Source organism: Urocampus carinirostris, chromosome 4 (genome assembly GCF_059441175.1).
Source record: "Urocampus carinirostris isolate Australia breed hairy pipefish chromosome 4, RoL_Ucar_1.0, whole genome shotgun sequence".
Classification (NCBI taxonomy): domain Eukaryota; kingdom Metazoa; phylum Chordata; class Actinopteri; order Syngnathiformes; family Syngnathidae; genus Urocampus; species Urocampus carinirostris.
Genome location: NC_142352.1, coordinates 15720534 through 15864712, shown reverse-complemented (window position 1 = coordinate 15864712; position 144179 = coordinate 15720534). Strand labels below are relative to the sequence as shown.

The 144179-nt window shown below is 38.7% G+C and overlaps 1 protein-coding gene across 3 annotated transcripts; it reads right to left on the bottom strand.

Moving 5' to 3' along the window:
• Positions 1-47457: 47457 nt before the first annotated feature.
• On the bottom strand, positions 47458-142806 carry pcdh17 (protocadherin 17). 3 transcript variants are annotated; one of them, XM_088333757.1, is made up of 5 exons: positions 142288-142806; positions 137587-140338; positions 95761-95819; positions 93633-93805; positions 47458-54571 (listed from the first exon to the last, which is right to left on the bottom strand). In XM_088333757.1, the coding sequence occupies exons 2-5, from the start codon at positions 140080-140082 to the stop codon at positions 53889-53891; spliced, it is 3411 nt and encodes a 1136-aa protein (XP_088189883.1). In that variant the 5' UTR covers positions 140083-140338; positions 142288-142806; the 3' UTR covers positions 47458-53888. The 3 variants fall into 3 exon arrangements, with proteins under 3 accessions (XP_088189883.1, XP_088189884.1, XP_088189885.1); XM_088333758.1 differs by having other exon boundaries at positions 93633-93802; XM_088333759.1 differs by having other exon boundaries at positions 137797-140338.
• Between the last annotated feature and the right edge of the window lie 1373 nt (positions 142807-144179).

The following is a 144179-nucleotide window of genomic DNA, read 5'->3' as shown; positions in this document are numbered from 1 at the left end:
TCTTAGTCAAAAGTCTAGGTGCAAACTTTTAATGCTAGACATCGGGAGACCAGAAAGCAATACATTACAGTAATCAAGCCGAGAAGTAATAAACGCATGAATTAAAACCTCTGCATCTGATTGGGACAGCATCGAACGAATCTTCGCAATATTACGGAGGTGGTAGAAAGCTATTCTAGTAATATTTTTCACGTGTGACTGGAACGACGGATTAGGATCAAATATAACACCTAGATTTTTGACCGAGTCACTATGGGTGATATTATATTTGTCTAGGTTCAGGGTAGTGTTTGAAAACAACTGACGACAGTGAGCTGGACCAATAATCAACATTTCAATTTTTTCAAATTAAGTGACATCCATCTTTGAATCTCAGTAAGGCAAGCCTCCAGATTTCTGAAAAATAAATTAAAAATAAATAAGATAATCAATACAAAACAAATGTATAAATACATGAATGAAATCATAGTTAAAATAAGTAATTCTTTCAAAGAACCTTTTAGCATTATATGCATTATCTAGATAGAAAAAAGAGGTACGTAATGCACTTTTTTGTAATAGATTAATCATAGAAAAAAAGTAATTATTAACATAAAATTACATTATAAAAAAAGAAGTGTGAGAAAAAATATGGTAAAAAAATGTATTGTAAACGAGAACAAATTCCAACAAAAATAGCAATACATTATTTTTTTGCATTATATGCACGATTTAGAACAATTTTAACGTCCCATCATACATTTTTAATAAATGCAATATTCAAAACACAACTACATCATCACAAAGTAGATATCTCTTGCTCCATGTTTACATCCTTTTAATTGCTTTATTTATAATTCAACGATTGCCGTTTATTGCAACAGCTATAGTACATGTGAACGAATGTGTCTCTAATTTGTATTGTCACCAAAGAAAATAAAACCTTCTGTTTTTTAACCGTCTGGTGTCACAATAAAAATGTTTTATTGCGCCGCTGCTATCAGTAAAAAAATGAGCGCCGAGTTCTGATTTTGGTTTAATTGTGAGCTACTTTTGACGCGTGCTATCTATTGGATTTAAACATCGAAAATTATTTGAAAAAAAAAGGTTTTTTGAAGAGTTTGTCTGCTGTCACAAAAACAGTTTTACTGTTCCACTATGAGTGAAAAAGTGTGACTCAAGTCCTAATTTTGCTTATATTATGAGCTACCTCTGTCTTGTAGGGGAGATCGAGTACAGTTGTAATACAGGGACAGTTGCAATAGTCCAAATTTGAGCAGTTAGTTTTTTTTGACAAAAGAAAAACTGTTTGGTTGTGCCTTTGCTACAAGTAAAACAATAGTTTTGAGTCCTGATTTTGCTCAAATGGTGGGCTACCTTTGTGTTTTTGGTAAAACACAGTTCATTGGTCACAAGATTTTTTTTTCTGTCAATATTTACTCATCCGACGTGTTTAGTTCCTGCTCAGTGACTGTGGGAATCTGGGTAAGTGTCCTTTGGTTGACTGTAAATAGAGATCTCCTTGCCCGCATTTGGATGTGATAGGAATCAGCCCTCTTCGACCTTCAACTGAAACGTTGATGGATGGGAAGAAAAAAAACAAAACAAATGGGTGTTACGGTCATGACTTTACAGAAAGCAGAGGAAGTACGAAAAGCATTCTTTTTCCGATTTAAAAAAGCTCACCAAGTAAAGTGATCTAGCTTCCACATTGAAGGTTGATGGTTGAATCCCAAGTTAATCCACCCAATTTTGAAACTAAAACCTACTTTAAAATCCGAGTTTTAAACCCTAGCTGCTCTTTGATCCCTAGTTTAAAACCCTTACTGTAATTTAAAACCCTAATTAGAAAACTGTACTTTAAGAGCACATTTTGAACCATAAACCTACTTTACACCTGAGTCTGAAACCCTAGCTGCTCTACAGACCATAGTTTAAAACGCTAACTGGAGTTTACAACACCAAATAGAAACCAAAATTGTACTTTAAAACCCTAATTTGAACTTTAGAACTACTTCAAACCCTAGTTTTAAACCCTGACTGTTTAAACGCTGATTTGATACTAACTATGGTTTAAAACCCCAATTTGAAATTAGTTTAAAAACCCTAGTTTGAACCTTATCTGCAGTTTAAAACCAAAACTCTACTTTAAATTCATAATTTTAACATTAAACCTACTTTAAAACCCGAGTTTGAAACCCTAGCTGGTCTTTAAACCCTAGTTTAAAACCAAAACTAATTTAAAACCATAATTTGAACCATAAACCTACTTTAGAACCTGCGATTGAAACCCTAACTGCAGCTTGAAACCCATTTTGGAAACAAAACTAAACACTGAAAGAGTTATTTGAACCTTAAACCTATGTTACTTTAAAGTGTTAGTTTGAAGCCCTAACTGTCATTTAAAACCCCTTATTTAACCTTTAATCCCTAATTTGAACCAACGTTTGAGACCATAACTACTCTCTAAAACCCTAGTTTAAAATCATAACTGCTGTTTGAGACCAAAACCATACATTAAACTTTAATCGGAACCCTTGGTCAAACCTAAAACATAACCTTTAACACTACCAAAACCAGCTAAACCTTAACCTAAAAAAGAAAAAAGGATGAACCCACAATGAAAGGCGGATAAAGGAGCGCTGGGAATAAAATCAAGCCTTTCATGTACGTTTTAAATGCAGGTCAGTGCTCGGGATAAGATCCAGACCAGCGGGGGCAGGCTTTGAAAACCTTCAGTGCACACCACCTGGTTTAGTTCTGATTAAAACGTGTTTCTTTAGACACGCTTTGCTGATTTCCATTCAACGGACCTCCGGAATTCGATACCATCATCTGACTTTTATGTTAACAATTTTGGAGTGGAGGGAAGAAAACATCTTCGGTCGTAAACCCAGCAAACAATTAAAATCATTTATTATTTATTTTCTTCCTTTTATTGTTTTTTTAAATGTACTTTAGCAGAGAAACAAAAACAATGAGAACAAAACACTCCATTAGTATTCTGGGGAAGAATTAAAAACCAAACCAGAATTTAAAAGAGATATTTACACCGATTGATAAGGTAAAAGTACTGGCTGTGGTTTGAATACTTAGTTTGAAACCAAAACCGTACTTCAAACCCTTGAAACCCTGGCCACCATTTGAAACATTATCTGCAGTTTACAATCCTGGCTTAGAACAAAAAGAAAATATTTCAAAACCCCAATTTGAACCCTCCCAATTAGATTAAAACACTAGTTTGAAATCCTAGCTGCAATATACAGTATAACCCGGTGAGGCTGAAAAACAGCAACAGTATAAAACAAGTACCCTACTTTGAAACCCCAATTTGAACAGGAAGTTTACTTTGAAACCTTAGTTTAAAACCTTAGTTTTAGTTTATAACCCATCGAACCCGATTTGAAACCCTATTTGGAACCCTGGTTGCAGTTTACAACCCAGTTAAAAATTAAAGCCCTAGTCTAAAACCTTATTTTGAAACATAGGTTTAGTTTAAGACCCTAGTTTGAAACAGTAGCTTCAGTCTATAACCCAAGTTGAAACAAAAAAGTCCCTACTTTAAAATTTCAATTTAACCGAAGGTTTGTTTGGTTTAAAATACAAGCTGCAGTCAACAACCCAGTTTAAAACCCAAACTCTAGTTTAAAACACCAGTTTGAAACCTTTTATGTTCTTTAAAACGCCAAGTTAAATGCTATGTTTAGTCTTAATAGTTTGAAACTTGAGCTCCAGTTTGAAACCCGAGCTGCAGTTTACAATACTAGTTAAACAAAAAAAAACAACTTTAAAACCTCAATTTGAACCGTTGGTTTAGTTTAAAACACTAGCTGCAGTTTATAACCCTAGTTTAAAACAAGATACATACATATTGTAAAACTTCAATTCGTAACCCGGGTTTAGTTTAGAGCACTAATGTTAAATCCTTTTTGTGTTTTAAAACCCTAATTTGATCTGTAGGTGTAGGTAAAAATCCTAGTTTGAAACACCCTCAGCTTTAGAACCCTAGGTTTAAATCCTTAGTTTAAAAACACAGCTGCAGTTTATAACCCTCATTAAGAACAAAAACACTAGTTTAAAACACAAATTTGAACATAGGTCTAATTTAAAACCCTGGTTTGCACAGACTATGAGCTACTACGACCCTAGCAATGCTTTTAAACCCTGTTTTGAAACCCTAACTGCAGTTTAAAACGCAAATTTGAAACAACAACCATACTTTAAAATTTCAGTTTTAACCCTACATTTAACTTAATTTTGGAACCATATCTGAAATATGAAATCATATTTAGAAACCTAATTTAAATCCTTGGTTTAGTCTGAACCCCAATATTAATACCCTACCTTCAGAATAATATTGAGTGTTTAAAAAAATCCTACTTTAAAACCCGAGCTTGAAACCCTAGCTGCAGTTTAAAACACTACTTTGAACACCTTAGATGTGCTTAAAAAAGTGTACTCTGAAACAAAACCATATTTTTGGTTTAATCGGGTATTCTGAAAACCAAACTCCAGTTTAAGACCCTAGCAGCAATTTAAAACACTAGTTTAAAACCCTGTGTGTGCTTTAAAACCCCATTTTTAACCCTAGGTTTGGGTAAAAACCCTAGTTTGCAAACCTTGGCTTGAAACCTCAGCTCCAGTTTAAAACCCCAGTTTGAAACTATGGCCAAAATTTAAAGCCAGAATCGTTAGTTAGACCATAATAGCACCATATTATGCCGAACTGAATCGAATCGTTCCCCTTCCTAGATGACCTGATTGTCTGGTCACAGACATAGTTTGTAATTTGATTGACCAGGATATGTTTATACCTCCTCCTGAATTCAATTAAATCTAAAACAAGGCTTTTAATTTATCTCATCTCGGTTTTGATTGACATAAAGACAAACTATGTTAACTGTGTCGGCGATGTAAACATCTCATTTGGATTCTGCATTGTTTTGAATGTTCCTTCTGCATACTAATGACGCAGTTTGTTCCGTATGTTCTTTGGTTCACTACTGCAGCATGTGAACAAAACTAAAGGAATATGTCGGGTTTGCGACCGGGATTTTTGTTTTCTCCCGTCTGAAATTGTAACAATCAAACTTGTTTGATGATATTGAATTGCAGAGTGTCAAATTATGGGTTTAAACTGCAGCTACGATTTCAAACTGGGGCTTTTACCTAACTCAGGATTCAAATTAGGGTTTTAAACCAAAATTTTAAAGAGCAGCTAGGATTTTAAAACAGTGTTTTAAACTAAAGCTATGGTTTAAATTGGGGTTTTATATTGTGGCTAATGTTTTACACTTTAGCTATTTAGGGTTTGAAACTAGGGTTTTGAACACAGCAAGGATTTCAAACTAATCCTAAGGTTCAAATTAGGTTTCGATTTTGTCCCTACCGACCCCCAGGGGCAGTGTTTCAAGTACAGTTCAAGAAATGCATACCAAATTAGTCATTAGCCATATATATGCACATATATACATATACATATATATACATATACACACACACACATACACATATATATATATATATATATATATATATATATATATAAATATATATATATATACATATATATACACATACATACACACATACATATACATACACACATACATATATATATATACACACATACATATATATATACACACACATATATATATATTTCTGAGGTCATCAGATCAAACCTCCTGTGTGGAGTTTGCATGTTCTCCCCGTGTCTGCGGGGTGTCCTCCAGGCATTCCGGTTTCCTCCCACATTCCAAAAACATGCATGTCAGGTTGATCCAAATTGTCCCTAGGTGTGAATGAGTGAATGAATTGTCCGTCTCTGTGTGCCCTGCGACTGGCTGGTAATCAGTTCAGGGTGTCCCCTGCCCAGTGCCCGAAGACAGCTGGGATGAGCTCCGGCAACCCCACGACCCTACTGAGGATATACAGTACGTTGCTGATAATGGATGTATGGATGGGCTCCTCATATGCATAAATTCACATAATAAATGTGGTTATAGAAGGATGTGGTTATAGGCGGAATTAACCGCAAAAGTCAAGGGAATACTGTACATGTACTACAAATCCCCCTCTGATATCGGGGTTGGGGCACACGTAAAATTAAATCTCACCTTAGAACTCAACCTTGCGCAAACATTCTAATTTATTCTAGTGGGAGTGCCATTGGAACATGGCAGCCCAAACACTCATCCCACTCTAACTAATGAGAGGCAATAAACGAGGAGGTCGTGTTTATCTTGGTGGTACCGAGGGGGCCAAGGTGCCCTCCTCGCTCATGGCCGTGATATGCACGTATGGAGCATTCATCCTTTTTTTCGCTATTACAGAGACACCTTCACTACTTTGTGCCCTGGTTATCGTTTGTTCACTGCTTAACATATATTGAAATGAATTATCTTTTTTCTCATTGATATAATTGTATCATGTATTGTTTCCTGCAGCAGACAACGCATAGAAAATGCTATGATGGGGGCAGGTCGGGGACGGCAATGTGTGTTGGGTGAGAGTGACTGTCTCTCATAGGCTGGTGTGTGCTGACAGTCAAACAGCCTAGATGGGCGGGCACACAAGTCAATGTGTCCACCCAAAACAAACTGTAAAGCATGGCTACAGCTACAGCCAGTATTTCAGCGTCTTATTAATTAATCGACTAAATCAGACTGAGCATATTGAAAAGAGCGCAAAGAAATGGTGGGTGCTTCGTGGATTGTTGTAGGGTCCGGTAACTGAGGCGACGTTTAGAGAGGAAAAAAATAGCGGTGTCACGGGTCCGGCTCCTACAGTTGGGATATGTAACAACCGTAAAAAGCTTCCCCTGCGGAGCCTGTATCTCACTTACGCCAGATCAATGACCCATTAACCGAATGACCTGGAGCTACTAATGGGAAACCACTTTATCTGGGAAGGTTGTATTTTAGTTATCGAGGAAACCTGGCTCATTTCGAGGATACCTGATGCTAGCTCGCAGCTATCCAGCCACTTTCGAAATCGCTTCCTTACAATGAAAGGGGACCCCCTCCAATTTTGTTTTGTATAAAGACAATAAAGACCATTCATTTAACTGCAATTCTGTAAGTATGTCTGGAGGAAAATATAACCCTTGAAAGCTTTGATGGAAGGGCGTCATCACTTCGCAGATTTTCACATTTCGTGGGGTGTATTGCCACCCATTAAACACAATAACCAACGTAATATTTGACCTCTGTTACCACCTCGAAAAAGAAAATGAATCGCTTACCGTGTTGTCTATTTTGTAAACCGAGCCAGTCATCTTCTCGGCCAATAAACCCTCCTTTGATCCCTCCCCCTTGGATAACTGCCCTTGTCCTGCCAAGTCGGCCGTGGGGTCACATCTGGAGTGGAGAATTATTGCCGCTTTTCATCTTACCGCAGATGGACTGTTGAGTTTTAGCCCACTGGTGGAAATGGAAGAGGTCACCGGTGGTCTGGACGACAAGGTTTTTTTGGGAGGTCTTTCTTCTGAGAAAGAGGACATAAGGCTAGAAGAGCAGTGGTTACCGATACGGCTGTAACGAGTCTCCAACAATCCATATAGAAATAGGCAACGATTAATTATTTATTTTTTGTAGCCAGACCCCGTTTTCCAATAGAGTGAGGCATGTTTACATGAATATACTGTATTTTCTACACTATAAGGGGCACCAGATTATAAACCCCGAAAAAAATAGTATTTTGTCATATATTTTTCATATATGAGGAGCACTGGATCATAGACCACATGGACTTAAAACTATAATAAGAGCTACTTACTGTATTTAGTATATATAACCATTGCACATTTTATACACTTACAGTATATACTACTGCTATGATTGATCAGTCAAAAATATCCATCCATCTATCCATCCATCCATCCATCCATTATCTGCACCGCTTATCCTCAGTAGGGTCGCGGGGGTGCTGGAGCCCATCCCAGCTATCTTCAGGCAGTGGGCAGGGGACACCCTGAACTAGTTGCCAGCCAGTCGCAGCGCACGCAGAGACAGACAATTCACTCGCTCATTCACACCTAGGGACAATTTGGACTAACCTGACATGCATGTTTTTGGAATGTGGGAGGAAACCGGAGTCCCAGGAGGAAACCCACGCAAGAACGGGGAGAACACGCAAATTCCACACAGGAGGTTCGATCTCATGACCTCAGAACTATGCCGCAGACGCTCTAACCACTGCGCTGCCGTGCTGCCCATTTTTTTCAGGATGTCAAAAATATATCCAACAAAATGTTTTATATTATAGGTGATAAAGGTCGTATAATGGTAATTGAACCCAGGTCGTGGCGGTGAAAGGGTTTTATCTCATTATCAAACTAGCTTTACCCATGAAGGCAGAAACAAATAATACAGAATTGAGAAAACAAAAAGTCAACTATTTTGTGTATCTGAGGATGAATCAGACTTTGCATTTATTTATTTCTATAATGTGTCCATTCTCCAACATTCATTCATGGCAGAGAGTAAGAATAGTGTGACAATGAGCTAAAATTGAACGCCTTTTAATGCATAATCTGTATCACTAGTGGTCTAGTAGTTAATGATCAGCATTCTCACTGCAGCGACCTGGGTTCTATTCCTGTTGCATAAAATGTTTTGTGATTTTGGTCAACGATGTTTTCCAATTGATCGAGCATTGCGCAAATACGGTAGTACACTACCGTAAAACCTAGTGTAATAATGCACGTGATTAAATACAGACGCACCTCTACTTTTGACCATTCGACGAAAATCGGTAGATACAAACATTATTTTCGGGATGTCTTAAAATATCCGGACATTGCTGTAAATTAGATTTTGTATTGTGTGCACCTTTTTCCGAGTACAGGACAGTGCTGTAGTGCTTCTTTCCGCCGCTACCGGCGTGTGGCACTGTACGCAGTCACCCAGCATCCAACCTGAAGAAGAAGTCCGCTTCCTCTACCTAGTCTGTATTTTAACTTTCTGTACTATATCTCCAGTGCACTAAGAACTTAGACATTTTTATTGTTTAATATCTCGTGCATCCATTTAATAGGGTTGGTGTAAAGTGTAAAGAAGAGCGGAGCCGTTTCTTTTGAAATGAAAGTGGATTAAGAAAGATTAATGCGGTTGAGAAAATGGTCAGAACGCTTTTTTTTTGGACACTTTTTACCACAGAGGAGAAATTCACCTAACTGTTGAAGCTCATCCTCCAAAAGTAAGTTAACTTTATTCATCTTTATAAAGCATATTATTTTTTGTTTTTTGTACAAAACAATACAGATTACTTATAAAAACCGTAAACATACAAAATAGAGCACTGAAACAACTTACGAACAAATTCAACTTACGAATGATCGTCCCAAACCTCGTTCGTTAGTAGTGCAGTGTCTGTACTGTATGCATTTCCAATATTATTTTGCGCTGTATAAGGTGCACCGGGTTATAAGGCACACTTTCAAATTTCTGCCCAATTTGGCGCCTTATAGTCCGGAAAATGCGGTAATCTTTGCTGAGAGTCGCTCATGCGCAAAACTGTCTCCGTCTTGACTGAGCATTATATCTAATTGGTTTTTTAAGAGGGCATTTTTATTTATTCTATGTATGAATCCACAATATGTTCACTAAAGGATTTCTTTTTAATTATACCCTTTTTTATTATTATAATTTCCAACGTCATTAAATCCACTTCATGCTAAATTTAGGAGAAAAAAATAAACTGCCATTCTTCGACTATTCGTTTCAATTGTAGGTGACCGGTCAACTTGATTTTAAGCAAATACGGGTCTCTATGATGTCAGCAACTACTGAAATACGTCATGCCACATATTATTGGAAATATTAAACTCTTGGGATTCAAGAGATGCTGACCAATTAAGAACATGTATTCATCACAGAAACATCGCAATCAGTCTGAAACAAAATACCTGAAAACTAGATTGCTTGAAAAGCTCACGAGTAACATCCCCTAGTATTCAGATAAGGAGATGGTTCTGAACCAACACATACTCGTTACATCCAAGTGAATCCAACAGTGTAATATATTAACTCCAAAACACACGATAATGCAGACAGATTAATAATAAAAAAAAAATCAGTCTAAAAGTGTTTCTGCATCATTGGACTTTCCTTGTTGCAATCAGTCTGTTTCGTCCCATAATTCCTGTTTACAAAAAAAAAAAAAACTAAATGATTTTCAATATTGCTGTTAGACCTTTTGGTTGACACTACTTACGGCCAATTGTAGGCTTTTTTCATGGTCCACAGCCCGCATTAGCCTAAGGAGGCCTGTATTGACAAAACAGACATCGCCTCCTTAGGCTTGAGCTCCAAATATTTTTAGCCAGTAGTGACCAGTTCAAACGGTGAACACATTTGTTGTACTATGGAATTCTGAAAAAAACGTAGATACGTAGATGTACGAAGTGTATTTAAATTAGACCCCAAAATAAATATGCGTAACGCTACTCGTGATTTATTTTTATGCACCAATGTTACGAGCAAGCGTGGACAATAGTGATAGAGACGCAGAAAGAGAAGTCAAACATTTACAACTGTTTAAAAATATCTAAAAAGAAAATGGCCGAAGTAAAATACACCGATGCAAAGGTTTTAAGCTCTGAAGTAGTTGTCTCCAAATAGCCACCTTTGGAAACACCTAGACCTACCCTTCGAAAAATGTGTAAAATACATTGTTTAGTTTTTCAGATTGTGATTGCATTTGACAAGGTACCAGGAAAGGCTTCAAGCTATTGTCTCACCTGTTTTCCAGCTAAAACATCTGTGCTAGACTGATCTGCAGGCATTTGATTGCAACAAATTCAGGCGAGAATAAAAACCTAATTATGTGTGTTCTATTTTAGATATTATTAGGACTGGCAGTAATTATTTTCGTTAGAGAAAAAACTTCAGAGTTTTACCTTATAAAAGAGACCAAAACCGTCCATATTCTCAAAGGGTTTAAGAACAGCATTCGATTTGCTTTGGGTATGTCTTGGATTGGGATCTTAGGCAAAATTTACAGAAATGTAATTAGTCGTTACCTTAAGTCGTTGGTTGCAGCCCTACTGAACAATGGCATGCTTATTTTGCAAATACAAAAATGGGCAATTTCCTTATACACACTTGCCTAGGTCTCATGGCACACTGCTTAAAAAACATTACTACAATGGAAGAATGGATTATTTACCTTAACATGTGCAGGGAGAAAACACAAAATTACAGACACAATGCCTGTCAAACCTGGAGCCTCTCGCATACTTGAAGTGACAGCAGAAGCCACGGAGATGCCAAAAGGCAAGGAACCGTGACAAAAAAAAGCTGGTGACAAAGGTCCAACAAAGACCCCTGCACAAAAGGGGCAAGTCACTACATGCCGACTAATTACCTGAGTGGACAAGTGAGACGGACACGAGGGAAGCAAGGACCTGATTGCATGTGACACAAAAAAACGGGAGGGGAGGGCAATGAAGGCAGGTTCAATTAAGGATGGACATTGGGGAGGCACACAGGAAGCTCCAACCGAATGGATTGAATGGAACATCCTTTTTTCTAGTTGACATATATTTTATTATTGAAACATTCAGGTTTCAAACACCTTTTTCTTGGCCAAAAACGAGTGCTTTTTAAGCACTTTCAAGGCGAATTTCAATTTCTCAAGTGGTCTCTTTACCTGTCCTCTTGGACAATGATGCTTTCAGGCCAATGTCATACATACTAAAACCAGCTACCGTTAGTAAGGAGGGAAGAAGTGCAATAACAAAGCAAAGCCACCAGAGAGCAGTGTCGGCATCATTTTAAACAGACTTGGCAGAGTTATTTTTCTTCATTTAATGCGTGATCTGTCAAGTCAGACTGCTGAGAAACATGGCACAAATGTAAAGCATTTACAATAACATTTTACCTGCGGAATATGTATTCTTGATTTCATCTCTTAATTTTGCCTGAATGTCCTGCTAACTTACTCCTTTCCTCTTCTACTGCTCCTAGACTCCCTCCTTGCCGAAAACCGGTGTCTCAAGCCGTATACTCGCCCCACGTTCACCAACCCCTTTGTCAGATCCCGGAAAACTCCCTCTGGGCTTTGGTTTCTCCATCCAGGCTTACACTTGGAATCATTATTTCAATCACTCTTGTCCTGTGACATCCTGGTCTGAGTCTGTTTCTTGGGTGCCTGGCACATTTGGCTAATTGTAGTTTGCGAATAATAATACTTCGTATTCTACTTTGGGGCCGTAGTTTGCTGAAACGTGTTATACGAAGTGTTCACTATATGTGTAATTAAAATTAGGGCTTCAAAAGGGATCTTGATATTATACAAAAATTGTTAAAACAGAGGAAAATGTGATTAAATAAACTGTCAAGAACCAGAAGAGGATCAGTACCCAAACGCACGACGTTCTCACACAAGCCTTTCATTTCACGGGAAATTGGGAGTCACGTTAGACATCAGTCTGGCGTGGAAAGACAGGAAGCCAGAGACCGACGAGATCGATTCCATTTGCCCGAGTTGATATCGGACAGAAGGGGTCGATACCGGACAGGACGGGAAAGACAGACAGGATAGATAATGAATCAGGATATAGAGAATAAACAGGACAAAAAAGAAAGGATCAAAAACTGGAGAGAATAATCAACAGGATAAAAGTAGACCGGAACGAAACTAGAAACCGATATTGAACGTGACAAAAATAAACGGGAACAATACCGGATTGGAAAATACCAACAGGAAAACAGGACGGAGTCAGAACCCACGTCTTGCAGGGCAGAGGTTCGTTGACGGACTGACAAAGTAAGAGAGAAGGCACTGAGCTTAAAAAAGACGGAAAGCCGCGGAGCCAATTGGGCGCCATGGCAACCGTGCCATAAACAGCTTTCCAAAAATACAGTAATAAATTGATGACAATTATTTTTTCTAGTATTAAATTCTCTCATCTAATAAAGTAACCTTGACAAATCTGTTAGCAAACACGCAAAAAAAAGCTTATTGGTCATAATTAATTCTCTTTAGTATGAGGTAACTGAATCTTATACTGCCAAATTTGTCCATAGGCCCCAAAAAACACGTTAGCCGACACCGATAGTTCTACAATAGCTAAATTTGCGACTTGGCGCCCTGTTTAAAAGGTATTCTAAAAACAAGCTCTGAGCGTTTTTCTGGGAGTTGCACTCTCGACCAGAATATCTGTGAAAGAAAGAATAATGTGTGTGAAGATTTACCAGTCGTGGAGCGACAAGAAAATAGCAATCTGATCCTCAATGGCTATGATCTGGAGAGCAGTTGTGCAAATTGCTCGACGCCAATTTTGTTGCAGGCAAGTGGCGCCCATGCCTCGGAAAAAAAAGATAAAGTTTGAAAACCTTGTTTTTGGGTGATGGTTTTAAAGGATTTAAGATGGGAGCACAATGGCCCTTTTTTTATCTCTTGTGCTGGGGGCACTGTGGCGCATTTCATCAAGATTCGTACACCATTGTTCATGGCCAAATTCATGCACTTTTTAAGGACTTTCAAACCCAGATTTTCAATTTATCCAGTAACATTAAAAGAAGAAATCCGGTTTGAATCATATATTTTGCAGATCCACAAATACCGTATATCAGCGACTCACGCATTTAATTTTTAATCTTGTCTGTGTGTTTATCAAGACATGATTTTTACTTATTAAATAAATCAAAAATATTTTTGTGGATCTAAAGAATAATTGTGGGCAGCACGGCAGCGCAGTGGTTAGCGCATGTGCGGCACAGTTCATGTCTTGGGAACCTCCTGCGTGGGTTCAAATCCATCTCCAGACTTCCCGTGCGGAGTTTGTATGTTCTCCCCGTGCTTGCGTGGGTTTCCTCCGGGCACTCCGGTTTCCTCCCACATTCCAAAAACATGCATTTCAGGTGAATTGGCCGGTCCAAATTGTCCCTAAGTGTGAATGAGCGAGCGAGTTGTCTGTCCCTGTGTGCCCTGCCTTGGCTGGCAACCAGTTTAGGGTGTCCCCTGCCCACTGCCCGAGGATTGCTGGGATGGGCTCCAGCACCCCCGCGACCCTACTGAGGATAAGCGGTGTAGCTAATGAGAGATGAAAGATAAAGAATAATTGTGTAAATATTTTTCAAACAAATCACTCCCCTTGTAAGATTTGGGTAACAATTATACAAATATGTAGCCTATATTTTCAGTTGCAGGAAGTTCTTTCCATTATAAATGTCCATAAGTGATACATAATCCATGCACTAATATCGATTTTATAATCCCCTGTTTAGGTGTCAGTTTGTGCCCTCAAACTCAAGCGCCCTTGGACCATGCAGTAGGACTATGATCCGAAACAGACATGCGAGTCCACCTCTGGATGGCTCAAAAGAAAAAAAAATGAAGGTTCTAGAGTGGCCAAGTCAAAGACCGGATTTGAATCTAATTTATATACTGTGCTAGGATCTTAAACAGGCAGTTCATGCTGTAAAACCCTCCAATATGGCAGATTAAAAACAATTTTACAAAGTAGATTAGGCCAAAATTCCTCAATAGCGTTGTGATAGACTTCTTACTATTCTATTTGTCTATCTACCCTGGTCATATCCCTCGGGAGGGGTGACCGACAGCAAGACAAAGACATACAAAAACAAAGAAAATAATAAAGGGGAAAAAGTAGCAAAAAACACACACAAAAGTTTTTGGACCATGGCCAACCCAAATGCCCAAACACCCAAACAAGTTAAGCACCTTGGCACCCAAGTTGGTCCCTCCAGATGAAATGGGACTTAAGAAAGCGGCAATGTCACTCGAGTCAGGGTGACACAACACACTCTTCTGTTCTTCCGACAACTTTCACTGGTTTACCCCTGCCGCATCATACAGGTGCCCTGCCCATCCCTTAGGACACTTCTTACTAATTGTCGTAATCACTTGATTTAAGGAATCTCTGCGAGAAATGATCCAACTCGCTATTAAGTTCAGGGGGCAATTACTTTTTCAAATAGATAGGTTTTGATTCTTTTGTGCCTTAATAAATAGAATCAAACCTGAATATTGTATTATCTTGGGTTGTGTTTGTGTGTGTGATATTCAAATTGCTTTAATGGCCTGAAACATCTCTAAGTGATAAATATCCCAAAAAAGGTGTCTAGTACTTTTTTACAACATTGCACAATGTTTTGATGATAGTAGAAGAAGAGAATCAAATTTAGTGTTGTTACATGTGAACTGTGCAACAAAATTACCATTCACCTCTAGTACCATGAATAAGAACAGTGTGATAATGAGATAAAATGTATTGCCTTTTCATTAGTCATCTGTACCGTTGGTGATCCAGAAGTTAGGATTCAGCGCTTTCATCTCCTCAACCCTGGTTGCATTCCAACCGAAAAGTTTGATCTGAAAACTAGTTAACCAAAATTTTATTCAGACTTTTCAAAAATAACCTCAGAAGTACGCATAATACATGTATAAATACGGAAAACTAAAGAATACACAAAAGACACACACAAAAATCCATGGGAAAATAACAGTAACTGCATCCCAAATACTGAATAGCAGAAAATATTTGGTTTCTGATCAGGGGATGTCGAAATGGTGGACTGTGAAGCCAGCCCTTTGAGACTGTTTTTAATCAAGGGCTATACAAATACAACAGTATAAGCAACAAATCCAAGGGGTTGCTGTGTGGAGTTAACACAAAATCACGTGCACGCAGCGCCACGTGCGCAACCCGCCTGACGTTAAGCATCCGGTTACCTTGGAAACGTGATTGATTATTCATAACATCACCTTGCCTCTTTTTGTATCATTGTGCGGATGGAGTTGGATGTGAGCCGACTGCTGATGCGCTGCCGTCCTTTTTCATTTCAAAGTCACATTTGGTGTTCCTGCAACTCGGCGGGGCTGATGGAGGTAGGGATGCAGGGAGTAGGCGGGGATTGCGCAGGGGGGCTGGGCCACTTGCATCAGAGTGGTTTTTTTTGTTTTCTCTCGTCAACACCTGGGATGAGCTTTAGTGAGAATAACAAATAATGAGGACCTACAAGGTGTTCAGACTTGTATAAGAAGGGGGTAACGAAAAAAGTGATGTTCTGCCTCACTGAGATAAAAGAATGAATGCCACTCAACTTCTTGCGCCTTAACTCTGAAAAGACCGAAATGCTAGTTATTGGTCCATCTAAATGCTGTCAAAAACAGCTCTGAACATTGACAAATGTAATATCGCTCAGAGTGACTCAGTCAAAAATGTAGGTGTCATATTTGACCACAATCCGTCCTTTCAAACAAACGTTAAGAATATTACTAGAACAGCTTTTTTCCATCTTCGCAACATTGCTAAAATTCGCCCTACGTTGTCTTAGTTGGATGCGGAGATTATAATTCATGCGTTCGTTACCTCCTGTCTCGATTACTGTAATGCACTACTCTCCGGTCTCCCGAAGTCCAAAATCAAGAGCCTTCAGCTGGAACAAAATGCTGCAGCGAGGCTTTTAACTAAGACAAGAAAGCTGGATCACATTACCCTGATTTTAGCTAACCTGCATTGGCTCCCTGTTGTCTTAAGATGTGATTTTAAGGTTCTGTTGGTAGTATACAAAATCATGCATGGACTTGCTCCCTCATATCTTTCAGATATAATTTCCCCCTATGTTCCGGGCCGGAGCCTTCGCTCTGAAAATGCCGCTCTACTAGTGATCCCAAGAGCCAAGAAGAGATCCTTAGGTTCGAGTGTGTTCTCTATCCGGGGCCTGGTGCTGCGGAATGCTCTTCCCCCTGAGATTCAATCTGGAATCTCAGTGGAAATGTTTAAATCTAAGCTTAAAACACACACAGTGCAGCGCAGTGGTTAGCGCGTGTGTGGCACAGTTCTAAGGTCTTGGGAACGGCACAGTTCTAAGGTCTTGGGAACCTATTGTGTGGGTTCAAATCCAGCTACCGGACTTCCTGTGCGGAGTTTGTAAGTTCTCCCCGTGCTTACGTGGGTTTCCTCTGGGCACTCCGGTTTCCTCCCACATTCCAAAGACATGCATTTCAGGTGGATTGGCCGGTCCAAATTGTCCCTAGGTGTGAATGAGCGAGCGAATTGTCTGTCCCTGTGTGCCCTGCGATTGGCTGGCAACCAGTTCAGGGTGTCCCCTGCCCACTGCCCGATGATTGCTGGGATGGGCTCCAGCATCCCCGCGACCCTACTGAGGATAAGATTCAGATTCAGATTCAGATTCAGATCTACTTTATTGTCATTCTAGTACACGTGTATACAGAACGAAATGTCGATGCATCTGACCCCCACAGTTTCCTTGAATGTACAGATATAAATAATGTTGTATTGTATTTTGGCTACGTATAGTATTTTACCATAGTGCCGATAGTGCAAGAAGAGTAGCTAACCAGATGCGCAAAATGGGCAGTCAGGTTAACAAGTCAGGTACACAGTAACATTAACACTGTAACAATAACGCTGTAATTACAATAGTGCAGAGAGCAATGTGCAAGGAGTGGCAAGCTATAAAAAAAAACTGCCAGTAGTGCAAAAGTCAGATTAGCAGCCGTTTAGATTTAAGTTAACTATATGTTAGATTGACCATTTAACAGTCTAATGGCCAGGGGGACTAAACTATTGCGGAGCCTGGTGGTCCTGCACCGCACACTGCAGTACCTCTTCCCAGAGGCTAGCAGAGTGAACAGTCCATGATGGGGGTGAGAGGGGTCCCCGGTAATGTTTTTAGCATGGGATAGGCAGTGCTTCTGGCCAATGTCCTGAATGGAGGGAAGTGTAGTCCCGATTATTTTCTCTGCTGTCCTCGTTACCCTCCTCACACTACCCCAGTCGGTAGCGCTGCAGCCTCCACACCACACAGAGATACAGCTGGTCAGGATACTCTCTATGGTGCCCCTGTAGAATGTAATGAGGGAGGGTGGGGGCAGGTGGGCTCTCCTCATCCTCCGCAGGAAGTACAGGCGCTGCTGTGCCCTCTTAACCAGTGATGCAGTGTTTACGGACCAGGTGAGTTTGTTTGTAATGTGCACCCCTAGGAACTTGATACTGCTGACAACCTCCACAGCCTTGTTGTTGATGCAAAGCGGGGCATGGTTGGGCTGGTTTTTCCTAAAGTCGACAATGATCTCTTTAGTTTTGTCGACATTCAGGACCAGGCTGTTGTCCCTGCACCAGCCCACCAACTGCTCCACCTCCTCTCTGTAGGCCAGGTCGTTGTCATCCCTGATGAGGCCCACCACTGTTGTGTCGTCAGCATACTTCACGATGTGGTTTGTGGCGGACCTAGGGACGCAGTCGTGTGTCATCAAGGTGAACAGCAAGGGGCTTAGGACGCAGCCTTGGGGGGAGCCCGTGCTGAGGTAGATGACATCTGAACTGTTCTGACCTATCCGCACTGATTGGGGTCTGTCACAGAGGAAGTCCAGCAGCCAGTTCCGCAGGGGGGTGTTGAAACCCAGGAGTCTCATTTTGTCCACCAGATGTTGTGGGATGATGGTGTTGAATGCTGAACTGAACTGAAGATGAGATGAGAATAAAAATATGAAATATAAAAATATATTTTCTTCCTGATTCTTTTCAATGTGTAAACATTTGGGGAAAAGCTCCTGGGAGCCACTTGGCAGCACTAAAGAGCCGCATGCAGATCCTGAGTCACGTGTTGCCGAACCCTGGGTAGGGGAAGAGTAAGGGACACAGGTCTCCTTTTACCAAGACAAGTCAGGAGTGCCCTGTCATTTCCCTACTCCAGCCACCTCTGTAAAACTGACCAACAGGAAGCAGTTCTATTCTATTCTATTCTCTTCTATTCTATTCTATTCTATTCTATTCTATTCTATTCTATTCTATTCTATTCTATTCTATTCTATACTTCTGTCCTGTTATGTTCTGTTCTACTCTCAAGTGAGATAATCTATCTCACATGGTAGACAAGACGATTGGGGAAAATAAATCCAATGTTTTTCAATGTGGCTTGTTGACATATTTGGGGGGCAGTGGGGGGTTAACAAATGTTGACACGTTTTTAAAGAAGCTCTGCAGGAAGGAAGAAGACAATGAATTATGGCTCAGCCTCATGCATTATACAGCACGCTTGGTCGTTGCAGAAGGATGCGTGATGGATGTAGCTTGCTTTGTAATTCACTAATGCAGACGACTGACAGCCAGAAAACGGAAAAAAGCGTGAGTGTGTGCAAGAAAAAGATAAAAGAGAAACAGAAACAAGGTGAAGGTGACCAAAGTGGTTGGATGAACACGGTCAATATATTCAAGACAAGTCAAGTCATGTTTGTTTGTACAGCCTTTAATTGCAAAAAGTCTAAATGGGCTGAAATAAATACCATTACACCATCCCCTGATCTGAAACCTACATGAGGGCAAGGAAAAACCTTAAGAAGAGGCTGCACATAAGGTAAGGCAGACCTCCAAATGTCCCCAACTTTATCAAACAATTTCCTCCAATGAAAGATACAGTTGAGTGTCATCTACATAGCAATGGAAACTAATATTATACTTGCGATTAATATCAACTAACATTTATTTATCCATTATCTGCACTGCTTATCCTCAGCGGGGTCGCGGGGGTGCTAGAGCCAGCTGTCTTCAGACAGTCGGCAGGGGACACCCTGAAATGGTGCCAGCCAGACGCAGGGCACACAGTGACAGAAAACTCACTCACTCATTCACATCTAGGCACAATGTTTTTGGAATGTGGAAGGAAACCAAGAAGCCTGGGGGAAACCTATTCAAGCACGGAGAGAACATGCAAACTCTGCACAGAAAGACTGGTAGCTAGATTTGAACCCATGACCTCAGAACTGTGCCTTGATATATCTCCTACCAGAAGCATATACATGTTGCAAAGGAAGGGACCAAGTACCCAGCCCTGTGGAATGCCACAGGTAACACTAATAGGCTCAGAGGTCATAACACCTTATCTAGCACAAAGTGTCCTATCTTAGAGGTAGGATCTGAAACATAACAGTTCCTGAGAGACTAATCCTTTTTCCAGACGATGTAGTAAGGTATTTAAAAAAAACAAAAAAACTGTTTGAATCTATGAGCGTTAGCCATTTGTGTTAGATTTTGGGCTCAAAGCAAAGGTAAAAATAAAAAACAAAAAAAATCGACTTATTGGACTGAAACTAGAGAAACTATCTAAACATATTAAAAAGAATCTGATGAAACAGAAAAATAATGTTTTCAAAAATACAAAAAACATTTTCAGAAAACTGAAAATAAATACCGTGGAAAAAGGTACAAAAAAATTGGATTACAAATGAAATTTCCCGAAAAACAGAATAAAAGATGAAAAAATTGAATTATGAAAAAAAGTCAGAAACATAGAAGAACAACATTAACGAAAAACACACAAAATAATTCAACATTAAATAGAAAAATAAAGCCACTCCTTATTTCTTCTGTGTTTTTCGTAATAATTTCTCTACAATGTTCTGTCCACTAGCCTGACCAGCATCTACTACGGGTACCCAAACCAACAATAACTCGCAATGAATTTTGAATGTTACAAAAAGAATTGTCGAAGCCTCTGATTCTTCGGCAACTTGGATTGTACTCGTCATTGATACATGTAACAGATGTCACAATAAGACAAAGACAATATGCACATATGACATATCATTATTATACTGTGTCTTTATTACTTTTTTTCAACCCTTTTGCACATTTTTACTTTTTTATTTTGTTTTAATTGAACTGAAAAGAGAATCCCTCTAATTTTGATGTACTTATATAATGACATTTATTGATTCATTCATTCATATTGTTTGTTGTGATGTCACAACATTGCAATGATATATTTCTGGTCAATTAGTAAATAAGTGTAGAGTATTCAACGTTTGGTCGGAATCCCGTTTGGCAATATACACATGAATTCATTATCTCAGGAGGACAGGTTTAGAACATAATGTGAGTCATTTTTTATGTTCTGTTCACCTAAAATAAATGTGTCCCTATTTACTAGATTTTCCTAAAAAAATAGGTTTGTTAAAATTTTCTGTGTTTTTCATAACACATTTTTTATGTATTATTATTTATTATTCTTTGTTACGGAACGTTCTTTTGTACCTCTAGGAGGCACTAAATATCACAAATTGTCACTTTAAGATTATTTAAAAAAAAAAAAGTTTTTTTCCTCATGAACATGAAAAACACATTTATTACCTCATAGAAATATAGTTTTATATCAAGTTCTCTTGAAATGTTTTCTACCTGTTTTTTTTTACACTATTTGATGTCTTTAAAATCAAAATCCAAATAGGCATTCCTTTTTTTCCTTATATTTTTGGGTTTTCTGAACTACGATTTATTTATTTTTTACACGGCCATTCATTATCTAAGGAAGAGATTATTTTATGAGAAGAGAGGAAAAGAGTATTTTATGCAGGGTTTGCAAAGCTTTTCAATAGTCCAATTCAAGCACTTGTTAAGGACTTTCAAAGGCAATTTTTCAATTTCTCCAGTACCATAAAAGAAAAAAACCTGGTGTGAACAGTCACATTTTGCAGAGCTTCAAATATACCTGCAATTTACATACAGTATGTGATTTTTAATCTTGCGAGTGCATTTAGCGAGACATGATTTTTAGAACTTAAGTAAATCACGAATATATTAGTTTTTGAAAAATTATTTATCCCCAAGCAACCGTACAAACCCTGTTTGTGTGGTTTTCTTGAATTTTTCTTCCACTTCTTTTCATGACACATCCAGTCATCACCAGAGAGTCTACAAAAGCACGCCAGGCTTCACCTACTGGTGTTTTCTTGCCGCTCGTCTCCAAATCTGACGAACGGCACCAACAAAGCTAAATCTGACTAATGGGATGAATAAACTCTTCTAATCTCGCAGAAGGAGAAATGAAAGGTTTTATGCAAATGGACGTCTCGCGGGGGTCTTAAAGTCAGGAAAACGGAAAGTCACGTCAGGTAGTAAGCCGGACGGCTTTGAGCGTAAACAAGTGTCAGGCCGCGTGCTGTTTGCAGCCATGTGGGCTTGTCAAAAAAAAACTTTCTTCTGAACTCGCACCTTTGCTAATAACGTCTTCTGCAAAAAGGATTTAAGTTTTAAAAAAAATACAGTGGGGTGATGGAGTCACCTGCTCTCTTTAAAGCCGCCGTGACCTTAAAGCACTTAGCATCACGTTCTTTTTTCTATAATCTTCCCTACACTATGCGCAATGCTTTCAAACTTAAATATTTGTCTGAAAAACTCCACATCGGTATAAAACTTTTTCATTTCAGGGTTATCAGAAATAGTATGAGAAATATAAATAATAATTCCCCAAAATAATTAAAAAAAATAAATAAAAAATGAACGTATGTATTAAGAAAAAAGGGACATACAAAATAACTGTCCATCTATATTTATATATATGTATACCAAAGCCACATCCCCCTGGTGGAAGGAGGCTAGAGTCAAGGACACACTCACATTCACCAAACATTTACTCCCCTTCGCTCTTCCCAACTTGACACCGAACATTAAGCCCGAAGCACAACAAGGGATGAGTTGCTGTGCCATGCAACCCTTCATCAGCAGAGAGGAACGACAGCCCACACTGGTTTACCCCCAGTGCATCATATGCAGTCACTCTTAACTATTCCCATCCATCCCTAGCACACACCGTTGCATCCATTCAATTAACCAACCTTACATCCAGAGCCAGTTCATACCATCCATCCAACCATATTTGTACCTTCCTATCATTCTTTTTCCCACCATTTCTGCATCACATACTCTTTTAGTCAGACTGCCTTCATCCATTTTTTCCATATGCCCAAACCATCTCAAACATTTTCATCAACCCTGTCAGCAAGCTCTCTCACCACGCCAGCTCTTCTCCTTAATTCCTTACTCCTTAACCTATCCAGTCTGTTCACTTTACACATACTACGCAACATCCCCTTTCAAAGACAATTCATGTAATATGCTCATTTATCCTCAACCCCACGCTTGTGAGCTACACATCACCGTTGGTACTACTACACCCTCATACAATCCACGCTTTGCATCCATTCGCAGATTTCTACATTTGACAGCACACCCACTGCCTTGCACCCATCACCCACCCTCGCCTTTGCATCCTCGTCCAAATCACCACCTGCTGCCACATACGAACCCAAATTCTTAAAACCATCTACCTCCTGCAACGTTACTACATTCAACAAAATCTCTAATCCACCTACCTCACCACCTCTCGAACAACTCATTACCTTACTCCTGTCTGTATTCACTATAAGCTTTCCTCTCTTAAGCACTCCATCAAACCCCACTACCAAAGCACTCAGCTCTGCTGCAGCGTCGGCCACCAGAGAAGTGTCATCTGCAAAAAACAGCTGACTTACATGCAACCAATATTCCTTCTAAGCTGCGCGCGTGCGCAATCGCGCACTGCCCGCACATCCTCAGCGTACAAGAAAATCTAGCCAGCGCACAAAAATCAGGGCTCGAAATTGCTAATTAAGAAGCTAATTAAGTCAAAGTTACAGTGCATAAAGGTAAAAATACACGGGTTCCCCTGACGCTGTTTTCTAAATGCCGTATTTTGAAGTCAATCTCGAAGTCGAACGAAGTTGAGTAAAGTCGGTAGTTTTTTGAGAACCGGCTTCTTCGGCTCGGCTCACCAAAGAGAACCGGCTCTTTTGGGTCCCAAACGGCTTGCTTCTTTAATCCCTACACGACCAAATAATATGTAAAATTGTACAAAAATTACTTAAAGAAAGGGGGGAAATAGAACAAAAAAAGAAAAAATACCAAAATGAAAAAGTAGTGAAAAGCTGAGAAAAAATAAACAATAAGATGAGAAAAAAAGAAGGAAAACTCAGAAAAAGCCAGAAAAAAAGAAAAGAAAGAAACAAAGTAAAAAAGTAAATGGAGAACAAAAAGACAAAAGTAACAGCTAGGAAAAAATAAGCACAATGAGATTTTTTTAAAGGAATTAAAAAACAGGGAAAAAGCAGAAAAAGTTTGTGTTGCATTCAAATAATTTCCAATTATGCCAAGTCAACATTGTACTTCCACTAAAAAATGTGATTAAATACAGTTCTGTATCGTGCAACCGACTAAATAAGCCCCCCAAAATGTTAGTATTATACGACAAAAGATACCAGGAAAAAAAAGAAATGAAAATCTTGTGAAAGAATTGTTGTAAAAACAAATGACGTTTGTAATAGTACATTAGTCAATTCATTCAAAAGTGAAAAAATAATTTTGCATTGTCGGAAACTCAACAAAATGTAACGTGATGCCAAGTTTTGGACATGTTTGATAATGACTCAGTTGCCACACTTGGGATTGCCGTTGCTCACTGTTGTTTCAAGCGTTGCTCACCAACTTTGTGTGAACGCTCAGACCCGTGGAAAATTAGAGGGAACATTGCATGCAACCCACCCTCACACACTATACGGTACTTGCTCTCCCTGCCCTTATATGCACCTCACGCACCACTCCATCCGTATATGAATTGAACAGCCCAGGTGTCATGACACACCCTTTCCTCAAACCCACTATTACCGCAAACCACTTGCTCACTTCACTCCCCACTCTCACACAAGCTCTACTATCCCCATACAAGCTTTGCAGTTTACGCAGCAACCCGCCACACACCCCCATATGAACCCTACCTTCGCCACAAAGCCTCCTGATCTATCTTGTCACATGCTTTCTTTAAATCCATAAATGCCCAATACACCTCTCTTCCTTTCGCTATAAACTTTTCCCACAACTGCCTCTCTGCAAAAATCTGATCCGTACATAACCTTCCTCTTCCAAACCCACACTGTTCCTCAATAAGTACTCCTTCTGTCTTATCCCTTATTCTTCCAGTCATCATCCTGCCATTTAGCTTTTCCAACACACTCAACGGACCTATACCTCTCAAATTACTACACACCAAGCTGTCACCTTTCCATCTCTAAAAGGGGAACCATTCATGCGCGATGCCAGTCCTCTGGTACCACTCCAAGCACAAAACATACATTTAACATTTAACATGCTGTGACTCAAACTAATAACAGACGAGCATATTTAATGACCTCAACCAATAGCAGACAAGCATCTTCGAGACATAACTTTTCATACGCACTAACACCGCGATGTTAGAATTATGAAAGTTTTAGGGACCCCAAAACAACATTTTTTTTGTCGTACGGTAGGGAAAATGCCGTAGGTATTGTGGGAGGGAGTTCAGCCAAAAGCATATCGGCACCCTCCCAATGCTGTGACTCAGAACCAAAAACGGACCAGCATATTGAATGACTTCGACCAACAGCAGGCAGCCATCTTAGAGACATAACTTGTCGTACATAGTAACACAGCAATGTTAGAATTTTGAAAGTTTTAGGGCACCTAAAATAACTTAAAATAACCTAAAATAACTTGTTTGTTGTACAGTAGCAGAAAAAAACATCGTATTCCACAATGCAATAATAGAATATTGTAAGATAAGGAAGCCGTATTTCTCTTTTGCTTAAGCAATTTTCATTTTAGTTAGATAGAGTACCATATTACTCCGTGAATAACCGAAAATCATGGATTAATTGGATGGTAGGAAGTAGAAAAGAACATTCTATTTTTGTTCTAACAAGTAGGGAAAAAAGGGCGTTATGACACAGTCCTGCAGTCAGGTTTAATTTTCTCTCTTCCCCTCTCGCTTGCGATTGCCTTTTTGGTCACTTGCTTTCTGGCTGTATTTCAAGCCCACACCTGATGTTTTTTGTCCTGATTACTCCCTAATCACACCTCTCCTGCTTCACATTTCAAACATTCCGTTTTCTTGGCTTGGTGCTAGTCTTTTGCCTTCATTGTATATTACTAAGCCTTCTTCGGCCAGTCTTGTGGACCAAACTCTTGCTTGCCCTTCTAGATCTCCATTACCTGCTGACTGCCACCATCATTGCCTGCTGGATAACGGACCATTCGCCTGCATTTCGGACCACAACTTCTGCTACATTGAAGATACTGTTGTCTCGATTCCTGACTCTACGTGTACCGAACCTTGTTCGTAATAAAGCCAAATACACTGATCTGTTTTCTTCATTGTGCTTCTACACCCCCTGAGTACGGTCCTAAAAATATTTAATTTTCCTTAATTTAAAAGAAATATCGTTCGAAATGGCACTGCCTGACTAAAGGATGTGCAATGCAGTCTAATGTGTGGAAAAATGTAGCAGATGGTTGTGCAGCACCTTATGTGACCCGTGAAATTTCTGGCAGTAGAGAGAACTATGCGATATGTAGACCATAACCATCCCTGATGGCCTCCATACAAAAAGATGTGGTGCATATCAATCCGGAAAGCCACACGATTCAAAGTCAAGCACACACATGAGAAAATGAGACATTACAATGGAATTCATTGCATGAAGGGAAAAATAAAATTAGACTCAGGAAGATAATTATACATGAAATGAAACATTAAATAAATATGGGCTAATTAATTGTGTTTTTTCTTTTTAAATAATTGCGATAAAATGGACAAAACTTTATTTTGAAAAACAATCATGATTTTATATATATGTATATATATATAATAAACTAAATATGAATAAAATTATGACTCACAACACGTGGTAAGCTTTCTCTCCTGGCTTTGATCTCTTTGATCTCTAGCAAAACGAACATAAAATGCGACAGAAACAAAATGAAAATAAATCCAAACAGCTTGCCAACATCATTTTTGCCGTTCCATGTATTCCGTTACTCCCCAAGCCTGCACAGAATGTTGTAATTTTATTCATATTTAGTTTCTTTTGTCTTTTATTAGCATATTTGGTATTGGAGTAATCCAAAAGTAATCCAGTTAAATTAACCCTACCCAGCCCTGGTGACAAGATTGGATAGATTGAGGAATGAAATTGTGAGAGACAGAACTGGAGTAGCAGTGGAACTGAGCAAGCGTGTGGATAAGAGAGTACCCGGTTGGTTTGGACACATGGAGAGGATGGATGAGGAGCGAATGTTGAAGAGGATCTACAGAGCAAAAGTCAATGGAAGGAGACCAAGAGGAAGGTCGCGATTGACGTGGATGGATGGTGTTAGATGGCTGTCCAGAGTTGCGTCCTCATTGGTGCCCTGAAAAGCCATGAGGTTAAGTGATCCTTGAATCGTAAGTATGAAAATAGTGAAAGTAAGACTCCAAACATCAACCCAAGCCCTATCCTACTTTGACCAATGCCGTTCTAGGACTCGCAACACATTATGTGGGATGAAAGAGAGGTGAGGGGAGGTTGGAGGGTTACTTTATGCTTGTCATCACAGTTTTTGTTAGTGTAGCAAGTATTTGGTAAAAGTAATAGAAGGCCTGTTTTAAATACAGTCTAAACGAAAAAAAAAACAACCCACAAAAGATAATAACGGTAGAGTTCGTTCAGAATTGCAGGTGACCCCCACCCAACCATCTCACAGCTCCTTCGACCAGCTGCTGTCAGGGAGAAAACTTGCGCCTCTCAGAGCCAGAACCAGCAGGCTAAAAACGCTTCCTCTATCAGGTTGTCAGGATTCTGACCTCTCGCCCTGCCCTACCTCCTCCAACCCTTCTGTTCCCTTCCAAACGAATGCAAAACTGCTCTATTTAGATACTTTGCACACCTATATATTTTTATATTTTTGGACAAAAAAAGAAGACAAAACAAAACTTGCTGTTTTTGTTCCTGCTGGTATTGGTTATCTTTCTTGAATTAACTTTAAGTTAAAGTTTTCACATTCAGGTAAAGATTTGAATAGAAAAAATAAAAATGAAAAGCAGAAATACTTTTATATAATGTATAATAAATGACACATACTGCGACTGGCTCACAACCAGTTCAGGGTGTCCCCCGCCCACTGCCCGAAGATGGCTGGGATTGGCTCCAGCGTCCCCGCAACCCTACTGAGGATAAGTTTTGTACTTTCCGGATTTTGTCTATCACTAGACGTTTTTGAAACGCGACCCCTGCAAAAAAGGAGAGATTACTGCAAACCCTGCTCCTTTTAAGTTTGCATGAGAGCGTGTACTCAACAGCATCGTGGAAAGTGCCTTGAGCGGCGTGCCAAGAAAACGGGACTTCCGTTGTTGTCACACATAAGTTATGTAGGGCAGGAGATGCAGACTGGCAAATACAAAGGAGTGCACTCCCTGCCACCATTCGAAAAAAAAATCCTCATAAATACTGCAAAGTGATGCTTTGCCTGGCTGCCTAACAAGACACCCGCACTTCCAAGACTAACTCACCCAGCGCAATTCTCATATTCGTACGTGTATTGTTGTTAAACTTTAAATTCTTTGCGGCTAATATAAACAACCTAATGTACTTCTCCGCGTCTCGGTGATGAATAAAAGAAAACGTTCCGTGTTGATGAAACATAAGATGCTGTTGATCAGATTTAAAGACTATTTTGCTGCATCTTACTGAAGTATTTTATGGATTTTTTTCATGATTTCACACTAAAAACAAAGTCAATATAGTTTTTTTTTTGTATTTTGTAATATTTTTTATTTTCCTAAGTTGGAAAAATAAAAGCGTTGTCACGGTTGTGGCTCACTGACAGATTGGCTTTCTGTCTATTCAAGCTCAGTGCTCTTATTTTTCCTTTGTCAGTCTGTCAACGAACCTCTGCCCCGCAAGACGTAGGTTTTGACTCGGTCCTGTTTTCCTGTTGGTATTCCCTGTCCGGTATTGTTCCCGTTTATATTTGTCCTGTTTATTATTCTCTCCAGTTTTCGTTCCCGTCTAGTTTGTCCTGCTTATTTTAGATATCCTGTTTCATTATCTATCTTGTCTGTCCCGTCCTGTCCAGTATCGACCCCAACTGTCCGATATCAACTTGGGCAATTGGTATCAAAGTTGTCGGCGTCTGGCTTCCTATCATTTCACGCCAGACTACTGCCTAACCTGCATGACTCGCCATTTCCCGTAAAATAAAAGGCTTGTGAGAGTATATCACGCGTTTGGGTCCTAATCCTGAGCGTAAGTATTTAATATAACAGATCAAATGATATTAACAAAAACATTTTACTAAGAAAAAAAAAATTCTGTCATTTTTTTAAACAATTAACCAAACTTGGAAAATAATTTTGCTCAACAGAAAGGTTGTTTTTAAAATTCATTTTATGTCTTATTCCCCCCCCCAAAAGCAATGTCAATATAGTGCAATAATGCTTATTGAAAGGGTTTTGTCTATTTTTATTTTAATAAATGGGACAACAATAATGCAAACCACCTTAATATTTTAAGATAACTGACAAAATTATTATATTTAATAAATTTTCAATAAGAAAAAAACGAGCAAACATTTTAAACCAAGTTCAAAGTCACACAATTAACCAAACTTAACTATTTAGCTTCTGACTCAAATCGTTTTTTTAAAAATGTAATCAAGGATTATTTTCATTATTTTGCCCCTAAAAAATGCAAATCCAGTGCAATAAAATGGTGATTTTGGGGGGGGATTTTTTTAAATTTATATTCGATTAATGAGACACATAATATTTAAAGTACACTTATTAAAAACCGTATAGTAATGGATAAATAACTAGAATTTGATAGATTTATATTAAAAAACAAAAAAAAATTCGCCATCGTCTCGGTCAAACAGTTAGAAAGAGCAAATGCTGAGAGAAGCCCAGGAGAAAAATTAGCTCCATTGCGTCACAGAATGACTTGGTGTTTTAGATTTGTCCCCTGGATGTTGCCAAAGCCAGGCGCCAGTTGCAGAGCACCCACTGTAGCTGAATTTATTGACTACTATTAATAAACCACAGAACATTGAGTAACCCATCGAAATGTTATTTTACCTACAATGTGTTCAAGGCAATACGAAAAATACTTAAAAAAAAAATGGCACATAGGTGTCTTTGCAGATGTCTAAATACGATGTAACTCCTGTGTATAATTTGTACGAAAGTTTTCACATTCAGGTTAAGATTTGGATGAAAAAAATAAAAATACAAAGCACAAAGACTTTTAAATAGCTAAATAATCGTGTATTTTTGTGTTTGTTTGCTATTTTTGTCACTTTCCAGTCTGCATAAGTTTCCTAGAGGTGAAATTAATTTTATTGGTGTTGTTTTTTTGTCTTGTTTTTTTACAAATGCACAGTAGATAAACAAGGGATGAAAATCTTAGTTAAGGAAAAAGGTATTGTGGGGGGGAAAAACATCAATAATAGTTTTATATTCAAATCTTACATCACTGAATTATAATATAATTGTGAGTTTCTGAAAAGACCTCCATTCCATCAGCTAAGGTACACTTTTTGTCTCATTCCATTAACAATCTCGCCCCAGAGAGAATGTTTTCCTACCATGTGGCCGATGTGGTTCTTGAGGTACACCTTTTGTTAATATTTTGTGTATTTCTAAATGCGTAGGTTCGAGAGCCTTCTCCATTTGGCACCGGTGCTTTGGAATGCTCTGCCCTCTGATATTCGATCTGCAACCTCAGTGGAATTGTTTGAATCTAGACTAAAAACACACTTATATTCTATAGCTTATGTTTGACTTATATTTCATGTTGACAATATCTGTGTATTATTTGTCATTCTAACATTCATTGCAGCCTGGTCATCCGGGAAGTGGGATTACCTTCTCAAGGTTTCTTCATTTTCCTCGTGTTGAGGTTTTTGAGATTTTCTTGCCCTCATGGAGGTTTTAGATCAGGGGATGGTGTAATAATAGTCCATAGTTTGCAATAATCTATGGTCTGTGCAGCCCTTTGAGAGTCCTTGTGATTAAGGGCTATACAAATAAACATGACTTGACTTGACTATAAACAGTAATACAACTACTGACTATGAGAAGAGATGTTTCTGTATACAAACAATCCAGTGTTCGTTCATCGATCCTGAAAAGATTATGGTTGAGAACCGAGGGATCCCTCTACATTTAGCTTTATCTCGGAAGCACACAAAATTCGACCGTCTTGCATGTGTTAGTTTGTTCATTTAAAGCAATTATTGTTGTCAAAGTAAACCTTTCTTTCTTATCTTGTGTGTTTTGGAATACATAGGAACATATAAAAATAAATCCCATTACTCTGTATGAGAAAATATGATTCGAATTGAATAACCCGGCGATAGAACACCGATCCGGAACGGATCGAAGACGAGTACCGAGGGATTGCTGTACATTTAGCTCGTGTCGGAAAAACACGACATCCGACCGTCTCGCGTGTGTTTTTTACAGGGTTAGCTTGGAGTCAAATGCATTATTTACGTGCATTATATACGTGCAAGTGTGACTGCTTCTGCTTTTCAATAGGATGTCTTCGGAGACACATGGCCGACGGTAAAAGGAGGCGGGCCCGGAAGAAATCATTACTTCAAGTTGCCATAACAACACAATTGTATTAACTATTCCAGTACTAAATGTGCGTAGACCTTAACAAAAAGTGTCTTTTTAAGACATTTTATATATATATATATATATATATATATATATATATATATATATATATATATATATATATATATATATATATATATATATATATATATATATATATATATATATATATATATATATATATATATATATATATATATATATATATATATGGGATGTTTAAAGCTTTAGGGTTAGGGTTAGGGTTAGGAAATCTTTTTCTATCCCAATCCAGCTTTAAACTTCTCCACAACAGTATCTCGGACCTGCCTGGTGTGTTCCTCGTTCTTCTCGTTCTTCATGCTGCTCTCTGCGCTTTAAACAGAGCTCTGAGACTATCACAGGTCAGGTGCATTTATACAGACTTGATTACAGACAGGTGGATTCCATTTATCATCGTTAGTCATTTAGATCCACATTGAATCATTCAGAGATCCTCACTGAACTTCTGGACTGCTGCACTGTAAGTAAAGGGGCTGAATGATTTTGCACACTCACTTTTTCGATTTTATTTGTTAAAAAAGTTTAAAATATCTAATAAAGTGTGTTCTACTTGATGATTGTGTCCCACTTATTGTTGATGCTTCACAAGAAATTACAGTTTTATATCTTGATGTTTGAAATGGGGCAAAAGGTCATAAAGTTCAAGGGGTCCAAATAGTTTCGCAAGCCACTATATATATATATATATATATATATATATATATATATATATATATATATATATATATATATATATATATATATATATATATATAAATATATAAAGCAGTCTTTCACAGTCGCACACCCACTCAACACTGAGTGCCCTCCCTTATCTGTGCCACGGTGTCTGCTCTCTATTCGAAACACAATACACGATACATTGATATCAATGACAATAAAAACAATTCAAGTAAAAATCCGTTAAGGAGCAAAATAGCAAAAACTGAAGTGCAAAGTAACGAGGTGTCTTTTTATTTGTAAAATACTAGGTAAAAAAAAAACAACCTTTAGAGAAGATGAATTGAAATCTGACATACAATTGTTTTGGTTTTCCTTGCTTCATCATGCATTTATTTAAGGGCTAGGAAAAATGTCGCCTTAACAATTTGTGTTATAATTTTCAACACGTGAAAATGTATTAACGTAACGATTAAAATTCCGCCCTGGGCACACCCCCGAGTGCCAAGCCGCGCTGTTTCAACAAAAGAAGAAGAGTCACTTTGTTTCCTGAGGCTAACGTGGCGTAGAATGGTAGCGACGGAAAAAAGAAAGGAAACACGTTTAGGCGGACCGTTTCGCTTTAAAACATTGCGTGATGGGGATATTGACAAGGCGAAAGTGATATGTATGTTGTGCAAAGCTGAATTTAATTACAATCGGAGCATTTTTCCACTGATGTATTACTTGAAAGCCAAGCACCCCAGTGTGGCAGTACAGTCAGACAGAAGACCTCCTCAAACAACTTTGGATCAGTTTGGTGCAAAAGACGGGTGTTCTACAATGTTTACGTAAGGAACTTGAGTATTTTGTCCATAGAAGATTTGTAGCACGGTGGGGGCAGTGGTTAGCGCATGAGCGGCACAGTTCTGAGGTCATGAGATCGAACCTCCTGTGTGGAGTTTGCATCATCTCCCCGTGCTTGAGTGGGTTTCCTCTGTGCCCTCCAGTTTCCTCCCACATTCCCGAAACATGCATGTCAGGTTAATTGGCTGGTCTGAATTGTCCCTAGGTGTGAATGAGCAAGCGAATTGTCTGTCCCTGTGTGCCCTGCGACTGGCTGGCAACCAGTTCAGGGTGTCCCCTGCCCACTGCCTGAAGATAGCTGGGATGGACTCCAGCACCCCAGCGACCCTACTGAGGATAAGCGGTGCAGATAATGGATGGATGGATGGATAGAAGATTTGTCTTTGACACCACAAACTTTATGCAACTCTACTTTAATTGTTCCACATTTTTTGTTGACATATTTACAGCTTTAAAGAACATTTACAGTTCAAGCGGGTTGACGGAAAGTACATGAATATTTTTGTTATGAAAGCTATATTTGGGATTATACTCTGTATGCACGTTTACTGTACTTGGTATATGTAATCTTATTTTTCTATGCGATTAATCCATTTAATTTATTTCAAAACGAAGATTAATTTTTTTCAATCAATTCCCAGTCCTAACTTATTTAATTCCTTTATATATTTATCACCTAATGACTCCCAACACCTCAGTTGGGTTGAGCGAGGGGGCTGGGAATCCTCTCCTCTGAATCAATCTCCCAAAAAGAGTCAGAAATGACTCTAGCCACCTCCCAGTAGACGGATAATAGTATATATATATAATATGTTTATCGTGAAACATTTGAATACAATGATTGAACTATCACTGTGATCACAGATCATTGCCAGACAAAGAGGCTGTAATGGACTCTGGATTTTTTTTACGGCAAAGTGATCGCCAACTGTAGAACGGGATCACTTTGCCCGTGCCCCTCAAGTGACACTTGAAAAGATGTTGCTCAGATGTGCAGCGGGCTGTGATATACACTACGACACGGGCCGAGACGTACGACACATGCGCGCCGACACGCTTGCTGCTTCGTTCTGCTTTTGATAGGCCGGTTGGTCCGGAAGAAAGGGGGAGGAGAGGCGGAACCAGAGCAAGATGTCTGAAGGGCAGGAACATGAAACGGGAGACGGAAAGAGAAGTAAATGGAAACGGAACAGGGCTTTTTTTCTTGTTGTATAACCCGAGGCTAACGCGATTTCACGGCGACAGTAATGCATTCAGTTTCCAACGCGAGGTCTCTTTGACAGAGGTGTTTCTCTACTTTTGAGCCGAGGCTCACCTTTTTCATTGAGAAAATACAAAAGAAAGCCTGAAAACAAATCTCTATTTTTTTTATTTTATTTTCTAAGGGTTGAAAAAGTTGAAACAGGTACTCGGTGCTCTGTCTTTGTATTTATTCTTAATTAATTTTCCAAAATGGTTCTTTCAAGTTGTTCCTCATGAGTAAGTCTTCTATTCTGTAATATACTTTTGTATATTTCTAAAGCAGAAAAACTTTATCATTTGACCGCGTTGACAGCTGCAATAATCTTTTTGTGTACTTAAACTAATTCACAAGAAAGATGTAATGCATTCCATTTGTAGTGTGAGGAATCTTTGATAGAGGTGTTTCTCTATGTTTTGAGCCGAAGTTTATCTTTTCCATTGATAAATATCAAAAAAAAGTTCTTGGATCCTATTCCATTTTTAAATGTTGAAAAAGTTGAAACGGGTACTTATTTTTTTGTCATTGTACTTTTTATACTTTTTTTATTTTCTTAAAAGGTTTCTTCAAATTTGTTGTGCAGAAATTAGTCTTTTATTCTGAAATATAGGTTTATATTTTTTACACCGGAAAATCTGTGTTGTCTTTGACCGCACTAACAGCTTTATTCATTTTTTTGGTGCAAAAGCTATCCAACAGGAAAAAGGTACCATATTTTCTGCACTATAAGGCACACCGGATTATAAGGCGCACCCCTCAGAAACAGTTTTTTGCCATATATTTTTCATACATAAGGCGCACCGGACTATAATGCGCTACAGTGGGAACGTCAACAAGACAGTCAGATAGTTCAGTCAAACTTATTAATTGCTTAACATTCCGACGCCTCGCAAAGAAGCAAATACATGTCTCAGACACGTACGAACACCAATCATTCAAATGCGTCATTCCACATATCATTAGGAAGTTTAAATTCTTGGGATTTCAGAAATGCCAACCATTCCTTAGTTTCTTTTTTTTTTTTGCTGGCAACTGTGCGGACAGTAAAGTAAGATTTAATTGAGCGGGGAAACGTGGTTCTTTACTGTGCATATGACAATAAACACTTCGAATTGAATTAAACTGAATTTAAAAATAGACTCATCACAGAAATATCAAGATCAGTCTGAAACAAGATACTGGGAAAATATAAAGCCGAGGTAGCTCACCAAAGTCGTTTTGCAGACATCACGTTCAATAATAATACGCAACCATGATCTTCTTACATCTGTGAATGTAGTAAATCCAACCGTGTAAAATATTTACACACTCCAAAACACGTAATAATGCCGACAAATAAAAGAAAAAAATCTGCCGAGAAGTATCTCTGCACCGATGGATGTTGCTTGTCGCTAGCTATCTGTTTAGCCCAATAATTCCTTTTTACAAATACAGACTAGTAAAAAAAATCTTCAGGCACTTGAGTAACCTCACTTGTGATTCACATCTTTTTCGAGCAATTGCAGGCTTTGTTTTATGTCGTTTTAGCACAAGCCTGTAAATGCTAAAAAGGACATACCACTTTTGCATCCAAATAACTTTAGCCAACAGTGACCGGTTCAAATGATGTTTGACACATTGGTCAGGATATGAAACACCGGTATATATATATATAGTCTGCGGTGTATGCTGGGATATATATATATATATATATATATATATATATATATATATATATGCTGGGATATATATATATATATATATATATATATATATATATATATATATATATATATATATATATATATATATATATCCCAGCATACACCGCAGACTACTTCTCCTACGGGGGAAAATCTAGTCGGCGGCTGCTTGCCTTATTTGCGAGACCTAGCGACTCAATATTGATCCATATATAAGGGTCACTGTAGTACACAGGTGTCAAACAGGCGGCCCGCGGGCCAGATCAGGCCCGCTAAGGGATTGAATCCGGCCCACGAGACAACACTCAGAGAAGCGCAAGACAAAAACAAGCTGCAGGTTGAAATATGTCAACTTGATGTTGCCAAAACTTGTATTTATTTCTCTCTCTCTCTCTCTTTCTTTCTTTTCCACCCCTTTTCTCCCACTCTGTCTCTTTCACTCTCTGTGTCTCTCTTTTTATCTTCCTTTGTTGCCCATTGTCTCTTTCTCTCTGTGTCTTATAACCTCTTTTGCTCTAACTTCCTTTTTTTCCTTTTCTCTCTCTCTCTCTCTCTCTTCATACCCTTCGCGCTTTCTTTTCTCTTTGCTCTCCTTCTGTCTTTCTATTTCTCTTTGGATTTCTTTCTTCCTCTCCTTTTCTTTTCCCCCCTCTCTCACGACTTTTTATCTTTTGTTTCTCACGCTTTCTCCCTCTCCCTCTTTCTTTGTCCTGCCCTCTCTCCTTTTCCCTCCCTCTTTCTCTTATTTCTTTATCTCTTTTTCTTTCTCTTTAATCTACTAGTCCGGCCCCCGACAGAATGTTTGTTCGATCGTGTGGCCCCCGAGTTAAGATGAGTTTGACACCCCTGCTGTAGTACAAGGCGCATGGTCAGCTTTTGAAAAAAATAAAGGCTCTTAGGTGCACCTTATAGTGCGGGAAATACGGTAATTGAAATTATTGGAATTATGTTATTTAAATTAATAGTTAACTCAAAAAATTATATTGTGTGTCTGTCAACAACAACATAATAAGTTCAGTTATCATCGATACAGCGGTGTAACGTGGCAGATACTTTGATCAAATAAATTTATTCTTACATGGCTAATACATTCTACAAGATCCATTAATCAGAGGTAGAGTGTTCCTCCATCAGTGATTGGACATTTTATTTTTTTATTTTATATTTACCAATAAAGTCCTTTCAATTTCTTTTGTGAAGAATAGTCTTTTATGCCAAAAATTAGCTCCATATTTTGCTTCACCAGAAAAAACTGTGTTGATTTTGACCCTGCTAACAGCTAATATCATCTTTTTATGTGCCAAAGCTGGCTTTTGAGAAAGTCATGTCTGTATTCAAGTTATTTACGGTTAATCATCAACTCAAAAATGGTGTCTGTGTGACCAGAAAATTTTTCTATTGATGCAGTCGTTTGGCCGACAGTTTGATTAAATAAATATATAGTTACATGGATAACAAATTCTGCAAGGTCAAATAAACAGATCAAGGACAGTCCTCCATCAGGACCTTGTATTCACTCACTTTAGATTTGCGAAAAAGCTCCTTTCAATTTTCGGGCCAATAAATAGCCTTGTATGTGGAAAATTATCTTATATGCTTCTTAAACAGAAGATCGTCTTTGGCTGTGCTAAGAGTCAATATTGTCTTTTTCAGTTTTTAAGCTAGCTAGTGAAAACGAAGTAGCAGCAATGCCACTAATCATATGATTTCAATCAGCCATTAACCCAAAAGAATTGTGTCCGTGTGGCCTGCATCAATTCAAACAATGTAGTGGTGGGGATGATACTTTAATTAAATAAATGTATCGTTACACGGCTAATAAACTCGACAAGGTTCAATAAACACAGCTCAGACTGTCCTCTATCAGTACTCTGTCTTTGTATTTATTCATTTCTCATTTGCCAAAAGGTCCTTTCAATTTGCTGGACAAAAGTTACTTTTCTATTCTGAAAATGAGCCTTATAATTTTCCGAACCAGAAAATCTGTGTGGTTTTTGGCTGTACTAATAAGCTCAATTTCTGTGCCAAAGATAGCTAGCGAGAAAGAAGTAGCAGAGGTGACAGTAATTATACTATTTAAATCGATCATTAACTTAAAAAATTAGGTTGTGTCTCTGTCTATATAACAAGTTCAGTTCTCATTGATGCAGTATTGTAATGGAGCAGATAATTTGATTAAATAAATGTATCATTACACAGCTAATAAATTCCTCTAGGTCCAATAAACAGAGCTTGGACATTGCTCCATGAGTACTCGCTCTTTGTATTTACTCATTTTACATTTCCTGAAAAGTTCCTTTAATTTTGTTGGGCAGAAATGAAACCTTGTATGCAGAAAATAAGCTTCGTATGTCTCTACACTATAAAATCTCTGTCATTTATTAATGTGCAAACAGCAAGTATCATCTTCTGCTATTCCAAGGCGAGCTGGTGTCGAAGAACTCAAATAAATATTGGTATTTATAATACTTAGGTTTATTTACTAAAATAATGACGTGTCCATAGAGTGAAAATGCTCAGTCACCCGGGAGGTACTTCGTGTAGAGCCATTGCTCCCCTGCATTAAAGGTAACCAGCCGAGGTGGCTCGGGACACTGATAAGGAGGGATCCTGGACGCCTCCTTTGGTAGGTGTTCATGACATATTCCATCGACAGGAGGCCCCAGGGCCCACCCAAGACACAATAGAGGGACTACGTCTCTAGGCTGGCCATGGAATGCCTCAGGATCCCGTCAGATAAGCCGGACGAAGTGGCTGGGGATAGGGAGATCTGGGGTTCCCTGCTGAGGCTGCTGCCCCTGTGACCTGACCCTAGATAAGCGGATGATAATGGATGGATTGATGGATGATGTGTCCATGTGGCCAGCATGCACAATTTTTATTTGATGTATTCTTGTGGCAGATACATTGATTCAAATAATATATCCTAACATAAATAATGAATTCCTTAAGTTCCAATCAAGAAAGACATGATGTCCCTCCATCAGTACTGGATCTCTGTATTTACTCATTTTATGGTTGCGGGAAAGGTCCTTTCAATTTGTTGGTTTGTTGGTTTTCTTAGCATCTGATTTCACTTCCTGTTTGATCATTCAAGTTTGAGCCTATTAAATTGTTTTTCTTTGCATATCAATGTTTAGGTGAAGGCCTTCAAAGCTCTGGTGGCCGAGTCTATCCATCAAAAGCTTTAATTGTCTTTGTCAGTCGCGTCAGAGTTCAGAGCCCCGGAGCACCGAGCTTCTTGCAGAGAAATAAATTAGAAGCGCAGAGGGTGGGAGGGCGAACGAACCGCACTTTGATGAGACTAAAAGTTAGCAATCCACACTGATGTTGCTTCAACATTTCATTAAGCGAGCCAAAATCTTTGAACTACTTCCAAAGGACAAATAGTTCACACTTTTTCTATGAGTTCCACGGACATTAAATTGATGTACGGTTGCCTTATGAGAGAATTCTCTGAGCAAGAAGCTTTTTAGTGTCGCGCTGTACTACTAAAATTGGGTAGTATCAGTTTGAGGATAAACGTTGGGGAAAACCAAATTGGGAGGATGGAGCGATATTGGTTGTGTTCCAGATTTTTTTTTCAAAAATATTCTTAAACTGTAGACCCCCAGGATGTGAAAATATTTACAGTTTAAAGTGGGGTTTCTAGAGTGAAAATGCTGTAAGGCGGGGAAGCAGAAGTTATGGTAAAAGCGGGCGCAGACTTGAACTCAATATCCCAGAAGAAACAACATGAAATAAACAAAATAATATATAGCAAGTACATATATTTAATGTAAAAATGAAAATTAGTTTACCTTTAGTTTGACGCAACATGGTACAGTGGAGTTAATGGGTGGAAGTGACAACAGATTAAGATTAAATCAGATTTTAAAACTTTCACATGAAGGTTAGGCATGCCCTTGCATGCCATTGTGATCTCATCTCATCTCAACTCATTAGCTGTAGCGCTTATCCTCATTAGGGTCGCGGGGGGGCTGGAGCCCATCCCAGCCATCTCCGGGCAGTGGGCAGGGGACACCCTGAACTGGTAGCCAGCCAATCGCAGGGCACACGGGGACAGACAACTCACTCGCTCATTCACAATACGGACAATTTGGGTCAGCCAATTCACCTGAAATGCATGTCTTTGGAATGTGGGAGGAAACCGGAGTGTCCGGAGGAAACCCACGCAAGCACGGGGAGAACATACAAACTCCGCACAGTGGCCTTACTGTGCTGTAGCTGGAGTTGAACCCACGCAGGAGGTTCCCACGACCTCAGAACTGTGCATGCGCTAACCACTGCCCCGCCATGCTGCCCCTGCCATTGTGATATTCTTAATACCGTTAATTGTCGTGACCCTTGGTTAGGCCAAATTCCTTAGAATGGGTAACGAAGCATGTGCTTTCTTGTATTTATTGATAATTGCAAACTTTTATGTTCGTGGTTATCATGTTTTAATTCTGCCTCATTATCATTACAAGCCTTGGGACCCATAGCGAATTAATACAGAACCAAAATCATAGGAATTGTATCTCCATCTTACAAAATTATTTACGTAGCACAAAGGTTTCCTAATTGAAAAAAAAGAGAAAAGGACATAGTGGGAGGGAGTTCAGTTAATAGCTTATCGGGATCTTCATGATGCCGTGGCACAAACCAATAACAGACCAGCATTGTATACATTAAAAAAAATACCAGACATAGAACTGCAACTCTACCTAAATTTTTAAATCTATCAGTTTTTGTGCACACAAACAAATTAATTGGGGATGTCGTATAGTGGGAAAAATAGCCTAACAATGGGATTAAAACATAGCACTCCACATTGTAACGTGAAAACATCATGGGGAAGCTGCATCTCGCTGGCCACTGTACTAAGATGCTGCTACAAAGTGCAACTGCAATGAGAGGTATGTCTGCCTGAACAAAATTTAATTAACACCATTTAATTATGGAATGTCAGACTCGACATTAATCCATCAATTGGTATGAAATGTCATTTGATTCCTTAAGGGAATAGAGCGTAGAAATTCTCAATACATTACATTTTTTATGCACTCATTTATTCCTCCTGTATGGGCTTAATCATATAGACCTTATTATTTAGTTATGTGTAAAAAGCCTGTTCAGCTATAGTTCAGTCAATTAATTTACTCAATGATTGCAAGAAAACCATTTTACAGATTTCTAAATCAATCGTAAATTGATTCATTTTCATTCAAAAATGTCAATTTAATATTGAAGCAAATTATAAAAGACCATCGTGATCAGATGCACAAAAATTATATATTTAATCATTTATATTGTGTCAAATTACATATGATACTAAGTGAAAATGTAATATAAAAATTAAATAAAGTCATATATCATCCAACATGAAATAAGTGAGTTACATTAAATATGAATGCCAAAAGACGCCAGTACTCACACTAAAGTCTGGATTTATTTCACTAGTTCACTGGTTCTCAACTGGTCTGACTTCCGAATTAGCATTCCACCCTAATGCTAAGGTGCGACCCAAACAACTAAAATGTCCACTTTTCAAATATACGCAATGATAGAGTACACAGATTAAGTGATGGAATATTTGGCCGGAAATGTCAGTTGGGGTTTTAAAGGCGCCAGCCAATCAGAGGAAAGGTTTCACGACCTAGCCAATAAAGGCGAGGCGATGTTTGCAAGCAGTGTGTGCGCGACTGTAATAGGCTGGTGTATGTTGTCAGTCTAACTGCCGGGGTTGGCGGGCGGGATGCAAAGTTGGCCACCAACAGAGACGATGGCGCGACATGACAGCTAGTAAGTAGCCATAGCATCTTATCACATAGAAAAGAAACTCATCAATTAAATCGGTCTATGACGAAAGTCAGGAGAGCGCAAAAAAATGGGTGTTCTGTGGATTGTTATCGTGTCCGGGAACCAAATGATGCTGCTTCGTGAGAGAAAGCAATAGCGAGGCTGTAGGTCTGGCCTAGTGCTACGGCTAGGCTAACAACTCTCTCAAGACACTCCTGCAGAGCCTGTATTTCACCAACGATAGATCCATTCCCCGTGAAATGAATGACCTGGAGCTACAACTTGTGGGAAACCGCTACATTCGTGACCATTGTATTTTAATCATTGCAGAGATTTTGCTTAAGTCCAGGTTACCCGATGCTAGCGTGCAGCCAGCCACCACCTCGCTTAATTGCTTTCTTAATCCGAAAAGAGAAGCCTTCTAATCTTGCTATACTTTTGTATAAAGACATTAAAAACCAAGTTTTCAACTGAAATTCTGTTTTTATTTTTGGATCAATAGTTGTTATTTTGTCAGAGTCATAATGATGGCATCTCAAGGTAGATTTACATGTCCCTATGATTAAGTTCTCACAGAAAAAAAGAATTAGTCAAAAGTTTCACTTTCCTTTTAAAATCGAAAATCACATCAAAATTGCAATAAAGATTAAAAAAATCGCAATCCGTTTTTTTTTCCAAAACCCTGCACCCTTAGTATATAGTAAGTGTAACATACATTGATTTATTCAATACCGTTGTAAATAAATACACATGTAAAATAAATAAAAAATATATTTACCTTTTTTGTGATGTGGCTTGAGCTGGTTGGTACAGTGAAGTTAGTGGGTGGATGCTGAAGTGGAAAGGAGAAGGCAATGGCAGAATAAAAAAAAAAAAAGATTTTAAAACTTGGATTATCATGCTCTAAGAAAAAAATGTTCTGATCGTCTGCCTTAATGCATAGCTAAGGTTGTGATTTTTGTACCTCTTTCAAATTTCTCGACAACTGCAGGCTTCAATTCCATGGTAGTCATGTTTTCGCTTCCCTCTTTTGCCTTACCGCAAGTCTTGAGACACATAGCAAGTAAATACAGTACAAACATACAGTACAGCATTACCGAATTACTTAGTCTTTACGAAGCACATTCGACTCTGAAGTGAACAAAGGCATCGAGAGAGGTAGTTTAGCAAATGGCATGTAGGCATTTTCAATCACAAAAGGGTATTCAGTATTTTAAATACTGCGTATGTCAGTATACATTTATTGGTTTCAATAACATTGATAATTATACAGGATTTTCTAAAATAAGATAATTGTGAAAAAATATCTTAATTGTATCTAATACAATTAAAAAAAAATTATAATACATTTTGGATTCATTACAAATTAATTGAAACACGCCTCATCGTTCTTTTGTTTAGAAAACTCAAATATCCCATTTCAAGATATTAGAATATCCTGATAATGTATACTGTAAACCATCGTCAGCCTAAAATAAACAATAAAATACTAACTTGCAATATTTCACTTGACTAATAATCTATCCATATGGTATTCATTTTTTTATTGCATACACAAAATGAAGAACTTTATCATAATATTTTAATTTTTGGAGACAGTCCTGTACATGTGAAAGAAACATGAAATATGATTTACCTTTAGTGTGTCGTGATATTAGCTCACACGTATTATAGATCCCTTTTTTACAGATTGATTCGTTTTTTTCATATGAATTTATAAAGGGACAGTGTGTATTGTTTGGTGGTAAAAAAACATTCATCTAAAGAAACAACATTGATCTCGATAAGCAAAAGTACTGTCATACTATCATATAAATTTGTATTTTAAAATGCTCGTGGATCAATTAATTTGTATTTATTTTGAATGACATCGGCCTCACCAAGAGGGACTGATATAATTTTCTGTCATCTTGCTGGTATGGGTACCAAAAACAAAAAAAATAATGCAAAAGGCCTTGCATAAGGAAATCCACTTTTCTAAACCTTTTTTGTGGAAAAGCCGATTTGGACCAATGTCACCCGGACTCTATATCTAGGGGACCTTAAGTTAATTGAGTTTGATACCTCTGCTCAATAACTATTACCATGCTATTACTTTAGCAATATGTTATAATAAATCATATACAATGCTAAAAATAAAAACGATTCTTTAGAACAATTTAACATGGGCGTCACATCAGCTGAGTAGTTAGCGCATTTGGAGCACAGTTCTGAGGTCAAGGGTACAAATCTAGCTACCTGCCTTCCTGTGCAGAGTTTGCATCTTCTCCTCGTGCTTGCGTGGGTTTCCTCCCATATTCCAAAAACTTGCATGCCGGATTAGTTGATGGCTCTTAATAGTCCCTGAGCGTATGAATGGTTGTTTTGTCCCTGTGTCCTCTGCGACTCGCTGGCAACCAGGGTGTCTCCTGCTCACTGCCCGAAGATGGCTGGGATGGGCTCCAGCTACTCAGCATAGGCGCAGATATTTGATGGATGATTTAATATGAAACAAGCTTTGGCAGACATTGTTTCACAAAATGGGGAAGTCTAAAGTGTGTCTACTTACCTTCATGGTTCAAGATGAATCTGAAACAACTGAAAATGAATTGTAAGTTTAGTTCCTAACCTTATAAATTGCCAATATTTCACTTTCAACCGCAAAATAAAAATAAAAAAGACACAGCCACAAACCCGTTGCTTCGAGTTGTTTTTCTTGAGTCCTAGCATTGTTGTGAACGATGCGTACTTTAAAGTTGTTTTTTTTGTCACGGCGGGACTTTCTCACTGACTTCCCACAATTTTATTTCTCAATTTGTTCTGTCTCTGTGGCAGTGTTTTAAAGTTTAAAGAGCATTCTTAATGACGCTCCTGTTTTGTAAATATGAATCCTTTGCACGTCACGTTGCACTCCCCGGAAGTATGAGCGCGGACAGCAAAAATACCTGAGCGCACGACAGTTGAATAAGCAGTTCAGTTAAACAAATATCAAAGACCATGGCGGAATAATATAACCACATCAATTTATGATAGTGATTTTTTGCTGTGCGGTTTGCTGTGCAAAAGGTTATCGTATCCCCTTTGATGAAGACAGAAGATGGCGAAGGATATCTGCAATCAGATGGAGGGATCATTCTGTCTTTTTTTCTGTGTATATGTTGAAAAATCGGCAGCACTGGAGCTGAGTGGTTAGGGCGTCCGTGGCACAGTTCTAAGGTCTTGAGATCGAACCTCCTGTGTGGAGTTCGCATGTTCTCCCCATGCTTGCGTGGGTATCCTCCCACATTCCAAAAACATGCATGTCAGGTTAATTGGCCTGTCCAAATTGTCCCTAGGTGTGAATGAGCAAGCGAATTGTCTGTCCCTTTGTGCCCTGCGACTGGCTGGCAACCAGTTCAGGGTGTCCCCTGTTCACTGCCCGAAGATAGCTTGGATGGGCTCCAGCATCCCCGCGACCCTACTGAGGATAAGCGGTGCAGATGATGGATGGATGGATAGATAGGAGACACTCAGTGTAGCTACCCATAAGTTAGCTTGTGCTAGTGTAGCTGAGTGTGTCTGACGTCTACTGTGGAAAAACCCATTGGCCTGTTCAAAATGATGATGATTGAGAAACAATTTGAGCTGCTTTTCATTTGATTGCATCATGGATACAACATATTAGCATATACAGCTAACATTAGTGTTTTACCCAGAGGTGGGTAGACTAGCCACAAATTTTACTCAAGTAAAAGCACTGTTACATCAGAATAATATGACTCAACTAGAAGTAAAAGTATTCATCCAAATACTTACTTGAGTAAAAGTAAAAAAAGTACTCGGTGAAAAAATAACTGAAGTACTAAGTCACTGTAGCAACGTCGTAGTTATGGATTTTTTTTAAACAACCAATCAGATAATCAAATTTATCAAAGTCCATCCAACAAGAAAAATAAAATAAAAGTAGATTAGAATAATCAATGTGAATTAAAGTGCTTTATTAAACAATGAAAGAGTAATAGTATAAATATAATAAATAAACTAAGCACATGTAGCACCAAGGAGCACATTTAAAGCCCTAATACTTATCTTAACAGGTTCTGCAAGCAGAACAACATGTTAGCGCGTGAACTTGAACAAAGGAGACATTGCATATTGTTGCTGGTGTTTTGCACCCTTTTTAAGCGAAACATGCTTTTGATTTGAGACCCAGCGTACACCTCTCGTGTGTTTTCATAGTCGGAATTGCTAAGCGTCATTTTCGATCTGTTTCATCCATAAACACTATTTTTCCTGCTTAAGTTGAATACGATCAAGAGACAAGGCTGCTAAGTTTAATTAGTAAACGTGCTAGAGTCTGGCGGAGTTCCGTGTCAAAATAAATGCACCTTAGTGGAGACAGACAAACGCATAAAGTAACGACTTCAATGTTTTCTAATGTAGCGGAGTAAACGTACTGTTTATTCTTCACAGATTTCCTGAAGTAAAGGTATAGCGATTTAAAAAAACTCCTAGGAGTACAAGATTTCCCAAAACTTACTCAGGTAACACAATGGAGTACATGTACTCTGTTACTACCCAACTCAGGTTTTACCTTTGCTCATGTGACGAAAAATGCACCCGAGCATGAAAAGTCATCTCTTGTGAAAACATTACTAAAAGGACTTTGTATCAAATGTTGGGGGGGAATGTGATAGAACACAAAACCACTGTGCAGTGCTCTTTTTTGTAATGACACTGTAGCCAAAATACATTCATCCGAGCAACTGAAAATGGGGGGCCTCTCCCCTCTCCGGCTCTGTTAGCATGCTTTGAGTGGGTATGCTGGGTGTCATCCTTCATCTCTTTATTGATGATTTTGACTGTCTTGTAGTCCTTTTGCTTTCACTGTGTGAACTGGTATACCGCTTTTTCCTTGTCACGTTCTTCATCTCCTGAATGTTAGTCTGGAACTTTTTCATTGCATTTGCGCCCTCATTTTGTCCCGTTGTCGGATGGTAAATATAGTTAAAATTATTGCTTTATTTGAACGTTTTTATTAGTTATAGCAAAAATTATATGAAGATAATTATCATTATCGTTTTATCGCCCAGGCCTAACTATAATCCATTAACTTATCATTGATAAAGAATATTATTACTCTTTAAATAATTAATAAACAATCACCAGGCAATTAAAATTATGAACAAAGAGGATTTTTAGAGATTTTCGAGATGTGTTTTTCACATCACAACGGCGGTAAGTATAAATCAGTGCATTAAAAAATAAATCAATATAGCACTTTTCAGGCAATTAATTGGAACTCAAAGGGCTGATAAAACCCTTCAATGTACAAAACAATTATACATTGTTTTCTTTTTTTTCTTTCCATCCATCCATCCATTATCTGCACCGCTTATCCACAGTAGGGTCACGGGACCGTTTATCCTCAGTATCGTTGCACTAGTCAAGGCGTGAGGTGACAAGGCTATGGACGAGGATAGCTGTTGTCTGTGGGGTAAGGGAGGGGCGGAGACGGTTGATGGAGTGCAGGTAGAAGTAGGGTGACCGGATGATGTTATTTATACGAGAGTTAAAAGAGAGAGTGCTATTTGAGGATGACACCCAGACTCTTGACCACAGGGGAGGGAAAAACTGAGCAATTGTCAACAGAAAGAGAGGAGTCAATTTTAGAGAGCGTGGATTTGGTGCCAATGAGAAGTAGTTCCGTTTTGTCGCTGTTTAGTTTTAGGAAATTGACGGTGAACTGTGATTTCAGAGGAGGGGCCCCAGGACAGAGCTCTGGGGCGCACCTGAGGAGACTGTAGGGATCAGAGGAAAATGACTTGATTTGAATGAATTGTGTGAAGCCAGAGCGGTACGAGTCAAACCATTGGAGGGGCGTGTGGGATAGACCAAGTGAAGAGAGTCTGCTCAGAAGGGTGTAGGGTCGTGGTGGTCGTTTGTGAACTTGATAAATGCTTGATAAGATAAACACAAGACCACATTAAACCGTAATAATTGTCTTTTTATTTAATCTTTTTCACAATGAACAAAGCCTTTAGACAAGAGCGGTTGAAAAAATCCTCGTGGATTTGTTTGTTGCCTGTTGCAGCATGGAGCAAATATACGGTGCAGGTTTTAAGGGTATGGGTAGGAACAGAGGGGAATTACACCGACAAAACAGCGGCTGTGTCGTGGTTTGTGTATTGTTCCTGTGAGTGAAGTGCAACGATGAGCCACATTCAACAAGGCTTTGCCGTAAAAACCTCGGCCATAGCACGGCAAAATAGCCCATTTGGGTTGGAGAAATACATGTAATGATAGCATGACGCGAGGGTGGGGTGGGGGGGGACTGGGCATTATGCCCTGTCTCCTATTATGTGCTGACCTCAGCATTAGACCGAGCGCTATTAGACAGCAAAAAGCCCAGGAGAGAAGGGCAATGGCTTTAAAGAGTACCTTCTGTACGCAAGAACTAGCTTCCTTTGCACATGAGCAGACCCGAGACAGACCATAAGAGGGAATGGCGCTTATATAGACTGCCTACTAAAATTTATATATACATATATTAATTATACATACAGCAATTCCTGGTTTAACGCGGGTAATAGGGACCTCTGCAAATTCTGCAAAGTTGCCTCTCCCCTATTTTTAATAGCGTTTTGCCGGGCTCCACTTGCAGCAATAGGCGACCAGGAATAATAGATCGCGGCCACACAGGTGACGATCATTTGAGGTGGATAGAATGAAAATAGTGCCACCACGCATGACAAATTTTCTCTCTTGGTCCCCGCTGTCAGCAATAATCGACTAAGGATAATAATCACTGCCAAAACAGTGCAGTTGATTTTAGCAGGCCAGAACGCTTCAGTGGCAAAAAAAATGCACTCTCTCTGCCCCAGCTCTTGGCAATAGTCGACCTGGGGTAATAGATCGCAGCCACACAGTTGCTTATCATTTTGGGCAGAACGATCGAGAAAAGTTTTGAGCAATAATGGACTGTGGATAATTGCAGCCAAAACAGTGCAGTTGATTTTAGCAGGCCAGAACACAATTTTACTCAGGCCATAGCGGCATTTTTCAGCTGCCCCAAACCCCAAATGAGCTCTTAGCCTTGCCTGCAGCAATAGTCAATAGGGGATAAAGGATCACACTAGCTCAGGTGCAGTTTAATTTAGGGGGAAGCAAGGGGTGAAAAATAAACTGCCACTCATGGCACACACTCTTTTGACCGCTGCTCTCAGCAATAGTCGACCATGGATAGTTGATCACAGCCAGTCTGATCACAGCCGAAACAGTGAAGATAATTTTAGGCTTGCCTCAGGGGCCTGCCCATATAGAAAATGCGCTATACCAGTCCCTGGTCTCCACAATAGTTGACAGTGGATAATTGACCACGGACACAACTGTGAATTTCATTTTAGGCGGGCCAGAACAGCAGGTCTCATGAAAAAAACGCCTTTTTCCAGTCCCTGCTTGCAGTAAAATGCAAAGGGGACAATAGATTGTGGCCGCATGAGTGCACTTTACTTCTCGGTTGGTAGAATGGCAAAAAGAGAAGAGACAGGCCCGACAAAATTGTGCTCTGACGACCCATGCTCACAGAAATGTGTGAAAGGGGATAATGGATCGCCAATTATCTTATATGCCGTGATCCACAGAGGTCGCAAAGTACCAAGCAGCATGGATTACAGTATGGCTTTCAGTTATAGTTTATATTGTACTTTTTTATTTATTTTTACTATTTCATTTAAAGTTTTTGTGTTTCGCATTTTCACAGATGAATTTGACAGCAAGAAAAAAAAGATGTCTCATTGCAATGACTAGAAAAGGAACATATCTATTTGATCTCTAAAGAATAAAGGATGAGAAAAAAAGGAAAATATCTCATGATGCAAATTTGTCATTTCACCTTCCTTTCACCCTTTAGTTTATCTTTAAAGGCATCCAAATGAAAGGCGGTGAACAGCGCACTTTAATTTGGGCACGGTGCAGATGGAATTATTGGATTTATGTAGAGGCAATAACAATTTTTCTTTTATATAACCGCTAATATTTCCCGTGCCTGCTCTGAAAACGCTAAAATATGCAAAACCAAACTGAGAGGTCAACAGTAAGTGAAACACTTTTGTGAGGAAAGTCAAAATTTATATGAAGATGATCAACACTGCACTGTAAATCAATAAAATTAAAAAAAAAAAAAAACTTTGGGAGTTGTACCTAAACAGAAGTTTCTCAGACAGCTAAAACTGATCGAAAAAAGGTCATAGAGACTCCAAGTAATACTTACATACATATAAATATAATTACTCAAATAAGGTGTGTAACATTATCTTTTATTAGTTTTAAATGTAATGAAATCCAATTACTTGATAAGAACAAGGTATTTATTATCTTTCAATTGTTTGAATTGCCCAACTTAAAATGCATGATTTTATTTCTTGCAATATATTTTTATTGAATATTTTAACCATGTATTAATATTTGTCTCCCACCCTAAAACAAAATCAATTATTTTATTAATCTATCATAATTATACATGAAAATGAGAGCATAAAATTAATCATGTACACAATTTAAGTGAGGCAACAAGAAAGTATATACAATAAAAATACATATATTGTTATTATATGTACTGTATATTATTGGTTTCTGAATATTTTAAATTTGGCATTCCTGCACACCCAAAGTATATAATTTTTATTTTTTGAGGTTTGATCATTGAATTAGTTGAAAAAATAAATATAATAGAAACAATTACATTTTATAATCTTATATTTGCAGCATATTATTTATTTATAAGCATTTTAAATCAAGCGATTCAAAACACAAAATAAATATAAGAAGTCTTTGAAGTGTGTTGATTGGACAAATTCGAAAATTATGAAAAATAATAATAAAAAAATACTAATTATATTATATATTTTATGTATACAGTAAGTTAGTCATTTGAGATGTGATAATTGTACTAATTGTAAAAAAACAAAAAACAAAAAAATAAGTAACCCCCTTGACTATAACAAAGGAGTAGCTTGCAAACAAGTTTATATGAGATTTTTAGCTGGCATGATCATTGGACATGATCAGTGTATTCAAAAATCACAATTTTAATCAGTTTAACCTAATAATGAAATAATATTAACAGAAATACTGTAAAAACACAGTAATGCCATGATACATGCTATTTTGGAAAAGCGGTAACAAAAAAGTAGCTTTGAGCTTTAAAAATGCGCAGATTTCTGATAGATACCGTATATTATTATTTTTTTTTACAGTGCAGTCACATCTTCGAGGACACTTAAACGGGACACATGATTTCTAATAATTGTTCCCAAAAAGAAATAATGACGCATAAACTAGTGCTAGCCACCAGAAGCTAACCGGGTTCTACATAAGTCGCCGTTCCCTCTCATGGACGCTTCACCTGTGGACTTGTGCTTGCACCACTTTCTACTTTTTTTGACTTTTTAAAAAAAGCACTTATCTGTTGTTTCACAGCGTGGCCAAAACGTGCCAAGATTTGCAAAAATAAACGTCTGTTTTTACCAATTGGATCCAACTAGCTAAGACATCAAATATTAGATGTCCAGTTCCCAGAGAACTCTACCACGTGTTGAGAAGGACTACGCACAAAAATAAATAACAAGGGGGGACTGCTTTGGTCCGGTTATAGAAAAATGCACATTCTGGTGGACCGAGGGGGTGGGGAGTTGAACTCGTAAGCAGTCACAAGCTCCAAAAATAAGCTCTCCGTAGAGACAGTAAGGCAGTTTAATGAGCGTCAAGAAAACCCTTCCATTCTTTTTTTTTTTTTACATTTCGGGGAATTTAAAGTAAAACGATAACCAAAAAAAATAAGCATACGAGCTCCTGTGAAAAAAAAAATAGCTGCCTCGTAAAAAAATGTTCTCAAATACCCCCCGATAGTTGTCTTTGCTTTTGAATGTTGTCGGTGTTTTTGGAGTTGGATAAAAAGTCTCAAAAGCGCTCGGCAAAAAAGATGCGGGAGAGGAAGGAAAAGGAAACACAGATGAGAAATAAAATAAAACAACCCCAACTAAAGCAAACTCACAGAGTTCGACGACCTTTGCCAAATACAATATAAGCCCATGTACTGTATATTGCAACACAACAATATATTAATTTAATAAAATACACAATATAGCTGTACACGTAACAATTTGGCTCAAATGCACAGAAATCGTCATGGAGTCAAGAAAAATACGTTTTTTTTTTTGTTCATGTCGACACATCTAACTGGAGTACATTTACACATATAATGGTAGTGATAACGTGAAGGAACGTTTTATTATTTTTGGAATACAGTGAAGCCTCGTTTATCGCGGGGTTCCAATTCAAAGAGAAGCCGTGATAGCCAAAATCTGTAAGGTAGAAACCTGTAGTATTATTAAAGTTATTTTTACAATTTTTATACAATAAAAGTAGACCCCCGACCTTATTACTCTAGGGTCTGGAGTTTTCAGACCCTTTTAACGACATTTTCCCAACTATACGATGTCAACAACAGTTGTGACCCCAGCTTCCAACGTTTTGACATTATGGTCAGGAATAAGATGATTTTTGGCCCCTCTGTACGGCATATTTTCCACCTTATCATATCAACAAATAATTATTTCGCTTGCCAAACATGTTATAGAATTCAAACTTTTGCGGTGTTCATGAATATATCTCTAATATGCCTGTCTGCTATTGGTTTGCGTAAATCGCATCATGATAATGCCGATATGCTCTTGGCTGAATTACCTCTCACAATGCCTTTCCCTTCTTTCATTTAAAAATCTCCCGTGCTTCGTAAACAGTTTGCCAGTCAGCGATATAATTCTGAATTTTTTTTGGTATTGCACTTTTTCGCTATGTGTCGCAAGACTTGTAGTGATGCTAAAGAGAAAAGCAGACACACGATAACCATGGAAACAAAACTTGTGATTAACAACATTTACGAAGAAGGCACACAAATTACTAAGTTGCATGGCCGTACCCAATCCATGATCAAGATCATTATTAAAATGAGCTGTTAGAAGCAAGGGAATTTTCTAAGGGCATGACAATCCTCACAAACAAAAGTTTTAAAAGCTGTCTTGTTTGAATCCTCCATTTCCTCCCCACACGTCATCCACCTGCTACTCCACTAAACCAGCACAAATCATGTCACACAGAAAATGAAAAAAAAAAATCCTTTACTTGTATATTTATAGATTATGTTATTCAATCATAGACTTGCATTTTACTGTACACAATTGTCATGTGTAGATTTGGAGTACTGATGTACGGGGCTAATTAGCATTGATTTCTATCGCCCGCTATACTGCATTTGCTTTTTGCCCACCTCTGAACGGATTTATGGGGGTCTACTCTGCTCTGCTCCACTATACATTGAAATAAAAGAACAGATCCTTTTTCCCATTTTTTGGCTGGCCATTTTACTTCTGCTCAGATATTAAAAGGCAATGTTATTGATCCACTTGTAGAAAAGTGAGGGACTATTTAGCCAATCAGAAAGCAGAACACGCAGAACACGATGCATGGTGCAAATCAGTGGGACCGTGAAAATTTAAGCGCGTCATAGCGAGGGTTCACTGTATTTTTCACCAAAACAGAATCGCCACGCTTGGCTTTAACCCAAGGACACTTTTTTTGCTGAGATTCCTTTTTTCCCTTTATATATTTAATAAAAAAGGTATAAATATTCTTATTATCAGGACATTATGAATGAAATCTTACATATAGGCGCCTATATTATCATATAGATGATGTTTTTTTTCACAGTTGAGGAGAGACGTCTCTTTTATACAACTTGTGATTGCCTTAAGGCTTTGTTTCATTCATTCACACACACACACACGCCCACACACACACACACACACACATACTCACACACACACACCCACACATTTAAATTCACTTTACACGAGGGACAAAAAGCCGATGACGGACACGACAATTACAGCAGTGTAGTGCAAGTGTGTTGAGCGTGGCCGTCATGGTGGACGTGTGAGGAAAAGCGTGAGACGTGGCTACAAAAAAGCAAATCAAGACTCCTTCGAAACTCGTCCAGAGTCCCGGAACCCTGATCGGCAATCCCTTCGGGTTTCTCGGAATTATCCGAGGAAGTCGACGCCCGCAATTGCGTGTTTTGGACCGGCTTGTCCGTAGTGGCGTCGATTGTTCTTCCTTTTTCCCGTGGGCGGGATTGAAACAAACTGGTGAGCTGGTGGGCACTTGGATGAGATTTTGCGAGGTGCCGTAGGCGCAACCTCTGTGTTTTTCTCGAGAATCCAAAAAACAGAAGGTATAAATTCAGCAGGTTTCACATTTTTTTCCGTTTCTTGGAGATCAACTTTTCCCACCATCAGTTTTGAAGGTAAAAGCTCCCCGAAATTGAGACGATTGAACGACTTTTGGTGACCGGTTTCTTCACTTCCTCAGTGTGCCGGTGGCCTCGGCCCCTCTGCAGTCCTGCAAAAGCTTGTCGATGTCCCTAACCACCTGGTGAGCGTCCATCCCCTCTCGGCCGGTGTCAGGTTCACCCTGTTCGAGAGCTCGCTCCATTTCTCCTCGGCTCTCCTGACTTATCCTGGAACGGGCCTCAGCCAGGACCTTGGCCACCGGGTCTGAAGGCGGCAAGGGCGGGTAGCCCCCTTGCTCCCGGTTCTGTTTGCCAGGCGACAGGTACTGGCCGTCGGGAGGTCCGTAATACCCGGAACAGGTGGCTAGAGGTGGTTTTCCTTCTGCGCCGTCTGCTGGACTCTTCACAGAGGCAGGACAACTTTTCACCGGGCTTCCAGAGGCTGAGGGAACCTCTTGGAGCAAAGGGCTGAGGGCCCGCTTGGCCTTTAAGTAGGGCTTGACGTTAGCCACCAGGATGGTGTGGTCTCTGCGCTCCTTGCCAAAAGTGCAAAAAGTTTTCTTGCCGTTGGGGTTGACCGTCTCGTAGTTCTCCGTCTCTGGAGCGCTCTCCATCCCCGCCGGCACAAAAACGTTGTTGCGGTAATCCACGCCCTCCGCCTGGTTGCTGCCGGCAGGGAACGCCGGCATCCAGCAGCGGTCGGAGTGACCCAGCACTCGGCACTCCTCGGTGCAATTCAGACAGTCCTCATCTGAAAAGAAAGACGTGGAACAATTAGGTTTAATCTCAATACCCCCTTTCCCTTCAAAAAAGTCTTATTTCTCCCCAAATCCAAGCAGAAGGAGGGAGATATGGCATCACTGTGTGGTAAGATAGGTGCATGGCAGCATACAGAAAAACCTGACAGTGGGCCATCAACACAGCCCTGAAAATCAATGGCTGCTCTCTGTCCAGTTTAGAGGACATCTCCGACAATAGTATACCAGAATCTGTCACCTAGGCTACCACCTCTTTGACCTGCTGCCCTCTGCTAGATGCTACAAATCCCTTAAACAAGCACTAACAGGGTTGAGACTGTCTCTTCCCAAGAGCCATCACCAACCCTAATAGGCACACAAAACTGTGAAAAAACTATCTTCCCCATTTAATGAAAAAAAAAAAAGAAAAAAAAAAATCTAATTCAATTTTTTATGATGCACTCAGAACTTAGGTCTGTCTGCAAGCATTACCTTAATAATATTACCTTTTTATCCTAACATTCTAATTTTATTTTTTTATTTAACATCTTATTACACATTTATCGTTGAGTGCCATATCTAATTTCGTTGTAAAGAAAGAACATTACGTTTTTTATTATTGACAATAAAGACAATTCTATTTCATGTTACATCACAAAGACTATATAGTTCCTCCACAAAGTGTAGGGCTAAGGGGACAAATGGCTATTTTCATGAAGACAGGTCAGGAGTGCCCAAATTCTGGAAAAGTCCCCCATCCCCCTCAAAAAATAAATTAATATAATAAGTAGAAGGTTAATACTAAAATACGACAGCCACCTGGGCAATGAGTAAACTCGATCCCATTACTTTGCCTTCCCCTCCCTGTTGCCTTTTTTAGCAAGGAGAAGCCTGTCCTCTTCTTTAACACATCTTTGGCGGAAGGAGGAGAAAAAGAAGGGGAAGGACAATGGAGCCAAGCCCCCTTCTACAATGGTACTTCAGGAGATCACTAGCTTCTCCTTAGGAATTCTACCTCTACATAATTCACCAGCAGGAAATTATAAACTAAGAATAAAGAAAGATCACAAAAAAAACTGTTATTGCTGACAGTAAAAAAAAAAAAAAAAGAAAACAGTAAAGGCAAAACAACCAGAGCCACCTGGGCAATGAGTAAACTCAATCCCATTACTCCCCCTTCCCCTCCATTTTTCTCCTTATCCTAGCGGGTAAGGAGGCAAAACATATCCCGTTCTTCTTGGATGAAGGGGAGTAAAAATGAGAGAGAGGTAAAGGGAAGCGACAAGCCCTCTTTCGCAAAGTTAGGTTGGAAGAACCCTTGGTACTCTAATCCCTAATATGAGACATGAACTTTAATATGAATTACAAAGAAACTAAACCACAGAGGCCTCCCAAGTCAGGACACAAAGACTGTCCTATTCCTCTGTAAAACATTTAGGAAAGGGGAAGGAGACGAGGGAAAGAAGACAAGCCCCTTTTCAAAAAGTTAGAGCGAGCCAGTTCTAGCTCTCTGCCCCCTCTGCATAACTGATCAACAGGAAGCAATTATAAACAAAATATAAACAAGAATGAAGAAAGAATTTATCTGGCGGCATATTTATTAGTTAATTTAAGTTGGAGGGAAACTTAAAAGAAGTCCAAGGAATACACCCCCCTTACAAAAAGATATTTGGCACATATTTACAACACACTTGGAATGGGGTGTGCATTGGGGGGCTTTAATTCAAGGGGATGGCAGCGAATGCAGCACGGTGAGGATAGAGCGAGAGGAAAACAACAACAGTTGAGGTTTGGCAAAGACATCGCACCGTTATCATAAATTCATGTCGGCGGGCTTTGAAGCCCTCCCTCAACGAAAAAGTGCTGCCAAATGGCTCAAAACCCTACCCGTATCCCCCTCAACTATTGTATGAATGTGTGCATATTCTTTTCTTTCATCTCTATCAGAAGGATGCACACTTTGGCTGATAATCGTCTTCATTCTCACGTCAATCCATTCCAACGCAGGAGGAGATTTTTCCTTTTTTATACTTCCTAAGGTCTGAAATAAATACTACTACAAATAATAATATTAATAAAAACAATTAAAAATAGTGGCAACCAATGTTCCCTGTAATTTTCCACGGGTCTGAGCGTTCACACAAAGTCGGTGAGCAACGCTTGAAACAACAGTGAGCAACAGCAGCCCCAAGTGTGGCAACTAAGTGATTATCAAACATGTCGAAAACTTGACATCACGTTACATTTTGCTGAGTTTCCGGCAATGCAATTTTTCTTTTCATTTTTGAATGAATAGACTAATGTATTATTGCAAAGGTTGTACGGCCTACAAACGTCGTTTGTTTTTACAATAATTCTCTCACAAGATTTCCATTTCTTTTTTTTCCTGGTATCTTTTGGCGCATAATACTAACATTTTTGGGGGCTTATTTAGTCTTACTGACTTAACTTTTAATTTTTTTGCTTATTTTACAAAAAACATTAACACAGCCATGGTTAAGCCAAAGGACATTATTGTTTTTACGGCCTTTTTAGCGATTAGTTTTTGAGTTTTGAGTTGCAAATCATTTAGCCTATTTTTAGTATTTTTTGAAGTATTTCAAAAGTTATTTTAGATTTTAAGATATTAGACAATAATATATCTACTACAGTTAATCATTTTTTTTCTTCTTTCTTCAAGTAATATTTTTCATTTTAGTAAGTCATTTAAAAATGATTTACATTTAATCTGCGCTACGGTACCTCTACCTTTGTTAGAGTAAAATTTGAATATTTTTTGATCTTGCTAAATTTTAAGCTTGATTTTTTTTGTAGTAAATACATTATACAAAACAAAAGGGAAACTTATAGATTTTTTTTTTATTTGCTCATTTTAAGTTTTATAAATTCTATTCGAGTAATCGACCTTAGTCCTAATTTGTACTCGTCTGTGCTACGATATATTTCATTTATTTTCTACTAATTTAAAAATATATATGTTTCTTTCTTATTTTGCTATATTTGAAACTTCCTTATTTTACAAAATAGGAAAAAACAAATATGGAAAATGAATAATATTGTTTAAGGTACAAGACACTATTTTGTTGGAAGAAGGTTTGGGTCAAAAATGGACTAAGCCAATACATAGGTTAATTTGACTTTTTTGCAAACAAACAAAATTTTCATCATTTTATATTGTTTGAAAAATTCTGCCAAAAAAGGTAAATTGTTATAAAAATAAAACACAGTTTTTAATACGAAACGGACTGGGTCATTTTGTGAAGAAAACCCTGCAGTTTGGGTTATTTTGCATAAAACAACACGGAAAAATGGATCGACTCAACCCAGGTATTGGGTTGGTGCATTTTTTACCCAGGTTTGGGTTTTTTTAAACCCAATGGTTTTAAGAGTGTTATTTTAGCCATTTTGTCATTTTATTTTCTCTCAATAATTTAAAAATAGACCACATCTGGCATTGTATTACCCTTTTTAAAAACATTTATAGGGATTATGCTTAGTTTTCCCAGACATATTGATATTATTTTTGTTCAAAAACTTGCTTTTATTGTTTTGCTATGTATTAAACATACTTTTTATATTAAAAATTTGAAAAAAAAATGAAAACATTGTCTTAGTTGAAAGACACCACAGAATTTAGCCCATGATAAACATACATTTTCTCATTTTAGTAGGAATAGCATTTGTAATTTTTCGTATTACAGTTATTCTAAAGATTTTTTTATCAGTTTAGGCTATTCCTAACCTTCCTACAAAAAATGTGCGCTCGTTTGTTTTATCTTTGCCTCGTAGGAGGTGTGCATCCCCGACAAGCCCAAATACAGATGAGCTTAACACTTTGCAAATGATTGAAGAAACCAAACAGCTCTGGCAAAGGGAGCCTGACATTTCCGGTGCAGAAGCAGTCATCTGAGGATGGAAGCAAGGTGGGTTTGAAAAAGGAAAGGTCAAAGTAGTTCCAGGTGGCTACATTTAAATCCTCCCGGGAGGAGTGCAAATATTGTCACTGTATGCAGCGGGGTAAGACGACATCAAAGTTCTGGAAATAGCGAAAATCAAAGCAACGAGTGAAAACGTGAGCTGATATCGCTGACAGTCTGATATATTTGATTTATATATATATATATATATATATATATATATATATATATATATATATATATATATATATATATATATTATAAAAATATATATTTAAAAAAATCACAAAACTCAATTAGAGGACATTTTTAAAATATAAATCTTAATCTGCATTGCGCACAATTCTTCACTGCTATGATGTTCAATGTGATATTCATCTTGTCATCAGATATTTAGTATGCCGGAAAAAAAGAAGTAATTACTCTCATCTAATGTCTCTTATCTGACTCCAATTTATACAAAACGCTTTAAGAAAAAAAAAAGGGTGGGGGGTTTGTTAGATGAGGAGACGTGCTTGAGGGTGAAATCGAATCTTCGTTAAGAAAGGCCACATGCTGTCGGAATCACACACATTTTTCCTCCCTCAAATCTAGTCATCATTCTCATAATCCCCTTGACGATGTGATTCAATATTTTTGATTTCTAGGTCAAGCTCTCTGTCATTGTGTTTGTGTATCATCATAAAAAAAGAGACACGTGATTTCCCTAAGCACGTTTTTTTGCCGTCCCAGACGAACATCTCCGCGTTATTACCCATCCGTGTGATGAATGTTTCTCCGACATGGGAAAAAAGGTGAGCGAGCGACAAAGTGACGCTCGTACACCCAAAACTGGAGTCTGGAAATTGGACAAAACACGATTCGAATCTATGCAGAACCATTTTTTTTGTTTCTTTCTATTGCCCGGAGCGTTGTCATGTCAGTGTGAGAGCATTTCCTTGTGAATCATAGTAAAACAAATAACATATTGGAGCACCAAAAATCTCTGGCCATAGCGTACAAAATTATTATTCAATTTACCCATTATACCAGGTTATTGATTTTCGGCAATTAGTTATCCTTCTAAAATTACTAATTTTTTTGCAGGCTTGGGGAGTAACGGAATAAATGGAACAGCAAAAATGATAATGGGAAGCCGTTTGGATTTATTTTCATTTTTTTTCTGTCGCATTTTATGTTAGTTTTGCCGGAGATCAAAGAGATCAAAGCCAGGAGAGAATGCTTACCACGTGTTGTGAGTCATCATTTTATTCATATTTAGTTTCTTTTGTCTTTTATTAGCATATTTGGTATTGGAGTAATCCAAAAGTAATTGAAAGTAATCAAGTTAAAGTAACCCTACCCAACCCTGTATTTAAGATAAATATGAACTCCTCAACCTGTGAGTATTTTAAAAGAAAATGCTCATTTATATGATTGTTCATGTGTTCTTGCATAGTATTTAAATCAATGTATATTCTTTCAATTAATAAACATTTTTACCATTAGGAGGCGCTATAAAATACACAATGTCCCTTTAATACAACACACCAACTGAGGTAAGCACGAATCACCCACACCCCTCAAAATATGCTTGCCAAATGGACATATGAGTCATGATAATCCCAAAACAGCGAGTTATAAGCGCGGTATGAACACGGAGGAAGCACTCACACGTACTTGTACACACAAATGGGAGTGCATTTTGTGTGTACCATTGCCGACAGGAGGAACGGCAGCTGACAAGTTGCATGGAGCATCTGTGACAGACCACACATGCACCTGCTCACCTGAGGGACACCAAAGAGAATGTGTCGACTGCTTGTGCATTACCGTGTAATTGTCTCTTTCATTTCATAACCGACTTCCGTTTAGCCCATCTGATGATGCATCTTCTTGAACCCGCAAATATTGTTCGGTTTTTGAAATAAAAATGGAAATTTACAGTAGACCCCCGGGATACAGCGTATCCACTGTATCATAAGCCTTATGACATTTTTACTTCACGGCAGGGGTGTCAAATTTATTTTTACCAAGAGCCATATAAGTCTAATGCAAGGGCAGGCCGTCAGGGCCTGCAAAGCCTTTTCTGCTGGCCTAAAATAAATCTGAATCCTGTGATGGTAATTATATTTTGTCCATCAGTACTCATTCTATAATTCCAAATTGGTTGTCAGCTTTTCCTCTCGTTGCTCTGCTTCCAGATGTGTGCCTTCATGTTCAAGCATTTAACCAATGACATTTCAGCAGGTAGTTGTTGCTAAGCTCTGAAGTCTAGCTGGAAGCCTTTACAAAAATATTCTGAAGGTCATGTACTGCCACATCAGCGTTTAATAAAGCTGTTAGTTTAGCCAATTTGATTCAGAGTAAGTGGAAATTGGGCTTCTGGGAGGCGTAAGGAAAGTTAGCTATATGACAAAGGATGATTGGCTATGGGGCAGTAATCAACAAAAGTCATTGCTAGCTGTTAAACTTCAATAAAACAAGCTGCACAAGGAAATATATTGTTCTGTTGATTTAATTGCATTTTTGTCAACCCACAATGGCTGAAGGAGGAGAAAAATTGGATTTGGTCTCCATTTTCAAGGGGGGTCTTTCAGAGAAAAAATTGACATTGTTAAGAAAGTTCACACAACTACATGCATGCAAGCAAGACTTTCACAAGCCTAGAGGTAAGATCTTAAACCAATGTGGCCAATGTGAAAAAGTCGGGTCGAATATATCAATCATTATGCTTGGGTCGGGCTGGGGTTCTCTTTCGCTGCCTTTTTATTTTTAATTTTATTTTTGGCTTGTCATTGTTCTTCTTTGTCTCTGTTTATAGTCTTTTTTAACTTATATTCCCTTAAAAAAGGCAGGTTTTACGCCCTTCATTCAGCGAGTAAGTTGTCTGTCCCTGTGTGCCCTGCTACTGACTGGCAACCGGTTTAGAGTGTCCGCTGCCCACTGCCCGAAGATAGCTGGGATGGGCTCCAGCACATTTTTGGGAACATTTCTTTCTCAATACCACTTATTTTTATTTTTATCTTTTGAAATGATAGTATATTCGCCGTCATCTATAAAAAATGAATCTCCATTATTTTTTGTCTTTTGTTATTTAGATTTACCTTCATTCAATGTAACCATCACCATAAATTAATTCTCAATTTAAATGCTTTTTAATTTGTCAGCATTTACAAAGAAAACATTGCAAAAAAACAACAAAATAAGTAAAAAATAAAATAAAAAAATAAAGATATCTTTTTTTTCTTAAACGACATTTTGTTAAATATATTAACATATGCTGTTCAATTGACGCTAATTGCTAATTCCCAAATCCCGGAGAACATGGTCAATTAGTGAGAAAAAAGAATCGTGGGCGGTTTAGTAAGGAATCAAAAAAAGGAACACATTTTCGGGTGGGTAGGGACGGAGATAACAGCTTTTATCACAGCAGGTAGCCAAGAGGACGCCGATGCATAGCGGGAAATGCTAGGCAGCAGCGGTAGGGGGCCCCCCACCCCCCGGCAATCGGCGAGACCCAGACCCCATCAAGGACACGTATCTCAAGATCAAACATGTCCTCTCATCAGGCATTCCGTCACAAAGTGCAGGATCTCTCCATCAGCTAATGCTCAGCTAACTTGTTCAAAGAACACCCGCAGGAGATCACGTTTATTTAGAGCCCGACGAGACGTACAAACTCAGTGGGTGGGGGGCTGGGGGGGTCTCATGTTCAAACAAAAAAAGTGAGGAGCCCGATCCGATCGATGAGAAAGTGGCGGCAAAAACTCTGCTGGTTGTTAAGAACAAATTGGTGGCTCTATTGACTAGGGCTGCAACATCGAATTGTTAAAATCGATCACAATTAATTATTAACTCATTTATTGCCAGACTTTTCGCAAAATGGGAGAGCCGGTGCCTTATTATTTGAGGCCTACAGAAAATGTATTTTTGTATCTATTTAGGCATAGGACATATCAAAATGAAGCTTCAGCCATCATCATCATTCATTAGAAAAAAAGGATGTTTCTAAGTAATCAACAGTTGAACATTGATAACTTATTCAAAATACTCGTTTCCCAGAAAACTTCTGTGAAAGAATGCATTTCAAGCAGAACTTATACTTCTGTGTTTTTTTTGTTTTGTTTTGCATTTGAGATAACTCCAATATCTAAACAATGATTTCCATTAAAAGAAAGGGCAGTTTGCTTGCAAAATAACACGCATCAACTGTATGCATGAACAATACATATTCTTTGCAAGAACTTTCTAGTAACTTAGTCACGCGATTCTGGTCAATTGGGCCACCGCGTTCCTGCGGACTTGCACGAAACATCACCCCTCTCCGACCTGAGGTTGACGATCCGACTTTTTCATCTTTCTTGAAAGGAATAACCTATGTTCAATGACTGTTAGTATCTTGTGAACCACCACACTGCTTCATTCGTAGGATACATGAAGCAACACTAGGAAGTTGGGTTTCCTTGTTGTGTGGACAAATATTTGATTAAAGCCACTGCTGCATTCTAATGGTAATTCATCATACTGAAATCTGAAAATGAAAAGGGCTCGATTGCCAAAAAATAATCTTTTGGTCCCAGAAAACACGGTTACGATGTTGCTAACAATAGGAAGGGGGAATAGGGAGGGTTTTCTGTGTTTGAAGGGCTTATTCCCATGAGAATAGGGTGGGAAGGAACTGTAAGTGTGTCAGCGTGTTTTACAAGAAAACAGGTCAAGGATTGTATTCATATCATGTTATAGTTGCTTGTTAAAAAGAGAATCAGATTTATTGGCCAAGTACAGAAAACAATGAGAAAACAAACACAAAATAGTATTTTTTTATACATAATTTTAAAACTATTTTTCAAGTTTGCTTTAATCTTTTTTGAGTATTTTTTTTCTAATTCATTTCTTAGTAATTATTTTTTATTATTTGTATTTTTTTAATTTGTATTTTTTGATTGTTTTATAATTTTCTGAAACATTACTTGAGAGTTTTTATCTTATTTATACAATGTTTTTTTAAATGGGGTATCACATTTAGTATTTCTTCATCATGTATTGTATTTATTTCTACAACCTTCATAATAATTAAGGAAATATGTATTTGTTTTATTTATACCTTAATTTTTATATATTTTTTTTACAGCACAAAGCAGTTCCCAAATCAATTAAAGTGTAAGCATGGAAGTCAATTTTTGAACTATGTTGCAACAGTATAAACCATTTTACAAAGCACTGGTAAAATATTGATTATTGGCTTATTATTGACATCAAACAGATGGCCACAAACACTGACCTGCTAAGTGAATTTCTGAGGCAGTGTAGAAGAGGAGGAGCAGACATCTTGGAAGGAAAAGCTCTACATGGACTGTACCAGACAAAAGAGGTGGCTGACATCAAGTAATCCTACCAGTGGCTGGAAAATGCAGAACTGATAAGACAGCACAGAAGCTCTGATCATGGAAGCCTAAGAACAGGCCATAAGCACAAGGACCACAGAGGCAGAGATATTCCAGAGTGGATCAGACCCAAAATAAAGACTGTGCAAGGACGCCTCATAAACATTCCAGCACATAGTGGCAGGGTATACGATGCTAGCTGGATCAGCGTGCGTGGAGAGACACAATCAGGTAGCTGCGATAATATAAAGGAGCATCTGCGACCAGTATAACATGGAGGTGCCCAAATCCCGAAGGGCCATACCAGAACAGAGCCAAGATCCCGTGGGACTTCAACTTCCTGGCTGACAAGCAGCTCGTGGCTTACCCACCGGACAAAGTGGTGGTGGACAAAGAATAGAAGAGGATGGTGACGCCAACAACAGATAGAAGAAACACAAGAAACTGGAAAAGTACCAAGGGTTGAAAGAGCAGCTGGAACAGATGTGGAAGGTCAAAGCCAGCGTGATTCCTGTGGTTGTGGGGGCACTCAGGGCAGTAACCCCCAAACTGGAAGCGTGGCTCGAACTGATCCCAGAAGAGTGCAGTCCTAAGAACAGCTAAGATACTGCGCACAACTCTCAAACTCCGAGGCCTCCAGGAAAGGACCAAAGTCTGACAATGATAGAGACACCACCCCACCAGGGATGAGGAGGATATATATATATATATATATATATATATATATATATATATATATATATATATATATATATATATACATACATATATATATATATATATATACATACATATATATATATACATATATATAAAATATCATTACCGTGCTTTTCAAAGATATTGTCCTTTGTACCCCAACCAACATAGTGCTTGTTATTCGAAAACAAACTCGTATAGACCTGCAGAGCAGTGACAACATAAGCGTCAAAAAATGAAAAGCTCTGGTTGATGTCCGTAAATGACGCCAAAGAATTCAGCAAGCTAGCCAGCAAGCTGTGCTGTTTATGTTGCTTATGAACGATCACGCTGAGCTGCGTGCGATAACGCCGAGGCGCAATATTAAGATGACAATCTGCAATAAAGTCGGGCTAAAGGGATGAACACACATAAAAAAATAAGACAGGGCGGAAGAGACGGGGGGGATCCTAAAGCATCCCCCTGTCACAGAGCAATCCCCCATGTCCTAATTACACAAGCTTAGACGAAGCAACGGATTAGCGAGCGATTCTCCGCGCTCCTCGTCTCCTTTTTTAATAAGTTGCCTTCCTTCTCGGCCCCTTGTTGCAGTCCTCGCGTCTCCTCAGGTGAGACTCGCAGCTTGCAATTAAGACTGCGCAGCGGCTGTGTACAAATTATACATATATACACACACACATATATATATATATATATATATATATACATATATCTCATCTCATCTCATTAGCCGTACCGCTTATCCTCATTAGGGTCGCTGGGGGGCTGGAGCCCATCCCAGCCATCTCCGGGCAGTGGGCAGGGGACACCCTGAACTGGTTGCCAGCCAATCGCAGGGCACACAGGGACAGACAACTCAGTCGCTCATTCACACCTGTGGACAATTTGGACCGGCCAATTCACCTGAAATGCATGTTTTATATATATACTGTATATATATATATATATATATACTGTATATATATATCCTGTATATATCCATCCATTATCTGTACCGTTTATTCCAGTAGGGTCACAGCGGTGCTGGAGCCCATCTTCAGCTATCTTCGCACAGTGGGCAAGGGACACCCTGAACTGTGTGCAAGACAGTTGCAGGGCACACAGACGGACAACTCACTTGCTTATTCACACCTAGGGACAATTTGGACCGGCCAATTAACCTGACATGCATGTTTTTGGAATGTGGGAGGAAACCCACGCAAGCACGGAGAGAACATGCAAACTACACACAGGAAGGCTGGTAGCTGGATTTGAACACAAGACCTCAGAACTGGTCCGCAGACGGACTGACCACACACACACACACACACACATATATATATATACATATATATAAAAAAGTAAAAGTACTGTTACTGCAGAATAATATGATTTAAGTGAAAAGTAGTCATCCAAATAAGTAGGAGTAAGTACTGAGTAACTCTAGCCACATCTAATTTATAGATATTTAAAAAAAAAACATTTATTCAGATCATCAGAGCAATAAAATTCATCCAATCAATAATACATTACATCTAATCTAAAAATAAATTTAAATAATCAAGGTAACTTCCATCATTTTATCAAAGAACAACATTCATACCAGCTCAGTAGCCTAGATGGTAAGGCGCCCGCTTTGAGACTGGGAGGTCGGTGGTTCGCGCCCCGGCCGAGTCATTCCTAAGACTTAAAAAGTGGTCGGCGGCGCCCTCTGTTGGCTGCGGCTGCATCGGCTCGCTACAACGGGTCAGGTGCAATCGACATTTTTTTTTTTTATACCAGCTCAGTAGCCTAGATGGTAAGGCGCCCGCTTTGAGACTGGGAGGTCGGTGGTTCGCGCCCCGGCCGAGTCATTCCTAAGACTTAAAAAGTGGTCGGCGGCGCCCTCTGTTGGCTGCGGCTGCATCGGCTCGCTACAACGGGTCAGGTGCAATCGACATTTCGTTCTGTGTACATTGTTACACAGAATGACAATACAAGGAAATTATTATTATTATTATTATTGTATTAGTATATATCAAGCCCAGGAGTCAGCAACCTAAAATGTAAAAAGAGCTAAATATGACCAAACACAAAAAAACAAATATTCAGGAGCTGCAAAATATCCTTACAATAAACGCAACACATCCGTCATCGATTATTATTAGCCTATTGTAAAAATGACTATGTTGGATGTAGCAAGTCCTGAGCAGATTAATGTGACTACTCTGTTGTATGATACCGCCTCATCTTAAATAATTACGGATTGTTGATTGTGTTAAAAAACCCCAAAAGAAACCCAATTAAGGAATCCAAAGGTGAATAATGTTCAAAGAAAAAGTGCAATAAAAATTAGCATGCATTTATAGAAATAAAAAAGCACCCTTTTGAAAATGTAAAGTAAATAAAATCACATTAATGACTGGTCACACACCCGCCGGTTTGCTTTAAAACAGCCACCTGTTTGGTATGTGACGCTGCACCTTTAAAAAGGAGCTTGGGTCGCACAGTGGGCGCATATTTACGCTGAGGGGATTTAAGTTACTCAGTTACTGGTTCAGTGTAGTCTAATGTAGCGGAATAAGAGTACCATTTCTTCTTCAAAAATCTACTCAAGTAAAAGTACATTTCTTATAGTGATTTAAAAATACTCCCAGGACAAAATGTTCCAAAATTGATCCAATAAAATGTAACGGAGAAAATTCAACGAGTTACTACCGGGCTCTGGTTTTTAACCGTCTGTTCGATGACAAAGGACACTTGGACAGGAGAGCTAGCTTGTGAGCGCTAAATACGGCCTCTTGCAAGAAATAAGAAACTCTCCAGCCAGTTTTGCAATCCTCACATGTGGTTTGATCGAGCCACCACGTACAAAAGGAAGTACTAGCACTAAAGCACAGCGAGCAAATTAAATCATTTTCTTTGCGACGTCTTCCTCGTCTGTTTCTTTCAACAAAAGGATTTCAACAACTGCGAGTGCCGTGGCTTTGTGCGAGTAATCATCCCCGTGTGTAGCGCTTTAGCTGGATTAACGCTCGGCATGCTCGCTCAAAGATTTCCCCGCTGTAATGCGACACGGTGTGATGCGGCGAGCTGAAGAGCATATCGATAACACCGCATAAAATGTGACCTTCAGACGTGAGGTGCGGTGTTGTGGTGTCGCTTTTAGTCCTGTTGTGGTATCACTTTTGTAACAGTCACAATGACGCCAGGAAGAATTGTTATGTGGTCGAGATTATGTAAAGGAGGATGATTTCTGAACGAGGTGAGCTTTCAATTCACTGAAGGTCATTCGACTTCCTGAGGCAAGCTGTTTATTAGGGAGTGTGTACAGGATACAGCTCCTTACGTTTACACTGTCCCATGTGGAATGAGATGTTTTTTCGGCTCCTCTTTACATTATTTTACCCACTATACCACATCCACTACAGATTTTGTGGTGTTTTTGCATATGTATAATTCCATCTGCTATCTGCAAAAATAATAATATATATATATGCTGGTCTGCTATTGGTTTGTGTCACAGCACCATGGAATTACAGTTAGGCTATTGGCTGAACTACCTCCTACAACGCCTTTTTAAAAAAATAAAAGATAGATAAACATGTTTTAATTATTAAATTAATTCTTTATAACTTAGTTTTAAATTATTGTTTTCATTTTTACAATATTTTAGATATATGAATAAAAACTCAATATAATATAAAACAAAATGTAAAAATAAAAAGATTGATGGCGTTTCGAAAGACACTTTTTTTAAACAAATCTCCTTTTTTATTTTGTTTCACTTTTCGATTTGATGTATCAACATTTAAGCTCGTATATTTTAAAACATGAATTAAAATAAAAAAAGGTTAATTTAAAAATTACAAATAAAATCATTAACATAACACCTTAATTGATTTTAAAATGGGTATTCTTCTCTTTTAAACATTTCAAAAATTATGAATTAAATTGATTGATTTTCAATGCCATTATTCATAAATAAAATATAAAAAAGTCAAAATAAATGTTAAAGATATAATAGAAGGTATTCTTCTAAGTTTTAAACTTTTTATTGATTACATTTGTTTTTAATTGGAAAAAAATAAATTACATGAAAAAAATGAAAGAAAACCTTTAATTAAAACAACTATTTTTCCTTCACAAGAGTTTTTTCAACAGCCCGAGCCGCCTGTCACAGCCAAGCTAGTTAGATGATAAGTTAGACATCCATCGCCTCCCTCTCCAAAGGACTCTAAACATGGCCGAGTGTTTTAGCAACACCCCTTTAGCAACATCGCTTTAGCATCGACGTTTCCCCTTTGCCAGATTGCCGTTTGCGGGCTAGACGCTTGACGCAGAAACACAAAAAAAACACTCTCACATCTGCTTAAGGGTTTGATTAGATTAAAAGAAAAGCAGAGGAATGCAATAACGCTCGATTAGTCTCCCCACCGGGTGGAGATAATCATTTCTAACGCAAATGTATTTTCCATTTGGCTAATCTATACTTTGTTTGCATCCCCTTCTTGCTTGGCTCTGCAGAAACTAAGCGGAAAAACACGCCCAATAAATTGAACTACGGAAGCACTATAACTTTTTTTCTCCTACTGATACCGATAACCAATTAATTCCCGCTTCTGGACACTGATAAACAAAAATTATTAGTATCTATTATATAAGTCATTTGTAGGTGTTGTCTTTGTTTTTGTATCCATCTCGAAAACCTGTTACAGCACTGGTGGGGAACCTTTTTGACTCAAAGAGCCATGAAAGCAAAAATAGTTTGATTATTTTCTTGAGACACACTATAAATTTTAAGACAAAATTCAATACAATTGCCCATCCTGCTCTCCAGACAGCAGCTAATTCTTCAGCACAGAGTGATGTTTGATATTCGTCAGAGCCCGTGTCCCATATCAATATAAATATCCCACTTAAAATTTGTCTCCCTCCCGCAGTAACTGGAGTATTAAGGCTCGTTTTGTAATTTTTGTGGTTTCAAAACAAAGTGCGAGCAAAGTTCTTTTGTAAAAATGTTGCAATATACTGTAAGAAAGGATATCAACATATGAAGGAGGAGTGTAGACGTCACTGCGCGGAAAAAAGAGGAGTGTGCGCGTCCTGTTCTGTTTATAGCTCCGCCCATTCCAACTGCTCATCCAAACAAATTGCTCTAGGTGCTTTGCTAGAGCTCATGGGTAAAAGGTTTGTTTTGGGTTTAGGTTTGTTTTGTGGATGTTCATTAGGAAGTGTCTCAACAATGAACATAGATTGTTTAATGGGTTTCCATATAAAGAATTATTTAGCGATTTACAGACACAACAAGGTCTGTTGGTGTGGCACCTTGACTGCAAGCTTCATATACAATTGTGTCCTATATATACTGGACTCATGACATCTTTCTAGTCTGGTCTGTGCATGTGTGAAAATCACGCTACCATTAACAATATATAAAGACAATGCAAGTTTTATTTTATCTCCAAGCAATGAATACTTATGAAAAGAGGCATATAGCTCGTGAGCCATAGGTTCCCAACCTCTGAGTTACAACTGATCAATATTTACTTTGTGTGTCAGTTATAACTATGATAATTTATAGTTATGGGCACCATAAGACTCACATATATATATATATATATATTGTAATAAGTGCATATCATTATAGGAGTGTTAATATAGTGAAAATGTGTCACTTCATAATGCAAAACTCCAATATTGAATGGCACCGATGCCTTTGCTAAAAAAAAAAAAAAAAAAAAAAGATTGTAGGACCGCGTATGTGAAATGACACAAAGTAAATTCAACTTTCTTATTTCAATCAGAATTCTACAAATTAATCAAACTACTGAGTAAAATTGAGAGGGATTAGAGAAAGAGATACAGGAATAGAAAGATAGCGAGAGACAGGGAGTATGATAAAAAGATTGAGATTGAGAGAAAGGGATAAAGATGGAAAAAGAAGGAGAAGAAAGAGCAGATGATAATGGGAAAATAAAAAAGGAGGGAGAGAGACACAGGAATAGAGGGTAAGATAGAGGGGAGAAAGAGAGGGAAGAGTTAGAGAGGGAGAGAGTGGAGGGACAGAAAAATGGGGAGGGAATGAAAAACCTAGATACTCAGAGAGATAAATAGATAAAAAGAGAGATATAAATAGAAAAAAAGTGAACTAGAGAGAAGTAAAAGAGAATAAATATATCAAAAGAGAATGGACAATAGTGAAATATAACTAGAGAGAAATACGAAGAGACAGAGGAAAAGAGAGATGAGGAGAACAGGTGATTGAGAGGGAGATATTGAGAGAGAAGTAAAGTGAGACCGAGAGAGAGAGAGAGAGAGAGAGAGAGAGAGAGAGTGAAGATGAATGAGAGAAATAGAAATGTATAGATATAGAAGTAAAGAAGGAGAGAATGGAGGGGCGGAGGGAGCGGTAATTATAGAAAGAGAAGAATAGAGATCAGGATACACAGAGAGAAATAGTGAGACAAAAATAGGGAAAGATCAATACAGAAAGTAGTGAGGCACAGTGAAAATGGCCAAAAAGAGATATAGTATATAAATTGGAAGAGAAAGAGAATAAAGAGATACAAAGTGAAAGATTAATGGAGGGGGAAAGACCAGAATATGCAGAGAGACAGACAGGACAGACAGAGAGAGAAAATAAAAGAGTTAGGGGAATTAAAAGAGGGAAAGCGAGAGAGAAAACAATAAAGTGATATAATGTGTACTTATAGAGCTAAAGAGATACATTATTTGAGGAGACAATTTATTTTCTTAGTTGCTTAATTGCAGCTCTGATGTAAGCCCTCGTTTGCTAATCGGATACTAAAAAAACGTTACCGTCTAAGGTTTTTCGTTTTCTTTCTTAACATTCCTTGAAAACACCACAGAGTTGTTGTTGTTAGCGTAGCATTAGCGACTTTTGAAAAGCGTCCGTCCATCTGTCCCCGAAAGGTGATGAGAACTCGTCTTGATTAAGAAGTAGGAAATCCGGGTGACGGCATCCGACTGCCTCTTATCGGCTCCCAAGTGGGGATGAAGCGGGATCAACTTTTCATCTGGGGGATAATCTACTTCCCTAGATTGTGATCGTTCTGCTCAGAAGGGGACGGGCGGGTGGTGGGGGTGCTCACAAAATGGCCGTCAGAACAGTGTGAATTCTCAAAGGAGATACTTGAATTATTCGAAACTTCAATACACCTTTTTGAAGCATATATGATGAAGTTGAAGTTGCACATCCACAACAGTAGGTGGCGGTGGCGCTTTAATGGACTGAGCAAGCGGGTGAGGAATCGTATTTTACAGACTTACGTCACACTTTTCAAATCTTGCTCAATATGTACGTCTAAAAACTTCGATTGTGACATTGTATGCTGATAGCTAGTGCCGTTATTTTGGAATATTAAGTTTTTAAATTAAATATTTCTAGACAGCGTGTTGGTGTGCAAAAAGTGCGCTACAAATCATTGGGATTTTATTGTATCTTCTATTCGAAAAAGGAGCTTCTCGAAACTGAATATTAGTGTTAGCATTTTCTTCATAGCAAGCTATAATGGTCTTCTATTGCACCAAGTTATTTTTATTATTTGTTTATCATATATTTTTCAAATGTGGTAGCTTTCATCGGAAAGGCAAATTGAATCATTTGCTATAAACTGGCATAGTACACTATGGAACATTTGTAGTATTTGCAAACTCTGTGACATTTACTTTTCGTGCTAGCTTGCTTTCCTAAAACAAATTTATTGTATGGTGAAAATTGGCATAGACAGTCTTGTCATGCTATGCTAACTAGCGGCGTAATCAAAATATTGCTATTCATTGAATATTTTTTATACAGCCTTTTATCGTACGAAAATAGTTATCTTGAATTAAATTTTCTATTCCCAAACAAGCTTAACTAGTGCAGAAAATTAGCAACAACCTTCGGTTTTGTCATATTATGTCAACAACTAGCACCGTTATTGTCCAACCAAAATGTTATTATAGAATGAATGTTTTATACAGACTTCTGTAAAATGAAAAGTACTGTATACATAATTTCAATTTGATTTTCTATTCCCAAAACAAACTTTTCCTGTGCTTAAAAATAGTGGCTCGAGCCGGCAGAATTAAGAGTCCCCCTAGGAACTCGCTAACCGAACAATGGTTCCATGGGTGAATTATGTAAAACCCACTACAACGTTTTACATTTTACAGTTATTATGTTATTGCTTTACTGTTATTGTTTTGCACTTGTTGTTTTTGCACATTACGAGTGTCACTATATTGCGATTGCACTAACGTTTAATTTACCATAATAGTATCAGATGTTTTTTTTGCGTGTTGACTAAATGGAGGAAAAGTAAAATGTTATGCCTTGCTGTTGTTCAAAGATGTTAAAGATGTGTCTTGAAAATGCTTTACCTCAGAGAAAATAATAAAACGGCTGTTTATTCATTTTGGGAGTGAATGGAGTTGTGGAAAGTTATCTATTAATAAAGTTTGACTGACCTATCTGACTGTTTTGTTGACATTCCCATCTAACGGTTGCATAACGTAACTACATCCTCTACTGTAGCCAAGTCAAGTTAAGTCACATTTATTTATGACGCCCTTAATCACAAAAATGTCTCGAAAGACTGCACAGGATTACAATTACAAAATTGCACAATTACCTGATCTTAAACCAGCATGCACTTATAGCGCCTTATAATGGGGTGCACCTTATGTATGGAAAAAGTTTAAAAATATATCATTCATTGAGGGTGCGCCTTATAACACGGTGCGCCTTATAGTGCGGAAAATACGGTATATATTTTAGAGCATTTTCTTGTATGGAAAATGCTAAAGAAATCATTTTGTTTTCTTTTGCCCAAAACAAACTTCTTCTGTGCTTAACAAAATCGCATTAGCCTTCAGTTGTGTCGCACTATGCCAAAAACGAGTGCTGTTATTGTCTATCCTGAATTTGGTTAGACGTTGAATATTTTATACAGCAATATTCTGTACAAAACGTCCTATACAAAACATTGGCATTTGATTTGAGCTTGTATTCCAAAAGAGCGCTTTATCAACGCTCAACATTTGTGTTAGCGTTTTCTGGATGATAAACTACAATTGTCATTTACAACACCAGTGGTTTGATTATGTATTTATTACATTGTTTTTGTAGTTTTTATCCAAAATGCTTACTCGGTCATTTGCTACAAACTGGCATAATAAACTACGAATGATTCAGAGTATTTACTCTACATTCTACTTTGCCAGCCATTGTTGTTATAAACTTTTCACAATAGTGATCGTTGTATGTTTGTTTTCTGAGCCTCACTGGAGTGCATTAATCCCGAATCTTAAGAGATTTAGCGCATAGGCCGTCTTTGATCAGCAGCGAATCCCTCACTGGGATTCCGGCCGCATCTTCAGAATATTCTTTCTCTTGTCACGAACGGGTACGTTTTTTTTTTCCTTGCTGGGCAGCTGTGCTTGAAAATCCAGGTGTGTGTTCGCCAATGTGATCTGTAATTTGACATCTCTGAGCTCTTTTAATCCCATTCTTATTTGATGTAAGCTTTATAATCTGTGACCCTAATCTTAAACCGTCACACTGAAACAAGAAGTGTGGTTGTTTTTCTCACATTCAAAGAAAATGACTGTCTTTGAACCTTTGGGCTGGGAAATGCAGGACTGACAGACATCACAGAGGCTCTGATCATGGTAGCGTAATAACAGGTCATAAGAACAAGAACTCGAAAGGCCAGGCTCTGCTAGAGAAGATCAGACCCATGATGCAGACAGTCCAAAGTGTAGTCCAGCACATAGTGGCAGGGTGTTTATTATCATTATTATTATTTTTATTTATTTATCTTTTTTTTATATATATGTGTGTATATTACGGACAAGACACATTTTTCTTCCTTGTATTTCTTCCAGGCTGGGAAATAAAAGTGCTAAAGATGAGCAGTTCCTTTGAGGTTTCTATAATGCACTACTCTCCGGTCTCCCAAAGTCCAGAATCAAGTGTCTTCAGCTGGTACAAAATGCCGCAGTGAGGCTTTTCACTAGGACAAAAAAGTCCGATCACATCACGCCGATTTTGGCTAACCTGCATTGGCTCCCTGTTAGCCTAAGGTGTGATTTCAAGGTTCTCTTAGTATTATACAAAATTATACATGGACTTGCTCCCTCATATCTTTCAGATCTGATTTCCCCCTATGTTCCGGTCCGAAGCCTTCGTTCTGAGAGCGCCGGTCTTCTGGTGATTCCAAGAGCCAAGAAGTGTTCCGCTGGTTCGAGAGCATCCTCCATCCGGGCACCGGTGCTGTGGAATGCTCTTCCTCCTCAGTGGAAATGTTTAAATCTAAGCTTAAGACTCACTTCTACGCTATAGCATATGAATAACCTATACTTTTCGTGGACAATATCTCTGTATTATTTGCGATTGCATCATCCTTTGCTATCATGTTGGATTATTAGTGCTCCATTCTGGACATTAGCCAGAAGCGCTGCCTATCCCAAGCCAAGAACATTATCAGGGACCCTTCTCACCCCCATCATAGACTGTTCACTCTGCTAGCCTCTGTGAAGAGGTACTGCAGTGTGCGGTGCAGGACCACCAGGTTCCACAATAGTCTTGCCCCCCTGGCCATTAGACTGTTAAATGGTCAATCAAACACATAGTAAGTCTAAACTGCTGCTAATCTGTACATCTGTTGGTTTTGTTTGACTTTTTTGCACTACTGGCAGTTCTTTATAGCGAGCCACTCCTTGCACATCTGTTCTCCTCTGCACTATCGTACTACAGTGTTATTGTTACTGTTTACCCGACTGCCCATTTTGCACATGTGGTTAGCTGCTCCTCTTGCACTCTTTGCACTACTGTAAAATACTATACAGAGCCATAATTATTTAGTATATTATTTGTACTTCAATACTCCAACTCAATACAACATTTTATTTATATCTGTACATTCAAGGAAACTGTGCGGGTCAGATGTATCGACATTTTGTTCTGTATACACGTGTACTAGAATGACAATAAAGTATATCTGAATCTGAATCTGAATGTAATCCTGGAAGGGGGATACCACATGTGCGGTCCCTTCTCAAGGTTTCTTCATTTTCCTCACGTTGAGGTTTTTTGAGTTTTTCCTTGCACTCATGTTGGTTCCAGATCAGGGGATGGTGTATCTAAAGTCTGTGTAATAGCCTGTGAAGCCCTTTGAGACAGAGATAAGGGCTTATACAAATAAAATTGACTTGACTTGACTATTGCAGAATATTCTGTGCTGAAATCAAAAGTGTCACTTTTATACTGGGAGAGTGGGCCACAACAGAAAAAAAAAACTCTAGTAGGGAGGTAATATAAAAAAAATATGACGGTTATGCATGTATGTAAGAGAAAAAAATAATAATACAAAAATCTCATCGCTCTTAAGAGACAAACGTGCCGCCAGCCTTCCAGTTCCAGCTCGGATTAGAGGTCACATATTAATTGGCCGTTAGTAATTACAGATGCATCTTAAGCTAGCTAACACGTCCAACGGGGTTTGGTTGACCCATCTCCGTATTACTGTCATGTACTTTTAAATAAAAAATGTCATCCGTGAATACGAAACGAGCAATTAGTGCGTCGGCGGATTCCGGTGCAGATCGTTTATTAAGTCGGAATATATCCCCTTCCGTACATTAACGATTGCCGTGTCAACATCTCGACCCTTCTCACTTGACATTCCCGTCAACATTTCCCGGTAGCGAGGGGCCGGGGGAGGCCAGATTGTCGTTTCCTCTCCCAGGGGCCCCCAGAAAAAAAGGAGGCGACGCGGGAACAATGTGAGTCACCCAATTAAAGTTGTGTTGGCCTTGCAATTCCTCAAGGGACGGCCTCGTGACAGTTTAATTAACCCAGCCCCTTATCTTAAATTAGCGGGATCAAAAAGTAACCGAGTGGGGTTATCGGAGAAAACATTCTACGTTAATATCGGAGCATTCTCTATAACAAGACCAGCGTTATTGTTCTTTTTAGAGCGCTAGCCAATGATATTGAATGAAGTGGACTATAAGGTACACCGTATTATAAGTCGTGCCGGTTTTATAAGTCGTCCCGGTTATATTTGTTAAGTACAAACTGTACTATGACGCGTACTTGATTATAAGTCTCGCGTGTTACTTTATAGAAGTAAAATTGGGAATGTTATTGTACAAACTGGACTATAAGCCGCACCCCTTATTCTTGTAAAGGAACATTGGAAAGTGATATTGTACAAACAGGACTATGAGGAATACCTGACTATTATTCGTGCTAGTTACTTTTGTAAGGGAAAATCTGAGAATTGAATTGCACAAACTGGAATAGAAGCTGCCCCCTTCACTCATGTGGAGGAAAATCAGGACGTGATACCGTAAAAAAACAGGACTCTAAGGCCTACCTGATTATAAGTCGCGCATATTACTCTTGTAAAGTAAAATTACTTATGTAAAGGAAAATTGTAAAATAATATCGTATAGGCAGTCTTGCATGTTACTTTATAAAAGTAAAATTGGGAACGTGTTATTGTACAAACTGGACTATAAGGTACCTGATAATAAGTCGCGCACAATACTTTTGTTAAATAAAATTGGAGAGTGATATTGTTCAAATCGGACTAGATGTTGGCCTACTTACTCATGTAAAGGAAAATCGTAAAGTAATATTTTACACACAGGACTATGAGGCGTACCTGATTATAAGTCACGAACGTTACTTTTGGAAAGAAAAAACAGAAAATGATATTGTACAAACTGGACTATTAGCCACACGTGTTACTTATATATAAGAAAATCGGAAAGTGATATTGTAAAAGATGGACTATAAGCTAAACCCCCCCACTCTTGTAAAGGAAAATTGGAAAATTATGTGGTACAAACTGAACTATAAGCCGCACGCAATACATATGTAAGAGAAAACCGGAACGTGATAACGTAAAAACTGGACTATAATAATGCACCTTATACCCTTGTGAAAAAAAAAAAATAAATAAAATAAAATAAAATAGTTATCATACAATTTGGATTGTAAGGCGCACCTGGTTATAACCTGCACCCGTTACTTATGTAGAAGAAAATCAGAAATTGATACCATACAAGTTGGACTATAAGGCACACCTCAAAAGAAGCGACGGACGTTACTTTCATCAAAGAAAATCAGATATTGTACAGGAAGGACTATAAGCTGCACCCCTTACTCTTGTAAAAGAAAATCAGAAACGGATATCATAGAAACAGGACTATGAGGTGTACCTGATTATAAGCCACAGCTGTTCTGTAAAAGAAAATCGGAACGTGATTTTGTACAAACTGATGTATAAGTCGGACCTGATTATAAGCCGCACCCATGGGATGGTAGCCAATTCCATTATATTCAGCTGTCAAACATTTTCAGGAATATTAAATTGCCGTTAAATAAAAACAATTTAAAGAGATATTAACATATGTTATTATTAAAGTTATATGACATTTTGATGTTGAAAATTTGTTCATTTTATTGGTTTTATTTTATCTACTAAAATTATCGATAAACAGTATCAAAGGTATAAATGTGGTATCAAAAGTCCTTTAAGTAACCGTAGATTTTTTCAGAAAATGTAGTTAATGTTAAATATCACTAAACACACACACAAACAAAGAGATTATTACAAATTAAAATTAAGAAACATTTGAATTTTCGATTGCCCTTAAACAACCCTCCAAATCGGGAAAAAAAAGGGCAAGAGAAAAGGTGTAATATGACAAAAAAATCCCCACACAAACATGCAAAGTACGTCCTGCTGTTCTGGGATTGAGGGCAGATGGCGCCGGATTGGCCAAGATCCAGGAAGTGATGACGTTGTTTATGAATCTAATCTACCACCCTCCTATTATTCCTTCACTGCTGTGCACGACCACATGTTGAGAGAACAAAACAGAACGCTGCTACTGTTGCTCACTCACGCGATAGCTAGCTTGCTAGATATAGCTAGCTAGATAGCAATACACATGCCATCTGCTATATCAGATAATCTAAATAAACAAATAAAATATCCAAAATTAAGCAATCTGGCATTTGTGATTTAAAATCGTCTCATTCTAATGAATATTTAAAACTTTTTTTTGTTGCTAGCTTGGCAACGATAGCTTGCTAGAGGCTTGATTCGTTAGTGCTGCTAGCTTGTTTCATGAAGCTTTAATTTAGGATATCAGAACCAGAGCTAGCATTTAAAATTTGGCTTCAAGCAACTTTTGGTATGATTGCTATCACGGTCTTATGTTGCTAGACTGATAGCTTGTCTTGTTAAACCCTTGTGCTATGACAGATTTCATGTTTTGGGTTGAAAAGTATTTAACTTTTGGGAATCAAGATCATTGCCGGCATTTGTAACTTGGCTTCTCGTTGTCTCGGTAATGCCATCTAGCTCAGGCTTCTGTTTCTAGAACTGCTTTTTAAATGTTTACTTGAAAATCCATCTAATTTTAACTTTTGGATGTTATAAAGACTGCTAGCTCTTTTAAAAAATCTTTTAGCTTTTTTTAAGACTCGGCAACATGTTTTTAGAACTGCTAGCTTGTCTCATGAAGTTGTCGTGGTATTTTAATACTCCAAATTTGACTTATATATTTGGACATTAAAGTTTATAACTAAAATTGATGATGTGACTAGCGTATCTAACTCTGTTCCAGGCTATCTTGCCTGTGGCAGCTAGCTTGGGCTCATGTTGTCGGTGCTGCTAACCCGTCTCGCGAAGCTCTGGATGTCTACAGGGTTTGTACTGCTTTTTTATGACCACATTCAAGTAGTTTTGAGGGACCTTTAATGCCATTTTTTGCCAAGTTTCTCTAGAAACATTAAAATAAGAAATTTAGTGTGAATCATGTATTTGTCAGATCCACAAATATATGTGCGATTTACATACGAGTGTAAATATTTGTGAGACAAATCTCTTCCAATATAGCTGATAATCAAAATGAAGGTAATATGTAGCTTACATTTTAAATTGCAGAAAGTTCTTCCATTACAATTTACCACTGTTAAACCCTAGTTTTAATAATTTGTACGTAATCCTTGCAATATTACACAATACAGAGTGCCCTTTCTAGGTATAGCATGCACCTATCTTTTTGGTCATGACCTGTAGGGGACAATGTCATACAAACTAATTCCAGCTGCTGTTAATTGCTAGAGAAGGAGAAATGCAAGGTGAGTCACCAGACGGCAGTGCCTGCGTCATTTTAAGCAGACTTATTTTAATGTTCTTCTTTTAACGTGTGGTCTATCGAGTAATAATGCAATGAAACATGGGAACTATTTCAAGCACTTTTCAAACTTTAAAAACTCAACATTAAAATGAAAGCATTTTCAAGGATTTCAAGCACCCTTACAAGCCCACTGTTAACATTCAAATTTTGACTTTAAAAGTGGTCTAGATTTTAACTTTAGGACATCAAAACAACTGCTAGCATATCAAACTCGGCTTCTAGCTTGACTATGACAGCTAGTTCATGATGAAGGTTAGCAGTTAAACCGGCACCCGATGTAAAAAAACAAAACAAACAAAAAAAAAAAAAACATACAAAAATGGACGTTAACCTTTAAGGACTGCCAGCTTGCACAATAGCATTAAAAACGTCTTTGTGTATTTGTGAAAAAAAAAGACTAATCCGACTAAATCTCGCGTAATGAGAGCAGGGGAATTCTAAGACTGCGCTATCGCCCGTCCCTTCACCCTGCAAGATTTTCGGCTTTGGGCGAGGATCCCACAAGCTTAGCCGCAACTTTTCCGACTCCTTCCGCGATAGCGCTACGTCCTCGGGAAAAGTTTTTGAACGTGAGCAAAAGAGGAAAAATAATAAAAAAGAAAAAAATTGGGATTGACGACAAGTACGGTGGTCATAAATCAAGCTATCGTCCCAGCCGGGGAAAAGAGGACGGCAGACAAACAAAGGGCTCAGGGACAAATCCTTAGTCTAGCCAAAGAAACACAAGCATCTGGTTGCTGTTATTTTTTTTTCACAAGTTGATTTTTTTTTTTCTTATCGACGCCAGGAAGCAATTTCCCGCCGTTTGAAATTGATTCTTCCACAGTGTTGGATGATTAAGGCGTTAAAAACACTGAGGAAATTGGGCAAGGAAAAATACACGACACAAGCTAGAAATGCTAGCAACGTCAGCCCAAGCTAGCTGCCTTAGCTGAATTAGTGCTAACAGTGGGTGTGATGTCAGGTCACCAACTTAAGTTCTAGAAACATAGTTTTATATCAAAACTTTAAAAAGAAGATACATTTTAAAGTGAAAAAACTAATTTAGGCATACCACAGCTTTAAAAAACATCAAATACTGCTAGCAACACAAGCCTGAGCTAGCTGTTATAGCCAAACTAGCTAAACGACAATTTAGAAATTCCAGCTCTGATGTCACTTCATCAATTGACGTTACAAAGAGAATACAAATCTAAATGTAAACACACAATAGCTTCACAAGACGAGCTAGTCATTCAAGCAACGAGAGCCCGAGCCACCTGTCACAGCCAAGCTAGCTAGATGATAAGTTAGAATTGCTAGCAAAAGTTTCTGACATCCAAAAGTCATAACTAAATAATTTTTTAAATTAAAATAAAAATTAAAACATTTATCAACTTCACGAAGCAAGCTGTCAACGAGCCCAACACCAGCATGTAACTAGCTGTTATAACCAAACTAGCTATTACGCAGGATAAAAAGTGCAATTTTTTAAAACCTTTTTAAAACCTGTCTTTATAGTCAAATTTTCTCTTTTTTTGTTTATTTTTTACTTGTATTTGTTATGTATATTTGTAAATTGTATAAAACAGACAAAAATAGGTCATTCATGTCCCCTGCCCACTGCCCGGAGATGGCGGGGATGGGCTCCAGCCCCCCCGCGACCCTAATAAGGATAAGCGGTACAGCTAATGAGATGAGATGAGAATTTAAAACCAATTTTTAAAGTAATAGAAAATAATAAAATACAAGAAATATATACAAAAGGATAAATAAAATAAAACCAGATTTGAAAAAAACAAATGATTAAAAACTTCTAATTTTCACAATGCCCTTTTACAGAGGCGGAGCTACAGAAATGTCCAGGAAAAAACAATCGATCTTAAGGATCAAGAACAACCTTTGTTGGAAAAATACTTATTTTCAAAGGACCATGAAAATTAAATTAAAATACATGAAATGAAATGAAACTATCTGCATTTATATAGCGCTTTTCAAGTCAATGACTTCCCAAAGCGCTTTACAGTGTGCTTCACATTTCCCAATAGCGGCCTTGTACTGCAGCCATGTAAGACGGTAACCTGCTTATTGGGGGTATTAAGGGTTCAGTGTCTTACCAAAGGACACTTCGACATGTAACACGGACAAGCCGGGATTCGAACTGGGATCCCTTGATCCCAAGACGAGCGCTTTACCTCCTGAGGTACTGCCGCCCCATTATTATGGCAAGTATGCTGTAAGAAAATAATTAATTGATTTTTTTAATTAATAGTAGGAAGATATTCCATAACAAAGACTGTTTATTACATATCCCCCTGATATTTAGCTCTTTTATTCCGAAAGGACATTTTTATCGATTGCATTTTGGCCCTATGGAGCTTCCATACTGGAAGCCTCACCCCTGGATTCTAATTCCGCCGGCGCTCTCCAATCGGGCGGCTTCGAGAACAGTTGATGGATCTCTCCGACTCCTTCTCACGAGCCGTAAATCTGCGACATTATCCTTTTTCCGAGGTCACAGCGCTGAATAATTAGACTTTGTTTATGGACGCAATGAGTCAAAAAATACATCTCATTTCACCGTAAGAGCCATTACAGCTTTATCATCCCATGATTGTATCTATCAGCTAAATTATAACCGTGATAAAGCTCACTGCTGCCGCTTTTTTCTTTAGACCAGTTTTTTTCACTTTCAAATTGGAAAAGGACAGGCTATGGGGGGACGGCATACTATGGCTCACGGGCCACTTGTGAACCATTAGGCTTTTTAATCCGGCCCGCCAAATGAAAATGGTATTAGAGATAATGACAATATATATATATATATATATATATATATATATATATATATATATATATATATATATATTCATTTCCAAATCTCAAGGTACAAATTTTGTGTAGTTGAGCTAGTATTTTCCAAGACAGTGATACAAAAGAAAACAAAAAAGAACAAAAAAATAAATGGAAACCAAAACATGATAACTAAGGAAACAAAGCATGTGATTATCAGGAAATCTGAAGAAGGCACACGGACCACTACCCTCTTTAAATTGTATGACTATAACCAAGCAATAATCAGGACAATTGTTATGAATAAGAAAGCGCTTAAAGCAACGACATTTTTTTAGGGCAAGACTGATATGATTTTATATCCGCCGTCTTCCCCCCTGTATCCACCCACTACTCCACTCTACCAGCTCGAGTCACGCCTATCCAAGGTAATTTTTTTCTTTACATGTATATATATATTTCATAATAATTAATAATTAATCATATAGATGTATGTAATACATACATACTATATACGATTTAGTTTTTTTTTTTTTTTTTAATCTTGAATACTGGGGAATTGGAAGGCATTAGCCAATTAACATATGTTTATATACCTTGCTTTACAGCAATTTATCTTTCCCATTCTCACCTAAGAATCGATTAATGTCGTATTTTTGGGGTCTCATGTAATGAGGAAAAAAAAAGTTAATGCCCCCTCAATTAATCAAATTCTAAAGTGCCAGATATAATCAAATATGATAAAAGCGGGACTGGCCCATATGTTACCTGTTCCAAACAATGTTTGTAAGCAGATTAATTACGAAAACCCGCGCCAGATGTTTCGCCGTCAATGAAGAATCGAGCATTGAAACCATGCCGAACACCCATATTTCAGATCGGGTGGGGCAGGGTTAAATGGAGGGGAAAATGTGCTTTTGCTCTACATGTATGAATTGAAATTTGATCTCTCAGCCCCCACTCTCAGAAATATCATACTGGGGAAATGGATCAGACCCAGTTCAGTGCAGCTCTTTTGGGTGGGCCACCATGACATGCCCCAGCAGCCCAAACTGAAAACAATGCACGATACCGGCCCCTGTTCTAAACAAAAGTTGACAACCGGGGATATGTGATGGCAGACTCTGTCAAGTGCAGTTCATTTCAAGGAAGATAAAAGGCAAAAAAAAAAAAAAAAAAAAGCCAGGCCCAACAAAAGCGTGTTCTGACAGTCAATGCTCTCAGCAATATGCGATCAAGGATAATGAATGCAGTTCACTTTTGGGTGAAATTAATGGCAAAAATATCTGCAACATTGCAGTTCACTTTTTGTTAAAATAAATGGCCAAAAAGAGCCACATGAGTATAGTTCCCTTTTTTGCACACAAAAATTTGCTCGGACCCCTTTCGCACTAATATGCGATCAAGGATAATTAAAAAATATATATACCACAGCAATATCCCCCTAGTGGGAGGTGGCTAGAGTCATTTCTGACTCTTTTTGGGAGATTGATTCAGAGGAGGGGATTCCCAGCCCCCTCGCTCAACCCAACTGAGGTTTTGGGAGTCATTAGGTGACCAACCCCCCCAATTCCAACCCCTAATGGTGAACGCCAAGCAGGGAGGCAACAGGTACCAATGTTTAAGTCTTAGGTATGACTCGGCCGAGGATTGAACCACAACCTCCCAGTCTCGGGGCGGGCACCATACCCCCAAGGCCACCGAGCTGAGTAATTAAAAAATAAGTGCAGTAATTTTAGGTGGGCCGCATATATATATATATACATATATATATATATATATATATATATATATATATATATATATATATATATATATATATATATATATATATATACATATATATATATATATATATATATATATATATACATATATATATATATATATATATATATATATATATATATATATATATATATATATATATATATATATATATATAGCGCTTTTCAAGTTAATGACGACCACCAAAAGCGCTTTACAATGTGTTTCACACTTAGCCATGTACCGATTGCAGCATTAGCCATGCAAGGCAACTACCTGCTTACCGGAGGCATTAGGGATTCAGTTTCTTGCCCAAGGACACTTCGACATATAACACTGAGGAGCCGAGAATCGAACCCGAGTCCTCTTGATCCTAAAATGAACGCTTTATCTCCTGAGCTACCAACATACTGTATATATAGATATGTATGTATATATAGTATATTATTTACTGCAATGTTGTCTCCTTGTTTGGGGACATTGCCTGATATGAGATTAGACCGTTAACTCGCTGCAGCTGACTTTGTTTACCCAAAAACATCATCTTATCCAGGAGGCGTTGTGTGTGTGTTTTGGGAATCACAACCACGACATTTATAAAGAAAATTCGTTGCTTTCATCTGAAACATTTGGTTTTGCTAATACATTTTTTATAAAAGCTATCAGTGGTTCATTTAACAGTTAGAATGAAAATGAGAACATCTCAATTTCTTATGATTCAATGTGATTCATGTAAATGAGTAGCTAATGCTAGCTTAGATTGAAAAACAAACTCCCAGACCAAATTGTCTCTCATGGCATGTGAAAGAAGCTAGCCTGTAAAGTATTTTGCTAACCTAAAATAATACATCTTCACTGTTCAGGGATTCAAACCTAGAACCTCTTGACATATGCAACGTGCTAACCGCTAAACCCAATTATAAACTATCTACTCCAGATGACCTCAAGAATTCGCTCATCATGTCTCCTTTTCCAAATTGATTAATTAGCAGCGCAAAATTGCTAGCAATTTATTAATTAAGCTTAAGTTTATCAGTCATGTTTTTTGCCAGTTATAATTAGCGAATAATTGATGCCGCGACGCTATCGCTAACAGACAGGCGCAGGCGTTTCGGCGAGATCTTAGCAATCGATAGCGCCCGATGAGGAAATGGGAAGAGGGAGGAGTCGGGAGAAAAGATGTAATTAGCCTAAAAAGACCATTTAGCGGTTCATATTGGTATGATCATCGAAACTGCCTCCGGGTTTATTTCAACCCATTTATTCATTCAGTGCCATTGACGACTATAGACAATTATGGCAATTATTGTGGATGTAAAATTTAAACTTATTTAATGCTAAAGAGGTATTTTCACATCATTTAAGTTTTGTTTCACATTGGAAAAAAAAAATCAAATTAAATACAAAAAAGAAAGAATTGTACCCCTTGTCGGAAAAAGTCTCTTATTTTTATTTGTTGGTATTTATACAATATTTTCACTTTACAGATAAATTCTACTGCCATTACATTATCAATATTGTTAACCCATTGTCAGAAAATGTCCCTTATTTTAGTTTGCATACTCATTTTAAGATAGTTTTACTAAAATTCATCAACAAATTAAACTCAAACTGTAATTAAAATTCTTACCCCATTATGATAAAGAGGCTCCTTATTTGAGTATTTTTTTCAATTTTGGGGTATTTTCCTGAAATTCATCACAAAAATATGCTGCCATTGCAAAAACATATGGTAACCTTAACCCATTTTCACAAAAAGTCACTTACTGTAGTCTTTTTTCCTAATTTTATAAATTTGAGTTTAAAACTAATTTTATATTTTCTACGATGTTGTTTCACATTTTATTATATTTTACACAAACTAAGCACTCGATACTTTAAAAAAAAAAATTCCCTTCTAAAATGGTATGTCACTTATTTTTAAGTGTTTTTTTTTCTTATTTTAAAATATTTAATATATTTTAAAATGTTTTAAAATATTTTATCTTTAGGCAGGAAAAATTACATGAAAATCTGTCATTTACACTGAATTAGGTAATTTTATCACTGTGGTTTTTTTGTCAGACTTACCATATTTATTTGTGTATAACACAAACTCGTGTATACCTCGCACACCTAATTTTCCCTTGCCCTCATGTAGGTTTTAGATCAGGGGTTGATGTAATAATAGTCTGTAGTTTGCAATAATCAGTGGTCTGTGCAGCCCTTTGACATTCCTTTTGGTTAAGGGCTATACAAATAAACATGAATTGACTTAAAATGTACTATGTATATATTTAATATCCCTTGTCATATTTTTTTTTTGCATTAAAAGTATCTTACAAGTTGACTTTCTGTTTTTCCGTTCTCAAACATTGGTCTCTGTTAGCGTAAATTAAAATAGTGTGATTATGAGATAAAATGTATTGCCTTTTCGTTTGTCATCTAATTCACTGCTTGTATAAGTTGTAAGGATTCAGTAATCTCAATGTCGCGACCCGGGTTCGATTCTCGTTCTATTACATTGTTTTGCAATTGTGGTCAGCGATATTTTTTGACTGATCAATCATTTTACAAAATCAGTAACAACCTTGCATACAACACGCACTCAAACTTTGAGTTATTTTTGGGGTAAATAAAGATAAAAATACGTGTTGTACACAAATAATTTTAGATAATTAATATGTGGAAGAAATATATCGCCCTGGAGGACAAATATTCACATCTACAACAGTGGGGTTCAAAATAACCCAAGATGAGGGCAAGAATGGACCAATTTAATCCAATTTTCCATTGTTTTAACAAAATACCCCAATCACATGAGCTTTTCTAGAAAAAAATGACAGTTTTTGTGTTGTTTTTTTACAATACAACCCACTTTTTCATATAGTTTTAGAAATATGTACATAGTTTGGGAATATTCTATTCTTTTGTGTATAAAGCACTTTTTTTTTACCAAAAAAGAACTCAAGGATTGCGTGTGTGTTATACACCAGGTTTTACTGTATTATATTACCATATATGTGCAATGAATAATAAGTCTAAAATATCTCAATCATAAGACAAAGGTGCAAAGGAAATCAAACCCGGCTCACGGCAGTGAAAGTGCTGTATCCTGACCACAAAACAGAGAATGGTGAAAACAAAGTTGTACTGAAAGATATACATACACCCAAAAAAAGCACAACGAGGGAAACAACTCTTTGGTTTATTTGAATATTATGTAAATTTTAACTTATATATTGGTATCACCTTCATAGTTTACATTGTCAATTGTATTCATGGTCACAGGTATTCAACAAAATGTGTCACTTCAAATATTTAAGTTGATCATATATGGATGTTTAATGAAAATGTGTGGTGTGCATCATACACTAATAAATAAATGGTAAATGGTCTGTATTTATATAGCGGTTTTCAAGTCAATGAAGACCTCCCGAAGCGCTTTACAATGTGTTTCACACTTACCCATTCACACACACACTCATACACCAATAGCGGCCATGCAGCCATGCAAGGCGCCGACCTGTTATATTGACAACTATACACATTTTATTTTCATGTAATTATAAAATCACCAATCCGATTCCTATGACACACCAGACATAGTTTGGGAATTCTTTGCTATATATACCATTTCACTCCGAAACATAAATATCCCTCGCGTAAAATTATACGTATTTTCTCATAAATAAGTCATAAATATTTCAGTAACGACTAACCTATTCCAAAAAGTGCAATTTATAGTCAGGAAATGTGCTCCATATACGATTTTCGAGTTATAACGAGGACGAACGTAGCACAGACTTCCTTTCTTCCTGGATGAAATGCTGTGACATTTTGTGCAAATATTCATCCTGTGCTAGCGTAAGGTCAACATTCCAATGTAGCTCATCAATAGATTAACAACATCCCCTATACCAGAGGTGGGCAACTATTTGTAGTATATTTGTAGTATTGTTGTAATACTGTAGTTGTTTTTGCCTTTTCCTGTCATATTATTTCTGTCGTATTTTTGTGTTATTGTGTTACTGTAGCGGGATTTTTTCGCATTTCTGTAGAAGTAATTTCCAAAGTAGTATTTATTTAATATGTTGCAATATTACTGTTGTTGTATTTCTGTTGTAATGTTTCTGGATTAGTGTTTTTGGTGAAGACACATGAAGCGACGTTGGGGACATAGTTATCACCAAAATATTTTTTTCCTTAGTGCAGACGCTGCCCTACTTAGGAACGATTGTAAGTTGAATTTGTTCGTAAGTTGCTTTAGTGCTATATTTTGTATGGAATGTATGTTTAATGTTTATATGAGTATGTTTAAGGCTTGTATAAGGAACATGTATTGTTTTGAAACTGAAAAATAAACGTTTCATAAAATAATATGCTCTATAACGTTAGAAAACAGGTTGAATGATAAGGCATAGTACTGAAGTACAAAGCTACACATTAGGCGTTTACATTCTGTGGTCTGTGAAGCCCTTTGAGACTGCTTGTGATTAAGGGCTATACAAATAAACATGACTAGACTATCAAAATAAATAAAGTTAAGTTTAACTTACTTTTGGAACAGTTAGGTGATTTCCTCCGTGGTAAAAAGTGGACGGAGAAAAAAAAATCGACACAACCATTTTCTCAACCGCATCAAGCTTTCTTATTCCACTTTCATTTAGAAAGAAACGCCTCGCCTCTTCTTTACACTTTACACCAACTATATCGAATGGATGCACGAGATATTAAACAATAAAAAATGTCAAAGTTCTTAGCGCTCTAGAGATAAAGTGCAGATTGTTTACACACGAACTAGGAAGTAGAGGCCAGATGTCTTCTTCGGGGTGGATGCTGGGTGACCTCTCACAGCGCCACGCGGCGGAAAAAAGCACTGTCCTCTACTCAGAAAAAGGAGCACACAATACAAAATCTAACTCACAGCAATGTTCGGGTAAAAAATTATCGTACCTACCGTTTTTCGTAAGTTGAATGGCTGTAACTAGAGGAGCGTCTGCAGAACTATATATATATATATATATATATATATATATATATATATAAAATCATCCATCCATCCATCCATTATCCGCAGGGCACACAGAGACGGACAACTCACTCGCTCATTCACACCAAGGGAAAATTCGGACCAATTAACCTGACATGCATATTTTTGGAATGTGGGAGGAAACCAGAGTGCCCGGAGGAAACCCACGTAAGGACGGGGAGAACATGCAAACTCTACACAAGGGGTTCGATCTCATGACCCCAGAACTGTGCCGGAAAAGCCCTAGCCACTGCTCCGCCGTGCTGCCTATATACTGTATATATATATATATATATATATATATATATATGGTCATTATATTTTGACCTTTTTTATTTGGCGGACTGGATGAAAAAGCCTGATGAGACATAAGTTTGCCCTCCACTGCCCTATATGCTTTAATTTACCCTCCAAATGTAGCATGTGTTTGCATTAATGGCCTTTTTTTTATGCTGGAATATATTCAAGTCCTCTAAATGTGTCACATGTGCGTCAATGTTCTGAGAACCTCATTCAAATTAAACCTCGAACACCGACCGAATAAAATGTGAGTCCTTACATCAGAAACTTCGTATTGACGCAAGGGAGGGCCGACGGCAAAGCATGACATCCCTTTTATTAAAGCTGTTCAAAGGCTGAAGTGAAGGGAGGGGATTTAAATATATATAACATATAGTATATATTATACATAGCTCGTGTACTGCCCGTTATAAGCACACAAATGTATTTTTCTGGGAACATTTTACTGTAAATATTTAGCACAGCACAAAAAAATAAACATGCTTGTGTAACCCTGAAAAAGGAACATACTTTATAATATTTTATTAATTTATTTTTTGCTGACACAACATAGTACAAATTGTCTTTGTCCTACCGCGATGGTTACTCATATGAATTGCACTCTTGAAAAAAGAATTTACCTTAAATATACTGTCGCGTGGATTGGAATACCGTTACCAAAATTGGTTCTGATTATAACCAGAAATACCTATTTTTCGTAGGATATTTTATCGTAATTCACAATATTTCGCACAGCAAAGCCAATTAAACTTGTTACCCAGTTCGAATCCCGGCTCGTCCGTGTTACATGTCGAAGTGTCCTTGGGTAAGACACTGAACCCTTAATACCCCCAATAAGCATGTTAGCGTCTTACATGGCTGCAATACAAGGCCGCTATTGGGAAATGTGGAGCACATTGTAAAACGCTTTGGGAAGTCACTGACTTGAAAAGCGCTACATAAAATGCAGATCATTTCATTTCATTTCATGACTATACTCTATAAGGCTTTCAAATGTTTTTTGTTTTCTTTTGAAACAAGGTTTTACAAATCGTCTTTGTCCTACCACGATGGTCAGTTTGTCACACGTATTAATTGCACTATTACAAAAATAACCTGCATCCAATATACTCTTGCGTAGTTCAAAATTCCGTAAACAAGATTACCACTGGTTACAACCACACTAGTGTATTTTTCGGGGAATATTTTATTGTAAATCCTAATATTTTGCACAAAAGAGACAAATATAATATTGATATTAAGCAGAAATACTGTCGTGTAGTTCTGAATCCTGCTAGTTAGATTAGCACTTATTATAACCCCACAATCATATTTCTCCTGAAATATATTATTCCCGCACAGACATTTTAACAAACTAGTGTTCCCTAAAAGAGGAATTTATTTTATAATCTTAAAATTTTCTATCATTTTTGGGGCCAAAACAATCTAGCACAAATTGTCTTCATCCTACCTTAATAGCCCTTTTGTTCCTGCAATTAAAAATGCTATTACAAAAATACTCAATATTCTCTCGCGTAGTTCGGAATAACGTTAACTAGATTACCTCTCATCTCAATCACGGGAATATCTTTTTTTCACCAAGTAAGTAACGACTACGATGAATGCTTTCTGCAGCCTTGTTGGACCATTAGCATGTCACTAGTACTATCTCGGCCCTACCCAGCGCTAGCTAACTCGCGATCTTTTTTGGACTCGAGCTAGCTGCAACCGCGACTCGTACCGAAGGGAGTTATTGTACAACACATGTCATGTGTAATCTGCCCGACCCGCCGCGCAAAGAATAATTATTCATATTTTATCAGCGCGTGGCGGCGCAGCGCCGCTCACTAAGTTATTTTCCGTGTTCCATGATCAAAATTTCAGAGATGTGTGTCGAGGGTTGAGGGACTAAATGGGGAGCCTGAAGAAGTCAGCTTTATAAAAAGATAATGGCCTTGTCGTCTTTTATAAAGGAAAATGGCAGTGGGTAGTTTTGCTAACGCTAGCCCTGGAAACGTTGTGGCATATTACTACTATTATACGTCATTTGTTTTTCTCACTTTTTTCGCGGTATCTTTGCCAATGAAATGGACCGGGTTAAAAAGATTGTGCAGTCGTTGTGAGAGTGTAATTTCCTGTTTTTAATTTGTATTTGTTTCAGGGTTCATACACCTTTTTCATGGCCTAATTCAAGCACTTTTTAAGCACTTTCAAAACTAATTATACAATTTCTCCAGTACCGTGCATCTTGGGTGGGACGCATAGGGGACGATGACGCTTCTCGTGATAACGCCATACAAACTAATGCCAGCTGCCGTTAGTCATGAGTAAAGAATTAATGCAATGGCAGAGCGAAACCACTGGAGAGCAGCGTCAGGGTCATTTTTAAACACACTTGATTTTATTTTTCTACATTTAATATGTGGGATATTGAATCGGACTGTTGGGAAACATGGCGACATATTCAAGCATTTACTTAGAATTCAACCACTATTCAAACCTTGAAAGCCCAGTCATATTCAAACATTTTCAAGGACTTCAAGAACCTGTAAGAACCTTGTTATTTCCTTATTCTTTCTTTATTTATTTTTGGGCAGAGGCTGGAGTGAGTTATGTATTGAAATGTAAAATAAAATGACACCACCATTGCAGACTTTAAAAGAGCTGAACCAAGTCATGAATATCTTTTTTTCTGGAAAGACGCAAGTTTTAGTCAAGAAGATTGACAGATTTATAACAGCGTGAAGCACAAAGTTATGAGACCTATAAAAAATGAAGTCCTTATGAACTTTTAAAGATTGAAACAAAACGGCTATTATTTTTGCTTGTCAAGACAAGCGTTTTTGATGATGAAAATGTCAAAAATTGACAGATATAACAAGGCCCTAAGGACAAATCCTTACCACTTGATTCCTGAACTTTATTTTTCGGCAGAGAATGGCGAGTTATAAACACGATAAAACAACGTAGCCCTGGTGATCTTTTAAAGATACATTAATAGGTGGAAAGAGCTAGGTTTTAGACAACAAAGATTATAACAGCCTGGAAGACAGATATTTGATATTTGATTTCCGAACTTTTTTTTAACAGCGATTGGAATGAGTTATAAAATTAAGAAAATATCCCACTTTTAAAAATCGGTCGATTTTTTGGGGGCAAAACAATGTTAAAGTTTAAAAATGGTTTATAAGCCCGAAGATGGAGATGTGTAAGTAATAAAATTTATAAAATAAGGTAAGCATGGCTACCTTCTAAAGATTAGAAAAAAGCAGCGATTATTTTTTGTGTCAAGACATACGTTTAAGACAGCGAAGATGTCGAAGATTAAGATATATTACAAGTACCATAAAATGTGAATGAAAGAGCGCACCTGGTTATAGGCCGCACCCAGTACATTTTTAAAGGAAAAACATTTTGTACATACATTAGCCGCACCTGACTATAAGCCACAGGGTTGCCAGTGGGAGTAAAAAAAAACATGAAAGTAGACCACACAGAAGCAGATGTTTGGCGATTTTGTTGGTACTTATTACGGGTGCCTTGACACTAAACCTAGCTAAAGACACTTGCAAAAGCCTAAAATACATCTGTGTCAATTTTTACGAGAAACAGGTTCAGTCGTTATGGAGCCTATAAATCAGATACAAACGGGGCGGCAGTAGCTCAGGAGGTAGAGCGCTCGTCTTGGGATCAAAGGATCCCAGTTCGAATCCCTGCTTGTCCGTGTTACATGTCGAAGTGTCCTTGGGTAAGACACTGAACCCCCAATACGCAAGTTAGCACCTTACATGGCTGCACAGATCACGGCTGCTTTTGGGAAATGTAAAGCACAATGTAAAGCGCTTTGGGAAGTCATTGTCTTGAAAAGCGCTATAGAAATGCAGATCATTTCATTTCAAACACACACACCCAAGCACACACACAAATCTGGATTTTTAAGGAGTTTAGATTAGGTTAGATAGTTTATTGTCCCATTGACGACTATATTCGTCAAAGCTTGATTTTAATACATTTTCATAGCCGGAATTACCGATTACGATGGGTTTTCCCGAAATCCAATTTGGACAAAGCTTACCTTGTTCCAACGGAGGCGGACACACGCCCGTTGCCTTTAATTTGAGCGCTTCTTTGGCAGACATGTCGCAGCAGGATCCTTTGTTGGTGTCTTGGTCGCTGTCCGCCTGGTCGCTGTCCCCGTGGCCGCTGTCTCGGAGGCTGGCTCGCTCCGGGTCTTTGAACGTTGAACTACTGTGGAAAAAAAGGAAGATTGAGCTGCCACAGGGAAGACAGAAAATTGTGCGTCGTTAGCCGTCAAAGACAAGATAATAATATAAATGTAACATAGCGCTACCATACCAATCGCCAAATGATTACTTAAAAATTCTTACCCTGTTTACATGTACCGTATTTTCCGCACAATAAGGCGCACCTAAAAGCCTTTATTTTTTTCAAAAGCTGACCATGCGCCTTATAATACAGTGCGCCTTATTTATGGATCAAAATTAAGTCGCAAAGTCTTCCAACTAACTTGCAGCCGCCGACTAGATTTTCCCCCGAACGCCAAGTAGTCCGCGGTGTATGCTGGGATTTATTTACCGGCGTTTCATTGATGTGTCAATCATCAGTTGAATCGATCACTATTGGCTAAAGTTATTCGGAGGTCAAGGGGGTGGATTCTTTTTATCATTTACAGGCTGGCATAGGCTTAAGCGGCAAAACAAAGCCTGCAATTGGCCGAAAAAGATGAATGTGAATAGCACGTGGTTGACGGCATAGAGAAAGCATTTTTTACTATTCTGTATTTGTAAATATTTTATTCTCCTGGATTTACTACACTCACGGATATAAGAGGACCATGGCTGCACGTTATTATTGAACACAACGACTTCGGTGAGCTACTCCGGCTATATATTTTCCCTGTATCTTGTTTGAGACTGAACTCGATGTTTCTGTGATAAGCGGTGCAGATAATGGATGGAATGGAGTGTCTATTATTAAATTAAACTCAATTCCAAGTGTTTATTGTCATATGCACAGTAAAGTTGCGAGCGAAAAAGAAAATAGAAACTAAGGAATGGTTGGCATTTCTTGAATCCCAAGACTTTAACCTTCCGAATGATGGAACGATGCATTTGAGTTACATTGTACAGACACCGCATCCGCACGTGTTCTCGACACGTATTTGCGTCTTTGCAAGCTTTCGGAATGTTAAGGGGGTAATACGTTTGACTGAACTATCTCCCTGTTTTGTCGACGTTCCCATTGTAGCGCCTTATAATCCGGTGCGTCTTATGTATGTCAACTATAGGACCAAAAACTATTTTTTCGGGGTGCGCCCTATAACCCGGTGCGTCTTATAGAGCGGAAAATACGGTAATTTATTTTATTTGATTTTGTTTATAGTTTGAAAATACTTCAAATTACATTACTTATAAAGGTGAAGCAACTCAGGGTCTTTCAGTGTTGAGCTATTGTGGAGAAAACAGAAAAATCGAAAATAAAAAGACTTTTTGGATTGGATGACGTCATGGACGACAGGCAAAATAGAGACCATAACACTACCATAGAAATAAAAATCATCCAATATCAAGTTGGTCTCTTATAGTTTCTTGGTTTTACAACGCTGGCAACTGTGTGGACAGCAAAGTAAGAATTTTATTGTGCAGGGAATCATGGTTCTTTACTGTGCATATGACAATAAACACTTTGAATCTTGAAACTTGAAAAAATAACGTGTATGTATGATTAATGAAAAATGTGTTTCCTGTTGAAGGATAATTTTGGTCATTTTGTGTGTAATTTAATTATCATATATTTTTGCCTGTTTCAAGAATTAAGTTTAGGTTTATCACTGATAAGCATAACTGCTGATTTAATGCAGTGGACAAACAAAAACATTGAACAAAAAATAAGTCGATTTTATATTGTATGCCGACAAGGGGCAAATGAATAGAGACTATGGCACTAACATTGCAATAAAAATCAGATCAGCATTTAATTGGTTAATCGGCATAAACTATGTGTTTATCATTGATCTTCTTTTTAACGGCTACAAATACTCGACAACAAATGCAACAATGCTAAAAATGAAGGCAAACTATTTTAAAATCAATAAAAAACATGCTCAACAGTTGCAGACAGTCAATGGCAATTATCACAAGAATCAAATCTCACGAGTAAGAGTTGATAAATTTGCAACCTACCTTTGAACAAATTGTTGCCGGCTTCCCATGTAATTAGTCTCGGTGGGGAAACTGTCCGTCTGAAAAGGAAAAAAGTACATCTATTTGTATCCGCTAATATTTTGGTTTTATAATTTTGTACTCATCTTGTCCCATTAACAAATGATTTTGCTTATCTTTTAAATTGTTTATTTTAATTTTAATCAGAAAAAAAGAAAATATGTAGGGAATCAAAAATGAGCAAAACTATTTCAAAACAAAGAGGAATTATCTACTTTCATACTATACAAATTATAGGAATATCCATCCATTATCTGCACCGCTTATCCTCAGTAGGGTCGCGGGGTGGTGGAGCCCATCCCAGCAATCATTGGGCAGTGGGCAGGGGACACCCTGAACTGGTTGCCAGGCACACGGGGACAGACCACTCGCTCGCTCATTCACACCTAGGGACAATTTGGACCAGCCAATTCACCTGAAATGCATTTTTTTTTTGGAATGTGGGAGGAAACCGGAGTGCCCGGAGGAAACCCACGCAAGCACGGGGAGAACATACAAACTCCGCACAGGAAGTCTGGAGCTGGATTTGAACCCACGCAGGAGGTTCCCATGACATGAACTGTGCCGCACATGCGCTAACCACTGCGCCGCCATGCTGCCCTCATCTCATCTCATTCGCCGTACCGCTTATCCTCATTAGGGTCGCGGGGGGGGGCTGGAGCCCATCCCAGCCATCTCCGGGCAGTGGGCAGGGGACACCCTCAACTGGTTGCCAGCCAATCGCAGGGCACACAGGGACAGACAACTCTTTCGCTCATTCACACCTAGGGACAATTTGGACCGGCCAATTCACCTGAAATGCATGTTTTTGGAACGTGGGAGGAAACCGGAGTGCCCGGAGGAAACCCACGCAAGCACAGGGAGAACATGCAAAGTCAGCGCAGGAAGATTTGATCCTATGACCTCCAAACTAACCACTGTTATATATATTACTATTATTTTTGCAGAGAACAATAAATATAGTAAAAATATACAGTATTTGTTTTTTGCTTTATTAATCAATAGTAAATTAATTGTTTGATTTTTATTATCCAAAAATTGGAAAATAAATTGGAAAATGTCCCCCCAAAAACAAGCAAAAGCATTTGACAACAGGGATCAATTACTTACGCAATTGAATGCAACAAAACAATCAGAATGTCAGCAATAAAAATAATAAAACCTTTTCACATCACATGCAGCATGCTGAACGTGCAGTTTTGAGGGTGCACATCGAGCGTTACAAAACGTTTGTATGAAAAAACAAAACAAGAAAACCTTCCTGCATCGGATTCGATCGCTTCCATAAACTCGGCCACTATTAACAGGAAATGGACTCCTCAGCAGTACCGACTCCATTTTCATCGGTACTTCGGCTTTGAACCGTTAATTTGTGAAAAATGTAGCGTGGAAGTATTTTTAATGACTGTGATTGGTAGAAAAAGGGCAGCGTTATCCTGCAGCGCTGACTGGCCTTTAAAGGAACTCCCGCCGCTGTGCATGAAAACAACCAAAGTTAATAAACGATTTAAGTGTGAGGTACAGTAGGGGAAGTCCACCGCTAATTGTGAAAAAAAAAAAAATGTTCACTTCGAAAGATGAGAGAAGTCTATTATGAGTACAAGTGGACCCCCGGGATACAGCATCCCCACCTTATGGGGTTTTGACTTTACAGTGCGGAATACGATGTTTTTTCGGCCCCGAGCCTCCTCACTGAACGACATCAACAACAAATTATTTCCCAAGACTCTGAGATAGCTATATGCTATTGGTCAACGTTATATAAAATACTGCTCTGCTATTGGTTTGTGTCACAGCATCATGAATATGACAATATTGTATTGGCTGAAATATATCCCACAATGTATGTGTCTCTCTTTGATCAGTTCAGAATCTTGCGTAAATGACTTTGGTATTTTTGGTTTAGCTATGGGTCCCAAGGCTTGCAGTAATGCCAAGGGAAGAACCAACAACATGCATGTTGACAATACAGATATGCTATCGGCTGAGCTACCTCCCACAATGCCTTGATAAATGATTCAAGTGTGAGGTTCAGTGGGGGAAGTTGACTGGTATAGGTAAAAGTGCTCTCACGTAGAAAGATGAGGGAGGCCTGTGATCGCTGACACAGGTACTATAGACCCCTGGGATAGGAAGTTTTTACTTTATAGTGTGAAGTAAGATGTCTTTTCAGCCACTCGCGACAGTATTTTACCCACTATGCCACATCAACAACAAATTATTTCCCGTTCCCAAAAGCTTCAGTCTCTAAGACGATATCAAATAAGATGCTGGTCTGTTATTGGTTTGTGTCACAGCCACGTAAAAAAAGCAACGTGCTATTGGCTGAACTATTTCCCACAATGTCGTTCTTTCTCTTCAGTCAGTTCAGAATATCTCGAAACAAACTGAAATATATTTACCCATTGTACCAAAGACTTGCAGCGATGCTAAAGCATTAGTAGGAAACACACATGAGGCCTGTCAGAATCAAAACTTTTAAAAAAGTATTGCTGAAAAATTGTCCTCAGTGTCTCTCTGTGTCCTGTTTGTAAAAAATATATTTTTCAACTTTATTGTGTACTGAGCCGGCATTTACATAATGTATTTTTTATGCATTTGTATTGTTTTTTCATATTTTAATTTTTTATTAAAAATATTAATTAAATGTCAAAAAAAAAAAAAGCATTTTCAGTTTTTTGATGCATTCTATCAAAATTTGTGCTTAAGAAGGGTAGAATATATCACTTTGCTTTAATTTCAAATTGATAAAATGGTCTAAAAATAAACAAATTAAAGAAAAACATGTATGCCTGTGTTATATATATATATATATATATATATATATATATATATAAAAAAGGGCAGCACGGCGGCGCAGTGGTTAGCGCATGTGCGGCACAGTTCATGTCTTGGGAACCTCCTGCGTGGGTTCAAATCCAGCTCCAGACTTCCTGTGCGGAGTTTGTGTGTTCTCCCCGTGCTTGCGTGGGTTTCCTCCCACATTCCAAAAACATGCATTTCAGGTGAATTGGCCCTAGGTGTGAATGAGCGAGTGAGTTGTCTGTCCCGTGTGCCCTGCGATTGGCTGGCAACCAGTTCAGGGTGTCCCCTGCCCACTGCCCGATGATTGCTGGGATGGGCTCCAGCACCCCCGCGGCCCTGCTGAGGATAAGCGGTGTAGCTAATGAGATGAGATGATGTATATATATATATATATATATATATATATATATATATATATATATATATATATATATATGTGTGTGTGTGTGTGTGTGTGTGTGTGTGAGAGAATGTGTGTGTGTTGACGATACAATAATGTATTTTTTGCACTGTGTTTTACTCTTTAAACTAAGTTAGAACATGATAAAAGGGAGTTTTACATTTTCATATTCCATTTTAAATTTTGTAGTTTTGTTCAATTTATTTGACAAACAATCCTCTGTTTGAAGTGTAGTAAAAACTAAAAAAAACAAATTCAAAATTATATTCTTTTGCTTCTATCATTGTTAAAAATGTTTTATTTTACTAGAAAAAAAAAAAATAGCAATGCTAAGATTTGAGAGCTGCGGTTACAGTGCACAAATGAGTGTCTTGACAATGGACTATTTTTCTGTACTAGACATTCCCTTACTGAAACTCCATAAAAGCAACGGCCGGATTTCTGTAGGACTCTTAAGTGCGTCATCATGTGCAGCGCAGATCAAATGCATGTTTTTTGTTTATTTACTTTGATCACCCAAAAAAAGTTGCTATCTTACTACCAGCATAAACAAAAAAATTTCTGTAGATCTGAATTCCGCCATTTTGACTTATCAATGCGCGCATCTTGTCTACATCACAGCGACGCGTAAGGCCGATGACGCTTCACATGGTAACACCATTCAAACTAATGCCAGCTGTCGTAATAACGAAAGGAGAAAACATGCAAAGGCATAATGAAGACATCAGACACTAGTGTCTGCATTATTTATAACTTTACGTGTCTTGATTTAATATGTGGTCTATCGGGTCAGGCTACAGGGAAAAATGGCAACAATTTCAAGCACATCACCGAAAAGTCATGCACTTTTCAAACCATGAAAACAAAAAAATTAAATTTGAGCATTTTCCAGAATCCCAAGCACCCATATTGTTCTGTTTTTTTTAAATGTTATTTATCTGGGTAGTGGAGCTTCGGGATAGAAACCCATGCTCAACCCGCCTGCCACTTCAGACTTGATTAATGCCGGATTAATGTACCCCAGGGGTTCACTGTAAATGGGTATGTACCTGAGCTTGTAAGAACCCCAAATATTTCCGATCCAAACGATCAGAGAACATTGCCCAACCCTCTCGCCGTTTTTTTCCCTACGCGCCGCTCGGCCGTCTGCAGCAGTCGATGGACTCTTTGAATTGGCGCTCGTCGGAGGCCCGCTATGAAAAAAGAGCGTTTGAAGGTCAGAGTAGGAAACCTCAATACTTTGAACTTTGAGCGTTTTCCTTTAGCAGCTCGCTCAAACACTCGCTTTCTCCGCAGGCGTTATTCAAAGAAAGCGAGCGCCCATGCAACGAATCAAAGGTCGGACACGGAAGGAAGAGCGTTTGTTCCCGATCATTGCCATTGAAATGATAACAGTGTGAAGTTTTGGGGAGGAAAAAAAACGAAATTCTTTTTTGCGGCGTCCAGGGACTCATCCTAAGACGTGCTTTTCAATCGGCGTGACACAACCTAAATCTGATCAACGCTTAGAAAAATTGGATGCCTGCCGGCTGGAACTCCAGCAGAGCCAGCCAAGAAAAAGGAAAGAAAAAACGTTTGGACATGGCTAAGAAAGCTTGCGCTTGATAATTAAGAGTCAGGGTTAATGCTACAAGCTGCACCATTTTCACTACCACACTAAATTTAAGTTCTGTAATATAAAGATACGGATATTACGAGGGAACTGTATGAGAGTGTGATTGTGCCGACTGTGTTGTATGGTGCAGAGACTTGGAGCATGGACGCAGATTTGAGAAGGAAATTAAATGTTTTTGAGATGAAGTGTTTGAGGAGTATGTTAGGAGTGACAAGATTGGATAGATTGAGAAATGAAATTGTGAGAGATACAACCGGAGTAGTGGTGGAATTGAGCAAGCGTGTGGATAAGAGAGTACTCGGTTGGTTTGGACACATGGAGAGGATGGATGAGGAGTGAATGTTGAAGAGGATCTACACAGCAGAAGTAAATGGAAGGAGACCAAGAAGAAGGCCGATTGACATGGATGGATGGTGTTATGAGTGCACTGCAGGAAAGAGGTCTAAATCTAGTTGAGGGGTAAACCAGTAAAAGCTTTTGGGCCCTGCTGTTGAACAGAAGAGTGTGTTGTGTCACCCTGACCCGAGTGACATGGCCGCTTTCTTGTGTCCCGTTTCATCTGGAGGGACGGAAGTTTGACCAACTTAGGTGCCGAGGTCCCTAACTTGTTAGGGTGTTTGGGCATTTGGGTTGGCCATGGTCCAAAAATGTTTGTGTGTGTTTTTTTTTGCTACTTTTTCCCATTTTTATTTTCTTTGTTATTGTATGTGTTTATCTTGCTGTCGGTCAGCCCTCTTGAGGGATATGACCAAGGTAGATAGATAGATAATATACAGATATGCCAAATAATGAAAATAGTATTCCAGAGTTTATAGATATGGAAGTTTTTCTGGTGTTGCATTTAAGAGAGCCATTTTTTAGGTTGAAAATGGTTTTTCGACAATGTTATCACGTAATAGTAGAGATCATCCCGATTGGGAGGGTTACTTTAAAAATGTTACCTGTTGAATAATGTAATCAGTAACATAATCAAAATATCATAATCCATGTAATGTAATCTTATTACTTCAAATCAATCTTGGATCACTTCAATACCAAATATGCTTCTAGAATACGAAATAAAAATCCATGCTGGACTTTGTAAACCTAATCGATGCCTTAAAACTAGAAAGATACACACACAAATAAACAGCACATTTTTGTAAACTAAAAATCTGTTTTAATTTAAAGTATTAGAAAAAACATATTGGACAAAATCCTACAGACGTGCATTCTTTTGAATACATTTTGCAAGTATTTTACATACTATGAGCCTCACCTAGAGGGAGCTAACATCATCATCAAAAAATAATAATGATGGTGCGGTTTAGTCACTGATAGTCTCAGTAGTTCTTATTCTTCCTTTTGCCATGTAGCGGTTGTTTTCCGTTGCACTCCACTGTTTTACTTATTTAACTCATGTTAGCCCGGCCGCATGGTAGAAAAAAACACTCTCTTAGGGCCGGACCTAAGTTCACGGTATTATGTTGACACAAGGCTATTGTAAAATGTTTGGAGTAAATTATGTTACACTGCAAGTCAAAGTGTTTATCAAATTACATATATATTGCTGGGTATGATGGCAGATGATATTTGCTCTTATTAGGAATTTTTTTTCCCATTTTTGTAGAAAAAAAGATCAAAATGGGATACAGTGTTAGGCAGTCCACAGCAGTGTATTTAAAGGTTTTTATAGACAAAATTTTACTTTGGGGGGAGGGTCGGTAGTTAGTCTTGGGTGGTTGCGAGAGGATTTCTTCTTCCGAGAGGGAGCGTGACAGACTAAAGGGAAATAAAGAAAGATAGGGAAAAAAGAAAGGGACAAAAGGAGAAATAGAAAGAGAGAGAGAGATAGAAAGACAGAGATAGAGAGAAAGTGATGGAGAGATAGAGATCGAGAAAAAGAGAGAGGGGGGGAGAGAAAGGTTGAGAATGAGAGAGGGATTGAAAGAAAAAGACAGCAATAAAAGATAAAAAGAAAGAAACAGGGAAATAAATATTCTCCTCCGGTTTTGACCAAGCGTTCCAATTGTAAAAGCGTTTCGGCCAAACCACAAGTGCTTTTTGGCGTAAGAGGCGAGGTCATGGAAGTCACCGGGATAGCGAGCAAGAGTAAAAGGCTGCCCTCTGAATCACCCCCCCTCACCAGTCCTATCGGGACCCCCGGACTGACCAAGCAGGCTGAAGGAAAGATTGAGACAAATGGGACAAGCACGTCTGAACGGTTTGTTTCGCCACTCTGGCGTTTTGTACATTTTCAGGGCTAAGTCATTTGGAGAAATGTGTGTGATTTTGCGTGAGTTTCGGCTGTTAGAGGATCGGTTGCCCGACCGAGAAAATGGCAGCTTCAGTTTTACACATGATTGAACTTGATCCAAAGGCACGACAAGATGCACCTTACGAGGCGACAGACACATGGTTGTTCTTGGTTGTCCGCATGAGCGCCTTTAAAAAACGATTTGTGTCTGTTCGTTGTCAGAAATGGAAAAAAATAGAGAGAGAGGGAGAGAGAAAGAGAGAGAGAGAGAGAGGAGAATGAAGAATAAGAGAGGGACAGAGAGACAGAGCAAGGGAGGGAGACAGACAGAAAGAGAGAGAGTTAGAGAGAGAGAGAGACAGACAGAGAGAGCAGTGGGGGGATGAAGAAGAAGAGAGCGACAGAGATACACATAGCAAGGGAGAGTGAAAGATAGAGAAAAAGAGAGAGAGACAAAGAGGGAGAGACGGAGAGACAGAAAAAGGCAAAGAGTGAGAATAATTTAAAATGAGAGAGACAGAAAGACAGAGAATTTACAAATGAGAAAGACATAAAGGAAGGAGGAAACAAAGAAAATTGAGATGGACAGAGGGAAAACACATATTTATAAAAAAAAAAAGATACAGACTCAGAGACAGAGAGAAAGAAGCTGTGAGAGATAGAGACAGAACACACCAAGGGAAAGAGACAGAAAGGGATCAAAGAAATACAGAAAGAGAGACAAAAAGACGCGCAGAGACAGCAAGAGAGTGAGGGACTGAGTGAAAAAAAGGGATGGACTGAGTGATAGAGAAATGAAGATGGAGATAAACAGAGAGAGTGAGAGATGAACAGAGAAAAATGAGAGACAGAAATAGAAAAGGACAGAGAAAATGAGAAAGGCATAAAGAAAGATATTAAGAGAACGACAGAAAAAACAATGTATACAAAGAGAGGAGGGCTCGAGCCAGACAGAGAGAAAGGAAGAGACTGAGAAAGTAAAAGAGAGATGTAGATCGGGATAGACATTGAGAGATATTTAGAAAGAGAAAAACAAATATAAGGAGAGAAAAAGAGAGATGAACACAGACAGAAAGACAGAAACAGAGAAAGAGAGACAGGGAGATATAGAGAAAGAGAACCTGAGATAGACAGACAGAAAGAAAGACTAAGTTAGACACAGAGAGAGATACAGAGATAAAGGAGGGATAGATCCTGATAGATAGAGATAGACCAAGGTAGAATGGGAGAAAACTGGAGGGATAAAGAGAGAGACAGAGGATAGAGACCACCAAACAAAGAGAAGGAGAGCCTGAGATGGACAGAGAGAAAGATAGAAAGAAAGACAGAGATAGACTGAAAAAAAGAAACGGACACAGAGTGCGAAAGAGACCAAAAGACATGTGGCCAAGAAAGAGAGAACGAGAGACAGAGAGAGAATGAGAGACAGAGATAGAACGGGAACTCAAGATGGACAGAAAGAAAGGGAAAAAGTGAGCGTGTGTGAGAGAGAGAAGAGAAAGACAATGAGACGGATCAAAACAGGAACAGAGAGACAGATAGACGAAGACAAGTGGAGAGAGACTGTAAGAAATATTAACATACAGAGACAGAAAAGACAGATATATAGATTTAGAGACAGAGAGACAGGGAGAGAGAAAGAGTGAGGAAATAAGACATGGAGAGAGCAAGAGAGAGAAAGAGAGGGATTGTTTGTTCCAAATGAGCTCTTGTTTATTTCTTCTGGAAAAGAGTCAAAGTAATCCAGCGAGCCAAAACAGGACAACTTGGTAGCGGATGAAACGCAAAACAAGAGTGAGTAAATGAAAGAGAGCGGGAGAGAGAGGGAGACATATAGAGAAATAGAGAGAGAGAGAGAGAGAGAGATTGTTTCTACCGAGGGAGCTGTTGTTTACTCCTCCTGGAAAAGAGTCAAAGTAAGCGAGCGAGCCAAAATGGTACGACTTGGTAGCGGATGAAACGCAAAAAGATGGAGGTTAACATCACAGATAAGTGAAGGGAATTGAAAAGGAAGCTGAAGTATATACCCGACGGAAAAAAAAAACCTACGTAGCGGACATTAGACAACAATTAAGAGTCCATCGATTGGCCGGTGACTTGAGAGCCAATGGTAAGCGATCAAATCTAATTAGTGAGCTGCACTGGATAAAAAGACAGATAGGCGAATCGTTGGAGGGGCTTAAGTGAACCTCAAACCCAGAGGAGTCCCGTCCCGATGAGTTAGCGGCCATTAGCCAGTGCGAGGCACACGCCGTTCACGCTAACGATTTTTGCGATTCGTCTTTTCACTTGTTCCCAGTTGACTACAAAGGGCGCTGGACCCTTAGAGGCACGGTGTACATTATATGACCACTAGATGCTGCTGTTTGTTGTAGTGCAACCTAAAACAAGTGTTCAAAAGCACAAGGAAGAATACAAAATGAGACTCGAAGTGACCAAAATACACCATTTTACATCTCATTTCCCAGCCTTTTTGAGGATTTTTACTACCTGAAGCAAGATGAAAGCCAATGAAGTGCATGCTATGTAGAATAAATGATTATTTTTCAACCTACGATAATTGTTAAAATTGCACAATCATATGATAGTTCATATATTTTTGCGCACTATTTAAGTCAATACTACCTCAAGAACAGACTACTTCTGTCATGAACCAGAACGGGATCAGGAACCAAACGCATGACGTTCTCACACAATCTTTTTATTTTACGGGAAATGGGGAATCATGCACGTTAGACAGAGGTCTGGCGTGGAAAGACAAGATGCCAGAGACCGACGAGATTGATTCCAATTGCCCGAGTTGATATCGGACAGATGGGGTCGATACCCGATAGGACAGGACAGACAGGCAGGATAAATAATGAAACAGGATATTGAAAATAAACAGGACAAACAAGACGGGAACGAAAACTGGAGAGAATAATAAACAGGACGAAAATAGATGGGAACGAAACTGGAAACCGATATTAAACAGGATAAAAATTTATGGGAACAATACCTGACTGGAAATACTAACAGGAAAACAGGACCGAGTCAGAACCCACGTCTTGCGGGGCAGAGGTTCGTTGCTGGACTGACAAAGTAAGAGAGAGCGCACTGAGCTTGAAAAGACGGAAAGCCAATCTGTTAATGAGCCGCAGCTGGCGTCACACGGGCGGGGCCAATTGGCCGTAATGGCAACCCTGACAACTTCGAAGGTAACCGTTCTTCGCTTGCTGTTTAATTTTGAAATTCAAACAACCTTTGCAGTGTGGTGGTAAAAAAACAAATGTTGTTTGAAAAAATAAAGACAATATTTAAATAAGCAAAAATATATGAGCTATCGTGTAAACACTTGAAAATACTTGGCGCTCGTAAATTAGTGTTTATTTGACATAAGTTGATCTTCTCCGAGCGGGACCTGACATGATTGGCCGCCATCTTGCTACCCTTTAAACCTGTTTTATTTTTATTTTATTTTATTTTTGCACATAACTGGAATAATTTATTATTTCCCCCCAAAAAAGTGAAAAAATAAGAACATAGAGAAAATTTTTAGGTATTAATTGTTATTTTTCCTTGTTTAACTTTTTTTAAAAAAACATCTTTCCTTGTTTTTCTTTAATTTATCCGTTCCTCTTTTCTGTTTTCTTTTTTTAAATATATTGTTTTCCCCATTTTCCTTTCTTCTTCTTTTCTACCTTTCCTTTCTTGTTTTACATTCGCAAAAAGAGAGGCAAAGCAGTAAGGGAAAATACAATTTTTGGTCGCTTTGAGTCTCCGTACTTTGTATGATTCCTTGTGCTGTTTAGCACTGGTTTTTGGTTGTACAGAAACAGTGGTCTAATATTAAACACTGTACCTTTAAGGGATAAACGCAACGGAACTGTTGAGTCAGTCAACAAAGCTTGTTGTTATTATCTCGAGAATCGGCTAACGCGGAAAATAATGAAACGACAACCTCTTGAGAGTCCATACCCTTGAACTCGATTCTTCATTCTCATTTTCCCGTAAACAACATATCACATTGGCTATATTATCCTTTCTTTTTTTTTTTAAATAAGCCGAACTCTATGTAAGATAAAAAAAAAATAAAAAAATACGTGCCTCAAAAGTCGAAGCTTAATAAGCAATCTTTGAATAATACTCTGTTTACCAGAGCGGACAAGAAACATTTGCATAATCTGTTTTAAGTCCATGCCGTTTATTCGCGGGATGAATAATGAATTCAACAAATATGCCAGACGCTCGAGAAGAAGAAAAATAGTTTGATCAACACATCTACTAAAGATTCTTTTCCGCTGCTAAAAGGATAATGAAGACTTGGTTTAATGAACGTTTTGGAGCAAATTATTTTTATTGTCATAAAAGGATGTTTCATATCTGTTTATGATCGCAATATTTATCTCTTTATTGTATTAGTAGCTCGTCGTTGTCATGTAAAAAACCTGAAAATACTGGTTTGTATTTTAACATGAAAGCAAAAGTTCATTTCCTAATGATAGATTTAATTAGCGATTACTCTTGACTTAGGTATTTAATAAAACATCGAAGAACGATTTAGAACGTCAAAAGACAATTCAATCTTTATTTTGAGCTTTTCTGATTTTTTTCATTTTTCTAATTACATTGCAAAGCGTTTTAGGGATTTAAAAGAATAATAATTCACAATATAATTTGCACAGTCGTCTCGTTAACTATTTGGAAATATATATAAAAAAAAAACACTATTAATTTGTAATGTGGTTGGATACTGGAGTGCCCTGAGGAAACCCACACAGGCATGGGGAGAACATGCAAACATGCAAATCGGGAAGATGCGGTAGCTGCAATTGAACCCTGGATCTACGTGCCGTGAGGCTTCGTGCTAACCACCAAGCCGCCGTGCTGCATATTCATATATATATATATATATATATATATATATATATATATATATATATATATTGCCTACTGTTAGGTGCATGTTCCCATTTAATAATAATAATTTGTATTATATGTTTTATCACATGACATTATCGGTAGTATTGCTATTTGTATTATAAATAGTAGTATAGGTAATATGTTTTGTAGTATTAGTATTATTGATGGGCAGCACGGCGGCGCAGTGGTTAGCGCTTGTGCGGCACAGTTCATGTCATGGGAACCTCCTGCGTGGGTTCAAATCCAACTCCAGACTTCCTGTGCGGAGTTTGTATGTTCTCCCCGTGCTTGCGTGGGTTTCCTCCGGGCACTCCGGTTTCCTCCCACGTTCCAAAAAACATGCATTTCAGGTGAATTGGCCGGTCCAAACTGTCCCTAGGTGTGAATGAGTGAATGAGTTGTCTGTCCCTGTGTGCCCTGCGATTGGCTGGTAACCAGTTGAGGGTGTCCCCTGCCCACTGCCCGGAGATGGCTGGGATGGGCTCCAGCCCCCCCGCGACCCTAATGAGGATAAGCGGTACGGCTAATGAGATGAGATGAGTATTATTGATAGTAGTAGTGTTCATAGAAGTATTGATAAAAGTATAGAAGTAAAGAGAAAAGTCATATAGAAAATTAATAAATAAATTAATGAGCAAAATAATCCAAGTGATTGTCATAGTATCTAGAATCTAAGATGCTGGTACAAATGACTTGTGTTTCCTCTGATCATACGACTACGCGTTTTCTTCTGTTCCACGTCCGCTTAGTTAAAACCAAAACAGGTCCAAACAAGTGATGTACTGCTCTTCTCCAGTGCAAGCTTCATTTCCATTACGTTCATTGACTCTGGGACTATGTTTACGGAGTCTGCCATGACACTCAATGAGCTCACACGGTAGGTGTGTCATAGTGTGGTGCTTGCAAACTTTGAATCGCTTTTATTGGCTTGTGCTATTATTAAAACTTGCCTCTGATGGGTCGTCCGCTTTGAAACTCGAACAGTAAAAATTGTGGTTGGCCAAAACTCCATCACTCACTACAAAACCTTAAAAAAAACCGCAGTGCTTTGCGGTTTCACAACCGCACTATGTTCAAGCTTCTGACTTCGACTTCGGACCGCCGCTCCCGATCGCCGCTCCCTATCACCCCCCCTACCACCACCCCCTACCACCTTCTTCTTCCTCACCGCCCCCCCAGACCTTTCTTACATTAAACACATTTTTTGTAAAAAAAAAAATGGTTTCATCACAATTACGGCAAATGCAGTATTTTGTGATCAATAATGTCATTTTATGTAAAAGGTTGATAACAGTTTACAGATTCCCAGAAGGTTATATAAACTATTGTTTTATTTCTTTGATGCGAAAAATCACTTTGAGAAAAAGATTATGCAAAATTGTCTTCAATTGCAACCCCAATTGCACTTGAAATCAACAGCAAATGGACAAAGCTTGGGAAATAGTTTTATCAAACACAACACTACACAATGTGAGTTTCTGTTTGCACAACAATGGGCACATCTGCGGCAGTTTAGCCCCGGGACGGCAGCAAAACGGCTTCTCCTCCAAAGATCAAATGCAGAAGTCCACCAGTTCAAGCGTACATGTTGACGTTTGACGGAAAAACGTTTGTTCACGGAACGGGGATCAACAAATGAGAAGAGAAAGGTTTCACAAGCACTGACTCTAACATTGACTTCTGAGTTGCACCACCCTGATATCCAGAAACCCGTGAGTATTTGATTCCAGGTTTGAGTCTGTTTAATAACATAGTGTTGTAATGCCTGGTTACAGTTTCTCTAAAAAAAGACTATGAATGGAGCCCCCATGTGCATTGGGGAAGCCGAGGCGTCATTTTACACTCCCCTGAACAACAAAGGCTGATATGGACAGAGAGAGAGAGACAAGGAGAAGGAAAAAGAGAAAGAAAGTCAGAAGCAAAGACAGAAAGAAAGAGACAGAGAGAGAGAGAGAAAAAGAGAGAGAGAGAGAAAGAGAGAGAAAGATAGAAAGAGACAAAGACAGACGAAGAGAAAGAGAATGAGAAAAAGAGAAAGAAAGACAGAAAGAAAGACAAAAGAAAGAAAAGAACAAAATAAATTAAGAAATGGAAAAGAAGGAAAAAAAAGGAAGAGACGTAATGGAAGAATACAATGAAGTAAAAGAAAGAGAAGTAAAGATAGATAGAAAAAGAGGGAGGACAGAAGGAAGGAAAAATAAAAGACAAACAGACAGACAGGCAAAAAGGAAAAAAAGGGGTAGTCTGAAAGAAGGAAACAATGATAAAAGGAGGGTTGGAAGAAAGAGAACAGAAAAAAATAATATATTGTAAAAAAATAAAAGCAAGAAAAATAAAGACGAAAATGATTAGATAAAATATTGGGTCTGATTTCAAGTGACCTCTCTTCGTAGAACCTTTAATGTTAACCCACTATCTCTAATTTGAGTTACTTATTTTGTGACACCGACATTTCCGAATTATCATACCCTCACAAAACCTCCCTGGTGAAATGGACCTCGGTGCAAGCATGATTGATACTCTCAAAGGATCAAATAAATAAATAATAACGGCCCTTGCTACTTAATTGTCCGCCTGCCCTTGGCGGGAACGGGCACAGCGTGCTACGCTAGCTAGCGCAAACGCTACTAATCATCGGCGGACGCGTCCTCATCAATACTTAGCGCGTCTTTGCCGTTAACTTAAGTCCCGAGTCAGCAGTGACCTCGCCTCGCCCTCATTTCAACCGTTGCTAACTCAGCCCAAAAAACAAAGCTGATTCACACGGAGATCACGTATCGCGAACTGACATGACTATTCATGAAACATGTAAGGGACGACGAGCTCAAACTTCGCTAGGAATTAGGAGGGTCCAAAAAATGTCATGACGGTGCTTGTGCTTATAAAATCGATTACTTGAAAATGACATGTTCAGAGGGTTACTCGTTTGTCTCCGGGCGGTAAAACCATTTATTCGGATTGCTAAGGAAATTTAAATTCTTGACCCAATCTTATCTCAGTCAGTGGGACAGCATTCTGATTTCAAACAGACATGAACTGCCCCTGAAACAGAATGGGCAAAAAGGGGCTTACCATGCATGACACGTATATGCCTTTTCACATCGCTGCAATAGTCGACCAGGGATAATGGATAGCGACTAAAACAGTAAAGTTCTTTTTCAGCTGCCGACAATGGTATGCTTCAGCAGCCTGAACCAAAAGAAAATGTGCTCCGCTGGCTTTCAGCAATAGTCGACTATGGATAATGGATCGCGGCCACAACTGCGCATTTTATTTTAGGAGGGGTAAAAAAAGGCACGCCTGCTGTGCAGACACCCCTCTGCCAGTCCCTGCTCGCAGCAATCGATGATTGGGGATAATGGATCACAGCCACACAGGTGCAAGTCATTTAAGGCGAAAATAATGGCTAAAAAAAGAGACACCAGGCCCAATAAAAGTGTACACTGCTGGTCCCAGCTCCCTGCAATATGCCATTGGGGATAATGGATCGCTGCAAGTTTATCTCTCTCTCCCCTCAACCAGCTAGTCTCCAGAGGGCTGAACCCCGTCATCTGAGTTTGGGATAGCGATGCATGGTTTTGGAAAAAAAAACCTAATTGCGATCTTTCAGTCATGTACTGCAATTTCGAAGTGATTTTTGATTCTACATGAAAAAGTACATTTCTGTGCTTGTTATGTTTTTGGGGGGAAAAGCATACTGACATGCAAACTTTCCTCAAAGTGATGTCCTTAGAGACTGAGAGTATATGACTGGAAGGTTAAAATAACTATAGCTATACAAAAAAAAACCGGAATTGCAAGTTAAACGAATAGTCTTTATTGTCATTATACTAAAGTACGACATTGGAGGGCTACTCCTTTTAGTATAAGAAAAAGTTTTAGAGAGAGGCTGACTAGCTACTCGCTAACGTCGGGTAATCGCAACTTCTGTAAGGTCTTTGGGTTGATTAAAATAGTCCCAATATAGCAGTCTTCCATGAATAGTACCTCTAAGTCAGGGGTGTCCAACTCATTTCAACTCGAGGGAGACAGAGTGGGAGAAAAGGGGTGGGAAAGAGAGTGAGAGAGAGAAATAAATACATGTACAGTGTCTTTGTGAGAGGCACCTGGCTTTGGCAACATCAAGTTGACATATTTCAACCTGCAGCTTGTTTTTCTCTTGCGCTTCTCTGAGTGTTGTCTCATGGGCCGGATTCAATCCCCTAGCGAGCCTGATCTGGCCCGCGGGCTGCCTGCTTGACACCTGTGCTCTAAGTTGTCCGTTTTAAGAGTAACGGGTCTGTCTGGATTTGGTAACTACCCAGTTTGGCAATGGCTTAGGACAGGGGTCGGGAACCTATGGCTCGCGAGCCATATATGGCTCTTTCTATGAGTATCTGTGGCTCAGAGACCAATTTGATTGCATGCAAAATTTCTCCATATTGTTCAAAACCGGAGATGTCTATCCTATTCAGGTACACGTAAAGCCAAGCCAAAGCTAAATCAAGGTGTAACACTTAGCAGTATATATAGGGCACGTTTTTCACTACGATTTACAGTCAAGGTGTCACACAAAAAAAGGGGGAAAAAAACTCGTTTTGGCTGTACAACGCTAAAGAATCCTTTATTTAAAAGTTCACTATATAATCTGTGTTCAGTGTTCAGATACTTTATGATGAATCCACAGAACTGTAAATACGCCAAAACACCGGAAGAGAACTTAGTCATTTGATTGGGTGAGTGGGAGGGATGGGTGGAGCTATGCAAAAAGTACAAGCATTCCCTCCCATCTCTCGCCAAAGGTAAGCACATAAGGCTCCCTATTCTCAGAATGTTGTGACGTTTTTACAAAATAAATGCTTGCATCTGGTTTTGAAACCAATATGTATGAAAAAAAAGGTCAAAGGAGTTTAACCGATCTTGAGTAATTGCAAGAAAGAGACAAGTTTAAAGTGGTCTGTTTGTTGATTTTGGGACACGGGCTCTGGCATTATTCTCTTTTCATAATTTTTATCAAATCATCAAAAATAAATGTGCTGAAGACTTAGCTTTTGTCTGGGGCGCCGGTTTAGCAATTTAGTAAATTTGTCTCATAATATATGGTGTGGCTCTTTCCCAAAATAAAATTAATATTTTTTGCTTTTATGGCTCTTTGAGTCAAAAAGGTTCCCGACCCCTGGCTTAGGAGTTGCTAGCCTAGCTGTTAGCTTTCCCTTCCAACACCGCCTAAGTCAATTCCCGGGCATGATGAAAATCCAGGCAGCACCCTCTGTAACCTGCTTCACTTGCACTTTACTGACTTTCCTAAAAGTCCAATTAAACCCACGCAAGCACGGGGAGAACATGCAAACTCCACACAGGAAGGTTTTATCTCATGAAAATCAAGAAATCCATTGTGTAAATAGTAACGATCCAAAAAAAAAAAAAAAATCCCGACATTTCCAAGTACACATCGCCTCTCTTTCAATCGGCGCCCACTCGACCGCTTACTCCTTTCCACCTCGCAACCCATCATGTCAACGTAACTCATTTCCGGCGCTTTATAATCCGAAGGGAAGTGGGAGGAGCTTGCCGGAAAGAAAGGCGCGGCACGCCGCGATCCAGTTCATCATCCTTGAGTGTAAAAATAGCCCGAGCTGCTTGGAGTTAACATCGAGCCGGCGGTACTTTATTCATTAGGGCCGCGCCGGGGATCAATACGGCAGACGTATACACTGTAGCGTTGACAAGATAATCTCATCGTTATGAATTTTGCTGGGCTCGTCAGTAACATGAGCTATTGCAACTGTTATCGCCCGTGACAAGTGCAGGCAAAGAGAAAGGGGGAGATTAAACCCAGAGCACAGAAAGGAGACTTGATTTGATGTTTTTAAGATATTTAGGCCTGGAGTGCAGTACCACTTAATGACCACATGTGGAAAAAGCGCTGTTGCATTTTTTACTTTTCAAGCATTGAATGCAAATTATGTATTCAAGGTTCTTACACCTTATTCATAGCCAAATTCAAAACCAATTTTCCAGTACCATTATAAACAAGCTGGTGTAAACCATGCACTTTGCAGAGTTACAGATATATCTATATCTTTTAATCTTAGGTGCGCTTTTATCAAGACATATGCTTTTTCGATCTTTATTAAATTGTGAATATATTTGTTTTGAGAAAAATCTCTCCCCATATAAGTGTTGGGTAAAAATTACAGCAATGTGTATCTTATATTTCCCTTTGCATGGAGTTCTTCTCGTTACAATTTACTGCTGGGAGAGAGTGCATGTTACATTTAGGTGTAGCATGCACCGGTCCACTTGGGCGCAACCTGTATGGTTGCCATACAAACTAATGCAAGCTACAGTTCATCACGAGAAAATAAAGAAATGCGATGGCAATCCACCAGAGAGTACTGTCGGCATCATTTTTTGAGCAGACTTGTTTGAATAACATGGCAACAATATCAAGCACTTCACTCAAAATTCAAGCACTTACCAATCCCTAGAAACACTTCATAAAAAATCAAGGAATTTCACGGGTTTCAAACACCTATATGAACCCTGTTTGTTTTGTTTATTATTGTTCTTTAAGGCAAATTTTGTTCATCCTCAATTTACGTTCCTTTTGTTAAGGAATCAGAAAACAAGATAGATGTCAGTCAGTGCAAAACATCGTCGGTACTCACAACTGTGGTTTTATTTTGTAAATACACTAAAAGGGCTTGGCAGTATGTCAAATTAATTCGGAATGACCATATAGTCTAGCAAAAGATTATGTTTTGGAGTCCCCAAAGTTCAATATACATTTTATTGATATATTTATTTAGATGTAATTCTTTTATTTGTATTATTTTTTATAATGTATTTCTACTTGTATATATATATATATATATATATATATATATATATATAAAATCATTTTTAATATATCCATTTCATTTATACAAATATTTAATACGTATGTATTTTTTAAAAAATGTTTTATTTATGTTATTTAGAAATTGTTTGTACTTATTTTGTTTTTCAAGGTCTAAAAACAAAATGCTTATATATTTAAAAATGTACTTTTGCATTAGTTGTAATTCTGTACTAATATTTAAAATCATAAGGTACAGTATATTTTTACAACATTTATTTATTCATTGTTTTATCAAAATAAACTAAATAAGAATAAAATTACTAAATTTTGTGCAGGCTTGGGGAGTAACGGAATACATGGAACGGCAAAAATGTTGTTGGCAAGCTGTTTGGATTTATTTTCATTTTGTTTCTGTCACATTTTATGTTAGTTTTGCTGGAGATCAAAGAGATCAAAGCCAGGAGAGAAAGCTTACCATGTGTTGTGAGTCATAATTTTATTCATATTTAGTTTATTTTGTCTTTTATTAGCATATTTGGTATTGGAGTAGTCCAAAAGTAATTGAAAGTATGTGTATATAAGGAAACTCTAAACTCTTGTGAATTTCGAGGATATATTTTACCAAGCACTTACTGAGTAAATGCTCCAAAAATAAAGACATTTCACAATAAAATATGAAATATTCGATAAGAAACTAGGAATTGATCAGCCTGGTAGAAGCTCAGTTTTGCCAAGCCATAACACCCTCTTGGGACCAATCGAGGGCATCAGTGTAACCCAATACAAAACGAGCAGACGTATACATTTCATTTTCATACTCCATTAGCGTTTGCTATTATTACTTCTACCCTAAAGAGAAAAAAACAAAAAACTAAGAAAAACATTTTGTGCCGAGCCGCCATAGTTTTTGCTTTGGCAATAACGTGTCTGAGTGCCGACTCAGGGAGCTTTTGTTGCCGTAAACACGACGGTCAAAACACTGCATGGTAGCTGTCATTTCCCGTCAAACGTGGGAGTTAAATTTAAAAAAAACGCTCCATAATAGGCATGAGAAAAAAGGGTTGAAAATACGGTTGTCTCCATTTTTGGGGATAATCTGTTCCCTAACAAACTGTAATAGGTACATTTCAACTACAGTGTTTGTGAAAGTATTTCCACCCCAATAACTTTTTGTCATATTGCTACAATTTAGGCTTCTAACTTAAAGCTAAAAAACATTTTTTTTTTTTTTCCTAAGAATCAACAATATGTGAGACAAAATCGTGAAATAAACCCAATCATTTAAACATTATATATTGGATTTAAAACAAAACCCTAAAAAGTGTTGCAAAAATATTGACCCCATGCCAACTGACACCAAAATTTCACTGATGACTTCTGAATAATCTGATATCGACGTAAATGACTAATTTTGTAACATTAACACATTTCTCGGAGAACTGTGCAAGCAATAATACAAAAATGGAGAGAAAATAAAATCACTGCAAACCTACCAAGTCCTGGCTGCCTCTCAAAACTTTTGGCCCAAACAAGAAGAAAACTAACCAAAGAAGCAACCAAAAGGTCCAAAATAGCAAACAAACACTAATTTAAATGGTTGATTGATGATTTAAAAGTTTTTCAGATTTTTTATTTTACCTAAATAGGAGTCTTCTTTTACGTAAAATAACATTCGAATAGGTGTCCTCAAGTGTTCGCTGGTTGATTAATTGTAGTCAACAAGTACAGCTACAGTGGGTGCTTTACGAGTGGCGCCTGGTTTTGGCGACATGTATTATGTGACCCGATGCAGCTCGCTTTTCTCTTGTGCTTTTCTCAGCATTGTCTCGCGGGCCACTAATAAAGCGGCGGGTCACTTTAGGCCCACAGCCCAGGAGTTTGACACGTGTGACCAACACATGTGAAGATTAATTTTAGCCTTGACATTATCATACACTTTTTCTTTCAGTTTCACCAACTATGCGGATCAATAATCCAAGATTATACGTAGCACACAACAAAAAAGCTACCCAGTGTTGTAAAGACAAATTTGAATGGTTGTAATTGCAACATTGCAGCCTGGTCATCCTGGAAGGGGGATTACCTCATGTCTGGTCCCTTCTCAAGGTTTCTTCATTTTCCTCATGCTGTAGTTTTTGAGTTTTTCCTTGCCCTCATGTAGGTTATAGATCAGGGGATGGTGTAATAATAGTCTGTTGGCAATAATCTGTGCAGCCCTTTCAGACTCTTTGTGATTAAGGGTTATACAAATAAACATGACTTGACTTGAATGTACTGGCGCTTTTAAATTGATGCCAAAATTAATCTGTGGAATTTATAAATAGAGAGAAAAAAAATGCCAATGGACCAAAAAACCCAAAGTCGAACCCTGATACGTCAAAGGATCACTGTATTTTGCTCGGCACAAAACCGTCAAAAAGACGCCGGTTGAATTTAAATCCCCTTTAACGACGGATGCTATAAATCGCGGCACGGGGCGATTTATATCGGTTATACGTGGGCGAAAACATCTGCTTTATCGCCGCCGTTTGTTTTCAGAAATTAGAGCAAATGAAATGGTTTTCACACTACCGTGTATCCGTTCAATCAATTAATCACGTAACCGACGAGATGGCAGAAGTGCTTAGCAATAAAAGACAAGGACAAGGACGGGGATAAATCATTTCCCTTCGGCTAATGAGATAGAAGGTGAAAACAGATCTAGTAATTCCTTGTTGGAGCCTAGCGGGGTTTTTTTTTTCTTCCGTGGCACATATCTGGAGGGCAGCTCTTTGGTGGTTGGAGACGAGCCAAAGCGCTGCGGAGTGAGAGGCATTTTGTTTGACTTTGAAAGTGTTTGATTTACTGCGAGACGATCGAGCTACTGCCGGTTCAGAGAGTACGTTGTCTGCGTGATGTAAGGTCATTGACTATGTTTACATGCAGGGAAAAGCCCAACTGGGATCGGAATTTGGATTTCTGGAGCAGTCAGAATGAATTGTTTACATGCCTGGAGACTAATAAATAGAGCTGCACAGGTGCTGTTCATTTTAGGCGGGGAGAACAGAAAAAAAAAAACATCATGCATGGAAAAAAATGGGCATGCTTGACCAACTCAATAGTTGCCTTGGGATAATGGATAGCAGGAAGAAATGGTGCAGTTCATTTTAGGTTGGCCACAAAGTCACGATTAAGTGCCGCAGACTTAAAAGAAAATGTGCTCTGACAGCCGCTGCTCTCAGCAATAGTCGACCAAGGATAATGGATCGTGGCCCAAACCAGAATTTGTACAACTTTTCATGAACATATTTCAAGCATTTTTGAAGGATGATCAAAGTCCATCAATCCATCCATTATCTTCACCGCTTAACCTCAGTAGGGTCGCGGTTATGATCAAAGTCAATTTTCCAATTTCTCCACTACCATTTCAAAGAAAAAAATAATACTTTTATTATATTGTTGAAAAGAATAATGATGGATTATCCTTATCAATATTATTAGTGGTTAACCAACACAAACTATGTATTTTAAGTGTGGGACACCCAGGCCAATTCTTCTAAAGATTGAAGGAGCTGTACGGAATATGGAACTTTTGGTCTCTCTGCTGCCATATCCTGGCTTAAAGTCATGATCATGGCCTCAGTCAGATCATTCATCATGCGTGGACAGATATGTTTTCTTAGGCCCACTCGGATAAATTATTTTTATTTATATTTCATCTTTAAGCAGATTTTTTAATTTTTGCTCCATTTAATGTGTGGTCTTTAGAGCCAGACGGACGAGGGGCATGACAACAATTTTAAGCATTTACAAAAAAATTCACCAAAAACTCAAGCTCTTTTCAAACCTTGAAAACATAGCATTAAAATTCAAGCATTTTCACGGATTTTAAGCACCATTTATGCCCCCCGCTAAGAATGCATTTTGTTTCCCTTCTTTTTGACAAAATTAACTTTTCCAGGTCCAAGGTCACAGCAAAATTGGGGATAATGGATCTTGCTTGCATGAATGGAGTTATCCTTTTGGTGAACAGAATGGACAAAAAAGACCCTGCCATGCATGACACGTATCTGCCTTTTCACATCCCTGCAATAGACGACTGTGGATAATGGATAGCGACCAAAGCAGTAACGCCTGAACCAAAAGAATAGCAATAGTCAACTAAGGATAATGGACCGCGGCCACAATTGTGCATTTTATTTGACGCGGGCCCAAACAGCACGCCTGCTGTGCAAAGACCCCTCTGCCAGTCCCTGCTCGCAGCAATAGATGATTGGGGATAATGGATCACAGCTACACAGGTGCAAGTCATTTAAGGTGATAATAACGGCTAAAAAAGAGCCGCCAGGCCCAATAAAAGTGTACACTGCTTGTCCCAGCTCGCTGCAATATGCCATTGGGGATAATGGATCACTGCAAAACAAGTCTAAGTCATTCTAGTCACTATAAACAGCAAAAAAAAAAAAGAGCCGCTAAGCCCGACAAAAGTGGGCACTGCTGGTTCCTGAGTCAGACGCCTGGAGGATATCACTAAAAACCTTCAGGAGGTCTAAATCCGTGCTATGCAGAGCCTTAAAACCTGACTGGATACCCTCCAGAACATCATGCTCATCCATGGACTTTAGTTGAGTATATACAACTTTCTCCATGATATCGGAGATAAAGAGAAACTTAGAGATGGGCTTAAACCTATCGGGAACAGTTACAGTCAGTGTTCCCTCTAAGCTGCGCGCCTGCGCAATTGCGCACTGCTCGCACATTCTGAGCGCACAAGAAAATCTGGCCAGCGCACAAAAATGAGGGCTCAAAATTACTAATTAAGAAGCGACTTCAGTGAAAGTTACAGTGCATGATTAGTAGAGTCGGTCGAGAACCGGCTTCTTCGGCTCGGCTGACTCAAAGGAATCGGCTCTTTCGGGTCCTAACGGCTCTTCAGGTTGTTTTTGCTTCTTTAATCCCAACATGACGTAATATTATGTAGTTATGCACAAAATGACTTAAAGGAAGGGGGATAGAACAAAAAAAGAAAAAAAATACCAAAATGAAAAAGTAGTGAAAAGCTGAAAAAAAAGAAACAAAAAGAAGAGAAAAAAAGAAGGATGAAAATAGAAAAAAGCCAGAAAAATAGAAAAAAATGAAATGTAGGAAAAAAGTAAATAGAGAACAAAAAGAAAAAAGTAACAGCTCGTAAAAAATAATCACAATGAGATTTTCTTTTAAAGGAATTAAAAAAAAACACGGAAAAAAAGAAAAAGTTTGTGTTACATTCAAATAATTTCCAATTATATCAAGTGAATCTTGTTGCCAACATTGTACTTCCACTAAAAAATGGGATTAAGTACAGTTCTGTCTCGTACAACTGACTAAATAAGCCCCCAAAAATGTTAATATTATGCGACAAAATATTTCTGGAAATAAAAAGAAATGTATATCTTGTGAAATAATTGTAAGAGCAAACCACGTTTGTAGGCCGTACAACCTTTGCAATAGTACATAAGTCAATTCATTTAAAAGAAAAAATAATTTTGCATTGCCGGAACCTCAGCAAAATGTAATCTGATGTTTTGGACATGTTTGATATTTAATTATCTTGCCACACTTGGGATTATGGTTGCTCACTGTTGTTTCAAGCGTTGCTCACCGACTTTGTGTGAACGCTCAGACCCGTGGAAAATTAGAGGGAACATTGGTTACAGTAGTGTAGAACAGTAATGGCCAGAATTGACTGCACCTCTTTTAAAAAACGAGAAAAAGTAAAATCATGAGAGGAGCCTGAAGGCTTCAAATGGCCAACCACATCTTCTAAAAATGACAAAGTCACAGGCTTAAACCTATCGAACACGACTGTGCAATCAACAGAAACACAGGAGTCAGGAGCAGAGATGATGGCCCTTGTATTAAGAACCTTGTCCACAAAAAGTGGAGAAAATTACCGATTTCAGTTGATACTTCCAAACTGATTGTGGGGCATTAAGAACGGAGCCTGTAGTTTTAAAGAGCACACGCGGGTGGTGGCAGTTAGACACAATAATATCTAATAAATAATAAAAATAATAATAAGGGTTCACTGTAAACAAGCAAGAAGGGGTCCTAGCGTAGCTAACATTTATCACCCGTGTGATGTCCTATACTTTGTGGCAAGACACCTGGCAGCACAATTTAAGATTCCTGCACGGCAAATGTTTTTTTCCTTGATTTGTGTGACCTTTGTCGGCGCTATCGACTTGCGAGCTGACTTATTGGAGCAAAATGCCAACCGCGAGGGTAAATGCCTCGGGTCTCCTGGGGATAGCAACATTTTGTTTGGTCCCAATCATGTTTTTTTTTTGGGTATGAAATTGCAAAAAACGCAGGCCCCGGGGGCTGTTTGTATTCAATAAGAAGACAAAGTGAAAAATCAGCAGGTAAAATGTGAAAGGGCGGATCTTGTCCGAGAGTATGGAGGACCAGAAGGGTCAAAATAAAAAATGATGATGGAAATAGAGTTAAGATATTGAATACAAATAAATAAAATAAGTTAAACAAATAAATATTGAATTATATGTAATTTCTGGATTACATTTTATATTGTATCTTATTTATTAAGGTTTATTCTATATGTTTTCATTCCTTAAATATGTTTGATCACTTAAAAAATATATGCATATCTTATGCTTTTATTCATCTCTGTATTTTTTGCATATTTATTCATGCATTTATTATATATAATAATTTGTAAAATTTCCTATCCTATTCCATCATATTCTTATGAATTTAACTTTAGAATTACATTTTTACATCCTGTTCATTTATTTATATTTATCTGTGATTAGCGTTTGTTTATTCTATGTATTTATTTATACTTAATTTATGATTACAATTTGTATATCATATCCAATGAGTTATTTATATATGTATGTTTTTTGAATACTTTAATATTTTTCAAATACTTTTATATGTTGTGTCCTAATTATTTAATTTCAGAAATCTTTTTTCCATGACGTCGTATTTATTTAACTGTGTATTTACCTATGTGTTTTTTGCATTACTGATATTTTTTACATATCTTCTATCGTATTATATGCCACATATCTATTTGATTGATGAATTACATTTTTATATCCTATTGTATTTATGTATCCATTTATTTTTTCAATACTTCAATCATTCTTAATATTGTTTTGTATATAATTTTGTATAGTATGCATTTATTTATTTAATTACATTTTGACATCTTATTTTTTTTATTTTGCATTTAGGTATATCATCTGACTCACATTTATGTATCCTATCTTAATTATTCATTTAATTTCAGAGTTAATTCTGTTACATCGTATTCCTTTCATTACTTTTTATTTTTAATATTTTCAGGCGGCGCAGTGGTTAGCGCTTGTGCGGCACAGTTCATGTCATGGGAACCTGTCGTGGGTTCAAATCCAGCTCCAGACTTCCTGTGCGGAGTTTGTATGTTCTCCCCGTGCTTGCGTGGGTTTCCTCCGGGCACTCCGGTTTCCTCCCACGTTCCAAAAACATGCATTTCAGGTGAATTGGCCGGTCCAGATTGTCCCTAGGTGTGAATGAGCGAATGAGTTGTCTGTCCCTGTGTGCCCTGCGATTGGCTGGCAACCAATTCAGGGTGTCCCCTGCCCACTGCCCGGAGATGGCTGGGATGGGCTCCAGCCCCCCCGCGACCCTAATGAGGATAAGCGGTACGGCTGATGAGATGAGATGAGAGGTTTGGTCCTCTAGTAGGTGGTTGGTTGCTCATTCAGTGCCATAACGAATACATACGTTTTCAGAGGGATTGTCCCTGAATGCCAAAATGTAACAAGAAGTTTTTTTGTTTAACTATTCTTAAGGGTTTGGCGCAGCAGTTCTGCGAGTATCAAGCCTTTGTGAATGATATCAGTGTGATAAATCACCACTCGAAGTGGGTTTGATCAGATCTTTGTCAACACATAGTGCCAAGTTTTACCTTATAGTACCATATGGCAGTGCGTAGGCGCCAGTCCATATGTTGAGTATGTGACTGTACAGAATGTTGACGTTTCAAAGCTTTATTCTTTCAAAAAAAGACGATGAAGCACTTGGGTAATAGTTGAGACAAGAGAGGGATGAGGTTTAGTGTATGGCTGCAATCATCATGATGACCCGAATCCTCTGATCACATCACCAAAAACATCGGGGGCTGAAAAGTTCTTACATTGTACATGCATATGTTCAGTGTTCTTGCAATAAAATGTTATTTTGCACGAAAAATATCCTTGTGTTGAAAAACATTGTTTAGATATTGGAAGTATCACAAATGAAAAGAAAACCACCGTAGTAAATTGTGCTTGAAAAACATCCTTTTCAAAAAAAATTCAGACTCAGATTCAGATTCTAAAAGGTCTGGTAGCCTAGATGGTAAGGCGCCCGCTTTGAGACTGGGAGGTCGGTGGTTCGCGCCCCGGCCGAGTCATTCCTAAGACTTAAAAAGTGGTCGGCGGCGCCCTCTGTTGGCTGCGGCTGCATCGGCTCGCTACAACGGGTCAGCTGCAATCGACATTTCGTTCTGTGTACATTGTTACACAGAATGACAATACAAGGAAATTATTATTATTATTATTATTATTATTATTATTTTTCTCAGTTTTCTTGGAAATTAGTACTTACAAAAAAACAATGTTCAACTGTAGTTTACTAAACAATGGTAAAAGCTAGAAACATACTTTGTTTCCTGGTAAAAGGTGAGGGTTCAGGCTTTATTTTGATATGTCCTATGCTTATATAGCTATAGAACAGGGGTGTCAAACATGCGGCCCGGGGGCCAGATCAAACCCGCTAAGGGATTGAATCCGGCCCGCGAGACAACACTCAGAGAAGCGCAAGAGAGTATTTTCTCTCTCTCTCTCTCTCTCTCTCTCTCTCTCCTCACTCGCTGTGCCTCTCGCTCTTTCACTTTCTGTGTCTCTTTCTCTCTTTGTTTATCTTTGTCTCTTTCCCTCTCTGTGTCTTTTTACCTTCTTTTGCTCTCTCTTCCATTTTTCCTTTTCTCTCTTTCGCTCTCTCCTCCTCCCATTCTCTTTCTCTCCTTCTCTTTTCTCTCCTACCCTCTTTCTCTCTTTCTATTTCTCTTTGGATATCATTCTTTCTTTCCCCCCTCTCACTATTTGTCTTTATATCTTTTTTGTTACTCACATTCTCTCTACCTCTCTTCTCTCACTCTTTTTCTCCCTCTCTCTCTTTCATTGTCCCACCCTCTTTCCTTTTCCCTCCCTCTTTCTCTTATTTCTTTATCTCCTTTTCTTTCTCCTTAATCTACTGGTCTGGCCCCCGAGAGAATGTTTGTTCTATCGTGTGGCCCCCGACCTAAAATGAGTTTGACACCCCTGCTATAGAACAACATTTTCCGTAGGCCTTCAAAATGCCAAAAATTGGCTGGCACCGGCACTTCCTATTAGAGAGAAACGTCTGGCATTAAATGAGTAAAAATACATTCTAATCCGTCTGAACGGGCAAACGCGATCGACTGGAAAGAAAAATCAGATAAGGAAACTCCCGCGTTCGACACAGTGCCGGTGCAATTATTATCGTGTGCGTGTCATCTGCGATCGTCCGCTTTTCCTTTAAAGGTTGCTAATTGCTTTAATGTGTCCGGCCCGTTTGAGTAGAACACAGGCCGACTTGTGCCCTCATATCCTGTCTTGTTTCTCAACGCTTGTAAAACACAAAGTCTTTTTGTTCTCAACCTTTGCCAGATCTGCAACTCCTTCGTTTTAATTAAATTACATAACTGGCACATGGCAAGACGGAGCTCTTGATAGATTACAAACTCACGTTCTGGCTTGAAATTCAATGATCGGGCTTCACTTGAATCGAGTTTCAGTCAATGAAGTGTTTCAACAGAAACCATTAGATACGTTTTTTTTAAATCAATGTAGAGCAGGGGGGGGGAACAGATGGTTCGCAAGCCAGGTATGACTCTTCATGAGTACATCTGGCTCGGAGATAATATACCAAGCTAAACGTGCATCCTTTAAATATTGGTATATGCGAAGTGACACAGTAAAAACAGTAGTTCTGAATTTACAATGCCTTGCAAACGTAGTGGCTTCCCAAGATTTTTTTTTTTTTTTTACATACAGCCCCTGCCCTACTTACAATGAGATTCCGGACAGTCGTTCATAAGTTGCATCAGTGCAATTTTTTGTCGGGAATGTATGTTTGAGGTTTATATAAGTATGTTTAAGGCTTGTATAAGTAACCTGTATTTGTTTTGTACTAAAAAATAAACATTTCATAAAATAGCTTTCAAGGGTTCAAGCTTTCAAGAGTTAGGCGACTTCCTCCTCTGTGGTAGAAAGTGGCCGAAAAAAGCAATCCAACCATTTTCTCAACCGCATCAAGCTTTCTTATTCCACTTTAATTTCAAAAGAAACGGCTCACCTCTTTTTTACAGCAACAGAAGTGAATGGATGCACGAGATATTGAACAATAAAAATGTCAAAGTTCTTATTGATAGTGGGGGGCCATGTGTAAGTCAGTGTAAGTCCATGCTTCCGGGGCAGAAATTGAGCTCACTTTCCAAGCAAGGACCAAACTTTTTTAATTTTGGTGAGTGACATGAATGAAAACATAACTTATTTAACATTGAAAATCCAATTACAACATGTGCCTCGTCCTCGGAATACTTGTAATCCCCATGTGTATATGAATATAAACACGTAAACAATTCATTCAGACTTCTCAAAAATACGACTTCTGATCCCAGTTGGACTATTCCTTGCATGTAAATGTAGTCGGTGAGTTTGGGGGAAATACACATAAAAAAAACGCAAATTGAAACTTAAGGGAGCATGAAAAAAGTCAGCAGTGAGTTCATGTAAATACTAACAATATCTCATCCGTTTTTGGCCACAGCCGTTCCAAAGAACAGCCACCTAAATTAGAATGAAAACAAGCTTGTCTGCCAGTGACAGGAGAAAAAGCCTCATAATAGGAAGAGAATAAATAAAACACTAGCGGAGAAAAATAAAGCCTGTTTGCTTTTGCTTTACTCAACAATGAGATAATTTAGCACTTGTCCCCAAAGAAGCATCCCACAGCCTGGCATCATCTTTCGGAAGGGGATTTTGGAGTATCCAGGAAAAGCTGAGCGCGTTATAGCCCGACTTTCACTTTTCAACTGTGGGAGTACACAAACGACTTTGAAACAACTGCCAAGTCTTTTCTGAAAGTACACTTGGTTTTCCCAGGTAAAACACACGCCCCTACCCACTCCTCCACATTATATATTATCCCATCCCACCCGAGGCTCGAGAGGAGAGCGGCTATCTTAAGATGAAAGGGGGAAAGAAAAATTAAATAAAGAGTGTTTTTCCAATCCGTTGCCTCAGTGGTCTCTCAAGTGTGGGAGCCATTTCAATATAATATATGGGTGAGGATGTGATAAGACACTTTCGTGTTGTGCACGTCAATGTGTTTTTGCGCGCAAACCTGTCTTTGTATGTGCAAAGGACATTAGTCGGTTTGCATACACGTGCATGAATGTGTGTTTACGTGCGTTAAGCAAGGAAGTGTGTTTTTGTGCCTGAATGTGTGTTTATAGGTTTTGCATACAGAGACACCTTGCTATTTCACGCTTCGGTTATCGCTGGTTTACTGCTTCGTGGATTTTAACTTGCCTTTATTGTCATTGATATCAACATATAGTGCATTGTGTTTGGAGCAGAAAGCACATTGCAAATGCTATTACAGAGGCAGGTTAGGGTGGACCACTGTGGGTTTGGAGGGTGTGACTGTGTGTGCAATAGGCTTGTGTATGCTTTGAGTCAAACAGCGGGGCAGGCACACAAGTTAATGTGTTCACCCCCCAAAGAACTGGGAAGGCGAAAGCTAGTAGCTTTAGTGGGTCATACCATTGAAATAAACTTCATCCATTAACTCAGACTCAGAGGAGAATCTGAAGAGCGCAAAGAAATGGTGTTTACCAGCACGTTTTATAACGTCCGGGAAGCGTCTGAGGCGGCGTCAGGAGAGGCTGCCGGCCCAGCCTACCGCTACGGCTAGGCTAACAACTCTTAGAAATGTCAGGTCCATCACCCATGAAACCGATGACCTGGAACTACAACTCATGGGAAACTGCTACATTCTGAGGCATGTTAACCAATGCCAGCGTGAAGCTAGTCAGCCGCTCTCTAAATCGCTTTCTTACTCTTAAACGAGAAATCTTCAAATTTTACGCGAGTGTGAATACATGTGTAAGTGTGCTATACACGTCAGTGGGTTAGTATACGTGAATGTGTTTTTATATATATTATGGACACCAGTGTGTTAATGTGAGTAAAACTGTGTGTACGCGTGTTATACAAAAACTGTGTTTAAGAAGTGAATGTGTGTTTGTGTGCTATGGATATCAGTTTGATTTTGTGCATGTATGTTTATTCATGTGTTAAGGACATCAGTGTGTTTTAGTGTATTAAAGTGTGTGTACAAGTCATATCCACATTTGTGTGTTTTGTGCATGAAAATGTGTCTTTCTGGTGGGATTCTTCAAGGTTTGGTCTAAAGCAGGACTGTCACGCTCACAAAAGGAGAAGAATCGCTTGGCTTGAAGGACCAAATCCAATGCCTGGAATACACAATGAAATTACACCCACCCACCCACACGCACAAATCTGTTTGAATTATATGCAGACCGAGACCATTCCTGGAAGAATTCATTTTAAACATCCACTTGAGCGACATTGTTGATATGAATATGCACAGTCGGGAAGAGTCAAATAGGGAGAAGAATTACCACAGAAGAAAAACTTTTATTGTTTTCTTATAAAAGACGCTACGGTTTGACCGAAAATGCATCTTTAGTGAAAGCTGAAAAAGAGTCCGAGTTCTCTTGCCATAACGCAGTTTGACTTTCCATCTTCTGATTTATCTATAAATATTTTTTTGCCAACAATTTAAGAACACCTGTACACTTAAACCAATCAGAGAACTGCACCAGCGACATCATTATATATATAAAATCATCGACGTACAGTGCTTGTTTGCTCTTGCTCCATAGCTGCAACCCGGTAGAGTCAATGATGTAAAACAATGAAAAACAGAGCAAAATTATGGTCAAAATAAGAAACTGGCATCCTATGAAATCTTACTTGCATTTGTCCAATATTAAAAGCTCGACAAAGGCAGACACTACATATAGATGGATACAATTGTTGCATTCACTATATATGGACTGTAACAGTTTTGGTGTGGGGGGGCAGAAAATGAAATTGAAATATCCCAGAGAAATCAACTAACATTCATGAGACATTTTAACAAGTATGCCTGAATTTGGGTGAAACATTTGTTTCTGTCACAAAATAAGCATGAAAATATCCCAGATGACGGAAATATTTATATATGTATGGTCCCTAATTCATGGAAAATGTGTGTGGTAATGGAGGGACAGCAAAAATTGAAGGAACGTTACGTCTTTTTCAAGAACATAGAAATGTGCTCATGCTTGGACCCTATCAGATAAACACAACTATGATTATTATTTGAATCATATTTTTTTACGTTGAGCTGTAAGAACACAGGGGCAGCAAGGCAGTGCAGTCGTTGGCAGCACAATTCTGCGGTTATGGGATCAAACCTGACTGTGTGGAATTTGCATGTTCTCCCTGTGCTTGGCAGCACAATTCTGCGGTTATGGGATCAAACCTTACTGTGTGGAATTTGCATGTTCTCCCTGTGCTTGCTGTGTTTCCTCCGGGCACTCCGGTTTCGTCCCACATTCCAAAAACATGCATGTTAGGTTAATTGGCCGGTCCAAAATGTCCCTAGGTGTGAATGAGCGAGTGAGTTGTCTGTCTCTGTGTGCCCTGCGACTGGCTGGCAACCAGTTCAGGGTGTCCCCTGTCCACTGCCCAAAGATAGCTGGGATGGGCTCCAGCACCCTCGCAACCCTACTGAAGATAAGCATTGGAACTAGTTTACAGGCTGGGGGCGTCGTTGGTGTCATGCTCTTTCCGGACATCTTCAACATCTTACCTGATGTTTACTATTATGTGTACAGTAATGCTAATTGTAATTCACCCCGGTCAATCCTGGAAGGGGGATTACAACATGTGAGGTCCTTTCTCAAGGTTTCTCCTTTTCCTCACACTGAGGTTTTTGAGTTGTTCCTTGCCCGCATGCTGGTTTAAGATCAGGTAATTGTGTAATTTTGGAATTGTAATCCTGTGCAGTCCTTTGAGACATTTTTTGTGATTAAGGGCTATATAAATAAATGTGACTTGACTTGACAAGTAGTGGTTGGATGGATGAACACAACCTACATTTAGACGTCTATTTTGGGCCAAATCAAAACTGAAACCAGCCAAACTCCGATGTCCGAAAGACCTCCGGTGCTGGGTGGGTAATGTCCTTTTTTGCGGTTTATCTTATCATCCATCCATCCATTATCTACCGCTTATCCTCAGTAGTGTTGCAGGGTGCTGGAGCTCATCCCAGCCATTTTCAGGCAGTAAGTAAGGGACACCCTTATTTGCTAACCAGTTGCAGGGCACATACAGACAACTCACTCGCTCATTCTCCCCTCTAGGGACAATTTTGACCGGCCAATTAACCTGACATGCTTGGTTTTGGGACGAAACGGGAGTGCCCAGAGGAGACCCACGTAAGCACAGGGAGAACATGCAAACACCTCACAGGAAGGCTGGTAGCTAAATTTGAACACATGACCTCAGCTGCTGTGCCGCGTTTATCTTATCACATACTTGAAAAACACACTGTTATAAAACTATAATTCGAAGGAGTAACTTTTGAGTGAACTTCAAAATTGTATACTGATGAAGAAGAATATTTACCAAGAGCAAAGAACCTTCAGTTGAGAACTGCTTCTCATTCTTGAAAAATGAAACTCACAGCCTTTCCCACCTCATTGTGGCATCTGTCACAATCTCCCACTTGCTTTTCTTCCCACCTGCACCTCATTAGCATTAAAAAATTCACGTCTTTCGTCAGGGCAAATGTCTGCTCCATAAAAACGATAATTTATGCAAACAGCTGATGTGATAGTTTATGGATGACTTAACATCTCGACAAGCTCCGAGAAAATGAATGCTACTTCCCCAAAGATCTTGCGAGGGCTGGGACCTAACAATAGACGGATTTGCATTGGCACCATGTGTTGGGATTAGAACTACTCAGAATGGAGAAAGAATAAGAAAGAATTTGGTTGGGATTGGCAGGGATGATTCATTTCTAGGACCCACATTAGACGCAGAATAGACCCCCGGGTTTCATGAAACATTCCCAATTACGATGTGCAATATGTTTTTTGGCCCTTCTTTACTTAGGGTTCGTTTTCATGGTCAAATTCAGGATATTTTGAAGGACTTTTAAAGCCAATTTTTCAGTACTATTACAAGAACAAATTTGGTGTGAATCATGTATATTGCAGATCTGAAAATATCTGCAATTTACATGTTTGATTCGTGTTTGCATTTACCAAGAAATAAGATTTTAGGATCTTTAATAAACCAAGAATATATTTGTAGACCAGAAAAATATGTGTGTAAATATTTTCAAGACAAATCTCTCTCCATGTTGGTAGGGGTAAAAATGACTGTAAGATTTAGTTTACATTTTCAGTTGCAGTAAGTTTTTGCCATTACGAATTACCACTGGAAAACGCTACCTAATTTTTATGCATGGTCCATGAAAAATACCCACAGTTGATACGTATTCGTTGCACTAATGCACATTTCATAGTAGATTCTCCTAACTTCTTGGGCGCAACCCCTAAGGGGCAATGATGTTTTATAGGACAATGATGTTCAAACTAGAGAGGCCGTTAAAAAAGGAAAGAAAAGAATGCAATTGCAAAGTAAAACCACTGAGAGAGCAGTTTAAGCGTCATTTTTAAGCAGACTTGTTGAGAAACAATGCAATGGTTTTCAGCATTTACGAGTATTTCATTGTGTCTGTAAAGGTGATATGGTTGACATCATATCACAACATCGTTACAATAATATGTGGTCTGTGCAGCCCTTTGAGACTTGACTTAAAATACAGATGTACAATTGTTTGAACTATCTTCCACAATGCTCTATATGCCTCTTTGTTCAGTACAGAATCTCATGTAACAAGCTTTACATTTTCTATTAAGTATTTGATCGTCTGGAAAAAATGAATCGGTATTCTTGCAGTTTAGGTTATACCTCTCAGACAAAATGCATTGTGTTAACCATGGCAATATGACATCTGAACATTTTGATATACCTGTGGCGTTCCTCAGGGCTCTGTACTACCCCCCTTATTTTTAGTATGTCTATGCTTCTCCACAGTGATCTTGTCTGCAAGTGTAAAATTAGTTTCCACAGGCGTGTAGATGATACTGGAGGCATTCGCTACGTTAAGTTACTAATGCAACATCCATTGCTGGTCATCTGGGCAGGGGAATTAGCTCTTGTGTGGCTCCTTCTCAAAGTTCCCTTTTTCCTTATGCTTAAAAGATTTTTAGTTTATCCTTGTCCGCATATCAATTTCAGATCAGGGGATAAATTAATTGTAGCCTGTGCAGTCCTTTGAGAAGTTTTGTGGTTAAAGGGCTATACAAATACCGTAAATGTGACTTGATTTTACTTAATTTGTTTAGCTATGGGTCCCAAGACCTGCAGCGATGCTAAAGTGAGAAGAAAATTGTAAAACCATGGAAAAAAGGCTTGCAAAGAATCCAGAAGAAGGCAAAAGAGTGTTACACTTGTTGATGACTATAGCGGTAATCAATGATTGGGACTATAACTAAAAATATGGAGGCAACTGAAGCAACAAAATCTACAAATGCTGAACCAACTATATTGTGATATGTGTATATTCTTAACCCCCTCTAGCAACTTTAGTGAGATGGGAAAAGTTTACTTTTTTTAATGTTCCATTAAAGGTGGTGTACGTAACTTCAAAATATTCTAGTAGCTGATGCCATCTTCTGGCAGAAATAATCATTGCAGCTTCTGTCAAGCTGCTTGTATGGCCCGTGCAGGTACGTGCTTCTCTAAGACGCGCTCGAATAAACTCTTCTTTTTTCATTTTGCTGGGGTTCGGCTTTGCATTTGGACTGTACTTGAAAAAGTCCTTTTCTCACTTTCATCATTTTAATCTTATAAAAAAGGAATACCTCATGAAATCACTCCCCACTATCCCCCCCGACCTCCTTTCTTCCAGTCTAACGCACTCAGTGGCTATAACACAAAAGTTAAAAGTAAGATAAAAGCAGATAGGCGCGTGGAAAAATGAAGGCTCTTTGAAATCAGTCAGGCATTGTTCATAAAAACTTAATAGGGAAAACATTTTATTTTAAACTGTTTAAGGACACAACAAACTATGCAACCTACCTTTAGAAAAACATTTCTGAAAACTGGGGTTTTTTGTACCAATAATTCAGACAAAATTTTAATTTTAGCATACACATAAACCACCTCTAGTGATTGTAGTGATCAATCTGATTTTTTTGTTCTATTTTAGTTTTTTTTAAATACATATTAAAGAAAAGTGATTTTTTTTTTTACTGGGATTTTATATTTTTTAACTCAAGAATACATGGAACCACAGACTACATTTTACTGTACCCTTACACCTCTTCCGCTGAAAAATGTTAAAATTTGTACCATATTTTTCGGTCTATAAAGCGTATCGGATTATTAGGGGCTTGCTCGAATTTCAGTCTATTTTGAGGAATTTAGGTGCAACTTATGGTCCAGAAAATCAGTTAGTTCATAAATGGTTACCACATTTCAAGTCACGGTGCATCTCCAATTTTATCTACCTTATTTTCTGGTCCATAAGGCTTTTCAGATTATAACTTTCTGATTCCTGGCTTTTTTTTCTCAGGTGCATCTTATAGCCCGCAGGATACGCAACATAATTGTCATCTTTCTAAATTCAAGTTTAATGAATTGTATTTTTTTATACCAAAATTTATTGAACCAATTGATTTTAGCATACCTGGCTAGTGACAGATGTGCCTCAGTCCTCAAGAATCGATGGGGAAGGAATTCTGACTTTGTTTCCTGACAACTACTGTATTATCCTTTTTGCTCAGACTCGAGTTACTTCCTGTCCATATAAAGGGAGAATGGTGGCAAGTTGGAAATGAAAATGAGAAGCTTCTGAAGAAACTTAACGCCCTGGGGCGTCTCCCTCTACATCTCTTTCTCTTGAATAATACAATAGAGCACCCTACATAGCTCACACTTCCAGAGGACCCACTTAAAACAAAAAAAAGACCTGCTTTGTTGAAGTTCTTCCTATGGCGAGCTGGGAATCAGAAAAAAAGCTGGCACAATGAGTGTGCAGAAAACCCCGACGCGGTGCAATTCATCACGGCTTAATTAGAAAAAAAGCGGACGCAAACGAGGCCGGCTCCTCTGATGAGGAAGTCCTGGCGTAGCTCTTAGCGCTGAACTTTACCCTTTGCAGCTGGCTCATAATAGAAGCACGCTTGAGAGCGAGAACAACAGACAGCGGCTTTCCTCCCTGGTGGGAACACGTCACAATCGATCGTGGTCAACATCAAGGAAACGTCCAGCTCTGGCGGGGGCTACAAACCACAACAGACAGCTAAACCAAGAGGCTAACGCTGACCTGGGCGACACCAAACACAACATTAAAGGACCAACGTCAAGCAATTTGGCGCTTTTAAAGGTCAAATTCGGTTGAAGGTATACTATATATGATTGAAGCTATACTACGTATTATTAGATTCATACTATATGCACGTCAAACTGAAAAAATAGACCACTATCCGAGCATCACCCTAACCTTATCCGACACCACAAAGTTTTGAAGCACTTGGGGGAAAATACAAGGCTATACTACTGCTTAGATGTATGCTACGTATGTCTTGAAAAAGCAACCATTGTCCTAGCATAGCCTTAACCCCTGTCCGATACCAAAGATTTTTGGAGCATTTAATGGAGAAATAGGATTGACGTTACATTGCTATTCCTCGCTACTAAGCGCTTGGTACTTCGTGGCCTCAGTGCAGCGTGAGTTGAAAAATAGTCCACGATCCATTATCCCCAATCGGAAAATTGCGTTTAGTGGAGCCGGCAGAGTGTTCTTTTTTTGGGTTGACTGCTCTTATTTGCAGTTCTTTCCAACTAAAAGATAACTGCAGTGGTGCACTATTCCAAATACCACATGTCTGACAGAGTGGATCAGCAGAGGGCACATTTGTTAAGATGGAATGATTTAATTATCCATGATCGACTATTGCTGAGACCAGGAGCCTACAAGTACCTTTTTTTGTTTAAGGCTGCTGAAGTTTAGGATTGTGGCCCACCGAAAATTAACTGCATGGTTTTGGTCATGATCCATTATCCCTAGTGGACTATGCAGTGCCCAGGGATTGAGATAGAAAATTGTGTCATGCGTGGCGGCTCCTTGTTTCTATTATTTCGGCCTAAAATGAACGCCACTCATGAGACTTTCATCCATTATCTCCGATTGACTATTGCCTCTAGCAAGGGGTAGGTAGAGCGCATGTTAAAATGATGGAAGGGGATTCTTAGGCAACTTTCACACATCACGGGGTGTTTGGCTCCCTTTAACCGCAATCAATGAGTGAGTACAGTGACAATATTGGTATGTACTACATACGTATGTCTCAAAAACCCAAATATTTTATAAACATCACCTTGATCCCTGTCGGCCACCGCAGACTTTGGACCAATTAAAGAGATAATAATATAAGTTATACTACGTAGAGTTATGGTATGTCTTGTAAAACTGACCATTGTCCTAGCATCTCCTTAATTAAAGTTAAACTCCATGGGTTTGATCGAGGAGAGCTTTTTATTTACCCCCAGTGAAGTCTATTCATCAAGACTCTGAGTTAATTCTCTTGGAATTAACCTTAAATAGATTAGCAGATATTTTTACAGCAACTTTAAGCATCTTTGTGAGGAGTACGCTTCTAATGTGTAAAATCGTCGGAGGCTTTGGGCCTTAAGCTCATTAAAAGTCTGTGGTGTCAGACGGGGATTAAGGGGAGGCCAGGACAATGGTCAGTTTTTTGAGACATGCATACCTACATGTAGTAGTACAACCTCAAACGTATTTCGCCACTAAGTGCTCCAAAAGTCGGTGCTGTCAGATGGGGATGATATATATAAGATGGAGAGGTAGGGAGAGAAGGAGACCGAGAGCGACAGAGTTACAGGGAAGAAGAGAGAATTAGAGACGGGAGAGGGAGGTAGAAAAAGGGGAAAAGAAACAGAGAGAAAAAACAAGAGAGACAGAGATTTGTGAGAGAAACAAAGAGAGAGCGAGACGGGGACAGAGAAGTAGGGAGAGATCAAGAAAGAAGAGAGTGACAGGGGGGAAGACAGAGACAATGAGAGAGACTTTAAAGAGAGAAATGGAAGAAGAGAGGTAGAGTGAGAGAGCGATGAAGAGAGAGACAGGTGGACACAGAGGTGGAGTGGGACAGAGAGTGACAATGAAGAAGAAAAAGACAGAGAGAGACAAAGAGAGAGAGGGAGAGATGAGAGTGAGAGAAATGAAAAAGAGAGGGGAAGAGAAAGTGAAAGAGAGAGATATTGCAAAACGAGCTAAATAATGATTTGGGTCACTTAAAGCCTTGCTTTTACTAATAAAAAATACATCTACAGTAGATATTCACACACACATTGCTTTTCTGTTTTTAGACAGGAAAGAACATTTGTGAACATGGACCGTGCTAGAAGCTGATTGAAAAATCTGTCCGTGACATATTTCAAATACAAATAATTTGTTCGGATGTCACCAGATCCGCTCTGAGAGGGGACGGGAACATTTAATCCCTCTAATGCGCTCTTCTCCTTTTTTTTTTTTTTTGTTCCCGGTTTCTGGCTTCGGTCAGTTGTACAGTAGACCCCGGGATAAGACATTGATCTGTTCTGATGTGGGAATTGCAAATGGAATTGCTGTATGGTGGGGGAGAGAAAACTGTTAATTAGTTAACACTCCTGTTGCCTTCTGGGAAAATGACCGGCAACCGTGTTAAACCCCCCCCCCCTCCCTAAAAGTATCCTAAATGATATTTTTTAACTTTAAACTGTATAACGTTATCTAGATTAGCACCCAGTAGAAAGAAATTTGAGTGTGGTTTCAATTCACATTTCTATGTAAACTGTAAAAAGTGTAAAAAAAAAAACTCACAAAGATGTTCTTTGGGCCAAAATGATGCATCAGATAAATAAGGTCAACAAAGAACGTTATAATAAAGTTGTGTCTGAGATCAATCAGTAGAAGTGTTTTTTTCATATTTTGTATTGAGTTGCATCATTTTGTATTGCCTTAAATAGAAATACAAGTGAAGAGGGAGAATTATACAATACATACTGTGGTAAAGGATAAGTCGTTTCTTGTGGCTATATGTAATTTGGTGTTTGATTCAATCAATCTGCATGTATTGGGGGTTCAGTGACAACGGGTCTGTTTGACGTAGAGAACATTGGGTGTATGCAGAAAATGAGGACAACAGGCAGGTTAATGCATTCTGCACTCCCTGTACCTCTGATAAAAACATTAAAACAACAAAATAGACTCTAGTATATATTATTCGTGCATAGAATACATGCATATTATAAGGTAACATTGTATAAATGAATTAGAAGAATGAAATTTAATTTACCTTAGGTGTGACAAGACTTGAGCTGGTACAGTGGCGTTAGTGGGTGGATGCAGAAGGGGGAGGAGACGGCAGATTCTAATTAAATCTCATTTTGAAATTTCCACTTGAGAGGATTTTTATTCCCCCTAGGGAATGTCCTTTCTTTAATTGTGCCCCTATTCTTAACAAGCATAAAGGCCTGGGCTTGGCGTTGCCTGGCATTCTATCTCAGCGAAGTTATGGGGCCGTGGTTTGTTGAAAAAGCGGCAGGGATCCCCTAGGGAGAGCCAAAGAGCAGTATAACTGCATGCATCTCCAGAGCTGCTTGTGCACTAAAGTAGATGTCTATCGATTTTGTCCGTATTATGGGGGTGCCTTGACACAAAACCTAGGTCAAGACAATCCCAGAGGCCTAAACTATTACTGTGTAAATTTTCACCAAAATCGGTTCAGCCATTTCATAGCGTATAAGCCACATAAATAATAGTCCCAATCAACAATTGGTTACCGCCATGCAACAAGGCAAGGATCGCAACTCTTGTGCCTTTTTCGGATTTCTTTGTTATCTCAAGCCTTAATGGTTATCATGTTTTGGCCTTAGCGTCACTGCAAGCCTCAAACCTATCGTGCATATAACCAGTACGAATAAATACAGTATTGTATTGCCAACTCGCAAGTATTTGCATTGCAACCACAATTCTGAACAAAATAAAACATACAGAAATTGTAAAGTGTGAGATAGGGATGCTATAACAGAGGGCTCTACTGTAGCACATTCTAATAGCTGTCAAAGCATTGGAGGGAGAAATTTGGACTAGCTAGTAAAACCTTAAACTAGTAAACAATGGAAGTGTGTAATGTGGGAAAAATATTGTTAGCCAATTAGTCCCAATCGTTGATGTGTTACGGCCATGTAATCTAACGACTATGTCCGATTGCATGCCTTTCATGTATTTATTGATTATTGCATGGTTTGTTTTCATGGTTTTAATGTTAGCATCACTGAAATTCTTGGGACCAATAGAGAATAAGCAGTTAAAAATGTTTGTATTGTATCACACTAACTGGCAAAAAATAATAACGAAGCCCACAAGATTCTGTACCAAAGGAAGAGAAAAGCCTTATGGGAGGTAGTTTAGCCAATTGCATCGGAATTTTCAAGATGCCGTGACAAGCACCAATAGAAAACCAATAGCAGACAGGAATATTAGGGACCTAACTCATCAGAAGCACAAAACCCCCAAAAGTGTGGCTGTAAATAATTGGTTATTTATGTCATATAGTAGGATAAATGTAGTAATGATGGGCTAAAAACACATCTTACTCCACACCGTAAAGGGGTCACTGTATCCCGGGGGTGTATCGCATTCCATCTTACAAGACAAAACCATGTGAACAAGCCCGGGCCACTACCCCTTACCTGAATGACGGACATGCGGTTAGTAGGTGTGTCTGTGGTGGCGGTGACGGGGCTGGTGAAGCTGGTGTGGCATCCCACGTGTCCTTGGGGCACGCTGAGGTTATTGGAAGTGGGTTTGAGGTACATAACCTCAGACCTGGGTGAGCTGAGTGGCAGGCGTGTCTGGTAGTCAAAGTACATGGGGGAGGTGGCCAAGGAAGGACTGCTTACCACGTTCATCACATTCATGGCGTCCCGTTCCTCCACCTCGCTTTGCACCAGCATGATGTCGTTCTTGTTGATCTTCTTTTTCTTGCCTTTGCCCAGCTGCGGGTGGGAATATTCGGCGATGCGACAGTTATAGGTTCGGATCTCCTTGTTTTCCCGCTTGCACTTGACGGCGATGGTCACCATGGCAGCCAGCAGCATGATGGATATAATACTGAGAGTCACTATGAGTGGGAGTGACATGTCCCAGTTGCGATTGCCATCCACGTGGAGGAGTCCGTCAGCGGGTGGCCCGTTGGAGGCCTTGACTATCAATCGGGCAGCGGCAGTAAGTGTGGGTTTACCATGGTCCGACACTCGGATAATCAGCTCCGCTGCCGGGGTTATATTGTCCCAAAATGGGTGGGCGGTCCGCACTTCGCCGGTCACCGGATCCATATCAAAAAGTCGTTCCTCGTTCCCATCGGAGATCTCGTAAGTCAACCTTCCGCTTTCCCCATAGTCGTTGTCCACCGCCCTCACCGTGGTGATGATATACCCCACCCCAACGTTCCGAGGCACATGAATTTCAGCTGTGTCATTCTGGAGCAGCGGTAGGACGATGACGGGGATGTTGTCATTGACGTCGAGGACACTGATCCGTACCGTGGCGTTGCTCTCCAGATGGGGTGAACCAGCGTCCCGGGCAAGCACCTTGAAGTCAAAATATTTGATCTGCTCATAGTTGAAGGACCGCACGGCGTATATGGCGCCATTGGCGGCGTTGACGTTGACGTACGTGTTGACGTCGCCACCGCTCACATTAGAGTTGACAATGCTGTAGTAAACTGTTCCGTTCTGGCCCAAATCCGGGTCATGAGCGAGAACGGAGCCCAGGAACTCCCCCGGGATGTTGTTCTCCGGGATCTGGAGGAGGTACACGGCTTTGGTGAAGCGGGGGACATTGTCGTTCTCGTCCAGAATCTTGACGGTGAAGGATTTGGTGGAGTTGAGAGGGGGGACGCCGTTGTCCTTCGCCACGATGGTGACGTTATATTCGTCCTGAGTTTCTCTGTCCAAAGGACGATCAGTCACCACTGTGTAAAAGTTATCGTAGTTCTCCTCAAGTTTGAACGGGACGTTGCCCAGCACTCGACATTGGAGCTGCCCGTTCCTTCCGGAGTCTTTATCTGTGACACGAACCAGCGCGATGACGGTACCCGGAGGGGCTGCTTCGCTAATGGCTCCCTGTCTCACGGACACAAAACCGATGGACGGCCAGTTATCGTTCCTGTCCAGCACTTTGACTGTGACTTTACAGTGGCCTGGGATGGGATTGGGTCCCAAGTCTTTGGCCTGGACATCAATCTCTATAACTGGGCTCTCTTCATAGTCTATTTCACCCTGAATCTTTATGACCCCTGTCCGGGAATCTATTGAGAATAGCTCCCGGATTCTCTCGGGGGCGTATCCGCTAAAAGAATAGACTATTTGTCCATTGTTGCCCTCGTCAGGGTCTGTGGCGTTTAAATTGATCAAGACTTTACCAGGGGATGAGTTTTCTGGAATTTCCACCACGTAGGAGGGCTGGTCAAACACGGGGCTGTTATCATTCGAATCAATCACTTTCACGTTTATCTGCATGGTACCCGACCTTGGATATTCGCCACCATCGGTGGCAGACAATATCAGGGTGTGATGATTTCTTTCTTCCCGGTCCAGAGGTCTTTGGATAACCAATTCTGGGAATTTACTTCCATCCCCGCGAGATTTGACCTCCAAGGAGAACAGATTGTAGTCGTCGCGTGTGATCTGATACGTTTTCAGACCGTTTTCACCCGCGTCTGGATCGTGGGCACTGGTCAGAGGGAAGCGGGTCCCTGGAACGGCGTTTTCAGATATGTCAATGTCGATCTGGTCCGAAGGGAAAACGGGCGAGTTGTCGTTGATGTCTTGGATGTCGATTTTGATCATGCAGATCTCCTTGTCATTGGCAAACACCTCCATAGAGAGTTGGCACTTTGGGTTCCTCTTGCACAGGGTTTCCCTGTCGATACGTTGCTTAGTATAAAGTAGTCCACTCTGGGGGTCCACGTCAATGAGATGCGGTGCAGAGTTCTCCAAAACCCTGAAATTGGCTTTTTTCCCTTGGCCTCCCTGCCCATTCTGTTCCAGTCCAATCCTGGCATCTTTGGCGATGTTCCCGATCACGGTTCCTGGGCCTTGTTCCTCCGGGACGGAGTAATTCAAGTTTTTTAATGTTAGGGCTTGAGCCCATAACAGAAGGAAAAAGAAAATAGAAAGATACATCCCCTCTCTGGAGTAATGCCCCAAAAAACAAGCTTGGTTGTTTCTCTTCTCCTTTGACCTATTGATATTTCCTGTTTTTTTTTTTATAACTTAAAAGGCAGAGTTCTGTTCATCATGTGAGGTCTCGACATCCGTCTCGGTGGAATGCGTTGTATCCGTCACGCTCTTTCGACACCCTAATTGGTATTCCATGGAGCGCTTGGACTCATTGGGCTCATCATCGTGATCCGTTCTCCAAATTGAATACGGATACCACCTAGAAGATAGGACACACAAAAAAAAATGTACGTATGATGAGAGTTTGAAGGAAAGCAGACGGCAAACGTTGGAAATTCTAGCCGGGGGAAACAAGATCCCAAACTGAATCAGCGCTCGTATGTAATTCATCTCCACAATTACGGGGAGGGCAGCTTGCCATTTGGTTAACCTTGGGATGAGACGCTGCACATGTCTCATAAATAACAACTGACCCCTGTTGATATCACTTTTTCACACATTTATACACGGTATATAAAAATATGTATACCAGATACATACATAGATGTGTGTATATATATATATATATATATATATATATATATATATATATACTGTAGACACACACAAACACACAAACCCAAATATATAAGTAAAAAAAAAAAAAACCCTAAATATCAAACAGGAGATTGTCCATTGTGACGGCGATTTGAATAAGTGGGTATAAAATGAGGCTCTTACACGCATTAACAAATCCGCATAATCCGGATATTTCAAATGAGCCTCATAAAAAAATCGGGAAAAAAGAACCGTGTCATTCTCTCCTCTGCTTCTCTCTGCCTTTCTCCAACAGAGTCGACTGGAGAAGCTGTTGCTCTTTAAAAGAAAAAAAGGATGACGGTGGATCCAGCACGCACACACATAGATGAAGGTAAACTACACATAGAGGGAGGAATGAATAATCTCGATTTCATATATATTATATATATGACACACATACCGTATGTATGGATCCAAATATCTTTAGAGAATTTTATTTTTAGGGAAATGATGGTAATTTGAGCACACGCACACAAATAAAGGTAACTGGCCCATGTGGAGAGGAATGACACACATACACAATTAGATGGTAGGTAATTTACCGATAGGGAGAGAAATGAATAACCAGATTTTATTTTGTGAACGAATGGGAATGATCATGTATTTCTTCTTTTTGGGGGGAATATTTTATTCAACAAATCCAGCACACAGTCAAAATAATATATATATATATATATATATATATATATATATATATATATATATAATATATAATATATAATAATATTTACCTGCTGGGAGAATAATGAATAGTCAGATTTTTTTTATTTATTTATTTTTTCATAAATTGAGCCATACATAAATAAATAATCCATCATATAATTATATATATATATATTCTATCCAATATTCTTTGCAGAATAATATTTTTGGGTTTTGTTTTAAAGAAATCCAGCAAAAAAAAAAAAAAAAAAAAAAACGGCCAAACGAGTAATTTGCACCAAGGGAGAGGAACAAATAAGATTGAAAAAAAGAAAAAGAAAAAATTGTTCCAGTGAGTTTAGCCCCTATACATGAGTGTTGATTTTCTGCTGGGGATAATGAATCACACACAAATAAATAAAAGGTCACGTATCCATAGGGTGAGGAAGGAATAATTTGATTTTTGTTCTTTTAAATAAGGGAGATTTTTTTTTTTTTTGTGAATGCTGTACACAAATAGTAAATAAAAGGCAACATACCCATGAGGCGAGGAATAAATAATCCAATTATTTTATTGGAGGGGGGGGGGTATGTATTATGTTTTTATTCTCAAACATTTCAGCACACAAACAGTAAAGAAAGATTAATCTATCCATAGGGAGAGTAATGAATAATCTTGTTAAAGATAGTGGGGTTGTTCTGCATAGTATTTTTTTGAGTTGTTTATTTATACATATCCAGATAAACGACAAAAAAAAAGAAATAGTTGGTCATTTACCCACCTGGAGATGAATGAATCATCCGATTTGTTTTTTAAATGTATATTGTGGGAGAATGATAAATGTTCCAGCACAAACGTGCACAAAAAAAGAAAGGTAATATATCCTCAGTGAGAGGAATGTATAGTCCATTTTTTTGTATTTTTTTTTAAACGGTGAATGATAAAGATTGTTTACGGGTTTGCGGTACAAATTCAATGTAACTTACCCATAGGGAGAGGAATAAATAATCCCGGGGAAAAGATGTTTTAAAAAAACATATAGATCCGAAAGCAGTTCCTTATGTTATTCCGGTGAGTTTAAACCTTTTAAAATAATGTGAATTTTAATGTTAGTTTTTAAGGGGAGGAGGAAAAAGTCAGCCAAATAACTGGACTCCTCCTAGGGTTGCAAAGGCTCGCCTACAATTCTGCCTTCAAAAAAAATGAGGAAAAAACAGGCACATCCTGTAGGTAGGATCCAAAGTGTTAAAAAAGATGGGGGGTGGGACAGGGCACTCAGAACCAGAACCCTTCCCAGTCCCGGAGAGTGGCACCGGTGCGTTGTCCTTGCCCGGCGTCCTCATGCAAAGTGGGGGGAGGAAGGCAACAGTTCCCCCCCACTCGAGTGCAGTCCAAATGGAACTGGTGAGTTTTTCCAGGGGTTGGCAAGCTGTTGCAAAGTGTGCAGCAGGTCCGGACGGTTCCAGAACGGGTCCAGAACAGAACCAGGTCCACAGATCTGTATAGCTTCCGAGCCGAGCACGCAATGAAGTCCGCGCACGAAGGCGCCGCATTAATATGTTGCCTGCGCACGGCATGACGGCCAATCAGGGCGAGGGGGCGGGACCAGGAGGAGGCATTCAAACGGGAGCGGACTGCAAATGACGGACGCCACTTGCTGTTATTTTTCAAAAAAAGGACAAGAAAGAAAGAAGGAAAGAGTGATGAGGGAGGTTGGGTGGGAGGGGAGGAAGAAAAAGCGTAACTGCTTTGTTGTTAGCAGATGTGTGGCCCGGAAAAAGAAGTGTCCGTTAAGCGGTTAACAAACAAAACGAAAAACACTCTTCTGTACCTATGGGGTTTCCATTATTTTAAAATTGCACGTAAACGCATTATTGTCGGGAATGTAATATCATTGCGCTCATGTTAAAAAAACCGTAGCCCCAAAATTCATTTTGATATGCCTTTGATTCCAAATAATTGGTTTTTTTTTTAAGTGATTTAAAGGGACACTGTGTAATAGTTGATCACTACAAGCAGAAGGAAGATTTCAAACTACGGAGACTCAAAGTGACCAAAGCACAGCATTTTGCCTCTCATTGTTCTTCCAAGTCTTTCATGAAGAAAGAAAAAAAGGAAAAGAAGAAAATGGCTAATAAGAGAGATAAAGGATAGTAAAGAAAAGAAAAAAATGAAAGGAAATAGGTAAAAAAGGAAAAAAAAACATCAAGAGACCCTACAAAACAATAACAAAAACGCAAGAAAAATAAATAAAAGACCCCGTGATACTCTGCAGTTTGGTTAACACTGGTTCACTGCTTCGTGGATTTTAATGGGTATTGTCTTTGTTGCCATTGATATCAACGTGTCTTTCAGATTCAGATATACTTTATTGTCATTCTAGTACACGTGTATACAGAACGAAATGTCGATACATCTCACCCGCACAGTTTCCTTGAATGTACAGATATAAATAAAATGTTGTATTGAGTTGGAGTATTGAGTAGTAATAATATACTAAATAATTATGGCTATGTATAGTATTTTACAGTAGTGCAAAGAGTGCAAGAGGAGCAGCTAACCAGATGTGCACAATGGGCAGTTAGGTAAACAAGTCAGGTAAACAGTAACAATAACACTGTAGTACGATAGTGCAGAGAAGAACAGATGTGCAAAGAGTGGCTAGCTATAAAGAACTGCCAGTAGTGCAAAAAAGTCAAACAAAACCAACAGATGTACAGATTAGCAGCAGTTTAGACTTACTATGTGTTTGATTGACTATTTAACAGTCTAATGGCCAGGGGGACAAGACTATTGTGGAACCTGGTGGTCCTGCACCGCATCCTGCAGTACCTCTTCCCAGAGGCTAGCAGAGTGAACAGTCCATGATGGGGGTGAG

Coding starts and splice junctions, on each gene's coding strand:
- pcdh17 (XM_088333757.1), bottom strand. CDS start 140,082: ATGTATCTTTCTATTTTCTTTTTCCTTCTGTTATGGGCTCAAGCCCTA. Junction 95,820..137,586: donor ACCGCATGTCCGTCATTCAG/GTAAGGGGTAGT, acceptor TTTCCTTTTCAG/ACGGACAGTTTCCCCACCGA. Junction 93,806..95,760: donor CGGCAACAATTTGTTCAAAG/GTAGGTTGCAAA, acceptor TTTTTTCCACAG/TAGTTCAACGTTCAAAGACC.